A 144179-nucleotide genomic window follows, 5' to 3' on the forward strand; every position below is an offset into this window, starting at 1 on the left:
AAACGCTGCAAAAGAAGCGACACCCAACGATGCAGATGAAAATAAACTCGAGAATAGAATAAATATTCCACTCGAAATTAAAAAGCTCATTGCTGAAAAAAAGTGCAAGAGCCAAATGGCATCAAAGTCGGAACGCAGCGGATAAAACGTTTTTCAATCGCTTAACCAATAAATTAAAAATACAACTAAAAATTGCAAGAGAAGAGTCAGTCCAAAAATATGTAACACAACTTAATAGATACGACCATTCAATATGGAAACCAATCAAATCATCCTTAAAACCTCAAGCAATATCGCCACCAGTAAGAAAAACCACAGACACACAGAACCAATGGGCAAGAAACGATAAAGAAAAATCAGAATTATTTGCTGAACATTTAGCAACAGTATTCCAACCACACAACAATGAAGAAGATCAAGAAATTATTAATTATTTAAACTCAGAACAATCATCAGTAAATCCAATAAAATTAACAACACCTAAAAAACTTAAAGAAGAAATCTTAAGACTAAATATCAAAAAGTCACCAGCAATTGACCTAATAACACCAAAAATGCTAAAAGAATTACCAAAAAAGGGTATAGTAATCCTTACATATATATTTAACGCAATATTAAGATGTAATTATTGGCCTAAAAATCTAAAAATTGCAGAAATACTTTTATTCACAAAACCAGGAAAGGATCCAAGTGAAGTCTCATCCTATCGATCTATCAGTCTGTTATCAACAATCTCCAAATTACTAGAAAAACTTTTAATAAAAATAATAGATCCAGACTTTACAGGCGCAGATTGAATACCAAATTATCAGTTTGAATTTCGACGAGAACACTCAACTATCCAGCAATGCCACCGAATAACCCATAAAATCATTTCCGCATTAGAAGAAAAGGAATATTGCCCAATGGTATCACTAGATGTACGTCAAGCTTTTGAGCATAGGTTTGACATAAAGGACTTCTTTATAAAATTAAACAAATATTACCACCATTTTTTCGCATACTTACATCATACTTGGAAAACCGACAGTTTAGAACAAAATTAAATGGAGAAATATCCAAAATGCATCCCATTAAGGCGAGAATTCCACAGGGCAGCGTCCTGGGACCTTTATTATATATATTATATACGTCTGATCCACTAACTTCACATAACGTAACAATTGGTACATTTGCAGATGACACAGTAGCACTTACAAGTCACAAACACATTAACATAGCTACACAACAACTCCGAGACTATTTGTATGAGCTTGAAAACTGGCTAAAACAATGGAAAATAAAAATAAATGAAAACAAGTCAACCCAAGCAACTTTCACTTTACGACGAGAAACACCACCACCAATATATATATATCAACAATGAGGAAATACCCAGGACTAAAACAACCAAATACCTAGGGCTACACCTGGACCAAACCCTGTGTTGGAAAGAACACATCACCAAAAAAAGAAAACAAATACAACTAAGACAAAAAAAAATCAATTGGAAAAAACTCCAAGCTGTCAATAAATAATAAAATTCTAATTTATAAAACAATTATCAAACCAATATGGACATATGGCATAGAGCTGTGGGGCTGTAGTAGTAAATCTAATATTGCTATTATGAAAAGATGCCAATCAAAAATCTTATGAGCAATTGTTGATACACCCTGGTACGTAACCAACCAAAGAATCTATGAGGATCTCAATATCTCAACAGTGAAAGAAGTATACCAGCAAAAGAAATAACAATACATTCAAAAAGTGAACACACACTTCAATCCATTAATTTCCGCAATACCTCAACATCGAGTTATCAGAAGACTAAAGCGACGTTGGCCAACAGACCAGTAACATGAACTCATGATTCTCTCACTGGAGGGGACCACATCACGCCATAACCAAGGGACAGGACCTAAACTCATCACATTAACTTATAGAATACATTGTTTTATTCTGATTGTTAATTTATTAGTTATATTAAAAAAAATATTTTATATGTGTATATATATAGATATATATATATATATATATATATATATATATATATATATATATATATATCTATATCTATATATATATATATATATATATATATATATATATATATATATCTATATATATATATATATATATATATATATATATGTATATGTTTATATATATATATATATATATATATATATATATATATAACGTACCTAATTTAATAAAGTTAATCGGTCTTTTATCTTACCTACTTTAACGTAACTTATTTTATTTGTCCCAAGTTAATCAGATTTATAACAAATTTTCAAAAAAAAAATTTTATTACCTTTAAATTGTTTAATATTATTTATTACTCTTAAATGATTGTAATTTTTCTTAGCTCTGTTAATTATCATGATCCTTGTTTTGTTTCTGTTTATTTTCCCCTCGTTAAGCTTATTTCTTCAATCGTTGTAGCAGGTGAATAGTTCTACTTTGGAGCTGACGAGGATGGTTGTATCATATGTCAGGCTGATCTTTTTTTCGGGGATAGTTACATCACCATTGCAGCAATATATATGTTGAATAAAATTGGGCTTACTACGCAGCCTTGCGTCACGCCCTTAGTGACCCTGAGACTTTCACTTAGTATCCCACATACTCTCACTCTAGCATAATTGTTCTTGTGTAGGCTATTAAGTAGCAGTATTAGATCATGCGGTACTTTTATTTTAGATAAAACCTACCACATTTTACTCCAGTTGGCTAAGTTGAAGGCTTTACAATAATCTACGAGACACAGATATATTGCGACATTGAATTCTCTGGATGTTTTTATAATCTATCGTATATTTTGTAACCATCAAATGACTGGTAATATAATTACCCCTGAAAGTTTGGAGCCAATGTAAAACAATAAATCTCACAACTTTCTTTGGGAGCCAATTGTTTGGCCTCATCTAGCTCAATCTCTCAGGTGTGAGAACGTCTTTTCTTAGAACTAAACCTCAAAAATGAGTTTGGCTAGGACAAATAAGGAAACCATCTTGACGTGATGGGCTTAAATCAATCCGTATTAGCTGAGGATACTTATTAAATTTAAAACAACAAAAAATCATGTCAGCCTGTGTCATCAATTCTTAAAGTACTTACGTATTTCAATATTTTTTTCTCCTTATCTCGCTCATTCTCTCTCTCTCTCTCTCTATCTCTCCCTCTCCCTCTTGCTCTCTCCAGGTTTTTATCATTTACGATTACATTTAAGTTTACGAACAGAATATTGTTTTGGCTTTATTTATACACTTATTTTTCTTGAATTTATGTAAACGTCCATGATTATTGTGTATTGTTATTGTCATTAATATTCACTTCATAAACAAAATTTCAACATTTTTCCAAAAAATAGTTGGTTAATTATTCACTAAGAATGTTTTAAAATTATAAGTTGAATAACAGATCTACACAATGCCTCGTTCTTCTGCTTCTGTAAGGACTAGAGTATCCCTAGAAGTTATATTATTGGATACCATGTGTCTGGTCTACACATACCAATACAAATTACCATATAAACATATATACATATAAAGCTACGAAAGTTGTCGTTATGTCATGTTAGGGGTGCTTGAGCGATCTGAAAACATTAACACTAGACCTAAGCCAGAAGGTTGCCGTAACTTTATTTTAATGCAGCTTTTTTTATCATCTTTAATTTTCAATGTGTCAATCAGTTTCCAATTTTGGACTTATAGAATGGTTTCTATAATCAACAAATGATAACTATGTACACGTTTTTTGGGAAGATCTTGACAGTTGTAAATTAGTGCCAATAAAGCGAGCAGTACTTCTCAGGTGCCTAATCCTACTCTAATTCCAAACTGTAACTTATAAGACTGATAATCTTCTTATCATTTACTAACATTGTATAATTTTTTTATTCAAACCAATCAGCAGAGACTGAACCAATCTTATAATTATTTACTAAAAGTAATTTAAAATCATAAGTTGAATAACAGATGTGCCCAAATGCCTTCTTGTTCTGCTTCTGTTAGGACTAAAATATCCCTAGAGTTTAAATTATTGGATGCTATGTCTCGTCTACACATACCAATACATCGGTTTTTAATTCAATACAGACGTATTGCAATACGGACGTAGCCGTAGCTCCGCTGCTGGGTTACCGGGTTAAAAAGGTAAATAAGTTAAGAATTAGAGGGCGCAGATTCGATTCCTGGGCTCTAAAATTTTTTAATTTTTAATTTAACTAAGACTCTATCGTGCTTCGGAGGGCATATAAAGTCATCGGTTCCAGTACAAAAGTTTTCGTTAAGTATGTTAGGGACGCTTGAGTGACCTGAAAACCCTAGTATTAGCAATAAGGTTACAGGAGCTTTATTTTAATGCAATATATCATTTTAATCAACTTTAATTTTTAATATATCAACCAGATTCCAACCTTGGACTCGGTGGAATAATTTTTATAATCAACAAATGATAACTATTCAAGTTTTGGTAGATCTTGATAGTTTTGAAATAGTGCCAATAAAGCGAGCAGTTCTTCTCTTGTGCCTAATCCTACTCTAATTCCAAACTGTAACTAATAAGACTGAATAAACGATAGTCTTACCGTTTACTAGCATCGTATATTGTTTTATTTAAGCCAATGAGCAGAGAATGACCCACTCTTATAAATTTTATTAATTGTATATTTAGGTGATTTTTATCAAATTTTACAATTTCTGCTGCTAAATTTTATAATTTCTGTTAATAATTCATTTGCTTTAGCTTTTTCAGTATTCATAGAACTTGTGTAAATACTTAACGTTAGTTAGATGATTCTCAATTAGTCTTAACCAGTGTTAAGGATATTTTCTCTCTTTTTATTCTTCTCAGTTTTCTTTAAAGTTTCCGAAGGAAAGTACTAGCGCTTATATTTTATTGTAGTTTACTTTTATTTTTTTTTTATTTATTATTTGATCTGGTGTAAATTCTGGTGTCGATAATAAAAGAAATTGGTATAGAATATAAAATAGAATCAGAAATATTAAAACATATATAATCAAATTTTTAATAGGACAATAAACAACCAGTCGACAAATTTCATAGCAATACACTGTTGATTATGACAGAGATGTATATTGTCCCCTCTTTTCTTTAATATATACTCCAAACCAATTTTTACATATATGTCGTAGAAGATGTGAATGATGAAATTCTAGTGAAAGGAAAAAGACCACAACATCAGTAATGCAGATGAAACCATTAATTAATGACTTGCATACCAGAAGTACGTCTAAACCTGAATATAAAAGCTATTTGTAAACAATAAACAAATTAAAAATGTCAAGAAATATGTATCTCGATATCAATGTCAATCTGAACAACAGTTTCTTGTTATATTTCTGTATTGTAAATATATACAGTAAAACTGATTTTACGTTGGTATTGAAGAGATTTTAGTTTTGTTCTCTTACTAAAATTATTAGAAAACTGGACCTTCCACAGTGAGTTTTGCTTAAGGACTATTTTCATCGGTACGAGTATGTGGCTGTATGTGTCGCGCATTTTTGTACCAAGTTTCCCAAATAGCAAAACTCTTTTATTTCTATTTGTTTTTTGCTTAAGTGTATGTTTCTTTATTTGATATATGATTACTATATATTAATTTTATATATTTTTTCTTCTTCTTATGGTACTATCTTGATTAAAGTTTGGCAACAATCTTCACGAAATAATACCTATCTTGTGGAACTATAATCTCTTGTGAAACCAATTTAATCGCTTGTATTTTTCAACAAGTCCTTGCTTGTTTTTTATTTTTTCTTTGATAATTACCTGTTAAAGTTCTACTGCTCCTTATGACAAGACCACGATAGATAGATAGATTCAATGAGGTAGATTTTGGCCTATTCCACTGTGACCTTTTTAGATCTATTGTGGTCCTTTAATCCCAGAATAAATTCTCTAGCCTGACCCTTTTTAACAGGTCTAATAGCTTTGGGACTGAACATTCCATGTAACTTTCTGCAGGTGGCATTTCTTTGCCTATTGTAACGAATCGCACATTTGCCAGGCTGTCGTACTGACACGAAATGTGCTCTGCTGTTTTTTTCTGTAGGTGACAGAATCTGCATAGATCATCATTTGCCAATCCCATCAGCTTAAACTGCCTATTCAGCTTACAGTGCCCTTTTACCTGACTACCATGGCTTTGACTGTTTTCCTGTCTTTGATTATTAGGGAAGTAATGAAAGATTCAGTAGGACTTCCAACGCCGCTGTAGGAGTTGTTTTTATAACCCCCGTAATACACAGCCATGCTAGCCTTTGTGTATTACTTAGCAGCATAGCAGCCTTATTGCTCCCACTTACTGGGTCTTTGTCCACTGCGTCACAGACTCATTATTGGTTTAGTAACCGTTTTTTATAACCATAGGGTCATTTTGGGGTTAAGCCCTCAATTCTTACCACACATCCTCCTACATCTACTTAAGGACATGGTAGCTTTCTGTGTGGTTTTTAGTATGTGAGTATTCCATTTAAGCCTAACATTTAAAATATAACCCTTGTTATTTTGTTTCTTTGGCAAATGAAATCTTTGTTTCTCCCAGAATTTGTGGTTTTAGGCCTTGTAATGCTGTCTTTTTTGTGAAGTTGATGATTTGTGTTTTTTGGGAATTGGCTATAGTCTCGCTTGTTTACACAAAAATTTGCTACTAACGATGATTGTGATATTATCAGCGTATCCTAGACAGTAAAATCCTTATCCATGTGCACAGATTGTTGAGACTATCATTTATCAAAGTTGTCCAAAGTAGAGGTAACAGAACTTCTACTTATGGACAGTCTTCACCAGTTTGATGACGTGACCAAAGTATAAAGTATTTTTTTATGTTAGAAATCAACTCTCTTTTTTGAGCCCTTGATAAACCTCCTTATTGCTTACATGATTCGCCCAGGGTTTTTTTAAGAGTCTTTCCTAACTCTACATTTCAAATATTTCTTAGCATATTAAAGTATTTTCTTTGAGTGTTCATATTTCACAGCTAGATGAAAGAACTTAGTAAACACTACCGTGTAAGAAACGTTAACACAAATTAATTTTAAGTTACTGGTTATGCAGTAGATTTCTTATTTTGTTAAAAAATGTTTATCTTACCTGTTGTTTTTGCCAGAAATACTGGTATTTAAACGTGTTCACTATTTCTACGTGTTGTCCATATATTATTATGTAGGCCAGAGAAATAAGCAAAAAAAGTACTCTGTGACACTAAACCGGCCAGGCAAACGACAGTTATTTTGAGTATTATGGACGTCTTTAACAAAAACCTATATATTTCCTGCAGTCGATTTTTTGGACCTAATAGTTAATAACAAATTATGTCAAAAAACGGTAAATTTTATCTTTTTCGTCTGTCAACAAAAAGTGAAGCAATTGAAACAAAAAATGTAATTAACTTATAAGTCATATACAAACCTTCAAAATAACGTTTTTTAAATGTTTTTATTTGTTGCTTACATAGGTCGCTTATAAGTTAAAAAGTCAAAAATTTAGTTTTTTTATAAATTAATATTAATATCTTTTTAAAAAAAATAACTTAAAACATTCATATTACACACAATGTCGGGCCTTGTAGTGTTTAAATTATGTTTAAAATTTCAAACTGATTGGTAAAATTGTTTAAGTTATTTTATTTGGTTTATCCCAAATTAAATTTTCTTGCAACAATATAATTCAGAAAATGATGAAGTTACAGTAATGTTACGGATAGTTTATGAAAGAAGAAAAAACGTTCCATCAACTTTATTAAAACAAAATAAAGAGAAATGATATTAAATACTGCAAAATCATTTTGCAAAAACATATCAATTTTTGCAAAATGATCATAGTCAATTATAAACAATTGCAATAACTTTTTTACCTGTTGCCTGCGGATAAGTTTTCATACTTAAGATAGATCTCTAATAAAGATTGTATTTTTCTACAAATTTAAAAAAAGAAAAAGTTGTCTTAGGACAATTTGGGACGAAGTTAGTCCCTTTTTTTAAATTGACAGCAGCTTTGTTTATACCAATTAAGCGATCTAATTAGCATCATTTTCAAACAACATACTTAAAAAATTTTGTGCAAAAATCGACAAAGATCACTTTTTAAGAAAATCATTTACAAAGAGTCAAAATGTAATCTAAAAAATCTAAAAAAAAATTGCATTAGCGCTGAAGTGGAAAAGAGCTGTTAACTGTATCTCTGGTACTTGGTTATCGATCTCGACTTTTCTTTTTTTAATTTGTATGTATTTTTGGCTACATTACGAATATGGCTACATTACGAATATAAATTAATTGGTTAATAAACCACCTACTTAATTGGTTTAAACATTTTTTTTCAATTTTTTATTTTTTTAATATTATTTGAGGTAAATTTTATTTTAAAACATAAATATTTATGACTAATACATACATTATCAATACAAGTCGTAAATAATTTATTTACGGGGTTACACAATTGAACTGTTACCAACTTCACATCGATATATCTGGCAAATCGATAATAACAGCTACGTCAAAGTTTTCCTGATAATACTTCAGTATGTTTATAAGCCGTCAAAAGCATTTGCATTTAAGTTTTATACATACAACAAAAGTTATTCGCAATGGAATTTAAACGTAATAGTGTGATATATTACGTAATAGTGCGTTTTATTTGGCTGAAAAATCACAACCAGCTATTGTTCGTCAGCTCAAACACCTCAAAGTGAATAAAATGTTTGTGTATTGCACTATAACTCGTTATAATAACACTGGTAGCATTGCCAAACGCTATGGTGTTGGACGAAAAAAAACAGCAACATCACCTGAAATGGTTCGGAAAGTGAAGGCTCGACTTGAGCGAAATCCACGTCGTAGTGGTAATCAAATGGCCAAAGAACTGAAAATATCCCAGCGAAGCATGTAACGAATATTGAAAAAGGAGCTCAAGGTCAAGCTTGCAAGTTCCAAAAAGCACACAATCTTACACCAAAGCAAAAAAAAGTTCGGCTTAAAGGAGTTGTTAAGCCTGCCCGAACGTGGTGAATTTCCGAACATAGTGTTCTCTGATGAGAAAAATTTGCCTACTGAGCAGTTCATAAACTCTCAAAATGATCGTGTTTACTTAACGGAATACACTTACGAAAGTCCACCCAAAGTAATTTTCCATCTGAAGTAATGGTACGGGCAGCTGTAACCGCCGATGGACGCTCTCCAATCGTTTTTATTGACTCTGGTGTCAAAGTCAATGCAACTTATTAACGGAAAAATGTTTTAGAAGCTGCTTTAAAGCCGTGGGCACGCAAACATTTCGCTGTAGAGCATGGACGTTCCAACAAGACTCGGCACCGTCTCATAAAGCTAGTGTAAACCAAGAATATTTAAAAAATGATGTTCCACAATTCATTTCATTTACACAATGGCTTTCGAATTCGCCAGACGCAAATCCGATGAACTATTCCATCTGGTCCATTTTGGAGAGCAAGGTGAGGACTAAAAAATATGCCAGTATGGATGCGCTGAAAAAAGTAATTATACGTAAATGGGCCAAAATACCGGAAAATCACATTCGTGCAGCATGCATCTCGTTTTTTGATCGTTTGAAGGCCATAGTCAAGGCAAAAGTTTGCCACATCGAGCTAAAGTGAGTGGATTCTGAAATTTTGATTTTTTTCGCACACTTTTGTCATGTGAATCAATAAAAAATAATTTCACACAAAAAAATGATGGTCGTTTCAATAGGTAACAGTTCAATTGCGGAACCCTGTATAATAGAATTTACCAAAAAAAAACAAATTAATCAAGTCGAAAAAGGTTGATTTCATACCCATATGCTGAAACTTGTTTTAAACGTTATTATTATAATGCCGATATACTTTGTTTAAAAATGAAAATGGATGAAAATTTTCATGGTAACCACTTTTTTAGTAATTTGGGTTAATTTAAAACAAAAGTTTTTCTTGTGATTTTTATGTAAACGCTTACTTTAAGCGTAAATCGCAAATAAACAAATAAAATAGCCGAAAAAATCCATTAAAAAACAATCTGTTTTGAATTTTCTTGTAGGCAACAATTGAAAAGTTATTTAATTGTTTATAAGCAAAATATTTAAATGTTTTTGCAAAATGATTGTGCAATATTTAAAATTATTTTTCTTTGTTTTATTTAATAAAGTTGATAGAAAAATATTTCTTCTGTTATAGACTATCCGTAGAATTATTGTAACTTCATCATTTTCTGACTTATATTGTTGCAAAAAAATTTAATTTGAGATAAGAAAATAAAATAACTTTTAAACAATTTTACCAATCGGTTTAAAATTTTGACCATATTTTAAGCACTACAAGACCCAATATTCTGTGTAATTTGAAGGTTCTAAGGTACATTTTAAAAAAGCTGTTAATATTTATAAAAAACCGAAATTTATGACTTATTTTGCAACTTTCTAAGCAAAAAAATAAGGATAAAAACATTTGAAAACGCCATTTTGGAGGTTTTTATATGACATAAGTTTATTACTCTTAAATTTGTTTCAAATGCTTTAGTTTTCGCTGATGGACCAAAAAAGTAAAATTTTACCGTGTTTTGGCCTTAATTTGTTAATAACTTATTAAGTTTAAAAAATCGACTGCAGCTAATAGATAGGTTTTTGTTAAAGAGTTCCATACTACTCAAAATAACTGTCATTTGCCTAGCCGGTTTAGTGTCACGAAAAAAACCTTTTTTGGCTGGTCCAATTTCTAGTACGTGTAATGGATTATTGCTCTTACTAATAACCATTATCTTATATTTGGTAGTATTTATTTCAAGGTCCAATGGATCTCCTTCCTGAATTGTTGAAGAGCTGCCGAGTTGTCATCAATAGTCGCAATGGCATCTGCATACCGTAGGTTATTAATAATTAAGACATCATTTACAATTATACTATTGTCTAGTGTTAATATATATCTTCACCCTTGCTTGTTACAGATATATCATAAATATGCATAAAACAACAAAATGGATAGCGTGCATACCCTGCTCAGTCCCCTTTGTATTAGTATTTCGTCGATTTCCGACCCTTACGAATGCTATATATTTCCAATATTACTTTTTATTAACTTTGCATAAGTTTTAAATATAATTTTGTTTAAAATTGGTATAGGTGACTGAGTACTTGATGGGACTTATCTACTATCCCTTAAAGATAACCTCCAAATAATTTTTTAAAAGTAGATACTTTGACACTTTCTTTTCTACTTCGTTGTAATCATTTCATATTCTATAAATAAACTATAGCAATTGAGAAAACGTTAATGACAATAAAACAAGATACGGAATCTGTTCATCTGAATATTGTTTCGGAGGAATGGTAATGAAACAAACAAAAATGTTAAATTAATTTTTATATTGAAAATACAAATAATATAACCCCTTTGTATGGAGGTCAAAACATGGATACATACTATAAATTGGGATATGTAATTTTAAAATGATCAATTTGGCGAATGTTTTTTTTATCCTATTAGAAAAGTAAAATTGGTTTTCCCTTGTTCTTTTTACGTATTATATTGGGTAAATTCATTCTCCACAGGTGCTTCCTACTATTAAGTTTAAAGCATTGTTAACATCCTTTTTGAGCCCAAAGTATGTTAATAATGCAAAGTTATTGAATTTACTTTATTGTAAGTCTAAATTCATAAAAATAATGTTTCAAGTTTTATTATTAAATAATCTTTTTTTTATATTGCAAATTTTAATGAATTTAGACTAGAATTAGAGAATATATGTAATAAAAAAATAATAAAACTGAAGAAAATTATTTTCTGTGTTTTTTTTTCTACTGAATCGTCCTGGATAAATACGTAATCTGTAGATCGATATATGCAATTTCTATGTCTAATGTTTAACGCTCTCCTAAGCACTGAGTATGTTCATTTAAATTTAAATAGATTTTGTGAATGATTAACGCTATAAAATTGATCTTTTGCTCAACTTACTCTATACATTTTAATAATCATATTCATGGTATTTCAAATATCCATAATACTCTATGAAACTCCCCATTTCTCAGGCGTTACACCATCATACCAACAGGATGCATGATCCAGGGAAACAGTGTTCCTCTAAGCGATGTCCTAGAGAGGACTACGACTATAGCCCTGGCACTATAAGATAGCACTGCTATTTCGTCCTAACTCATAATGGGAACGAGCAGAGATGCGAATCTGTTTGCGGACTCGGTCTCCGCCCCAAATATTAAGCTAGAATGTATCCCTAGATAAAAAGACTAGGCACAAATTAACAAGCTAATTATTAACAAGCGATAAATAGGAGATCAAGCGAGAAAGCTTAGTCAAACACAACCTTACTAATTCACAAATAGGGTACGATCAGAAGATATGTCCGTAGGTAAACTTAATTTAGACTTTTGTTGTTTTCTAACGGCTGGTTCAATAATTAAATCAATAATCACAACTTAGTACACTATAATACTTTATTAATGACAGTACAGTAGCACTAAACAATTTACTTAATTCTACGAGACCGATAATACCACCATTTAGAGAGCCAAAATAATACAAGAGCGTCTCTACGAAAGCGAAAGTACTACCCCATCTGGTACGCACTCAACCGATGTTACTAGTAGACTGACTGACAAAAAATTTTTACTCAAAACGTAGCGGGGGTAAATACCTGCGTTTGCTTAGCTTAAAAATGCGAGAGAAATATAAAAATATTAAGGCTACATGGATTTAACAAAAAAAATACAGATAGAAAGTAATACAGATGAAAAGGTAGTAATGGTCAATCATAAGTTCGAAAATTAGGACGACACTACAAACACTAATAACATTAACCCTTATACTCTGGTAAGGGACATAGTTTTGCAATTGATCGAGTAAAGATTCCATCCCTAGTTTTTACCATGACAACTCTAACTCTTCTATCGTTTCCTAAAAAAACTTCAATCACTATTGCCAGCGGCCACTTCAAAGAAGGATTATTCTCATCCGTTAAGAGAACTAAATCGTTTATTTGCAAATTTTCCTTAGTTAAGTTCCATTTGGACCTATTTGTAGTCTATTTAAATAGTAAACAGTCCAGCATTTCCAAAACAGCTGCTGAATTTTTGTAATCTTGCCAAATTGACAATCCATTTTCAGATATATCAGAAACATTCCTTTCGGGAAAAGAAGTGAGCGGTTTACCGATTAAAAAGTGTCCTGGAGTTAAACAAGAGATTTGAAGGATTGTTAGATAAAGAACATAGAGTATGGTATTGAATCCTTCAATTGTTAGTTGAGAATTTCCTATGAGTCTAAAAAATTATATTTTGTGCTTTCAATGGCGGCTTCCCATAATCCGCTATGATGAAGAAAGCGAGGGGGGATAAATTTCTTACTGATTTCAGAAGCAGCAAGAAAAACTTGGATAGAGTGAGACGTTTCCTTATTTTTCAAAATTGTTGAGAACTCCTTGAGTTGGTTCTTAGCACCAAAGCAGTTTGTATCATTATCACTATAAATTATTTTTGGATTTCCACGCCTACTAATGAAACGTTTCAGTGCGAGTATTAATGTGTATAGCATTGTATTACTGAAGCCTTATGAAGTCTTGAACTCTTTATAAAAAAAGGTCCACCAAAGTCTGTCCTACATCTGTAAATGAATGTAAGGCAACTAGGTGTTCTTTGGGTAAGTCTGCCATTAGTTGAGAGGCAGGTTAAGCACTAGATCGAAAACAAGTAATACAAGAGTGGATTATTTTCTTAATTGTTCTTAATCCATTTAGCGGCCAATAGTTGAGACGAAAATTGGAAAGGGTGCACGTCTGGGCACGTGAATAACATAATCTAATATGTTCTCTTTTTATCATAAGTTAGACAATGTGATATTTGGAGGGCAACAGAAGCGGATATTTCTGATTAAAGGGAACGTAAGCATGCTTGAGTCTACCACCGACTTTTATCATTAAGAAAAATATTTAGTGAAAGAAGAGAGTTGTTTGAAAGAGTTTTGCCCGGCTTAAGTTCTACAATTTCTTGAGAAAAGTAAAAAAGTTGCAAAAATGTAATTATTTTTTACTCAGAGGTGTGCAACTCTGATAATGAAAGGGGGCCGTACCTTTGTGTACGAATTGTGTACGAATCTAAAGCAATAAGCCAGGGTTTTTTGAAAGGTTGTACTCATTTGACATGGAACAAAAAAAAAATTCTATGGGGTATTATATATATATATATATATATATATATATATATATATATATATATATATATATGTACATATATATATATATATATATATATATATATATATATATATATTGAGTTTGCATATGAGATATTTTTCTTTCCTTGGGTATATTATAACATGTAATCCCCTTGTCACAACTATCTAGAGTTAAATCGTATTTACCAAGCCACTGTGGTCCATGCCACCATAACTGAGATTTTACATGTTCGGGGGATATTATTCCATGAAAAAGAATAACTGCTGGATTTTCTTTTGATTTGACATATTGCCAATAAAAACCAGAAAATATTTCTTGAATTTGTGCTACACGGTTTGCTACAAATTGCGACTATCGAAAAGGGTGAGATTTAAGCCATGCCAGCACAATTTCTGAATCCGAAATTAAATTAATAGAGTTGATGTACATACTAGTTGAGTTTAGGGTACTAATTAAACGTTGAGTGAGCTTGGTACATAAAACTGCGCCTATAAGTTTCAATCTTGGAAGAGTTATGATTTTAAAAGGTGCTACACCACTTTTGGAAGCTATAAGAGTACAATTAAGCTGCTTAGATTGATCCATAACTCGTTATATACACAGGTTATGTAACACAGGCTCTTATACTGGCATCCGGGAAAGCGTGAGTTTCAATTTTTATAATTTTATCTGGATCAGTTCTGAATAGTGACCTAGGAATATTAATATTTTTGAGGAATGGAATACTAGAAACAAATACAATCCATTCTGACATTAACTCGGAAGTAAGAGTAGTAAGAAATACAATCCATTCTGACATTAACTCGGAAGTAAGAGTATATATAATCCCAATTTACTTTTGAAAACCAAATCTTTTGCATTATTATTTTTGCGATAATAGTAACAGGAGCTATGAAACTCTGAAGATTAAAGATTTGTGCTATTGTGGAGAGTAGTTCACGTTTTGTGAAAGAAGTTTTAACCGTAATTTTGGGTATAAAAATTAAGAAACTGTCTGTTTGGGCATCCCAACGTAAATCTAAGGCCTCGTTGGATGCAATCTTTTCCGGAGAAATTGTATAACTAGAAATTTAAGATTTGTCATTGATATTTGTTAAAAATTCCTTAGAATTAGAACACCATTTGTGTAGTGAGATACATGCCTTCTTAATAAGTTCAGATATATCATTATGAGCTTTAAAGAGACCATCCAGAGTTTCGAAGCTAAAGAGTATCATCTACTTAACATTAATTTAACAAGGCATTACTAGCGAGAGGATATGAATTCTTGTGATTATGGACTAATGTCATTAAGCAACGTGTACTTAGAAAGGAAGCCGATTTCGTTCCATAAGTTACAGTTTGCAATTCTAAACATGACAATTCATCTTGCGGTGAGTCACTCCAATAGAAAACTTTGATCGGGATTGATTTTAATTTGCCTGAACATTTTTTGAATGTCAGCTGTAACGGCAAATTTGTAAGTCCTAAAACGAATAAAAATGTCAAATAATTCTTCACTGTAAACCTGTAAACTACTACAAATGATACTTGTGTAGTAGTTTACATTGACCAATCAAAAACTACTCGTAGCTTAGTGCTTAAACTATCTTACGTACACAATGATGGGGAAGAAAATATTTTATATGAAATATATATATATATATATATATAATATAATATAAAATATATAAGATATATATTCATTTATTAAATTTTTATATTGCGTGAAGAGTTCATTGATATTAACAAGTTAGGTTTCTAAGGATAAAAATATTTTCTTTGTCATATAAAAGGAATCCCCTAATTGTTTAGCTGCATCCTTAAAACTTAAAGAAATGTCTACTTGAAAACTACTGTCCGGAAGAATCTTAGTTATATTTTTAAATATTTTCTCTGCTAGATTTTCTTTAGCAGTTAAGATGGAATATCTTCAATTTCATCGAATTTTTGAAGTTTATTCCTCCAAACGTATTATGTTTGGACAGGTTTCAGTTCGCTGTCACTCAGAAAATAGAAAATATTAAATTTGCCGATCCATCATACTCAGTTCGCAGAAAAATTGACAGACTGTTAGGTTCAGATGTTTATGGAAAACTCTTATTAAATGATCTTATACAAGTTAAAGATGGTCTTTTCACACTACAAAATACACATTTTGGTTATATTATAAAATGTGTATTTTGTAGTGTAGGAAGACCATCTTTAACTTGTATAAGATCATTTAATAAGAGTTTTCCATAAACATCTGAACCTAACAGTCTGTCAATTTTTCTGCGAACTGAGTATGATGGATCGGCAAATTTAACCAACTCTGGAAGCTTGATTTTAGTTCTATTAATCGGCACTCGAGCGAGTCTGCATGTTATATTCTTGAGAACATCACACGAGGTCATGAACCCCTTTTTACTATTATAAGAAGACAAGATTTTAAATTCTACCATTTTATTAAACACTGAACAATTTTGGGAGAGCGTTGAAATTTCTAATGTTCTAGTATAAGGAGAGAGTTTAAGTTTACTAACAAAGAAGACGGTCAAAAAGAATACCGTTGGCCTCTTTTCCTTTAAGAATTTCGTGGGGTGCGAAAACCAATAAGAAGAACAGCGTCGAAATTTTGACGTGGTGTCGCATTTCAGAAAAAATTCTTCGACGGCAGCCGTGGAGTCATGATATTTTGACGAGCTCTACGGTAGGAAAATGCTAGTTTGGTGAAAATGGTAACAATTGTGCCGGTTATAAAATACGACTAGCACAATTAGAGGAGTTTTGATTAGAAGGCACATAATGCCGAGTAGAGCCTGGTATTAGTTCTTGCATGTGTTTAATACGATTGGCAATTTTTGCATAGAAAAATTATCTCAAGAGAGCGTAATTGCCAAATCAGACCAAACATCGGAAGATCGGATGAAAAACTCTTTGACAGATGCGACTAGATCAGTCACCAATATGACTGTCAAGAACTCCAATTGTTTCGAATCAAAGCGAGTATGAAAATTGGACGCAACTCGTTGACAAAAAAGATTAGATCATTCATCAGTATAGCTGTCAAAAGCTTCGATCTTGCGATAGATGGTCTTGTGTAGAAATAACACTAGAAATGTAACACATACAAATATAGAGGTCAGTTGTATCTGTTCAGATGTTTCATCATCGCAAGATACATTGAAGTACCACAATAGTTGTAGAAGACGTTTTACTAGCAAAAAGGAATGGAAAAATAAACCAAGAGTGAGTGCTCACTGCAGAAGGTAAGTAGATAAAAGAGAATCACTTTAAGCGTGATTCTGACGGAATGCCGTCGAGATGGTTGCTGGCATATTGCCTAGCGGAAAACCATCGCGCTTTAAAAGCTGAATAAGTGTTCACTGCAGAAAGTGAGTAGATAAAAGAGTTACTCTTGTAGAGGTTTTTAAGCTAAATAAAACAGAGACGAAGTGCCGTTAGTAACAGTATGTAAAGAAAATTCTTCGAGAGGTTTAGAAAAATCCGATCTCCAGATAACCCTTTTATAGTTCCAAAATTCCTTATTTACTTTAATTTGTCGATACGTTTGCTTTATATCTCAAATGAAACAACAACAAAAATATTGAAAATTAAGTAAAGAACAAGATGCCGTTTCACGACCAGTATAAAAAGTGTCGATTAGCGACACACCTCGAACGTCATATAGACTGGCGTTGAAGCTAGTACAAATTTTGGAGAAAAGAAGCGAAATAAAAATTTGTTTTGAAAACTTCGTGAGAGTAATAAGAAACAGTCGATTTAAAATCGGATTCAGGAACCGGCATCATATGTTGAGAAGTAATAAAATCTACCATGAACTCAACATATTATATCTCTTTGAGATTCGGGATTTTCCTGAAGCGATTCTCTAGCATACGAAACGAAGATATGCATGAGAATAACGAGTTAGTATCGAAAAGAAAAGAGAATAAAGATAAATAAAGAGGATTGGGTTGTAAAAATGATGTATAACAGAAAATCTACCTGTTGACTTTCGGTAAATTAACAACTTAGAAATATCCTTCACGAGCTTAGTCATGTTGGGACAAAACTAATAGGTTTAGACATGTCAAAAATTACCGCATTAGAAATATCCTTTACGAGCTTGGTCGTGGCGGGACAAAACTAACAGCTTAGATATTATGTTAAAAATTGCCTACTTAAAAATATCTTTTACGAACTTGGTCGTGGCAGGCAAAACTAACAGGTGCATACTGTTTTCGACTTCCCAAAACTTTTGTAGAAAAAGTTTATGTTTGTATCCCATAGAAGTAACGAAAAATGTAAAATAAAATATGGAATGACTAGAATTTAAGAAACAAAGAACTAATTCAACACCTATGTGTATGTCTATAGGATCTGATTATTAAAATGCGTGATCTGGTAATTTCAGATCATAAATATGAGTGAGATCGCTTACACTAATTGAGTCCAACGAGAAAATTGGATCGTTACGATTACTCGGTTAAATAGGACAAAAAGTAGTACTTTGAGTGGTACATGTCGACATTCTGTTCAGAACTTCAACAGGTATTGATATTCTATTACGAAAAAGCATTAAATGCCGAACAGGACTAAAATAAAATTTGCTGTGGAGCCTATATCCAGCAGGATACGAATTCCATTAAAGTTTCCGAAAACATATTTGATATGTATCAACTATGTGGAAAGAAATAAACGAGGACATTGCACACAACAACAAACGAAGAAAAACGCGATGCCGAGATTTGCGAACCGTACATTCGTCGCTCCAAATGAGGTATAATAAAGCAGCGTATACAAGAATTATGTGGTCTAACCAACGAGAAAAGTTCTTGAGGCCATTTTGTCACAAAAAATACAAACATTTATATAAAGATAAAAACCAGAACACAAGACACATTTAACACCTTGAGTCGTTACCTTAGGGTGCTTTGTGACACTGACGAAACTATTGAAACTATGACGAAAAGTTGGCTTTGTTTTATTTTGTTGGGCATTATCATCATTATCATCATCAGCCGTTTTAAGTCCCCTACTGAACATAGGCCTCCCGTAAATAATTCCAATGCATTTTATCTTGAGCACCGTGAATCCAGTTGTGCGACATGCGCTTGATGTCATCTGACCACCTTGTTGGAGAACGTCTTCGATTACAATAAGCATCGTGTCTAGGTCTCCATTCCAGAATTTTTTTCGTTCACCTTCCTTTTTTTTTTAATCTGGCAACATGCCCCATTTCCATTTTCCATTTCAATGTTATAATCCTTTGAACTGCGTCAGTTACACCAGTTTTTATCCTAATTATTGTATTGATACTCCTCTGAGGGATATATTCAGCATTGACCTCTCCATCGCTCTCTGTGCCACTTGTATTTTATTGATTACTTTTCTGGTAAGGGTCAATGTTTCTGCTCCATACGTTAGAACTGGTAGTACACATTGATCAAAGACCTTTCTTTTTATGCACATGGGAATATCTGATCTAAAGACTTCTCTCAGTTTTCCGTATTTTTTCCGTCATTTTTTCTTGTTTGCTTAGCTTGACAGTTCTTTAACCTTAAGCATAAAAGCTTCTTTTAGCTTAAGCTTTAGCTTAGTTGTTCAGAAATTCTCCATTTATGTTGACTCCACTATTCTCCCAATTATTGTTTCTCGTAGCACTCTGCAACAAAGCATTGAATAGCTTAGGAGAGATGGTATCTTCTTGCCTAATACCCCTCTTGAATGGAAATGTATTTGTATTGCCATAATACATTCTAACTGCAGCTGTTGCGCTATTATATATATATATATATATATATATATATATATATATATATATATATATATATATATATATATATATATATATATATATATATATATATATATATATATTCCGAAGAAGAGTTGCTGGACTGGGACTAACATGGAGCTATGCTGGACTGAGTCAAACGCTTTCTCAAAGTCTACAAATATTAATATCAATCGCCTGTTGTATTCTGCAACTTTCTCTATTAAGGATTTTATTACTTGTAGGTGGTCATTCGTTCCAAAGCCAGTCCTAAATTCGGCCTGCTCTAATGGTTGGTGAAAATCCAGCTTAGGTTCCAGTCTGTTAGTAATTATTCTCATAAAGAGCTTATATAAATGAGATAACAAGCTGATAGGTCTGTAGTTTCCAATTTCTGTTACATCTCCTTTCTTGTGCAATATTATCATAATGGCACTATTCCATTTTTCTGGTGTAACTCCTTCAAAAAGGCAGGCATTATAAAGGGGTTTTAAAGCTTTTATAACGCATTCGCCTCCTAATTCTAGTATTTCACTTACAATGTCATCTTCTCCAGGTGATTTACTGTTCTTCATACCTATCAACGCTGATTCGAATTCCTCTTCGGTTATATCTGGAACTTTCTCTGATCCTTGATTTTGTATGGCTGGGATTTCCACCTGAATAATGTATTTATTTCTGAGCCTTCAGAAGTATTGTGGACTGTATTCCTTGTATAAAAAATATTTATTCTGACTTTAACACCTTTTATTATAATAATTTTATAAAAACTTAAAATTAACAAAACCCAAAAAAGAATGAAGAATGTCTTGTTTCTCCTTGACAGCTACGCACCGTCGTTGTCGCTAGTGTTCGACCCATGCGCCCTGTGGTCCGTGCAGGGACGGCTCTTGCACTGTTGACTGCTGAACATGCCGCCCCCCTTGAAAGGCTTAAGTGATGCCTTTCAAACAACGCTTCTTGTAAACCATAACCATTATTGTTCATCCATTGGCAGGACGGCTAACTTTACACAAGGCCTTTTGAATTCACCTTTAGAAGTACGCACAGTCACAACCCGCACAACATTATCTGTCCCAGCATGTAGTTGCAATATTCTACCCAATTCCCATTTAGTAGGAGGAAGACCATCCTCTTGAATAATAACCAATGATCCAATTTTCACGTTGTCAGCTGCTGTTCTCCATTTGGTTCGCTGCTGAAGTGAAGAGAGGTACTCACGTGACCAGCGTACCCAAAAACTCTGAATTATCTGAGTCAGGTGATGATACCGTTTCAACTTATTCGGATTTATTTCAGTTAGCTCTTCTTGTGGCAGTGCTACAAGTGGTGCTCCAATTAGAAAATGTCCAGGGGTGAGTACACCAAGGTCTTCTGGACTTTCCGACAGAGGTAATAAAGGACGGGAATTTAGGAGAGACTCAATTTGCGTCAACAAAGTATACATTTCGTCATATGTAAATTTATTATTACACATTACCCTTCGTATATGAAACTTTACCGATTTTACAGTTGATTCCCAGATGCCACCAAAATGTGGTGAGTGAGCTGGAATAAAATGCCAATGAATCTTATGTTCCGAAAAATAATCTAAAAAATTTGATTTTACCGTTGCATCATTCATAAATGAATATAACTCCTGCAAATGATTATTTGCCCCAACGAAGTTAGTTCCATTATCAGAATACATATTTTTACATAGACCTCTTCTAGCAATGAAACGTTTAAATGAATTTAAGAATGAATTAGTACTTAAATCATATACAAGTTCAATATGTGTCGCCCTTGTTGTAAAACATGTAAAAATACATATATAGCATTTAACTACTTTACAATTCCGTAAATAGCTTGTTTTCAATTCAAAGGGACCCCCATAATCTACACCACAATTATAAAATGGCCTTGTAGGCAGAAGTCTAGATTTAGGTAAATCTCCATAAGAGGTACAAGCAATGTAGGTTTGACACGAAAGCAAGTAACACATTTATGCAGAATGTGCCTAACCGTGCTACGTCCAGATAATAACCAAAATTTTAAACGAATTATTGATAGCAATGCTTGTGGACCTGCATGCAAGTATTTATGATGATACGATATCACTATAAGTTTAGTTAATACATGACCGTTCGGGAGTATGATTGGATGCTTCTGGTCAAAAGACAATTCTGACTTTTGAAGACGTCCACCAACTCGTAATAGTCCTGTATCATCAAGAAAAGGATTTAATGATAAGATTTTACTCGATTTATGTATTGGTTTTGATTTTTTTATTGTTTGTATTTCCTGATGAAATACTTCATTTTGTGCCATATATACCAAACAAAAAAAACTTCTTTCTTTTTCATCTACAGTAAAAGGACCCGTTGTCTTATTATTAGATGATTTACAATTGGTGACAAACCGAAGTATATATGCAAAAACACGCTGCAATTTAGCTAAGCTGGAAAATCGGTTCCAAATTTCAGCAAATTGCACAGTTGATATAAATGTTTGAATTACCTTCTGGTCAGGTATGATAGAAATGTGTGAATTTGACAAAGCCTTAGTAGGCCAAGACAATTTATGAGAAGCTAACCATGGTGGCCCATTCCACCACAATTTTGAAGTGTTTAATAACTTTGGTTCATATCCGCGCGTAATTATGTCGGCTGGGTTATCATGCGAGTCAACATGATGCCAGCTATATCCATTAGAAAGCCTTTGTATTTCCGACACCCTATTTCCAACGAAGGTTTTCCATTGTGACGGTTCACCCAAAATCCAATGAAGAGTTATCATTGAATCAGACCAAAAATGTACCTCATCAAAGCTAACACCTATTGTTGCGATAACCGCCGATGCCAATTTGGCAGCCAATAAAGCACCACACAATTCCAATCTAGGCAAAGATATTGTTTTTAAGGGTGCTACCCTTGATTTCGCACATAATAAATGAACTAAGCAAGAACCACCTTGATCCAGTGACCGAATGTAGAGTGCTGCGCCATAAGCAGACTCTGAAGCGTCACTGAAACAATGTAATTGTCTATTAATTGGATTAGAACACAAAACTTGCCTGCTAATGTGAGTTTTCTCCAAATCTGCAATTGATTCCCTAAACTGGTTCCAAGCTGTGTGTAAATCTAAAGGTAAAGACTCATCCCAATTTAATTTTAATTGCCATAGTGATTGCATTATTAATTTAGCTTTAATTATAACTGGCCCTACTAGTCCAAGAGGATCAAATATCTGTGAAACTAAAGACAGAACTGTTCTTTTGCTAACCTTTGTGTAATTAGAAAAATTAATTTTATATTGAAGCGAATCTATCTTTGAATTCCAATAAAGCCCTAATGTTTTTGTTGTAACATCATCTGCAAGATAATGTTCAATGTCTCCCTTTATTTGAATATCCTCATCAAAAATTTCAGGTTTGTTTGATACCCATTTTCTAAGTGAAAATCCTGCTGTGCACAAAATATTATTTAATTCATCCTTTAATGATTTTACTTCTTCAATTGAACTCCCTCCTGTAAGCAAATCATCAACATAAAAATCCTTTAAAATCACCTGGGAAGCTAGAGGCAGGTTCAATTGATTCTCATGAGCTAATTGTTGTAAGCTTCTTATAGCCAAAAATGCTGCTGGAGCGGTCCCATATGTTAGCGTTTTCAGCTTGTATGTCTCAATTGGTTGCTCATCCGAAAACCTCCATAATATTTGTTGTAGTTTTTGCTGAGTTTTGCAAACAAAAACCTGTCGATACATCTTTTCGATGTCTGAAGCTATAACTACATTATGTTTTCGAAAACGAAGAAGAATGCACATTAAATCATCTTGTAATTTTGGTCCGACCATTAGAACATCATTTAATGACAAACCACTGTCAGTTCTAGCTGACCCATCAAACACTACCCTTAATTTTGTAGTTAAAGACGTTTCTTTTAAAACTCCATGATGTGGAAGATAGTAGTTGGGTGTTTCTGAATTGAAGTCAGTTTTATCTTCAACCTTTGACATGTGACCCAACTGGATATATTCCTGCATAAACTCATGGTATTTAATTTTCATTTCCAAATTTTTATTTAATTTATTTTCCAATAATTCAAATCTTTTTAGTGCATTACTATAAGAATCTCCTAAGTCAGAAATGTTTGACCTTGTTGGTAATTTAACAACAAAATGACCGTTTTCATTTTTAATCGTGCTAGCTTCAAACAACTCTTGACAATAAATGTCCTCCTTGGACATAACCTTTTTTGCACCAAATTCTTCTATTAACCAAAATTTTTCAATTTGGTTTTCCAAAACATTAGACGAAAAATTACATACCACTGAATTGTTGCTAACCTTAATTGATTGACTAACTGGCCCTGAAATAACCCATCCCAACTTAGTTTTTTGGAGAATTGGTTGATTTTTGCCAAGTTTTATCTGACCCACACATAATAATTGCCAAAAAACTGATGCTCCCAGTAATACATCAATTTGTTTTGAAACCCCAAATGTTTCATCTGCAAGTACAATGTTTTTAGGAATATTTATAAAATCCAAGTTTAAATCCGAAGTTGGTAAATTGTCAGAAATTTTATCAATTACCAATAAAAATGCATTTGTTTGATAATTGCTAAACTTTGATAAAAGTGTCCCATTTAATGCCTGAGAAATGTTTGTTATACCTTGACCTAAACCTTTAACCGGAATGTGTACCTTATCTGCCCGTAATTGTAATTTTTCAAAAAATGAACGTGATATAAAATTTGACTGTGAACCTGAGTCCAATAAAACTCTACATTCATGCAAAATTCCATATTTGTCTTGCATATATACTAAGGCCGTTGAAAGTAAAATATCAGTTTTTAATCTGTATGATATACCTTGCTTAGAATGATTTAAAAAATTAATTGAATCCTGACCTATATCACCCGAATGTGATTCTAAAAAACATGTCTGACCTATATCACCCGAATGTGATTCCAAAAAACCTGTCTGACCCAAAAAGTTTAATTGAGATGTACCTTCCATTGAATTATTATGGAATGCACCTTGTCCCTGAATATGTACTTCCTTTCCCTGATTAGATATGCCATTTCCCTGTGTGTGTGTTTCTTTCTGGGTAGATATACCACAAATTTGTGATTCAACCTTTGATCCGTTGAGTTGAGTTGCATTTGTTTGTAAATGAGAATTGTTTATAAATTTACCATCCATATGTAAAAGAGTATTGTGTCGTTTTCCACAAAGTTTACAACCTCCCCATGTACAATGTTGTACTAAGTGTCCATCCTTTAGACAGTTCCAACATGCTTTTGATTTTGTTACCTCTTGTCTTCTAGCTGACACTGATAAATTATGAAATTTTTTACATGAATAAAAATAGTGCGGTAAATTACAAAGTGCACATTGTTTGGACGTTGCAATGAATGACTTTGATAATGTCATTTTTTGCACCCTTTTTTTTGTTTCCTTTGATATTTGCTCTATATCTTGTTTATCCCTTTCTGAATTTTGTAAGTGTTGTACTTTATGATCTATAAATGCTAAGAATTCCTGTATCGTAGAAAATTCGTTAACTGGACCCTTTTCTTGCCATTCCTTATTTGTGTAATAATCAAGCTTTTTCTCTATGGTACAAAGTAAAAGAACATCCCAATGTTCAACTGGATAACCTAACATACCTAGTGACTTTAAATTTCTTTTTATACAACCTGACAATTTCTTTAATTCTAAACTATTTACCTGAGTTATTTTTGGATATTCATATATAGCTTCAATATGACCACGTGCAATAAGTTTTTTCTTTTCATATGTTTCAGATAAAAGTTGCCATGCAATAGTAAAATTTTTGCTAGTAGTTTTTAGCTGCTCCAGTTCATCCTGGGCATCCCCTATCAAAGCCCTTTTTAAATAGTGAAGCTTGTCAACATCATTTAAATCAGAATTTTCTATGACCATACTAGTAAAACTATCTCTAAATTCTAACCAATGTTGATAACAACCATTAAAAGTTGGAACCTCCAGTGGTGGTAACCGTACATTTTTTAAGCTATTTCGATCTAAACTAGTATTGTGACCTGAGTTTGCTATAGTCTCGTTTAAATTAACTTCATTCTTTAATATAATTTCTGCAGAGGCTATTAGTTTAAAATATGCATCCTGAAAATCTAACCTTTCTTGTAATTGTTCCTCTGATGTGTCTAATAAGTCAATTTCACTTTGTATTTGATCAAAATCATTCCACCATTCTTTGCATTTGTCAACCCTAACTTGTAATTCTACTATTTTATCGTGAGTAAAACTGCTTATAAATGAATCAAATTTTGTAATTTGTGCCTTAAAGATACCACGCTTTCTTTTTAAAACTGTTAACTGATCCATTGCATCGACTATGTATGATATTAATAAAGTTTAAAGCTTGCTATTAATAAATCCTAACAAACCGAAATTATAATAACCTTGTGACACAAATTAATATCTCTCTTATTCCAGGATAGGTATTATAGGAATGAAAAAATGTGTACTCACCACATACCATGCCATATAAACTTTTTCACTTGCCGATAAAAAATACACTAACTTGTTGCTTGTTGATAAAATCCGGCTCGAAGGACCATGAATAATGTATTTATTTCTGAGCCTTCAGAAGTATTGTGGACTGTATTCCTTGTATAAAAAATATTTATTCTGACTTTAACACCTTTTATTATAATAATTTTATAAAAACTTAAAATTAACAAAACCCAAAAAAGAATGAAGAATGTCTTGTTTCTCCTTGACAGCTACGCACCGTCGTTGTCGCTAGTGTTCGACCCATGCGCCCTGTGGTCCGTGCAGGGACGGCTCTTGCACTGTTGACTGCTGAACACCACCTCTGAAATGTAAGCATCTCTATGATATAATGTTCTGTAGTACCCTTGGATAATTTTCATAATTTCTTGTTGTTCATATACAGCATGTCCTTGTCTATTTTTTAGCTTATTAATGCTCCTGGTTCCTGTCTTTACCTTTCGTTTTAGAACGTTAACGCTTTTATTTTGTTCTATGGCATTAGTTGTTTCTTTAGTGTTAAAATCCCTTATTTCTTTCCTAACAGATTTTGAAATCGTTTTATTTAAATTCCTAAGCTCTGCGATGTTCACTGTGTGCTTATCTTTCATTCCCCTTCTTTTTTTGCCTTAGGTTCATTGTGCCTTCTGTAAGTTTTTCATTTTGTCTTGTTTGCTTAGCTTGACAGGTCTTTAACCTTAAGCTTAACCTTAAGCTTAAAAGCTTCTTTTAGCTTAACCTTTCGTTAAGTTGTTTTATGCCGGTTTTATCTTGCTCGTCATTATGAAGATTTTTATCTATTTCTTCCTGGTATGCCCTTGTGTTAATAATTGCAGTGAACGTAACATTTTTAGTCCTTGTTACCATATTTCTTCGTTCCTTCTTTACGTTCAAGACTACCTTCGCTCTAACCATTCTATGGTCACTTCCGGTTGAAAATTGATTTAATACAGTTAGGTCTTGAACAGCGTCTTTTTTGTTAGTAACGATAAATTCAATTTCGTTCTTGTTCAAGCTATTTGTGATTGTCACGTCCACTTTCTTTGGAGGCTTTTTTTAAAATGGGTTTTCATGACATATAGTCTGTGTTGCAGAAGAAATTCTATAAGAGTTTGACCCCTTTCGTTTCTGTCGCCATATCCATGAAGTCCAAGTACAAACTCCGAATCATCCTGCTTGTAGCCTATTTTTGCATGTAGGTCTCCCATCAGTATGGTATAGTTGGTGGTTACCTCTTCTAGCGCAGTTTAACGTCATCGTAGAACCATTCAACTTCTTGGATCGTATATCTGGATGATCTTAATCGAATTTTTTCGTTTATTTTGTAGATAAGATAAATAACTCTATCACTTATGCTTTTAATTGTAATTGTAAGTATATTCTTCATGTGTTTTTTATTTATCATAAATCCGACGCCACCATTAGAAGATTCTCCTTTATAGTGAAATAGATTTCCCGACGAAAGTATCGTTTGTTCTTCGCCTTTTCGCCGTACTTCAGATAATCCAAGTATATCCCATTTTACATGCTTCAGCTCGTTTTTTTAAGTTCCTTAAGTTTTTCGTCCTCCATCAATGTTCTGGTGTTATATGTTGCCATAAACCATATTCTTTGCCGTTGTCGTTTATCTAGGTAGCCTGGTCCACTTCAGAGATTCTAAGACCCCCTGTTCCTCTACCTCCGTGACTGCTACCATAGCCTAGTTTCAAGGGACTGTCGGAGACTGAGGGCCTTGCGTCTTCATCGTTTCTCATTTCACGGGGGTTCATGGCTGTTTCTTTACCAAGCTGGCCTGTGCGGGTTGGTAGACGGATGTTAGGATGGGTTTGGAAATTTTGGGGTCTTTGACAAGGATGATCGGTTGGGACGTGATACCCTCTCGATTAAAGTGAGTGAGAGTAAACCACGACTCACGTAGACAGGGCAGGGTCGCCAACCTGTAGTAGACCTAACTTTACCGGGATCGTAAAGTGTATCTACCCGTTACCCTTGGGTAACGGGTAGTAAGAATTATAAGGTAAAAGAACTAAAAACAAACGAAGAAAATGCAAACATAAATTAACAAATCAACAAAAAAAAGAATGTATATTATCTGATCCTGGACTAGTATTTCTAATGGAGTAAATAGTTTAAATAAATTCAGTAAAGCTTATAGGATTATTTGTGAAGTGTTTTTGATTAATAGAGTTGCTTAATTTTCTTCAAATCGTATCTTATTTAAGAATTATATTGAATAGCTTTTACCACTGGAAGCAGTACAATATTGATTGGTAATTATTTCAGATATATTGCATTCAGACGTAAATGTCTGGTTATCTTTTATTAAGTACTCTATAGAATGATGTGAATTTTCAGATATACTTCTAATCATGTTCCAGATTTGACCAAAGAGTAGATCTATTGGTTTCTGAAACAAACTTTTACCATTTAACCCTTATTCTTTTAAATTTAAAATTATTTTCAGTAGTTTTATATCGTTTATATGTATTAAAAGCCGATTTAGATTCTCTTGTTGCCTGTTTGCACTCATCGTTCCACTACGGCAAAGGTGAACATTTTGGATGATAATCTTTTTTTCCAATGGATTTATTTGCTACATCAATGATGACTATATTGAAAAAGTATGTTTTTTCATAAAGATATTGATCTGTGTCTAACATTTCTCTATTATCCATAGCTGATGAAGAAATCGACGTTGAAAACATTGTCCAGTTGGCATTATTTACGGACTATTTGGTGATGTGTGTATTGTGCTTATGGTATAACAGATCGTTAACTAAGATGGGTAAGATATCACTTCCATATAGATCAGGTAAAACGTTCCACGATAAGCTAGGTTGCAAGGATGGTTCACAAATTGACAAATCAATTCCTGAAAACTTCCGTGTTGTTGCATTATACCAAGTGTTCCTGCCGTCATTTCGTAGATTTAAATTAAGATTATTTGGGATAATTTCTATTTTTCTTTCCATTTGTGTGATTTTTTTGAACTTTATAATGAATTGAGTGTATTAAAATTTCCCTATATAATTCGAGGTGTAAAAATCAAATATAACTCAATATATAACTCAAAGTTATAGCGCCTACGCCACAAACCCTGTTTTTGGATTCCTCCATATATTTTCCTTAGAATTTTTCTCTCGAAACGTTTAAGCAATTCTTGGTCGTTCTGTGTAAGTGACCACGTTTCTGACCTATATGTTAACACTGGCCTTATTAGTGTTTTATATATGGTACCTTTAATTTTTCTGGGTAGTTGGGGCCATCTGTTTCCTCAAGCCATAATAGCACTTATTGGCAAGCACTATTCTTCTTTTAATTTCTTCGCTGACTTTGTTGTCTTTGGTCAGCAGCGAGCCCAGGTAGACGAAGGTGTCCACATCTTCCAGTTCCAGATAATCAATTAATAGTCTAGGTATCGGGTTGCCTGATCAAGTACAATACATATACTTGGTTTTCTGAGAGTTTATTTTTAATCCTATTCTCAGTGCAGACGCCCTTAGTGATCGAAATGCTTCGATCAGATATTCTGTCGACCTAGCAATAATGTCTATGTCATCTGCATATTCGACCACTCATACAGATTAAAGATGGTGCCATTCGTATTATTGTGGCACTCTCGAATTACTTTTTCTAGTGCAAGGTTAAATAAGAAACACGACAGTCCATCTCCCTGTCTCGGTCCATTTTTACAATGGAAGGGTCTTGAAAAGTCGTTTTGGATTCTGACTACACTCTCTACGCCTGTGAGTGTAAGTTCCGTTAGTTGAACAAGATGAAGCGGCATTTGAAATTCCACCATAGCCTGTAGAAGTTTTTGTCTGTTGACTGAGGAAGTCTGGTGGGAGACTGGAAGTCTCTTATATGCTTCATTTTTCTGTTGGTTAATGGATCTACATTCTTCGTCAAACCAATTTATGTTTAATTTAGATTAGTTAGGTTTTAAAAAGCCTTTAGCCGCTGTATGGATAGCTTCCTTGCATTTGGTCCAGTGTTCTTCTATACTTATATTTTCGTAAATTCTTGTTAGTTCTTCAAAATTATGAGGGTGGATAAAATTCAATAAAAACCCGGCAAGCAATTTATACTTTTAATTACAAGAAGAGTACAGTAAAATTGTAAAAATAGATTTTTTTATCACCTAAAATATTAACCCAACAGAATTGTTGACTCATAATGAGTAGTTGAGGGGTGAATAATGACTAGTGTGGTAATAAATTCATAAAAACCTAGCAGAGCACTGTGTTGCGGTTAAAACTACTAGTTTTTACCGTAAGCCAGCAAAATCGCTCCCCGTAAGAGTGGTTTGGTGGTGAAAAATTATTATGGTGGTGATAAATTAGTGAAAAATGGGTGAAAAAATATTACGTAGGTTAAATTGGATTCCGCTCATTTGTCCCCGCTACCTGAAGGGTCCTCTTATAAAGGTGGGGTTAGAATTTCATCTAAGGGTGCGCTTAGCTGTGTTTGCTTTTTTACTAGGTGTATTAATTAGTTTATGTGTATCAATAGTATCTATTGATATGCTATTAATGCGGCATGCAAGTGTTTAGGAAGAGTTTAGGATTGATGTATGAGTTTGTGAAAAATTAGGTATTATTGATAACTGGGTAATTGTTATGGTTGTATGTGTGGTGTGTGGTGCATGTAGTTTGAGAACTTAAGAATGACGTTAAGAGTAATATTTGAAATGCAGTTACAATATAAATAATAAAGGTATAGTTAAGGAAGGAGGTCTAGTTGAGGATTGTAATGAAGAGGAATTCGCTGAAGATGCTAATGTGATCAAAATGTCATGTGGAACAGTATTACCTACTGTAAATAGTAGTAGTTGGTACTGTTGTTGTTAAATTTTGATTTGGATATGTATAGGGTGGTCAATTTGATACAAATGGTCAAATTTTATACCAAAGTAACACATTTGTATTTTTTAAAATAAGAAAATACGCTAAGATGTTTGATCTTAGTTTATGTCAATTGAGGAAGAAATTAGTATCGCTTCCGGAGAGATAAATGTATATCTTCGAAAGCTCAGTATACGTCTATAGTCTGGGTTTGATGTACGTATTTATAAAAAATTAATTGGAGTTAATAAATTGAGGGCTAATTTTTCAAGTTTAGATTCTATGAAAGTGCAAAGAATACTAGGGCAGACATTAGAGATCAGTAATCTTTCATTTTCTGTAATTAATTGTCGAGCATATATTGTTTGTTGACTGATAGTTATTCTTCCGTTGTCAGCATTCATGACAGTTCCTGCTAATTCTTAACAAGCTAAGTAAATACAAATACGGTCATTTGAAATTCGTGATGAACAAATAATATATCTCGGTTCTATAATTTTTTCCAGTGCATATAGATATACCCAAGTTTGGCGTTTTCCAGAGCATTATATAAAATAGCTTGTTTCTTGGAATAAAAATTTTGAAGTTGAGTTGATTAATGCTGCATAATATAAAGGAGTTTGAAGATGTTAATAACGTCTGGGGTATTGACTACCCTGGAGTATTAACATCATCCATTTTTGTTGTTTAATGGCATAAGGTAATATAGACAATAGGAACTTGTTTTGACTTAAGTATCTCTAATTAGCTTAAAATTACTTACAGATTTTCTCCATTAAGTTCACTAATTTTTATTTGTAATTATGCCACTATATTCTTTCTTGATCGATTTGTTTCTTTAGTTGATAGACGATCGATAAACACTTTTCTATTGTCGAAGTCCGCACAATACTTAGTTTTTAACGAGTTGTACTTAATGAAACTATTAAAAATACTTTAAGATTAATAAATATTGAGTATTTTTTGGAAAGTTCCAACTAAATGTATTCTGACTTTTATTTGACAATCAATAATGAGAGTTGTAATGGTAATAACAACAAATTATAACAACCGTATTTTATATATATATATAACGAGGTTATTACAGCTGCCGCCGTTTCTCGCAACCTAGCTTCCAACGCTTGCGATCGTTCCAGTCATCTACTTGTAGACCCCTATCTTCCATTGCACCTTTTACTTCTTGTCTCCACGATCTTCTTGGTCTTCCCTTTTTCCTGCGGTTGGTGGGGGTCCACTGTAATATTCTCTTTGGCCATCGTTGATCATTCATCCTTTCTATATGGCCATACCATTTCAGCCTTTTGCATTCTATAGTTTCCAGGACGTCAATATCTATGCCCATACGCTCTCTGATTTCAGTATTCCTTACTCTATCTCTTCTAGTGAGTTGGCAACATCTTTCTTCAATAATTCATTTCCATTGCTTTTATTTTGGATGCGTCATTTTTATTTATTAAGCTGAATAAGCCACAATTAAAGGTTAAAATACGTTTATTGACGTTTCAATTTCCACTTCAGAAATCGTTCTCAAAATACAAACATTAGTAAATTAAACAAATTTTGTTAAAAATTATTATTATTATTAAATAAAAAAACAAAATTTGTTTAATTTACTGTTTGTATTTTGAGAACAATTTCCGAAGTGGAAATTGAAACGTCAATAAACGTATTTTAACCTTTAATTGTGGCTTATTCTCATTTAAATAGTAATTCATTTAAAATGCCAGAAGAAGCAAGAAAATAGCTTCAGAACAATATTAAGAAACCTAATTTTTGTGTTTCGGGTGATGTGGTTATTCCAAAGTATACTATTCAGTTGACGTATTGCTGAATTTCCTTGACCAATTCTAGTAGCTATTTCTTTTGTATTCCGACCATTGTTTGTAATGTTTACACCGAGATATTTATAGCTATCAGTATTTTGAATTTATTTGATTCCTAGTTCTAAGTGCTTTCCTTCACCTCCCACTACTACGTACTCTGTTTTTGATGGATTAATTGATAAGCCCCACTTAGTATATTCTTCATCTATTTTTCGTAACATGTAGTGGATATCATCTTGATCTTCTGCAAGTATTACTTGGTCATCAGCAAAATACAAGCTGTACAGTGTATGGTCTCCAATTTTAACACCCATAGGTTCACATTTTCTTTTCCAAATATCCAAAACCCCCTCCAAATAAATCTTAAAGAGTGTAGGTGCAATGCAGCAGCCTTGGCGAAGTCCTTTGGTGACTTTTATCTTTTTTGTCACTTTTGACATATAAAAACAAAATACAACCGTATTGTGTTTTTTAGATAAATAATTTATTAGTATTTACCATTCCTTTTGTGTTGTTATAACTTGTTTCTGGTTCTTTAATTATTGTAAATGAATGTATATATGCAAATGAATGTTGTTAAATGAATAAAAAGACTAACAAAGATAATTACAAGTTATCGATAAATAACTTCACTCAAAAATGAAATAATTTTTTGACTGCATTCTACTCCACTCCAACTCTACCCTACGTTGTTTGCTAACTTTTACTTTCGAGCAATATTGTACCGTTCTTAATGTATAGATTAATAATAACAGCAATATGAGAATTTTAATGTTTTTTTTTTTATTTAAATAATCTTATTTTGTTTTTCAAATAAATTATTGATTATTATTTATTATTTCTTTCTGATTGTTATACCTACTGTCTGTTTCTTTAATGGTTGTTTATGAATAAAAATAATTACAACGATAATTTCAATTTATTGATTTAATATACAATAAAATAATTTTTGTTTACTGCATACTCTTAGAAACTACCTTTCGATGACAAGCTCTGAAAAATAGAAAATATAGTTTTAATATGGCAAAAGCACAAACATATAAAATATAACAGACACATTAATAATTAAAAACAAATCGTTTGGTTCGGATGGTAAAGTGGCAGCAATTAAAACCTATTCGTTTAGCTTATTGAGAATTTTTCGTACTGAATAAAGCTATAATATTTGGAGACCTCAACTTTTGACATATTTCATTTGCTGATTACCTACCAAATTCGAAAGATAGATACTCCAGTAAATGATCTTTTTCTAGATGTTTTGCTTTATATTCATCAATTACAACCTTATTTCTACAACCTTGTAGAAATATTATGACCTGTCTCTCTCGGCTACCAAAGTGGTCGTTAAGTAATGTTAGGGACGCTTGCGTGACCTCAAAAACATTAACACTACACCTGAGCTGAAGATTACACAAACTTTACTTTTATTATGCAGAATAGAACGAAACTTCTAAAACCTTCTTCCGGTCCATGTTTTAACTTGAGATTCGACCGACAGTTCACTTTACTTAAAATATTGGCTTGATTTTATGCACATGATAATAGTATTTCCGTAAAGAAACGGAAGCTTGAGTACTTCGGACATGTCATGAGGCATACTAAGTACCGGCTGCTACAGTTAATAGTCCAAGGAAGAATCGACAGTAGGAGGGGACCGGGAAGAAGACGACACTCATGGATGCATAACCTGCGACAATGGTTCGAACTAACATCGACCAAACTGTTCAGAGGTGCCGTAAACAAAGTCAAAATAGCCTTGTTAATAGGCAACGTCCGAAACGGATAGGGCAAAGGAAGAAGATAATAGTTTTACGCCTAATAATTTTCTCATTTCGTCATTTTTATTGTTTTAATCATTTTCCTTTAAGAATATTAATAATACTTCTTTTAAATCTATTTTAGAAACGTAAGTAACTGTTTTAATAGAACCAAACGGATTAACGACAAACTCACTTAACACATAAATCTGTTTATCTTAGGGTAGACGTTTTTTACAATAGATCTTTTTTTATTGTAAACATGGCTAATCTCAAAAAATTTGCTAAAAAGCATTTTAGTCTTGTGCCTGTTATTGGACGGTCAGTGAAACTTTAATTAGAAATTCTTATGGTATAGTTATATTTCGCTAGACCACACCCTGAAAAAATAGTTGGCAAATACCAATGTAGCTTCTGTAGACAGAAGTCGACAATAGGCCAGATACTTGTTCTACGACAGATCCTCAAAAAAACAAGTAAATACAACATCGACACACATCAGCTCTTCATATACTTCTAAAGCACATATGGCAATATAAACAGAGAATTTTCATTACCAGCAATGTAGAAAGCTTGTAGCTTAGATTATGTACCTTAAAGTAGAAAGTCAAATCCGGATATAAAACAAATTAACGGAAACAAGAGATGTGATAAAAGATGACTTAGACAGATGCTCTGTATCAAATAATAGATTTACCACTGCCACTCGTGACTAAATATATACAAGAAAATTATCAAGCGATTTTATACCTGCATAGGAGAAAAGGTGTTAAGAACACACTACTGATTAACAGAATTCGGCGAATGGATACTAATTATTTTATAAGAATGATGTTAAACAACATACAAACAAAAACGAAAGAATAAATTTATATATATATATATATATATATATATATATATATATATATAGAAAAGAAATTTAATCTTTGCAGATAAGTTAAATAGTAAACTCTTAAATATTGGAGAAAACTGCAAGAAGGACTCTAATGAGTATCAATTGTTTCGCCGAACGTTTTTGCCAAAGAGAATTAATTTGGCTTCTTCAGGGCTGAAAGAGAATAAATTATAATTAGCTACCATATATTATCTATTAAAAACATTATTGATCTTACCGTAACTTAGAATTGTAGAGTTAGACTATTAAAAAAAAACTTTGCTAGTAACAACATAATGGTGTTTTTTGTTACTATGTGCAAAAAACAGTTTTTTTAACGTTGGAAATGTATGGTAGCTTTGAACTTAAAACGTAAAGGTTTACCCAAGGTTAATCGAAAAACCAAATGTAACTACATTTAAAAGGAGGTAATTCTTTGAATTGTCGGCAATAACTAAATTTTTGATTGTTAGAAAGTTTAAATGTGAGGTTCTGTTTTAGCCAGAACGCATGTGCTGACAAATTCAATTAGTTGTTTTGAATCTTTATGTCGTTAAGGTTCATTGGTAAAACCGAATGAAATTAAATCCCAGTATAGGGAAATATTATTTTAGATTTTCTTTTTTAATTATATTATATTGTTCATGTATTAGTATAATATCTTATTGAGATGTATCTAAGAAAAGCAAGGGAATGTTATCTTTTTTTAGTTAATGAAAATTAATTATTAAAGTAGGTTAGTTGTTAATGGATATATCCGTCAAGTTAGCTATCTGTGACGTTGTATTGTTCTTGGTATAAGATTTAAGTAAGAAGTGGTATATATCGCTTAGATTCTGTCGCTCTTAACATTAATGGAGAAATCGTTAAGGAAAATATAAGACATTTCAATAAACTCTCTCTTAGATTTATTGTTCTCACGGTGGAGAATTGTAGTGGTAGTATAGTCCATGAGATAACCAGTGGAATGGACATGTTTAGCTAATGCACAACGGTCAGGGTGAAGTCGGGAATCACTTTTGTGTAGTGTAATACGTGATTTCAATAATTGAGATGTTTGGCCGATGTAGGAATTGCAGCAAGAGAGGCATGGAATATTGTAGACAATGTTACTAAGCCTATCTATGGGAGTCTTAAGACTACCATAAATAGGCTTATAAGACTCCCATAGATAGGCTTAGTAACATTTTCTACAACATTCTCCCATAAATAGGCTTATAAGACTCCCATAGATAGGCTTGGTAACATTGTCTACAACATTCCATGCCTCTCTTGCAGCAATTCCTACATCGACCAAACATCTCAATTATTGAAATCACGTATTACACTACACAAAAGTGATTCCCGACTTCACCCTGACCGTTGTGCATTAGCTAAACATGTCCATTCCACTGGTTATCTCATGGACTATACTAACACTACAATTCTCCACCGTGAGAACAATAAATCTTAAAGAGAGTTCATTAAAATGTCTTATATTTTCCTTAACGATTTCTCCATTTAAGAGCGACATTAAGAATCTAAGCGATATATACCACTTCTTACTTAAATCATATCCTTGCTTTTCTTAGATACATCTCAATAAGATATTATAATAATAAATGAACAATATAATATAATTAAAAAAGAAAATCTAAAATAATATTTCCCTATACTGGGATTTAATTTCATTCGGTTTTACCAATGAACCTTAACGACATAAATATTCAAAACAACTAATTGAATTTGTCAGCACATGCGTTCTGGCTAAAACAGAACCTCACATTTAAACTTTCTAACAATCAAAAATTTAGTTATTGCCGACAATTCAAAGAATTACCTCCTTTTATATGTAGTTACATTGGGATTTTCGATTAACCTTGGGTAAACCTTTACGTTTTAAGTTCAAAGCTACCATACATTTCCAACGCTAGAAAAACTGTTTTTTGCACATAGTTTCTCTTTGGCAAAAACGTTTGGCGAAACAATTGATACTCATTAGAGTCCTTTTTGCAGATTTCCCCAAAATTTAAGAGTTTACTATATATATATATATATATATATATATATATATATATATATATATATATATATATATATATATATATATATATATATATATATATATATATATCTATATGTATATATATATATATATATATATATATTTATATATATAATATATATATATATATATATATATATATTTATATATATAATATATATATATATATATATATATATATATATATATCTATGTATATATATATATATACGGCATAAAGTGGACTCCGCCCATGTTAAAATTCAGGTTCAAGTGAGCTCCATGGTCAAGTGGCCACCGATATACGGAGCTCACTTGACCATTCCATAATATTGGCTCTGTCGATTCGTTAACATGTATAGTTTCATAATTTTTAAAAATTTTGTGGAGCCCCTAATTACCCCTGTATCATGAATGTATATCTCGTAGTTCACGTGTATATATTATAGGGGTCGTTCAGATCTTTTTCCGTGTATATTGGAACCATAAGTATATCGGTTTAAGTAAACTCTGATAGTTTGGCAACTATGGGATTAAGCCGTTTATTTCCAGCGGATATTCTAAACGGTTCATATGGACTCCTTACTTTTGTTATCATTCATACGCATTACAGTATGTAACAGATATGTGTACTACCAAATACCTGTTTTAAGTAGGTACGTGCTTTTCTAAAAATAGATTTATAGATACAAAAGGATTTCATTACCAAGTTGGATGTGTTTTTTCATATGCGAAAATTTAAATTACTAGAAAATCCAATAAACATCCAAGAACTGGATGCAGCTATTAAAATATCAAAATCTACTGCGCCCGGGAAAGATTATATTACTTATTCCATAATTAACCACCTTCCCGATAAGGCAAAAAATCATTTATTAAAAATATTTAATGATTGGCTTTTGAAAGGAAATTACATTGACAAAATGAAAGAAACAATTATATGTCTTTTTATCAAACCCAACAAAGACAAAACTCTCTCATCGTCTTATCGACCCATTTCTCTATTGTCTTGTATAACAAAAACTTTCGAAAGAATTATTAAAAATCGTCTTAACTGGACAGTCGAACACTATAATCTTTTGCCAAGCACTCAATACGGATTTCGATCTGGTCTGGGAACACTAGATGCAATAAGTCACTTAACAACAGATATCCAACTAAATTTTTCAAAAAGTAAATATTTAGCATGTTTCTTTCTAGACCTTAAAGGCGCTTACGACTGTGTTAATTTAACAGTAATGCATTCAAAGTTATGCAAACTGGGGTTTTCCACAAATTTATCCGCTAATATAGTTAATCTTTTTAGCAACCGAACTTTATATATCAGAGACCATAGTAATCAGTTATATGGTCCACGAATAACTCATACAGGATTACCACAGGGGTCTGTATTAAGCCCAATTCTCTTCAACATATTTTCGGCAAGTATACACGACATTTTTGTTGATTCCATAAAATGTATACAGTACGCCGATGATATATGTATTTACTCCGTCCGTGATTCATATGACGATTGTGTGGAGGTCCTGGAACACATCATGAAACTAGTAGATAATTGGACTAAAGACCACGAACTTACTATATCCCCAGAAAAATCTGCCATTATGATATTTACAAGACATAGGTTACGTACGCCTGATAGTCTACACCTGTCAGGATATGATATACCCGTTGTCACTGAATATAAATATCTTGGTATAATCCTAGACCCCAAATTACTATGGTCTAAACATGTCCAATATGTAAAAAAAAGATGTGAGAAAGGCATTAATCTTCTTAAATGTGTCACTTGCAGAAAATGGGGTGCTGATCCCAAAGTTGCATTGATGTTTTACAGGACCTACGTGCGATCAATTTTGGATTACGGATGTGTGTTATACGGATCAGCAAGCAAAACACATTTACTAAAAATAGATCGTATTCAGTTTAAAAGTTTGAGATTAACTTTGGGTGCTATGAAATCAACACCATGCCCCCTGTTACTTGCTGAAAGTAATGAAATGCCATTAGAATATCGTAGAAATTTATTAGCAACAAAATATGTTTTAAAATTAAGGGCTAGAACAAGTGGCCTACTAAGTATGCTGTATGAGTTATCCATTCAAAATCTAGTAAACAATTATTGGAGAATAAAAAATTCACCACCATTAGCAGATGCCTTTCTGGAAACCAATGATTTACCGGTTACACTTTCAACAAATTATATTAAACCATCTTATAAATTAGAATTTAATACAATCTTAAAAAAATTAAATATTATATTTCCGAAATATTCAGATTCACATCAAATAAATAACAAGCTGTTGAACTCCATATTGAGTGAATATACTAATGAAACTATAATTTACACAGATGGTTCTAAACTGAACGATGGGAAAGTAGGGTCTGCAGTGTATATTCCTTCCAAAAACAAATCACTTAAAATAAAGCTTCCTCCACATTGCTCTATTTACACTGCAGAAGCGGTAGCTATTAGGAAAGCTCTGGATTGGCTAGAGCACGCAAATTTGCAAGATGCTGTGATCATCTCAGACTCTAAGTCAATTCTTAGTGGACTTAATAATACTGAGTTAAACCATAAAACATGTGAGCTGATATGTGACATTAAACAAAAAATGAGAAACAAAGATATAACATTTATTTGGGCAAAAAGTCACTCCGGGATAAAAGGTAATGAAATAGTAGACGAGCTCGCTAAGGATTCTACTCATTCAGGTATACAAGAACATATTTACACAGTATCAGACCTAATCAATTTTTATACTAAAAAAATAAATTTTAACTGGCAAGACAGATGGAAAATATTGGCGAATACTTCAAATAATCATTATTACAAGATCCATCCTACGTTACCATCCCTAACAGAATTACCACACATATTCCATTATAATATATCTAAACGATCAGCAGCAACTATCACAAGATTAAAAACTGGTCACGGTGCTGTTCCTGCTCACCTGGCTAGATTAAACATTATAGAATCAGGAAAGTGTTTATGCGATAATATTTCCCAGTGTGATGTTAATCACATCCTGTTTGGATGTATTAAAAATAAAGCACTCTCATCTACGTTTTATGAAAACCTAGTTAAAAGTAATGTGCAACTTCCAGTAAACATAACCCACCTACTGTCATTGAATCAGAAATCTATATACGAACTCATATGTAATCACTTATATGCATCCGGATATATAATATAAATTTAGTACAATCAAGTTTTTAATTGATAAACATAACATAAATCATTTAAAAATCTGTGGCAAAAGGACTGGTTTCCATGCCAAACACACTATCATCATCATCATCATCATCATCATATGCGAAAATTATCTAATGTATTTTGTTAACGTGAGTATGTCTTTATACGTTTTATTTAAGAATCCGGTTAATAAGAACTTCTTTTATTTCATCCATTGTTTCATGATATCTTATATACAGCTTTTTATTATTTTATTTCTTTTATTTTATTATTTTATTTTTTTATCTGTGTACTACATATAATTCTGGATAGAAGGTTATCTCAAAATAAATATTTAAGTGCTAAAATAGATATTTTTTGTTAAAATGGGTAGTAGTGCACAAAAAAGGGAAGACTGATTAATTTATCTAACACGAATTATACAACTTCACCAATAGTACATATTTCTGAATGTTCTATCTCCTATTTAGGGGTAATATGTAATCAATATAAGTGGAGTTAGTGTCAAATTTGCAATGATCTTTATAAGTAATAGCTTACTGACTGTACTTTACATGTTCAGTTCACATAAATAAACCTTGTCCCTTCAGAAAAGAGCGATTCGAATGGTAAAATTTACTAAGAAAGTGTAATAAGTCTTGTACCACCCCACATGCACACAAGTTAACCGGTGTTTGCAGGCCAGAGTCCTCCTGGCAGATTTAAGAAAGATAACTACCATAAGGAAGTTCCTTTCGAGGGATCAGATGGCGAGGAGCAGCTTATTTTTGTTTGTATATCTTGCAGATTTGTTGATTTTAGTCATAAAATGGGCTGATATTCGTAGAGTGGATGTTACGAATCTGGACTTTGTTTCTTTTGCTCTCTAGCTAATTATCTTCGGATATTAGGTGGATTGATAGCTACGATATTATAGAGCTTATGTATGGATGTGAGTCTTAATATTTGCTGAATTTGGCTGACTAATTTATAACTAAATCTACGTGTTAAGTATGTGTTAGTGTCACTTATACTATCAAGGTATATTAGGCAGCAGAAGCATAGAGTTCAAGCGTCTACGTTTTAAGGGTGGAAGGATGTGCTTCACATTTTTAGCTGACAAGTTTGCAGAGAATATTATTTTCTGGTTCTAGTTTGGCATTTGATTTTAAAAAAAGTACTGTGAATGACAAAGTGTGATAGAAACTATCTTCAAGCTATTTATAGCAAGTCCAGAGTTTAAGGATTTCATGACACTATTGGTTCAGGTATATATTCAGATTTGTGAAAGTGTCTCTGTTAGGGACATTGAAGGAGCACACCTGACTTTTTTCGGGGTTTGGCTTAAAATTGAGTTAAACTCGGTTCGCTAATCCCAGTCCGAACTCTCTAGTGAATTTAGTAATTATTTTTTTGCGAAGTTAGTTACTTTTTGACAGACTAAAAGTGGCTGGAAATTACTATACAACCAAGCACCCGTACTCATAGCCAATATTAATAGTAAACAAACTAAATAGTAAATAAAATAGAACTTTGCAAATTACCGACAATCAATATTTATTTATCTGCACCATATAATAAATAGTTATGTTAAATTATAACAACTAAATATATATTTTTTAAATATATACTACCCAAAATTTTATGGGTTTAGTATACACTTTAGAATACCATAGACTATTTAGAATAATTCTTCTTTTTTTAAAGAAAGAAGTCTGTAATAGCAGGATACTTGAGCTATTAATACTGAGAAGTAGGAATTGTTGTGTTGTAGGTTTCCGACAATGAATCTGTCAAAATTTGTCCGAGCTAAGCGAATGGAGTTTATAATCTATTTTTAGGTATGATTTAGATTTTTCTCCACTTCACCAACAAAAGTTTTTGGCTGTGCAACAATAGATAATGTATCGTCTACATAATAAAAGTCCTAGTATTTATTGGTATGAGTTGTGTAAATGTTATACAGAGTAGGTGCCATTACAGGACCCCAAAGAGACAGTTATTCTACGTTCTCCATCTGCTATTCTTACCATTGAGTGATACGAAAAATTTTCTGTTGTGTAGGCATACGCGGATAATACAAGTGAGTTTATTACCTCAGGGAATATTACATAGATTTTGGAGAAATACCCTATAATTTAAGGTGTCGTAAGCGGCATTAAGATTAACAAATACCACTCCTCATACCTGATATTTTTCGTACTTCTCTTTGCTGTGTTGGGCAAGATTTAGTATTTGTGACGTATATGATTTAACCTGTCATATATAGCCACTTTTTTTTTAATTTGAGTTTTTCTTCTATTATCGATTTATATTAAGGATCATGTGCAAAAGTATTTTGTATAGCTGACAAAATAAATAGATATATTGGCCGATAGCTTTTGTGGTCGTTGGAGTTTTTGCCAGGTTTAAGCAAGGCAACAACTTTGTCTTTGCTTTGCTTGTCTAAAGACTTTGGATATTAGCCATTGTTGTATTTTTGGTTCAAATTTTAGAGTTAGTTTTGTGCTCAGATCCTCAGCCAGGAGCCGTAATATTGTTCATTATATACGTGGATAGCGGATCCAAGCTCAACATCGTTGAAAGGTTCTCTCAGCTGACTGGTTTTGTTTTCTTTCATTATAAGTTTTTCTTTGCTTCTTTGCCTGCATTTAATATGTAATTTTTAGCGATCAGCTTAATACCAAATACCATAGGATTGGCCATCTATGTGCTTCCTGCATTTTGTTAAGTGCATATGTAAAGTGGAGTGTCTTTATCTCTAGATATACTCTTAATATTTATACACATAATTAGAATAGTTATAGACCAAAAATATCCTGGCTTAAAAACCTAAGGGAATGGTTTGAAAGCAGTAGTCCAGAACTTTTTAGAGCGGCAGTCAACAGAGTCCGTATAGCCATGGTGATTTCCAACCTTCGATAGAAGATGGAACTTAAAGAAGAAGGTGGAAAATAGCATAAACTATCTACGTAATAAATCCCATTAACCTGTTAGTAATGGATAACCAGATATATTTAAAAAGATTAAGTGCCTTTCTTTTTATTTTGGATTTTGAATTTTGCATAACTAGAGCAAGCGACTAATTTTTGTGTATTAGTTTTGCATCAGTAGACCAAGCGCCTCTTGCGAGCGTTTTAATGATTGTAAATCGAATATTTGGCAACATATTATGTACATAAACGTTGTTAACAATGGTGACGTTGGCAACTTGTTGAGGCGTTTAGATTAAGAAGTAGTGGCAGTTATTGCTTAAATTTTTCTATAATAGTCACATTACAGAAGAGCTAACACAGAAAGAGAATACCTAACAAAAGACATAATACTAAGTAAAATGTATGAATTGTATATTAAAGAAGCAGATAATGACCTTGTTTAATTTTCGTTTTACAAAAAAATGTTTTTAACACGATTTAATCTTCAAAGAAAAAAGTTGAAAAAAGTTACTTGTAGTAGATGTGATTGTTTCGAATTAGAAATTAAAAATTGCGCAGATAACGAACAATTAAACAAGTTAAAAAAAGAAAAAATGTGCAATTAGAAGAAGATGAAAATGCACAATCTAGAAGAAAACTAGACATGAAGATAAGCAACTATCAACCAGAAGTGGAAACCTTTTGATTTGATTTAAAGAAAAACTCTTCCCCTTCCGAGAATTCTAATAAATATTGTTTATTATAAGCGTCAATTATGTATTTACAATCTTGGTATCCATAGCGCCAAGGATAACAAAGGTCATTGTTATATTTGGATAGAAGGTGAAGCTGGTCGGGGAGCCCAGGACGTAGGCATTTGTCTTAAGAAACATATTGAAGAAAATGTTACTTCTGCAAGACATGTAATTTTTTGGTCAGACTCTTGTGGCGGCCAAAACCGCAACATCAAAATAATTTTGATTCTGAAAACGATTTTGAAAACTCATCCTACCATTGAAAAAATTACATTACGCTATTTCCTTCCTAGTCATAGCTTTTACCCAATGGTAGTGATTTTGGAGATTTTGAAAATACCCTAAAATTTCAACAACGTTTATATATCGTTGATGATTAAATAAACGTGATGAAAAAATCCCGTAAAAAGAAACCACTAGTAGTTCACAGAATAAAAAAAAAAGAATTCGTTGGAACAAAGAAGTTAGAAACGATGATTACAAACCGTAAGTCAGACATAGAAAAGAGTAAGGCTGGTTTAAAACAAGAGAAATTTAAATAAGAAAGGATATACCACTCATTATTTTTATGAAAACTTAACACTAGTGAAGTTGAAGTAAATCTTTACACGGATTTTTAAAAAGGACGGCCTGTTGCAATGCAATCCGTAAGTAACCACTTGATTCCTCTTTGGCCCACAGGCAAGCCACTTTTTGTGCCTAAGCTTAACGACAATCTTTAACGCACCTAATACCAAATGATGCAAAACCTTTGTATTGCTCTCTTTTCAGAAACAATACAATAGAAGACGACATTAAAAGATTTTATATTTTTGATTAATTTCTAAAGTAATATAAAATATTCAAAAACAACGACTATTTTTGTCATACCCAAAAAGAAATAATAGCTTGTGGCCTACCAATAATTCACTAAAAGTGATATTTTAGTTATTCATCACTAGACCAAACGACCTCCATGTCGCTTGGTCTACTGATGTATAACACAATTACACAATGTGGCGAAAATCGTAAGTCGACCAAAAGACTTTTTTTTTTGTTTTTCTTTAATATTGGACAAGTTACTATTTCGCACTTATAAGAAACATAAAAAACTGTATTCGAAAACAAAAAATTACGACAATTGTAACATATAATGAATTTTAATAGAGTGAAAACTTTAAAGTCAAATATCTCAAAATCATATTTTGGCGCTTGGTCAAGTGATGAATTACGCCGTCCATATAAAATTACGAGACAATATTCATATGCTGTGGACAAATCGTCATATTTGCGTTATATTGATATGTATACGACAATCAGCTATAAAAGTCATTGCCTTTTTTTTGCCGTATCATATTTTAGCATAGTCTTCTGATTTATTTTGTAGTATGTTAAACTAAACCGGTTTAGTTTGCGTGAAATGAATCCACAATTCGTCTAATAATATTATGTTTTTAAAACAGTTGTGTTTTTATGCTCATCCGTTCACTTTTTGTAAAGCAGTCTGTGTAAATATTAGGGATTTACTTATATAATCTTTTTGTATATATAATTTGTTTATTGATTTTACTTTTTAGATAAAGTTTCATAATTATAGTCCTCTTGCTTTTATTATCTATGGTAATACATATACATACCCAATTCGAAAGGGAGAAAACCAGCGGTTTCTAGATTAAACATAGACATTCTTCTCTCTATCTCCCTCTATGTTATATAAAGATCATCGTCATCGCATAGTCAAAACACAGCAAGATTCTATTGCCTTTTCTTAAATGACGTTTTAAAAATTTATGTCAATATTTCTGAAGTGCCTTTCCTGGGATAATTTTTTTAAGCCTAGTTCGTTTGATTACAAGTAATTGATTTGATAGCTTCCAACAGAGAAGTATTGATTGTAGGTAGAATAGCAAGTGTTGATAAATATGATGGGTCGGTAGGTAGTCTCATTATTCCTAAATCTGATCATATGTTACCTCCACCCTTCATTTGTAGACATCGTCTCGTGGCATTCTCCCAATTTAACTTGGTAATGCAGTTATTGAGAGAGCCTTTGGATATAGCTAGCTGAACGTTGTAGTTGAGATTGAGTTTCTTGTACGACATTGCTATCTTTATATATGTGTTTGACATTGGCATTAGTTCCATTCGTATTGGTTAGTACTCGGACCTTTGTAAGTCGGAAAATACCTCTGATGGCTTTTCTAGCAATCCTGATTCCTGATCTAATTAATACGTTCTCGTCACATATCCACACATTAGCACTGGTTTAATCACTGTTTTATATATCCTGATTTAAGAGAGTCGTATTAGACTTCTGAATTTAAAAGTATTATAAGAGTTATGTATACATCAGTTAGCTACCTGAATATTCCCTTTTATTTCTTATGTTACAAAGTTATCTACGATATCTAAAACGTTTCAATTCTTTAAAATTATATGGGTTTATTGTTACGTTAAGCCGTTCTCTACGTCATCTCTTTTGTATGTTAAAGAACATTTATATGCTTTATTACTGACTATTAGACCGTTTTTTTAGCTAATATCATTATTTTATAGCATCCCATTATTTAATTTATGGATTAAATCCGGATAGCAAATTGATATTCTTCACTTATGACATTCTACAATTATTGTTGGATAGCCCAAAATTGACGAAGTAAGTCTAAAACGTTAATCACAAAAAACTTTTATTATCCAATAACTTCGAGTCTTTATCGCGGTTAATCAATTACTTCCGTTAAAAAAACGTTTTTTGGCTTATTTCAGATACCCCTGAAGATGCTCTAGGGAGCGAAAGTACTTGGGCAAGATTTAATTAATAAAACTGTGCTCGATATCTGCCTTTATTTTATTAAAGTTCATTTATTCGAGCATTCAACCTTGTATCTATTTTTTTATTGTGTTTAAGATATGATTTAGATTTTTTTCCACTTCAGCAACAAAAGTTTTTGGTTGTGCAACAGGAGATGTATTGTTCGTAATAAAAGTCCTAGTATTTACTGGTACAGGGTGTGTTAATGTTCTATTATCGGTAAAATTATATTAAGGATTATGTGCAGAAGTATTTTATATAGCTGACAAAATAAATATATTGACCGATAGCTTTTGTGGTCGTTGGAGTTTTTGAAGGTTTAAGCAAGGTAACAACTTTGTCTTTGCTTTGCTTGTCTGCAGACTTTGGATATCAGTAATTGTTGTGTTTTTGGTACAAATTTTATAAGCTTTGTGCTCAGATCTTCAGTCAGTAACCGTAATATTGTTCATTATGTAGGTAGATAGTGGATACAAGCTCAACATAGTTGAAAGGTTCCCTCAGCTGACTGGTTTTGTCCTCTCTCATTTAAGTTTTTCTTTACTTATTTGCCAGCAGAGATAGCACTTTTACATTTATTATGTGTTTTTCAGGAATCATATTAATACCAAATACCCTAGGTTTGGCCCTCTATATGTTTCCTGCACTAGAAATACGTCACATTTGTGCTAAGCACCCTTAATATTTATAGACCTAATTAGAATAGTTGGTCCTAAAAAGGCCGATTTGACAAAAATCATATTGAACGGGTGATTAGCCGATTAATTAATTGTTTATTACCCAGGGTACGTCCGATTGCGGTGGTCTTATTAGTACTTAAATTTTCGTAAAGGCTTCTCTTTTGAACTCCATAATAAATGGCTAATCTTTAACTTTTCATTAAAAATTTAAATTTTACATACTGTTGATGTATGTTTTACATACATACAAGAGGTACCTTGTGGACAACATGTGCTTAATTAGGAACGAATTGAGATACATAATCAGAAGACGACAAAGGAAAATCTATATAATATATAATAATCTATATAAATGTATACCATTTTTAACAATGCATATTTATAGCGCATTTCCAGAGCCAACGTGCTAATTGTATGTAAAATGAAACTTTTTAAGGTTTTTAATGTTTGTATGAAAGATGAAACCGTATGACACATAACCGTGAAATTTATATACCAACCTATAAATCTCTTTTAAAAGAATACTGACACCTACACATTATCACATACATATCATAATACTAAGAAATTTGTTATTTTAATCTAAGAATAGGCTTTATAATTTACGAGAGATTTAATTTAATATATTTAAAATTTTACAGGATCCGGTATAGATATATTAGATATTCTTTTAGATTTTTTAGATATATTATTTCTTCAACACTGAAGTTAGTCCAATCTCTGATATTTCTCTGCCAGATTTTGTCTTTCTTCCCAAGACTTTTCTTCCCTCTACTCTTCCTTGCATGATGACGCATAAAATATAGTATTTATCGTTTCGAGCTATAGCCCAGATACGATGTCCAGATAGACAATTCGTCTTAACGCTTCTTCGTTTGAGACTTTTACAGTCCAAGGAATTTTAAGAATACGCCTATATAGCCACATTTCGAATGCCTTTAATTCTTTTACAGATTTGGCTGTCAGGGTCCAAGCTTCTACCCCATATAGCAGTTGCGACCATACATAACATTCGACGATCTCAGTCTAATAACCACACTCAATTTCTTATTTGTAAACATTGACTTTTATCTGTTTAGTTTAGTCCTATCATTTTGCTTTATCTGTTAATGATTTCTATAAGAATTTGTAAATCCTCTATATTTTCTGTCATAATTGGGGTTTAGTCTGCAAATTTTATGTTATTCATGATGCTCACTCCATTCCTTACTTCTTTCTCATAGTGTCTCCTAAAATATTAGTTGACAACACACATCTCTGGCTGACTCCTTTTTGAATTTCTGCTTGATTTGTCTCTCTATCTTTCACCCGCATGACCGCTGTTTGATTTTAGTAGATTTTTTAGTAAATTAATATCTTGGTATCTAGGTGTATGTATTTTAATGCATGTATGGGCATACCAGGTTGAACTATGTCAAATACTTTTGAAAATCTATATTAGATATGAATACGTTTTCATTATAATCTCTGCATTTTTGTAATAGTACCACCATTGCGCACAATTCCTCTTTTGTTCCCAATCCACTTCTAAATCCAAACTATGTGTTGTCCAATTGTTCGTCACATTTTTTATTGACAGACGATTTAATGTTGTTATTAATCGGATGACATTTGTGACTTTTATTAAATTTTGATACTCGTCGACAAATCAAGTCTTTTAGTGACATATTATTCTTTTAATTTTTACTTCTCATTGAATGTCTATCTTTTGTTAGTTATTTTTAGAGTAAATATATGATGACTGACATTATTCCCACTTGATTCTTTTGTTTCAGTTATTGCTCTAGCCTAATTTGACATTTTCTTTCTTCAAATCATCAAATTTTCATGGTTTGTTTATATTTCGTTATAGTAAAATTCATATTTTCCACTAAGCCTAACATAAGAAGCAGCAGTGTCATCAAACCAAAATAATCCAGTTGTGCATTACGTTTTTGCTGATCGATTTACAAGTAAATTTTAACAAACACATCAAATTGATCATCCTTTTTACTTTCGTATACGATCATACTTATCCAAATTAAATTTTCAATTTTCAAAAACTTATGATACCTCCTCAATCCACAACCCTGCGCCATGGACAATATCTGTTCCGGCTATCGACATCAAAAAAACCTAAGAAATCAGAGATATCGTCAACGGTCAATAAACAAAAGTTTCGTACACTATTAAACAGATATGGCAATACCTACAGCGTATACACCGATGCATCAAAAAATGAAGACAGAGTTGGAGCAGCAATTTATTCGGAAGACATCTCAGTTAGTTTCCAATTGTCGTCAATTACAGCCATCTTTTCGGCTGAATTATTTGCAATTCTAAAAGCACTATCGTTAATACAAAACAAAAACCAAGAAATATGTATAATAATCACAGATTCTCTAAATTCATTTTCCTCACTGACTCAATTATACTGTGACAACCTCCTTCTACTTCTTAGTAAAAAAGAACATAAAAACATTTCAAATAAGAAAATCCAAGTTTATTTTTTATGGGTACCTTCTCATGTCAGAATTGAAGGTAACGAAGTTGTAGATAAACTAGCTAAAAACGCACCAAATAACCTAATGTCCGAAGAAAGTAACATATTGGTACAAAACGATTTAAACTATAAACTTATACTACAAAAAATAATTCAAAAATGGCAACAAACTTGGAACAACACTCCATCAAGGCTATATGAAGTCAACAAACATCCGCATCTTTGGAAACCAAAAATAAAAGACAGAAGACTGCCCTAGAAGAAAATACAGATACTAAAAGAATAATTTCTTATCTTAAAGACTGTCAACTTCTTCATATAATTTAAAACATACATTGTAATACACATACATATTATTATTATTAATTATGAACCAATGTATATACACTATTTGTATCAACTGTAACATTAATCTAAATACGCTAATGCCTCTGCGTGGTAGATGGGTTTAAAAAAAGGTATTTATATTAGACTATAGATTATATTAGATTTATATTAGATTAGATATTCAGTTTTGTGAAAGCGCCTGTCTTAGACAAATTGAAGGAGCGCTCCTAAGATTTTTCGGGGTTTGGCTTAAAATTAATTCGTAGTTTATTTTATTATATTTAAGGCAATCATTTAGATTTTTTTTCACTTCAGCAACAAAAGTTTTGGTTGTGCAATGTATCGTCTACATGAAAGTCCTAGTATCTACTGGTATCGGTTAATCATTTGTGTAAATGTAATACAGTGTAGGTGCCATTACGCTACCCCAAGCGAGACCATTCATCTGCGTTCTTCATCTTACCATTGAATGATACGAAAAATCTTCTATTCTGTAGATATACGCGGATAAAACAAGTAATGTTTTTATCCAAGGCGATGTCATGCAGCTTTGGAGAAATGTTCTCTTATTTAATATGTCGTAAGTGGCATTTAGATTGACAAATACCACCCCTGATACCCGATATCTTTCGTACTCGTTGTTTCTTTTTGCAAAAACAGGTACGTTATTACGTACGTTAATAAGTATTACGAATAAAAATAAATAAGCAAGAAGAATATAAGTGATCTATATTTAAACTAAGTGACAGAAAAAAGAATATTATATATACATTTACTTCTAAATTAGAAATTAAATTTTGATATGCCTGACAACGAAAGATACAAAAACACAATTATATAAAGTTGAAAATAATAATAGCTTGTACAAGCGACAAAGCATTTAAACAATAAGACCGAACATATTATATGTAATTGTAATAGATATGTTGCCGAGAATCAAGATACCCTAAGGAACCCAAATATTTCTTCTTTTAGTATCTGCTATAAGTGTATCCATGTGTTTATGTGTATCTAAAATATAGTATATAGGATATTGAATTCCCTACATTTAAAAATCGAAATATTGAAATAAGACTCTAAAAAATTGGAATTTTAAGAATGATTTATAAATTGTTATAATTTAGATTTTACTACTCCATGAAACATATATTTAATACGTCATAAACTGTAGCAATCGAAACATCGGAACGTTCATTTATATAATAAATATTTCAGTGCCAACGCATTTAAAAAAATACTAATAAATAAAAATGAACTCTTGCCTTTTCCAAGTTTATAATAGACACTACTTAAGTTTAAAAATAATTAAAGCAAGTAATATAAATTACCACTCTAAAATATTTAACTGCATTAACCAAGTATTTGTGAAATTTCTCGATGACTAAATTGATTGATGTTTAAATAAATTTGAAGTACCAAAATGTACCTGCTGTAAAATTTGAAAGTATACGACTAATCAAATTATTGGCAGCATCGCAAGAGTTTAGTTGTGTACGCGAAGGTATACATACGGATCCCAAAAGTGTTTTAACCTATTACAGAGTTCACTTAATCCTACGTGTTGCTCGGAGTCTACATAAAGCGCTACGCAGATAATAATATACACGGTGTATATTTTACTGGAGTTAGTATAATACCGTTTTAGAACGGAGCTTACATTAACCGCTAGATGTATATATATATATATATATATATATATATATATATATATATATATATATATAATATATATATATATATTATATATGAGTGTGTGTGTGTGTGCTTGTGTGTATGTATACTGATCAATGCAATCCAAAGGTAATATAAGAAATCAACAATACGGCAGTAAATCAATATAATAACGCCAAATAAAATGTTCTGTTAAAAGTTCAAACGCGACACAATATGAAATAGTTCAGGATTAAAGTAACTTCGCAGCAATGTATATAACAATTATACAAGTAAACGGTACTTGTTATGGAACAGCAACAAAAAAACCTACCCTTGAATCTCCACATGGGATTGGAGATGAGGGTGGCAAGGGGTCAACCCCATAGCTAAGACACAAATATGTCATTGGAAGATCAGGAACAATTTAAGTGTAAGACGAGTTACATCCCTTAAAAGCTTTACATTCTGGAAATACTTGCATGTAATAGAAATACTTGCAACTAGTGAAAAATACTTGGGCCATGTTATGAAAGGGCAAAAATATTCATTATTACAGCTTATTAGGCAAGGCAAAATTCGAGGAAAGCGAAATGTGGGAAGACCAAGAATATCATGGTTTATGAACTTGAGGAAATGGTTTAAATGCAGTAGTGCAGAACTATTTAGAGCGGTAGTCAACAGGGTCCGCATGGCCATGGTGATTTCCAACCTTCAATAGAAGATGGAACTTAAAGAAGAAGAAGAAGTAAGGAGTTCTTTAAATTGGATTGGTACTTACCGCAATTAGATGAGGTTGTCTGTATGACGTAGCAATAACTTTAAAAGTTGCTAAACTACAACACTTTATACATAAAAAAAATCTAACCTGCTGGCTGTGATGATTTGTTCTCGATTTTTCTCAAATATTTATATTAAAAAACTCTAAACAAATTATTACAGATAGATAGTATAATCTGGTCTTAACAAGAATTTTTCTCCAAATAAAAGAAATTAATTAAATTTCCTATAAAACAGGTAACTCTCTTCTAGTGCTTTTGATACGACATGTAAGTTATCCTTTAAAAACTTATAGAAACTAATCTTACCAGCAATATTTTTGTCTTCATAAATGTTGGTAGATCTTTTTTAATTCTTTTTTGAATAAAAGATCTTTTAAAATCACTTTAGTCGAGTGATGTCACAGTCACATATCACTGACAATGCTATGTACGACAAGGCTCTACTTTGATTTCTACACCTTTCTTATGATTCATTAATGACATTTGCTCTTATACATATATAATCTAATGTTAAATGTGACTCATACGCCAACGACCTCATTTTGTACTGTCAAAGAAAATCTACAACTGCCCCCAACTCTTTTCAATCTAAAATAATTATATTTACCAGGACGTATAATAGCTCAAAGACACGTGAAATAATACTAAAGTGAGAAAATTTAAAACTTAATCAACCACTACAATACTCTAAAACTAACTCTTGATAACAAACCTACCTGGCGTCATCATATTTGTGAAATAAAAAGCAACTATAGCATGTAGAATAAATTTGTTAAAATCACTGCCTTCCCATCAATGGAGTGCTAATAAAAGTGCAAAATTTTAAAAATTTAATCAATCCAAAATTCAATAAATTTTTTAAATACTACACAATTGTGTAATAAAATTTAGTCCACATGATAGTTGATTTCATATTCAAAATTTCCGAGAGATAGAACCGTATCTTATTTTAGAAACAAATACTCGACTTAAATAATTATGCTTGATAAATAAAAAAAATGTTTTTTTAACTTACTTAACCGAAGCTTATTCCACCACCAACTTGAAGGGAACCACCAGATGACATACTTGTATCACCACCCACTGGAGGAGCAACACCAGGTGGCATACTCATACCCCCACCAGGTGGCAAACTTATACCCCCACCAGGTGGCATACTCATACCCCCACCAAGTGGGATACTCATACCCCCACCAGGTGGCATACTCATACCCCCACCAAGTGGCATACTCATACCCCCACCAGGTGGCATACTCATACCCCCACCAGGTGGCATACTTATACCCCCACCAGGTGGCATACTCATACCTCCACCAGGTGGCATACTCATACCCCCACCAGGTGGCATACTTATACCCCCACCAGGTGGCATACTCAAACCACCACCAGGTGGCATACTCATACCCCCATCAACTGAAGGAGCGTCGGCAGGTTGCATATTCATATCTCCCCCAGATGAAGACGATCCAGGCTCCATTTCTGGTGATTGACTTGATTTTTCTCCTTCTTCGTCGCACTCACTATCTGTTTTATAAAAGGAAGAAAAAATGTAAATATATTGAAATACAATTCGTAGCGATATACTGATCTTTTTATCAAAAGAAGAAGATATGTTAAAATGTTAAAAATTTTATTTATATTTCAAAATGTTAGCCATGTAGTAATATAATATATTCTTGAAATAATTGTACGGTCTCGTAGAAAAACGTGCAGACAATTTTAGATAGATACAAGTTAAATGTACACCTATATATTACAGAAATATTAGGTGTCAATAGTGAGCCATAGTTCATGCTTCTGCATGCTAAAATAAATTATTATAACAATTTGTTTTTTGCCTTTTATATTAAAAATTACGTAAATTAAGTAAAATTATTAAAATTAGAGGCAAAATAAACTGATAAATTTTTAGACATTTGCGAAAACTAAAAAAAAAATTTTAGCCAACATTTTAGATACTATCTTGGCAAGACGTCGCCGACGGTTTGTAACATTAAACTAGTAAGAATAATAATATTTATGTACGGCATACAAATAAAAATAATTACATTTGTGTGGAGGTACACATCTACCTATAAGATAATGTACACACCGAACGCACATAAGCGTCGTTCTAGTATTTTGAAACAATAAGAGGACGCATATGAGCACTTTTTAAAGCAAAAGGTTTTCGTTTATTGTGTTTATCATTTTCATTAATTAACAAAAATTTTAATTAAAAATATTTTATGTGTGAAAATCGTTCTTAAAATGTAAATTAAACAAATTATTTTGCTCTCTTTTACTATCAAAAAATTCTTCTAATAATTTAATTTTATCTGTCTCACTGTTAATAATAGATCAGACATGTAAGTAGAAGGCTCAAAACTGTATTGTCAGTATTTTTGGATTGCGTTCCTGGAACAACTTAATTGGAGGCTATTTAATTTGATTACATAAAATAATTTTAACTTAAGAACACCTGTTAGAAGATTATCATCTGTAGTATGTGATAATGTTGAAAAATATCATGCAATTCATATTTTGCTTTTTGTAATTTTAGATTCATTAGTTTTATAACACAAGAAACATGCAATGAGAGGAGCAAAACCAATAATCTTGCAAGAAGAAGTATAGAAGGCTCGCAACCCACTAAGTAACAAAAAATCCTTAGGGATCGATGGCATACCAGCGGAGACTCTAAAAGCAAAGCAATAAGTGGCGCGAATCAACCTTTATCCCTATCCATAAAAAAGGATCACCAACCATATGCAGCAATTATAAAACTATTGCCTTATTCCTCATAAAAGCAAAGTCCTGCTACATATAATCAATAAACGACTAAAGAACTTTCTACTTCCAGAGATAGCCGAAGCACAATGCGGATTCGTACCTAGGAAAAAGGATGCTGGAGCACATACTAAACACCAAAAAGATAATAGAAAAAGCGAGAGAACGCAATATACCAATGCTGCTTTGTCTTGTAGATTACACAAAGGCATTTGATTCAGTAAAATGGGATTCTCTAGAGTATAATGAAAATATGAGAGCAATGGCGATTGCTCCTTAGAAATCATGCGTAGACTAGCAATGACCCGAACCGCAACAGTTTAGCTGATTAAAATATGTAAAGACCGAACAAGAACAAGAAATACTAAGCTCAGGTTGGTCGATGCCCTTAGTTTTCCTTCTGGAAGAGCTTCATATAAAGACAGGGTATTAAGTAAAACGAGCATACCTAATTTATTTTAGCCACATAGCTAGAAGAACGGGGACCATGGAACTATTGGTAGTAGAAGGAAAGGTAGAAGGTCGAAGACCAAAAAGAAGATCTCCAACACGATGAGCAGACCAAATAAAGACTCTGGTGGGAAAATCATTACATGAAGCCGTCCATATGGCACAGAATTGCAGCCATTGCAGGCAGCAAGCTAATAATATTGAGAGTGTCACCACGCCCTAACAAGGGCCCAAAGAATTAAGAGGAGGAGGTGACTTTAGTTAAGTAATATAAGTAATGTCATTAGAAGTTATTATAACGAAAAAATTATTATTAAAAAAATAATTATTATACAAGATAGATTCATCAATAGTCTTAAACGAAACCGATCGTACAAAGTGAAATACAAAAAAGCCTTCTCCTTTTTACTAGAGGAAACAAACTGTATGTGAATTAAATTCCTCAAATATTTAAATAACTAGTTACTGTTTAAACAAAATTAGCTCAAAAGAAAACAGAGAAAATTGTTAAATTTATATCTAATTGGATATACATCATTTAGACTTCAAAATATTATATTCACAAAAATATTAGGATTTGATAGCAATATTAAGAGTGAATTTAATATAAGAATAGATCCTTAGTGTATCATATTTTTATAAGAGAATTTTACTCATATTATTAAATTATTATCTACTGTATGGTAGTCTTCAAGAGCCATCGCATAGTGTCATTATTTTCTAAGAGGAGTTAAAGTTAATTTTACGTAATTAAATGAACCGTTTTCCAAAGATGTAATTTATTAAAAGTACCTATTAATATTGACAATACCATTTTATCGTCAATTTTAAACTATACGTAGAACGTCTGAATTTTTATTATGAGTGTGGCAGCAACTGCCAGAAGAAATCTTCTATTGTCAAATAACATAAAGCAAAATAATTTGCTTAATTCTTTGGAGTATTAATTTTAAACTGGTTGTGGTGGTTTATTGTCAAATATATATTTTTACACTGCCAACAGAGAATCAAAGATAGTGAAAATAACTATATATTGAATAACTGAATATATTGCTTTTTTTACACATTAGTACCTATGTTTTAAAATATTTAAAATAAATTTGAATTGTGATTTTAATCAAATTTTAATAATTCGTTAGTTACTTTAGATTTCTCTTTTTTTTTTGTTATATATTTTTAATGGCCTAATAATTGTACAAAATTACTAAATAGGTTTATAATATAAAATTTTCCATACCATTGGGTGAACCAGATTCCCCAGTTGCGCCTTCGTTACACTCATCTATTAAAAAAAATAACAGTCAATAAAAGAGTAAAATAAGTTTAATAGTTTAGCAGCTGAGTACCTTTTGGTATGCATGTTGCAGTTTCGCAACTGTATATAAACATAAACAACAAACACACAGACGCTCTAAAACAATACACGGTTGTTAAATACATTGTTGCATACAAAAGACTGTTCGTTCGTACATTGTATGTTAGCAAAGAGCCAAAGAAAAGAATGAGTGGCTTAAGTTAAAAGTGCAGACCACTTTGTAATTATCACCCATACGTAGCGTCAGCTTGTACAAAACAGCTTTTGGCCCAAGGGCCATATCACTAATTTACCATATCATCAGTAAGTTACGGACCTGCCAAGAAGACAGAGGTCTTCGCTACATGGTAGTATTTCGCTACCTTTACTGCACGTGGTAAAATACATATTTTATTATACACCAATTACGTTGTTTGCTGTTTCATGACAAGTGCGGGTTACTTGTATAATGGCTAGTTATATTTGTTACGAAATCGTGTAGTTGTGCTGAACTATTTAATACTATGTCGCATTTAACTTTAATTAGAATAATTTATGTTTTTATTTACGTTAATTTTAGAGTATTTGTGTCTTTATTGATATATGTTATTCATTTACTTCTGTACTAATGATTGCTTGTGAGTACGTATACATATGCAGATATATATATATATATATATATATATATATATATATATATATATATATATATATATATATTATATATATATATATATATATATATATATATATATATATATATATAAGAAAAGGTTAATGCGAGTTAATATTAAAATAAAGGTAAAAGATATCGGCATAGCTCGCAACAAAGAAAAAAAAATATAATAAAACATATGTATAAGATGGAAGGCAACCGTAAATACATATTTCTGACTATAGGTCGTCTTCAGTACGGTGCAGCCAAGTTAGAAAACGGAGCATATTAACTTGGGAAAGGATGACTCCTGTAGTGATCCTGAATTTTTTTTTGTAGACGGGCGGTTTGGTTTGTGTAATATACAAAATTTTATTAAACTATTTGATCAGAAACAATTATTTCACATATGTAAATGTAACATTGACAAAATAATCAATAAAATGTAAGTTGAATAAATCTAAGTTAAATAAAGTAAGAAAACATTTTATTTTATTTTTATTTGCAGTTTTATTTTAATTCTGCAATAATAGTGCATGATAAATTTGGCTCAGGTTACTAATGTCCGTTCTCTTATTAAGAGCGTTAGGGTTTTTAAGTATTGAACACATTTCCAAAAACTGCAATTTAAGAAGATTGCGTTCATTGTCAAGAATATGAACTTCATTAAAGTCCACTTTGTGTTTAGTATTAATAGCATGCTGGGCAAAAGCGCAAGTATGCTTAGATAAGTTGATATCACTGTGGTGTGTCGTAAGATGCCCTCTTAGTGATCTCCCTGTCTGCCCGATGTAGCATGAGTCACACTCAGCACAACCTATATGATAGATGACATTTACTTGCTCCAGAAGGGACAAGGGTGTTTTTGTTTTAGAAAACAAATTTCTGACAGTCTTAGTATTCTTAACAGCAATTTTAACAGGTACGTTATTCTGTTTGTACAATTTAATAAGTTTTTCAGTAACTTGAGGAAAATAAGGTAGAGATGAGTAATGGGTTGTTGGAGTCCCAAGTACAGTATTAGGCAGAGTAGTGTTATTAATGGAATTATTTGATATTATTCTAAGTTGGTCACCATTGGGTATGTCATTTAAAGAGGAACCATAGCTTTGTAAATAAAGGTATTTATTTATAAGGGAGGATGGATAGGAACTCTCAATTAAAATATTTCTAAGTAGATTGAAGGTCAGATACTAAATCATCCAATACAAAATTAACTAGGATGGGAGAGATTGAGGAACCCATAGGTGTCCCAAAAATTGGAAGATAATATTTGTCATCAGAGACCAAAAAATCAACAATGTTATTGATTCTTTTTACTTTAGTGAATTTATTAATAACTTTGAACTTCCACTACATTTTAGTGAATTTTGATGTGGTAGCTCTTTTCACTAATTTACTTTTTCTATTGTCACTACCTCCTTAAGAAATCATTGGAACTTTATCCAACCTAACTATCCTGTATCCTGGGATGTATTTGCAGAACTGTTGCAATTAGTATTTGACACTAATTTTTAAACGGGGTACCAACCGTTAGTGATGATATTTTGTCAAGTATCAGTTGGTTTTATATCTAAATTTATTGATACAAATATACAGGGTGGTCGTTAAATAATTGTATAAAAAGAAATAGTAAATTCTACACTTTAGAATATTACGATTCTACACTTTAGATTATTAAAGCCAAATTGCTTTAATAAAATGTTGATATTAAGAAAGATACTGGGTGTTAAAGTGCAAATTTAAAATTTTATTTTTCGCTATAACTTTCACGTTTGTAAACATGTATGTATAAAAATTTACAACTGGGTACTTTTAAATATGAGAAATTATAATTTAATGCACACTTTAATGTAGCTGATAGGGGGCGCCACATATGCCACATATGTGTCACAAATTTGCACTTAACTTTTTTGCTCTTTAAGTTACCTGTATTGGTGACAAAAAATATTAAAGATACATTATTTTAACAAAAAAAAGGTATACCTGTTAATAACTTCAAAACTCAACAGTTTTCGAGATAATCGCATTTTATAAGTCAGCTGCATAATTCTAATTTAAGGCAATTACTCCAGGCAACGAAGGAAAAGTAGACAAAAACATTAACACTTCTTAATTTTAGTATAAAATACCTTTAACTAAAGTTAATAGTTATCGAAATATTAAATAAAATAAATATATCAGCAGGATAATTAATAATAGGATTTGACAAAATAACAGAATAATAAGATTTTGCATCAAACATTTTACGTTTTATGTTCAATTAAAGTCATAATCAAAATATTTTGTTTATAAACCAAATAAAGAAATATTTAACGTAAATACTTTTTGTCAAAGTAAGTGTTCGATATGTCCACCATTTTCTTTAATTCATTTGTCAATATATTTCATAAAAGATTGTCTCATATTAAATAGCATCATTGGTTCTAAAGAAACTGCTGCAGTATTTATTTCTTCCCATAGTTGGTTGCGATTGTTTATGGGATTCTTATAGACACGTTGTTTTAATGCCCCCATACACCAAAATCAAGCGGATTAAATTCTGGGCTACATTGGTGGCTATAATGTATAATAGATGAATATATTCTTTTAAATACATATCCAAATTTTATGGTATATTATGAAACTACATTTTATTTGTCGCAGAGGTTAATAATTTATTAAACTGTGATGTATTTCGTTTATTGGTTACTTATATAAACACGGACTAACCTATCGATGACAGTACTTATTTATATGATTACGTTACAAATTACAAGTAACTATAATTACATCTTGAACAAATGGACTATTATGATTTACCAACGAACTAATATTATGCTGAACTAAATTGCATGTGTTTTTACTATATTTATAAGAGTATCGGTTATTAGACCAACGATGATGTTTTGTAAAAATGCTTAGTCTTTAAGGTTGGATTTGTAGCAAAAGTATTATGAAACAAGACACATATGTGTTATTCAATACCTGTGCTCTAGTTTCTAATTATCCTAATAAAAATGGGTAAAAAACTAAACTTAAAAAACAATTTACGTAATGAATAATAAGTAATCTTTTGGTATTTTTTATAAATTAAATAATTCTATAAATATATCACCACATTGCCAAGGAATATGACTACAACAACCAATCCAACGTTCAGAAAAGTTGTATTTAAGTATGTTCTCACTGCCTTCTCTCTAGAATATGGTGGGGTACCATCTTGCATAAACCACATATTTTGGGTTTTTAGCATTTTACAATATAGAAAAAGTAATACAACTAGTATAGAAACTTAAAAATCAATAGAAAAGGGAAATTGTAAACATGATGACGCTAACGTTTAAATACGGACAATGCACCTAAAGAAGAAGATGGTTGAATTTTGAGGTTACTAAGAAGCATACCTCTTCTTTGTAAAAATAATGTATCTTTAATATTTTTAACACAAATAGAGCTAAATTAAAGAGCAAAAAAGTTAAGCACAAATTTATGCCACACATGTGGCATATGTGGCGCCCGCTATAAGTTACATTAAACTATGTATAATTATAATTTATCCTACTCAAAAGCATCTAATTGCAAATTTTTGTCCAAAGATATTTACAAACGTAAAAGTTATAGCGGAAAATAAAATTTTCAATTTCCATTTTTTTTAACACCCTGTATCTTGTTTAATATTAAGATTTTATTAAAGCAAGTTGGCTTAAATCGTAATATTTTAAGCTACAGTTTCTGTTTGTATAATTACTTAAGGACCACCCTGTATCTATTTTTTTTAATCTATCTTTGATTGATAAAATGAGAACGCGGGGATTTATTTTTTTAAGTATAATTTGCGACACTTTATATATATATATATATATATATATATTAATTTTTTGATCATAATTCATTATTTTGTCGTCGCAACTTTTTGGTGACTCTAAGAAAATATTAACCGAATTGGATAACCTACAATAAATTTATAAGAAAAATGCCAATATAAAATTAAAACTTCCTCCCGAGTTATTACAACCTTCGTGTTTATTTTTAGTTGTTCAAGAGAACATTTACTGTTTCCAGCTGCACAGGATAGACATTACTTCTCTCAGATTATTGCCTACCTTTTATAGAATATGGTACCATAAGAAGAAAAAACTTCTAATTCATTGAAAATATGACTAAATTTAACGAAAATACCGATATTAATTATTATAAATATGTTATATTTATTTAGCCTACCTGAATCTGATTCCGACGATGGCGGCGGCATTAGTGGTGGGAGTTGCGGCGGTGGTGGTGGTGGTGGTGGCGACATTCCAGGTGGCATTTGAGGTGGCATTTGAGGCTGCTTTTGAGGTGGATTAATTGCTGAACAGAAGTTAGAAACTTTTTCGGAACCCTTCGGTGAATTGTCACCAAATATTCCAGTTCGTTTCCATGTGTCACCGTTAGGGCCTTCGATAAGGATCAAACTACCAATAGCGTTATCTGTAGCTGTTGAGAAATGTTTAAATTGAATATTAATTATAAACACAGTATTATGTAACACTTAATTATATTTGCAAGTTTCAATAGGATAATTCTATTTTAAACAAATTTTAAAATTAAATATATATTTTTAACTTATTTATGGTTATTTTTTGTATCTCTTAATATTACAGCGAGACTTACACTTTATCAATTTTGCAAAAAAAACTTCCAGATTTTTATAGGTCACCGAAATCTATGTACTCCCACAAAAAACCTAATGATGTGAAGTCCGTAGACCGCGCTGGCTATTCTATCGGACCTTGTCATTCAATCCATCTACCACGATATTCCTTATTTAGGTCCCGTCTTACTGCACAATAATAATAGTGTGTAGGGGCATTATCTTTTTAAAACGGTATTTTTAAGTTGTTCAATTCGTCTGGATTATTTTCCAGAATTTTAAGAATTAACAGCTTAATTGCGTTTTGTTAAATCTTTACACTTCACCGGTTAAATTATTATCAAGAATAGACCCAACTATGTGGTTTTCCAAAATACTTTGCCAAACGTTTACTTTTTCTGGAAATTTAGTATGTTTTTCACGAATGACGTGAGGTCCCTTTAATATTCCGCATCGTGTGTGCTAACATTTTCATTAAGAAAAAAAGTATTTTTGTCACTAAACAAATTGTATTTATATAATCTGGCTATTGGTTAATTTGATATGACACATTTTCATAGAATTCTAGTCTGCGGTCGGAGTCATCTTATGAAAGTTGGTGCCCAATTTTTAATTTGTAAGGATGAAATTTGTTTTTAGGTATATTTGGTGTACTGTCCTTTGACTAATTCCACAGATAGATGCAAATTAGACTGTACAAGAAGCAGGGTTTCTGCAATTTTTCATACAATTTCTGCCATTATATCAATCTTTTTGTTATCATTATTTATTAGTTGACCGGATGGTTTCGCATCTTGAAAACGAACTGTTTCTTCAAACTTCCTAAGAAGCTTCCTTAAATAAGTTCTCGATATAATGAGATCGGGGTACTTCTCATTAAAAAGACGTTTCGCTACATGAAAATTGTTTCTAAATTCACCAATTATTAAGACCGCTACTACTTAATCGGCTACAGTACATACTATTTTGTCTATGCGAACATTTAAATGTCTATGTGATGGATTCGACCGTTACTTATATTCAATTATATCTCGAAGTTGTTTTTTGACGTGGGAATTTCTATTATTCTATGTAACATGCTATGATAGGCTGCCAATTAATATTGTATAGGATGGGATGATGACTTGTGTATAGTCGTATCAGTATGGGAAGGTATATAGAATACGGAAAACTCATGTTAGTTTTCAAGTCTCACAATGTTTAAATCTAGAAAATTTATTATTTGATTCTGTTCTGCTTCTATTATAACTTCAATATGAGTATGGAGTGAGTTAATATAAGAAAAGAATTAGTCAAGTTGTCTGTTAGTTCCTGTAAACCATATCAGTATATCGTTCACATACTGCCCAAAAACTTACATTGGTCAAACGGGCAGAACCTTTGACAAACGGAAAGCAGAATACAAAAGAACTTTTAATAATAGAAAAACTAATTCTACTTATGCACTTTATCTTCTACATCATAATCGTTCTTTTAATAACCAATTTCAAATTCTTCACATTTAAAATACAGGCCTTAAGCTATCATTATAAAAATTTATGAAAATTAACAAATCAAAAAATGAAGGTATAATTCTAAATGATCAATTTGAGACAAACAGTTCTCTCCTCCTCAACTTTTTCAGTTAAATTCTATCTATAAAATGTTAGACTCATAAGAAGAATAGCTCACTTAAAAAAGGCACTGTAGCACACTTATTTTCACTAATGAATCCTTATGCAACATGTTTAAATCTTCCATGTCTTTGTTTTCTAAGTGCCGTGTATCTGATAGCAATTCCTTTATTTTTCTTTATATACTTGTTTCTCTTGTGATAGTTTTTCTTGTCTTGTGTTTTAATTTTAATTTTCATTTCACTGGTTGTTGATGCTGACCTTTGCTCCAACTAGTCTATGATTGCTATTTGCAGAAAATTAATTTCGAACTATTTTTAATAGTTGAAATAATAGTTGAATTGTATTCATATTTTCTCAGTCTGCTTTCATCTAGACTTTTTTGTTCTCCAATTTTCAACTCTCCTATTATCAATATTATTCATGATCCAGAATCCTTCAGGCAGACCGACTAACCGGTGTTTAATAGTAAGTGGCTCATATAAGTGGTTATTATTATCTCACCTGAAATAAAATAGCTAACACTGCCTGAGCTAATTACGGGGTGGATTGAGTAGCTCTATGGTTACCACAGCCGGTCCTAAGCCCGGATAAAATGTAGAGGGTGATTGGCAAGGTTAGCAACCTATCAATCGTAAAAACGAATATTGCTCAAATAAACAATCTACAGCCTCAGAACCGGATTGATACTATGAAGACAATCACGGCAAGAAATAAGGACAATCAAAATATATCCAAAACCCTAATGAAATTCACTACATGTAATATCAGATCATTCAACTCAAGGGACCAAAAAATAACCCAAGTGCTCAAAGAGAAACGAATAGACATTTGCGCTCTTCAGGAAACAAAAAAGAAAGGAAAAGGACAATCATAATTAGGAGAATACCTACTAATCTACAGTGGAGTTGGGCAAGAAAACAGGGTCAAAGAATGTGTAGCCTTACTAATACCCAAAGTACCAAAATCAAATCAAACAGTGTCAATACATATCAGAAAGAATTCTAACAGCAAAGGTAAAAATAGAGAAAGAAGAAATGAATATCATCGAAGTATACAGCGCAAAAAATAACAAGCCTCAATAAATAAGAAAAAAGTTTTACGACGAATTACAACAAGCAGTAGATCAAGTCAGAGGGAAGAAGACATATTGGGGGATTTTAACGCTTGAATAGGCAATCAAGTAATACCCGAAATTAAGCAAAAACATAATAAGAATGTCAAAAACTAAAAAAGGAGAACTGATAATAAACTTCTGCACGCATAGCGAACTCAGAATAAACAACAGATTTGACCACAAAGACCAACATAAATATATATTTAAACACCCACAAAGATCTATGATATATTATGTTATAACCAACAGAGGTATAAATATATTAAAAATAATTGATGTGAGATGCCTTAACTCAAGCATATGTAGGTAGCGCCCATAGCCTAATATTATCTAAAATAAGAATCATTATGAAATACTTCACACCCAAGAGAGCGGCGTCAACATAAACAAAAATCAGAGACGAAGGATTAAATACGGAATCCACGGAATACTTCTACAAAAAAAATATCAGAGAAGATTGCTGGAAATGAAATATTATAAAACGATAACATCAAGGAAAGCTGGGAAAACTTAAAAATAACATAACTAACCCAACAACAGAATCAGTTGGAGAAAGGAAAGTAACGAACACTAACATATCAAAAAAGAAAACTCCGTGGGTTATAGAGAAAGTATAGACAAAATGTGAAAAAAGAAGGAAGCTAGCAGAAGAACAACAAGGTTTTAGGTTGGGAAGATTATGCACACTTTATTTGTAATGGGGCAAGTGCAAGAGAAATCACAAGAATACAATAAACCGGCATATCTATGTTTTGTGGACATTAAGAAAGCATTTGATCGGGTCAAATTAAAGGACGTCATTCACTTATTGTACGTAAGAGATATACCTCTAGGAATAATCAAAACGATCAAAAATATCTACCAAAACAGCACAATAAAAGTAAAAGTAGAACAAAACCTAACTGACCCTATTGAAGCTGGCAAGTCAGGGAAATTCCCTGATTCCTTAATTTTTCAACCTAATTATGGATGAAATAATAAAAAAGCAACTACAAGAAGAATATACCAAGGCTGGCCTAGATATTAACCTCGCGAAAACAGAGTACCTATCTACAAGTGAAGAAGACATAGAAGATCTACAGATTGTTGACAACGTAACAATCAAAGGGAAGGATAAATTCAAATACCTGGGGTTCATAATCACGAAAAAGGCAACAACAGAGGAAGAAATTACACAAAGACTAGGACAAACAAGAACAGCAATCCGACAACTTAACTCAGTATGGTGGGATAGACACCTAAATATGAAGACAAAAACGCAGATTTATAAAACATTAGTGCGAAGTATTATGACATATGGGGCCGAAAATTGGATCATAAACAAGAAAAACAGCAGTAAGATAATAGCAACAGAGATGGAATGCCTGCGAAGATGCTGCAGAGTAACAAGAATGGATAGGAGAAGTAATGACGAAATAAAGCAAAGAACATCAATAGAAACAGACATACTAACATATATAGAACAAAAAAGACTAAAGTGGTATGGACATGTAAGAAGAGCTAGCGACAGCAGATGGATAAAAATAATAACCGAATGGAGCCCCATAGGAAGGAGGAAAAGAGGACGACCCCGAAAATCCTGGAGGAACGAAGTAGACGACGCCATGACTAAGAGAGGACTAAACGATGGAGAATGGAACAATAGAGAGAGATGGAAACGGTTGAGCGAGGGAAGGCAGTGAATACTGTAGAATCCCTAAATATATATATATAATAAAAAAGCTAAACATAAAAAAGGATATCAAATGGGAGAAAAACGACTAGAAATAATTTGCTATTCAGACGACGCAATACTACTCTCTCAGAGTGAAGATGATTTACAACATTTGCTGCATCAATTAATTATAACCGTCAGAATATTTAACATAGCTACAGAAAACTCGAAACAGAAGTGGAAGATCAAGTGAATAGAGCAAACAGAGTCACAGGTTGCCTGAATGAAACAGTACGGAGAAATAAAAATATTGGAAAAGAAATAAAAGGCAGAATTTACAAAACAGTTCAGCCCAATAATAACATAATCGTCAAAAACACGAGAGAACAAAAAGGATGTTAGAAACAGCAGAGATGAAAACACTCAAAAAAATTGATGGTAAAACACTATAAGACAGAGTTAGAAGTACATATATACGACGTAGATACAAGGTGGAGAATATCAAGGACTGAGTAAGCAATAGAAGAATAGAATGGAACGATCTAAGCCAAATGCATTCAATAAAGTAGTAAAGACGGCAAGAGACGGTTCCCCAATGGGAAAACGGTCAAAAGGAAGACCACGTAAACGATGGAACGACAACTTAATGGAGGCACATTAAAAAACAGACAGAGTCAGATCTACATAAAATGAAACAAGAAGAAGAAGAGAAATAACAATCCTTCTGTTTTATAATTTCACCTGTTTATTGAGGAGATTACCTACAATTTTCCTTCCAATCTTCCTTTAGGTTTGTAATTTATTATTTGTTTAGTTAGGCGAGGTTATTTCTATTTTTTTCTGAGTTCTTCTATTTTCTCATTGATCGAATAGATATTTAATTCTGGTCTATTTATTGAAATATAAAAGCAGTGGTGAATTAAGATGAATCTTACAAAAATTTTAGTTGAAAATTTATTTCCTACAGAACAACAATTTACTATTTTCTTTGCTTTATTTCCTTAATATGTTCCGCTGTACCACTTTTCTATGAGATCCATAAGTAGACAGATACTTTATGGATAGATAGACACTCGTAGATAAATTGAAAAAAAAATTGAAAAACTAACATCTTATCGTTACTTGAAACTTAGGAACGCATGCTGATAAACGAAAAATGTAAGTTTCCATTATTTGATGTACCCCTTTTAATTAAAAGAACTAAATACTTAAAATAATACTTACACTGTTTCATGCCAAATATATTTTGGATAACTAAGAAAATTGAAACGATGACCCTTTGTAATCTCTCTATTTTTGGATAGAAGAATGTTTTATGCTCTTTGACTATACTGAGTATATAGTTACGGAGGTCGATAAATTGCGTAGACACAAAATCGGATATTCCATTCTTAATACTGACAATTAAAGAATAAATATCTTTGACTCCTGGTAAACTGAGTATCTCATTAATAGCAAATATTTCTTTTGATCCGTTAATTACTTTTTCGAGTCCTTCAAGAATAGATAGCACCAGGTTAAATATGGTTTTTATAACAGCAACAACTCGATCTTTTCCAAAACCAACAAAAGATATACCACCACTCGCTATATTCACTTGGATGCTTGCCAATTTACGTCCTATACTTCCAAATATTCCTATAAAAAATTAATATGGTATAACAACTGAATATACTATGATAGAATGATAATATTTTAATATCTTTTTCAAATGAGTAATTGTTTTTTTTTTATATGCAGATTATACAAAATTAATGTTTATATTATATAATAAGTTTTTGTACAGACGTTAAATAGTATCAAGAAGTGTCTTGCATCCTGTCAAAGTCATGTGGCAGCAACTATACTGAACTATAATAATTTATTTAACAGTATATTGTATGGCCAAAAGTGATAAGATGAATATTTTTAGGTTCATAAAATTTTAAAAATTTTGTATTTCTACAAAAGTTTACTATTAATAATTTATAGACTGTAGTAATTTTTTCTAATAAAATTTTAATCGAACTGATGCAATAATACTCCAGTTGTCAGAGACGAAAATGCCACTGAACCTCTAAAAATCATACGAACAAGCTGAATTTTGCCGAGCATATTAATTTTGGGACCCCAAAAAATATGCAAAAAAGGTTACCACTTTTACCCCTGGGCTTCCCCCTAAACCCCCTCCCGGAGGGGGGTAAAAACGCAAAAAAAACATTTGAACAATGAACCGTTCTCTTAGAAACAACGCTTGAAGCGACCATCGATTTTGCATGTCAGTGACTTGCGCGAAATCAATGTTCAATAAAATTTTTATCAGATCGACGGTTAAAATTCGATATCTTTTGATTTAAGTGACCTATCGACAAAAATTAAGATGCGTTTGAAAGGTAAAGAGTTTCTTATGCAGTTTTTGTATTTTAGCGCAAATAAACTCAGATTTTATACAGGTGTTAAATAAATAAACGAGGTGCGATTTTTGCTATTTTTTGTAATTCTCACGAGATCAATACAATATATTTCTTTCTCTAACGAGTCACTGTGGAGCTTCAATATCTAGAGCCTAAGTTTTAAAACCTATAGCATGAAATTTTGAGTTTTGGCCACAAATATGAGGCATTTGAGATATGATTACGAAACGCTAAATTTAAACTTTCGTGCAACAAACGATCTAAACATTTAAAACTTTTTTTTCAATTACACTAGTACGTTTTTCAAAAGAACAAAACTTTTGCAATAAACTACAATCAAAACCGTCTTCTTAAATACATTTCACGTGACGTGTGATTGTTTGTAATGTAAAACATTAAATTGAAAGTGATCAATTTCATTGATCTCGCGAGAATCGTAAAAAATGGAAAAAATCGCGCAACGTTAATTTCTTTAACACATTTATAAAAACTGAGTTTATTCTCGGTGAAATACAAAAACTACATACAAAAACTGCACTCTTGGCCTTCAAAACGCATCTTGATTTTTGTCGATGGGACATTTGGATCAAAAGATATCGAATTTTTACCGTCGAGCTGATACCAATTTTATTAAACATTGATTTGACGGATTTTATTAAAATCGACGGTCGCTTCAAGCGTTGTCTAAGAGAACGGTTCATTTTACACAAAAAATGCTCATAAACATTTTTGTTTAGAATTGTCTCAGCTACATTTTTTTATTTGAAACATTTTTTCTACGGTAAGATTCTTGGTAAATCGGTTTCTTTGTATTTTTACCCCCCTGCAAGAGGGGTTCAGGGGAAAGCCCAGGGGTAAAAGTGGTAAACTTTTTTGCATATTTTTTCTGATCTAAAAATTAATATTCTCTGCAAAATTCAGCTTGTTAGCATGATTCTTAGAGCTCAACTCTCTGACAACTGGACTATAACAGGTTTATCTAAATCAGGACGCAGAAAAACTGTCTAAACTGATGACAAATATTAAAATGCTTGTATCATATTACAAGACGATCTACATTTGACTACTAGATCCAGTTATCCTGATATTTCGCAAAAATCAGTAGTGAGAATTAATATTCGTATGATAATATGAGAATCCGTAATGAGAGTTAATGTTAAAAACATGGTAATTTTAAATTATATCACGTGAAGTAATATGATACTGTCTTGTTCATGTGTTACAATACACAGAAATGTGAAATTATTCTAAATTATTAAAAATTAAAAGAAAAATAAGAAACTACATACCTTTAAGTTTATCGATTATTGTAATAAGCAGCTCAGAATTAGCTTTACCCAACTTTTCAATTATCGTTAGGACGATTGGTCCGACATTTGTTACAACAGTCTTAACTATACTTAATATATTTGTAACAGCAACTAATGGTGTTGCTATGACTCTAAGAGGCACTGTGATTCCGTTTGCAGCGACGCTGAGGGCTGTTTTTGCAACTTTTAGAGGTATTCTTATTGGCAGTTTGGCAATATCTGATAGAATATTAGAAAACTTGAATGAAACAGAAGTTTTTATTGTGCCATCTGCTTTCTTAGCTGAAAAAAACATAATAATTGAGTTATCTATATTAAATACTTATCGAAAAATAAATTAAAGCCAAACTTAAACAAACTACTGGTTTCTAAAATGGTAATGTAACTTTTCAAGCAAATTAGTTGACAATTTCTAGGTGTACTGTTTTGAAAGGCTGATTTTGTTTACATTTTTAGAAATTTATTATATGTAAAATAATATCCACTTCGACTTTTATTCTTCGTCAGTAGTCAGTATGGGCTGATACGTGACACATCTGACGTTGTTGAATAATATTCCACTTATTTATTTTGAATTTGTTCTTGGACATATTCTTTTCTCGCCCCGTTTGAACATGATTTCATCATTATCTCTAGTGTCATATCAAAGTATCTTAAAATGGCTATGCTTATTAAGGGCAGTACCTATATAATTTATAATAATAAATAAAATGGATAAGTCTTAGAATAGATAGAAACTTAGTTTATTTTAAATAAAATAAAAAAAGTATTACAAAAACTTAAATTCCATTAAATTTTTTTATTGCATATTCAATAACAAACCATAGCATTATCCAGTATTGAGAGAAAATGTTCACCTAAAAATGCATATAAGGTACCACATATTCATCCAAATAATTATATTTAAAAAAAGTAAAAATCATTTATAAAAGGTTCCTTTTATAAAGGATTTTTAATAAAAAATAAAAAAAAATAAAAAAAAAATACAGCCAACTACAGGAACTTAGATTCCTTGTGGATTCATCCAAATATTTCCTAATGTATCTATCAGAATTATGGTTACCTTCCTCTAACATATCAAGATATGTATATACTTTCTAAGAAATTCCGATCAATATCATTATACCTCCACCACCAAATTGTATTTTAGGATAGAAGCAACATTAGGTATAGCACTTTTCAGGCCTTCTCCACATTCTTTGGTAAGCATCAGGCGAATATCTCGTAAAACGAGACTCTTCTGTAAACAAAACGTTTTTCCAATGTTTCATATATTCCAATCTACATTAGCAAGTCTATACGTTGCGCGTTGTATTCGATGAGCTGTTTCCAATAAAGCAGCAGTTACATATCTGGTACATAAGATGATAAATATCAGTATCAGGTGAAATTAGGGAACCATGAAAATCAACCAGTCTCCTAGTCATAGCTGTAGCAATAATTGTCCGCTCTCGAAGTTCTTGAAGTCTAAGAAACCAATTTTCCACGGCGTTTGTTGTCCTTAGTCTTCCCTGTATAGGTCTTGTTAAATAACAACCAGTTTATGGTAAATTATTCATTGTTAATAAAAACATTCTTATTGCCAGAAAAAAGCAGCTAAACATAGAACAAAAGGGAACACATACACAAAAATGACAAACATTTAAAAAAATAATGGATGAAGGCAACTTGTATTTTTATAAATATACTTAATAACTATACCAAGCGATTTTATAAAACTAAGCGGATTAAACTTTGAAATTCACGTATTCGGTTAATTTTCCTGGGCAATGTAGAATAACTTGAAAACGTTTGGTACATCTGGAACACAGAGTAAAAGTGACAAAATTTTAAATACCTATATTGTGGACTCGCACAACTTATATGTGCAATAAAAAAGATTAACAAAAAGAACTAGTTGGTAGACTATAAAATAAAAGAATTTATGGAATGAATGAAACGGTTGTGGAAATAATACATCAAACACAAAGAAAGCAATGAGAGAAAAGAAAGTGCACAGAAATAAACACAAAAGTGAAGAGTGAAATCTGAAAAAAATTTAAAGGGAATTTTAATGAAAATTATGAAAATATTAATAAACTGTCCTACAATAAATAATGTATACACAAGAATAATAGAAAGAAACTTCAGGCAAGAATTGGTAGTGAAATCAGCTCAATACCATTTATATTAGCATGCAGTAAAGGGAGCATGCAAATAACTAAATAATATATAAGTAGAAGAAAATGAAAATGTCGTAATAAAAATATTTTATTTTTGTTGAGAATAAGCTAAAATTTTACTTTAAAATTAAGTTTATTTGATGTTCCAATTACCACTTCGGAGATCGTTCTCGAAATACAAAGATTAATAAATTAAACAAATTTTATTTTTGTTGCTTGGTAAAAAATTCTCCTAATAATTTAATTTCATCTGACTCATGCATATTAAAAATTTAGACATATATGCGTTCCTGGGACTACTTTATTGTAAGATAGTATATTGGATTACGTGATATCAACTTTAATTTAGGAATATTCGAAAAAAAAATAGTAGGATGTGATTTGTCTTTAAACGCTGTATTTTAATTGCAACTAGTGATATATTCTTTTTATTGATTTCCTCTATTAGTATAGTTAACCAGAGCCTACTCTGGCCTACTTTCAGGACTATGTTTGGATCTTTCCACTGAACTATTAAGTTCTCTATTTTTAATATAAGAATGATGTTCACTCATTCTAATGTTTAATGGTCCTGATGTTTCACCTAAATAAAAACGTTTGCATTCACAAGTTATTTTATAAATAAAATTCTTTATTCTTTCTTATTCATTGTTAGCTTTAGTTTTAGATATAATAGATCTCAATCTGTTTTTTTTGTTTTATATGTTGTTAAAATGTTGAATTAATTTCCTATCTATTTAAGTTTCTCCAATAACCCTTTTATGTGTGATATTTTTATTTGCCTCGTATTATTTCTTGTGAATTTTATAGGATCCATCTTGATAATGGCTTAAAAATGAATGCCAAAATGTCGAGTTTTAAATTCTTAACGCGGTTCATCCCTAAAATTTGGTAATGTTCATTTACCCTCCCTAGAATTTGGTAATGTTCATTTACCTGACCGCAGAAATTTTTCGGAACATTATCCAATGAAGATTGGAGTTTAAAAAATAATTATCGATAAAGAGTATAAAAAATATATTATAATATGCAAAATAATGATGATAGGGAGTAATTTAAAAAGAAATGTTAATAGTCACTACAGTTTTAATAACAGACATAGAAAACATATCGCCAATATTCAAACAAAATTTCCGCCATCCCAGATATAAAAACAGAGAAATTAGTAAAGCAGATATGAGAATTTTTGCGAGCGCTGGGAGAATTTGAAGTTTCTAATTAAGTTTTTTTTCGCCGGCCGACATGACAGGCCAACATGAGAAGAGTTCCCCCATCACCCAACAATTCCGCCACTCGAAAAAACAATCAACTTTACTTATGTTTTTGACTATAAATAGGGTTTTTTTTTAAATATAAATTATATGGATGGTGCTGATTTTAACTTTTAATTGTTATGAACGAAGCTGCTGGGATTTTTAAACAAATTAATTTTTGTTTTGACTTCAGCTTTTACACTTTGACTGCCACACCAAATTCACCATAAGGGTCCTGTGCGCCACACTAATTTTTTTATGAAAATGTATTTAAAATTGTTTATCAACATACCTTACATACATTGCTTAAATAATTTAATTACATTTTTCGTAGTTTGACTAGTGTACGAAAAATATACACGTGGCCTGGAAAAGCATGTTTTTAATTTACGCCGCGTGTATAAGTACGGATACACGGTCTAGACTTGTCGTATCTTGTCTAAAATGGTAGCGTGATGTTGGCTTGTATTTGTTAGTTTAACTCTAAACGTTGTATCGTGCAATTTATTTATTCCTAAAGGTAGTTTTTCTTGTATAAGTGTATAAAATGTCATCATATGAGAGAGAACAGGCCCGGCTTCATGTATTATGGGATAAAATATCAGATATGAGTAATGATAATGATGATCCATTTGAGAATGAGTCTGAAGAAGATCCTGACTACGAAACAGAGAGTTCGCGAAACAGCAGTGGCATACCAACTAAAAGACCTCGGATAACGACTAAGGGTAAGTTTGAATAAAGATCAATAAATAAATATAGGGCCGTAACTGATAGTTTATATTCTTATACATATTTGCCAATGAAATATTAGTAATAATGGATAGAATAATTTTATTATATCTTAATAAGCTTGCGAGAGAGGGTAGAAAATTACAAGAGCAATAAGGTCATTTTTATGTGCGAATGACACAAGATGTTATGTACGACTACATTTGAATGCAAATTTATATATTCTATCGACATGCTGTTACATTTTGTTTTTTTTTTTTTTGTTTCAGATAGCGATGAGTCAGATAATCAAGATTCTTTAGGGAAAGAAGAAAATACAGGTGCTGATTGGGGATTAGTATTTGGCGATATTAAAAATTTTAATTTTTAAGAAAATATAGAATTAACAAACGGAGTCCTAAACATGAAAAATGAAGAAGAATTCGCCTACTTCAGACTTTTTGTAGACGAAGAAATTATCAGCATTATTGTCGAACAAACCAACATATACGCAAATCAGGTGATTGTGAATAACATCGTTGAAGAAACCATCGGTCCATCTTCAAGACTGCATAAATGGAGATACACAGACGTGACTGATATGTATTGCTTTTTGGGGGTACTCATTTGGATGGGTCTGCAAATAATGATTTATGTCAAGCAGAAGACAGACTGTATAAAGTTTAGTCCCTGGTAACTTTGCTAAATTCCAAATTTAAAAAGGTTATATTACCAGAAGAAATTTGCATAGATGAAACAATGGTACCCTTTCGTGGGCGTTTAAAATTTCGCCAATATGTGAAAGCAAAGAAACATAAATTTGAAATTATGTTCTTTAAGCTTTGTCTCAATAGGGGGTATACGTATCACTGCAAAATTTATTGTGGTTCAGACAAAATTGATGATATGTATATGGCAACTAAAGTAGTATTTGAACTTATGGGCGAATGTCTCGATAAAGGAATGACATTGTACACTGCAGCATAAGTGGTACACTAGCGTAGAGTTAGCTGAAAAGTTACAAAGCAGACAAACACACCTAGTAGAAACACTACGAAAAAATCGGAAAGGTATTCCGAAAGAAGTACTGGTAAGCAAACTGAAGAAAGGGTGAAATTGTACAAAGAGAGAGAAATGGCATTGTCGTTTTTAAATGAAAAGATAAGCGCAATGCGAATTTTATTGATGTTCCAGGTAAAATTGAGGTCAAAAAGAAGCCGGAAGCTATTGTGGCTTATAATAATCCAAAAAGTTTCATTGATATATCCGAACAATTGTCGTCTTATTCTACCTCTATTAGACGGAGGATTAAATGGTACAAGAAGGTGGCAGTTGAACTAGTTGCTGGAACAAGCGTAGTAAATGCTCATTATTTATATAATAAGAACAAAACTGTACTAGAAAGAATAAGTATAACAGATTTCAAAGGAAAATTGTGCTTGAAACGACTTTCAAAAGGTAAACAAAGTTATACTCTCCACGACACATAAATTCAGAACATAAATTTATTCAAGCAGGTAAAAAAAGTCGGTGCGTAATTTGTTACCAAGGAAATAAAGATGACCATGAATGATAGTATGCAATAAATAAAACTAAGCAAGTTACCATTAAATGCCAAGTCTGTGACCAAAAATTTCTCAGATTAAAATGTTTTTTTGATAAGCAAAACATTTTGCCAAAATTGTCATTTAAGTAAAATTTAAAATATGTTTTATTCTTTTATTTTATAGTGTATTATTGTATCAATTACTAATCACAATAAACACGTTTACATCAAATTTTATTAGCGTTTAAGTTTTAAAAATCTACTATAATTCAACTTCTAATAGAAAAATGACGAAGTATTTTTTTCCCAGGCTAAGATCATTTTTAATTTGCCCCAGGCCACGCAAAGTTAAATCTTATTAGAAATACACGTAAAGTGTGCTCCTGTGAAATATACATGGCCAAACGATCTTTACTGACTGTATATATGGCAATATACACGTGGCGGTTTGAACACAGCCACTGTGTATATTCAGGTATACACATGGCAGTCAAAGTGTTAAGAATCAATAAGCTAAAAATATATGTAATGTAAAAAAACACTGTAGCTTAATTTATTTATAACGCAATAGTTGCCCCTAATTCAAAGCAATAAATAAGGGGTTGAAAAATTGTTTAAGGAAATATTTTTATTTCTACATAAAATTATAATCGACTAAGAAGAGAATTCGTTTAGAATTAGAACTCTATATTAAAATATTCTTGCCCTGCGTAATTTACAGACTTTAGAGAATTTGTTTAAACAATTAAACGTATCTCGAAAACAAATTGACCGACGGGATCTTAAGTCTCATTCGATTTGTATGAATATACAATCATTAGCGCATATAGCGTAAAACAAATTAAAGTGTTTTTAAGTGCTTTTGAAATATTGTACTCATTTTATCCTAAAATGTTAATTTAATATTATAAAACTAAAAATAATAAAAAAAAACCGTTTTTGCACCTTAAAAGTGTCATAAAAAATTATAATTAATAGTTTTGAGTTGCACGCACTTGAAGGTTACTTCGGGTTTTGCCCTTCATAAATCAGTGCTATTGTCAAAATTCACTAAATGCCCAAAATCATTCCATTTTGTCTCTACAGATTGGACTAATATCCTTAGTGTTACCATTATGCCATTCAAATCGAACTGATGAGGCATAGGGAATATATGGGAGATGTTTTCTCTATGTATAAGCTTTCATTAAAAACTACTACATACTGTGTAGCTTTTAATCAATGGTATAAGAGAGAGTGGTGAAGTATTTTACATATTCTTCTTATTGGCCAATAAATAACCACATCTAGTGAGTTCTCGTCTCTTATGAAACGTTTCTATGTAACAAAGACTGGACAAAATATATCATATTTTCTTCTTTTTGACGGATAATCTCTTCTACTGAGTTCCCTTATCTTCTTTTTATATCTAAATTTATATTAAGACCGTCGTACTGTCAGTCATTATTTATATTTAAGATAAAAAAAAATAGGATACTTACATGTTTTGATAGTAATTCCTGGAAGTAGTGTTACTACATTGTTTCCAATTGACTTCACAATATTAATAAAAGGTCTAACTGGATTTAATATTGTACTTCCAACTTTTGAGATAATTATAGATATTATATTTTTGAATGCAGTTATAATTTTCGACATTAAACTTCCTGTAAAACATAAACAATTAATAAAATTAATTAAATTATACACAAAGATATACGTGTTTTGATGAGTTTTTGTGTTTAAGTTTAATAAAAAAGGTACAGAAAAATTTTCTTCAGTCCTTGTATGTTGTAGGTCCGACATGTTCCATCGGATTTAAATCCGGTAAAAATGCAAGCTAATTCACTTGGTAATAATTTGAAACCCAATTTCTTTTGAGTGTGATTTTACTATCGAAATTATATTAAAAAAATATTCCAAAGTCAGAAGTTGGCTGCCAGAATGACGACAAGTGCATGAAAATATCAAAGAGTTTACTTATACCTACAATAAAAGGCAGCTTAGAAGGTTAATAGACGAGAACAACACATTTTTGTAGACAAATCAGAACAGTTACAGACATGGAAAATTTACATTAAAAATGTGTTTACAAATTATTGTCATGCAACAAACACTCTTGAATTGGATGGACCGAAGATATTTAAAAATTAAGTAATAAAATTTGTAGAAAAAAAAAGATGGGAAAACAGCAGGATGCAATGAAAGGTTAGTAGAATTTTTGAAAGTTTTTATGAGAACAGCCTACAGCACATAGAACTAGTTAGTAAAATATACAATGCAAGTCAAATTCCATCGGACTGATTGAAGTATACGTTTGAGACAATTCTCAAGAAAGTAAGTTCTAAGACTTGCAGCGAATATCGCCTCATAACTATATAACTTTAATCAGAGATCCTTAAAGTATTCTTAGGTATTATCCATTCCAGAATGAAAACAAAGTTAAAAAAGTATAGGTAAAACACAGTTCGACTTAAAAAACGATTTTGGAACGCGAGAGTTTATCTTTATGAAAAGAATTTACCCCTGTTTTATCGACTATGCGAAACCCTTCGACACTATCGAAATATTGTACAAATAGTGTAAAACAAATAAATTTTTACAATTTGCTTTGTTTTAAAAATTTTAGTACTTTTACTAATTCTTGAAAATTTGGAGATTTTTAGAGCTTTTAAAACGGGTAGTGAATCTGTAAAAATGACACTACAATATTAATCGATACTTTTCAAAAATTTTAGTGCTTCATTAGCATCGTAGTGCTGAGTAGATAGATTTTATATTTTTGTGGATAACATATTCCATGTCAGATGATGTTTTGAAATCATCGATATATGTAATTAAGGAGTGGTGAAATTTTTTGAAATACCTGTCATTATTATATAGAGGTTGTATTTTTTATATGATTGTCATATTGCAGAATAATCTGCCAGCTGAACTCTGGCAGATACTCCATATTCTGAACCAGAGTTTTATTACTTGTTCGTAGAATTTTCCATATGATAAGCAAACTATTAGAGAATTTTTAAAAGGCCGGTATTTATTAGTAAGATCTAATATACAACAGGTAAATATATATATTGGTAAATAATTTAGTGTTGAACTTATATTTTATAGATATATGCTTCCACTAATATACCGCCTTTGAAATTCTTGTTCGAAAGTTCGATTGGTTTAAGTACTTCTACGTGTGTAAAATAGTCGGATTATTTTTATTTAACTAAGGCGATACGTAAAATTTGTTTTGTAGCTTATTTATTTTTTAAGAAAGATATTATGAGCAATCAGGATAAGGTACAGCCATAATCCAAAAAGGAGCGTAGATAAGCTATGTAAAACAGTAGTGATGTTGCAGCATTATTAACGTTAACGCTGGCGTTAACTTCGAGTCATTGCTTTCAAATAATTGAAATTCTTACTTAGTTTAAAATCAATAATAGATAAACAAAACGTTTTTGTATTTGGTACATTGGATTGGGTGAAGATCCTGACTACGGCAAGGGATATAAATAATTTTAAGGATATTTAAATCGGATGTACACCTGTTGAAAAGAATAGGACTTAAAATTAAGCTCTGATATAATAGTTTTATAAGTATATAAGTTAGCACGTCGATAGATAATGGCGAATGTGATTTCGTCGAAACATCTGTAAATCTTTTATGTCGAATGTCAAAAATAAGCAAAATACATAAATGAATACTCAAAAGTATACAAAAAACATATATGTATATATATATATATATATATATATATATATATATACACGTAAAAATTAGTAAAAATTAAAACATCGTTAAGTTGTTGAAACAGAATGTAATAGCCTATAGGAAGATTACAAATAAATAGAAGAAGAATACATTCACACTTGTTTCTTGTTCTTGTTATTATTAATCAAAATTTATTTGTATGAAAAGACTTCGAAATAGATTTTCTTTTAAAGTGTATAAACAAACGTAACTATTTTTATTGTTACTCATATGTATAGAAATTACTTAATAATTTTTTTCTTGTAAGGAGAAACAGCGGTTTTGTCTGTAAGCCAAGTTCCATCTAGAATTTCAATATCAACAACAATGGATTTTTAGTCACCTTGAGGACGTGAAGGTGTTTAAAAAGCAAGTACGAATCCATTTGTAACTTTGAGGTAGTTATACAACAACGATTATATTATTATCAGATGATATTACTTATTTGTTTCCAACAAACTTTGGAAGTAAAGCTTTAACAAAAGTGCTATTAAACAGTTCCGTTTGCTGCAAGACGAAAACTTGGATATTCTCCAAAGAGTGGATGAAAATAAGATAGAAGATATAAAGACACTAAAGAAAAATTTTAGATATAATGATTATAGGAAAACTGAGACTTTAAAAACCAATAAAGTTCAGGTAAGACATTCTGAGATAACTCCTGTAACTAAATAAAGTAAAATATCTGCGCAACCTTAAAATAAGACAAATTTCTAAAATATTAGATAACAACATCGACATTTGTAAAAAATCAAGAGGCTGACATTAAACTATTAGAAAATAAATATATTTTAAAGAAACCTGACTAATGTTCCATTCCATATGAACGTCCAATTGAAAGTCAAATAACTAAGTCACTTAAAGCAGAAGTGATAGGCAATATGAATTTCCTTTTGCTGCACCAGTCGCCTTGGCGTATAAAAAAGAAGAAAAAAGACGATCTAGATTGTTTATTTTCGTGAAATAGAGTTTTGGATATTAATTCAGCTTTTTGGACAATACCTTTCAGAAAACAGATTGCTGTAAGATGGCATTTGGTACACATCCAGCCATTATTAATGAAAGAAATTATCTTTTTGTTTGAAAATATCCTCAGCAATTTTTCAACGAATACTAACCAATAAAATTCGACGTTATGGACCTTAAGGCTTTTGCATAAATTACATTGATAATATTTTATTCTTTCTTCTTATTTTGAACAAGACTCCATCATACAAACCAATTACTTCGTGCACTCAGGCAAGAAGGGATCCTGCTAAAACTATCAGAATGTAAATTTGCTTAGTTTTCTGCGAAGTATTTAGACCACGTAAATTCTGTTAGACCACATCAAGATAACTTAAAATATATTAAACATTTTCCCAGACCTCAAAATCAGCCAAATATTCGTTCCTAGGAAAAATTAATTTTTATCATAAATACATTCCAGATCATACGAGGACTCTTGAGCTTATCCATAATCTTTTACGTAATAAAACAGAGTTTAAATGGGCAGATGAATGCGGGATAACCTTCATTCGAATCAAAAAATACCTCTGCCAGAGTGCAGTTTTTTATCCACAAAAAAGAATGTTTTTATTTACAGATTCCACTACTTTAGGAGTTGGAGCAGTTTTGAAACAGATACAAGACAGTGGGAGTTGCATCCGGTGGCCTATTTTTTTAACAAATTCACGCCATTACAAGCAAAGAAAAAAGCAGTTTATTTAAAATTTCTTGCAATAAGAGAAGCGCTACGTTATTGGTAGCATTGGATACTAGGGTTAAAGTTTTAGGTTAACACATATCATAAACCATTAGAAAATCTTCAAATAAAAGCAGGAACCGATGAAGAACTTGGAGACCTAGTGTAGTATCTCTCTCAATATGATTGCCCTATCACATATTCTCCAGGCGAAACCAGCAATAAGAAGCTGATGCCCTTTTAAGAAACCCCATTTTGGAATATTTTAAAAATAACGAGGACATACTACAAGTGGTTAATTTTACAACCATCCAAGACCTAAAAAGTATCAACAAAATAATCGCACTGGGCTATCTTTGGACAAACGTACATTTAAAAAGGGTGAACTTCTTTAGAAAAAATCTAAGAGACAAACAACATATTTGCGTTTTAAGCAATTTAGTTTACAGTTGATTAAAACAATTTATTTTCACTACGGCCATATTGGAATTGGTCATATAACAGCAAACACATGACCTTTTTATTATTTTAAACATATAGATGAAGTTATAGCAGGATTTTGTAACCAATTTGATATTTGCAAGAAAAACAAATCAAGAAGGAGCCGAGACATTACTCGTTAATCACATTTAGGGGCAGCCAAAGAACCGTATGAAATCATGTCACTTGGCACTATTAATGGGTTTTCAGGAAACAACTCACCTAAATATTATCTTCTTCTTTTAGCAGATCATTTTACTATGTTTGTATATACTTGTCCTTTTAAAGGTCAAGAAGCTAAAGATATAATTAAGTTCCTACTTCCTATTTTTGAGTAGATTAAGGTAAAAGTTTTCCTTGCCGACTGTTATGGAGCCATTAATTCAAATGAGTTCGAATCCTTTATACGAAGCTGCCTAATGAGCGCCTCAACCAAAAACGTAGAAACTACGACATATATGATCCAAAATTGCAATTGAATGTACAGACAAATACAACCGGATAACACATACTGTAACAAAATTCACTTTACTTTATCTTCTTACGGAAGTACAACCATCAAGTTTACCCTCAGATCTTAATAAACCGCAAGATTTGGCTCAGAGTAGAATTTTGGCATTTCAAAATTCACAAAGGAATTACGCTAAACTTAAACAAAAACAATAAAGTTGACCAGAAGAAGCAAGTATATGCATATAAAGTCGGGAACTTACTTTTTGTCGAAATGGGGAACCATGTTAACCGAAACCAACTAGATTCAATAAGTAAAGGGCCATTTTAAACAGGATGTCGCCACCTATTTATGAAATTAATGGAGGCAGTGGTCAGTCTCAGAGAAATTTTGTAAAGATTAGTATGCTCTGGCCTATCCCAGGGGGGTGGAGATGAAATAGTCAAAACATTTCTAAGTTGTGGAAGCAGAATGTAAATGGCTATAGAAGATTAAAAATGAATAAAAGAACAATAAATTGACAAATAGAGAAATAAATTGACACTTGTTTCGCAAATTTCGCTATAATTTAATATAATAATACTTTCCAATTCAATATTTTTTCTTGTTAGAGTTATTGTTAATCAAAATCGATTTGGATGAAGACTTATAAAATCGATTTTCTTTTAAGGTATGTATGTATGTATATATATATATATATATATATATATATATATATATATATATATTTATATATATATGTATATAGAAAAGAAAAGAAATTTAATCTTTGCAGATTAGTTAAATAGTAAACTCTTAAATATTGGGGAAATCTGCAAGAAAGATATGTATAATATAAGATATATGTATATTGTTATGATGTGTTTTTTGTTTGAATGATGAGCAATGAGTATTTTTAATAATGTAATATATAGGGTTTTTATCGCGGTTCTCAAAGAATTAGTTTGTAAGTACTTTTTTAAATTATCTTTATTATAACTATTATGAAACACATATATATCTAACCTAGCCAATGTAAATTTAAAATAAACTATCTTTAAATTGATGTTCTTATAAAACTAATTAAATTCTATAGACAATGTTAAATTTAAAAAAAAACTATCTTCAAAATTGAAATTGTTATAACACTAACTAAATTATATTAACAAAATTTTGTACCTTTCTTTCACTGAATGCCTAAATGAACTGTTTTCCACTATATATATTCTAATCACCACTGAATGTCTTCGTACTTCGGTTATCCTTGTTTTTGTGAAATTACTTTTTCCAATTATCAGCTTCTACCAATTTAAGATATATTTTTCTTCACCAGCATTTATATACCACCAAACAAACCAGCAAACACCATTTATATTTATTCTTCTTTTCAATATACCAATATCCAATTATTATAAGTTGATTTATACTAATCTCCTATCATAATATAATTTAATTTCTTCCAATATACTTTTATAATCTTCAATAATTATTTGTGTATAATTATAAATGTGCATTAATTATATGCATAATTTTTAATCTTCATTTAACTCACTATATTAAACAATTCGACTATTTGTACCTGATTCACTGACTCCAACTAACTTTCATATTTCTTACTAAACTTTTCTGACTGACTTCTTGAAAATTCTGAACAATTTACTTCACTATTCATTTTTTATTATTATATGCTAATTTCTTAAAATGCCCTCACATAAATATATTTTTGTAAATTTCTCTAGTATATAACTTATTTAAAATAATCAAATACTTTTTTATATCTAATATTATGTAGTATATAACTTATAAATTATTTTCTATAAACCCCAATTGTCACAATACCCCAAAATAATATTTAAAATAAATAATTTACTTATTATTTTTTTAAATATTAATTTTCTCATACCTTATTAAATTTAATAAATCAATTTTTTTTTTATTTAAAATGTGTTAAATATATCCCTGTTCGCTGTCTATATCAAAGCAGAGAACCACGGATCACAGTTCGGCTATTCTATGGTCAAACTGTCATGTCAAATGGAACAATGGATGCTATATCAGAGAATAAAATATAACCTTAATTAAAAATATAATCTATATTGTGTTCTGTTTATTTATAGACAAAATCTAGGAATTATTTCCATTCAAAATAACTTTCATCAATATAAATTGGTAAGTTTTTTTTCACTTTATTATATTAGAAAGACATTTTTATAGCAATTATAGTATCAATTTTGTGTCTAACCCCAAATTATGATTTTTAGGGTACAAATTAATTTCCATATATACAAAATTCAACAAGTATGATGTCAAATTTATTCACAACAAAGAAATCTACCATCTATCTATGAAATGGATCTATCAGTAAGTTATTAGTGTTATTATATTTGTGTTAAAGGTATAGAAATCATTATTCAATCTCTTCATGATATTGAAAAATGTCGTTGATATGAAATATGCCTCTTAGTCTGTTCTCTGCATCTATTAACACATAACTATTCAGTCCATTCTGATTTTTAATTGTATATGGACCTTCAAACATTGGTTGTAATTTCTTACAACGGTTTTCTTTAACATTACTTTTTCTAAGTGAACGAATTAACACTAGGTCTCCTTTTTGAAATGTGATTGGTTTTTTTATATTTCGATTTTGTCTTCTGATATATTTTTCAGCTTTCCTCCTAATTCGGTTATTCACTTTCTGCATTACTTGTTCTAACATATCCTGATTATATTCACTAATCCACTTTCTGTTTCCTATATGGCCAAACATTAAATATTCTGGTACTTCCTCTGTATTCAAATTATGTGTATTATTTAAAAAATACTCTACTTGTGGTATATGTTGCTGCCAAGTTTCGTGTTGATTTTGGCACAGTATCCTTAAATATTTTATAACTTCTTTAATATATCTTTCTGCAGGATTTGCCTGAGGATGTCTGATACTTGTAAAATGAATGTTGATTCCCTTTTTCTCACAAAATGTCCGAAATTTTTGGTTGTTAAAATATGTAGCATTATCTATTATGCAATTTCTAAATGGTCCTATTTCTTCGAAAAATTGATTAATATATAATTTTAATGTTTTAACATTTGTTCTGGAGCAGGGATATAGTTTAATAAATTTTGTACATAAATCAACTATCACTAGTATATGCTTTTTTTCTGTTGGACTGAGAACTAAATTTGAAATAAAATCCATGGAAACTGTATTTAGTTTTTCATATACAACATTAGATTTATATGTGTTCTGGTTTTTGAAATTCTTTTCTTTGTTTAGTTGACATATTGGGCATTGGGTAGTAATTTCTTTTGCTATACTTATGTCATTCTTTGCAAAATAATTGTCCCTAAATAGCATCCATAGCTTTCTTGAACCAATATGCATATAATTGTTATGTAAATTTTTCAATATTTTCTTTGCTAAAGTTCTAGTTATTACATATACTTCTATGCCATTTATTATTTTATAATATACTCCATCTTTCCTAAGGACTTTTTGTTTTTCACTCAAATTGATCTGATCTCTTATAATTTCTTCTTTAGAATATAATCCAGTACTTTCTACTAATTGATTTAATCCAATTTTTATTGTTCGCTGCCCTTTTTGTGATGTATTTTCTAACCTTGATAAAGCATCTGCCACTATATTGTATTTTCCAGAAATGTATTTGATTTCAAAGCAGTATTCTCTAAGTATTAGACTCCACCGATGTATTCTACTGTTTCCATATTTGTTATTTAATATAGACGTTAAAGCTTGGTGATCTGTTTCTATAGTAAATTCATTACCCAACAAATAAAATCTTAATTTTGTGACACAGTGTATTATACTTGCTAGTTCTAATTCTGAAACTGAGTAACCCTTTTCATGTGGCTTTGTAATTCTTGAAATGAATTGTATTGGGTATTCGACCCCATCATGTATTTGTAATAATACCCCTGATAATCTCTCTATTGATGCATCTGTTCTTAATATGAATGGCTGTGTGTAGTCAGGATAGTATATTTTCAAATTTGACAGAAAAATGTTTTTAATCTCTTGGAATGCTAGTTCTCTTCTCTGATCCCATCTCCATTTTACACCTTTTCTCAGTAGTTCAAGTAATGGAATTTCTTTTATACTTAGATCTGGTATCATCCTTTTATAATAATTAATTATTCCAATAAATCCTCTTAAAGTTCTTAAATTGTGTGGTGTTTTATATTCCTGAATGACTTGTGTCCGTTCTGGATCCATTTCGATTCCCTTAGTGTTAAGTTTATAACCTAGATATATGACTTCTTTTTGAAAAAATGTACATTTTTCTTGATTTATTTTTAGTCCAACTTTGTCTAATCTATTTATTATAATTTTTAGGTGTTTCTCATGATCTTCAGCCGTTTTAGAAAAAATTAATATATCATCAATGTAGTGAATTACAAAATGTTCATATTGATCCAAAATATCATGAAGACATCTACATAGAGCACTGCAAGATGATTGAAGTCCAAATGGTACTACTTTGAATTGATATACTACTCCATCTATCTGAAATCCTGTATACTGTCTACTTTTTCTTTCTAGAGGTATTAACCAGAAACTATGCTGTAAATCGATTTTAGTGAAAAATGACATTCCTGTAATTCTTCCTAATATTCCATCTATACTCATTGGTGCTTCAAATTGCTTTTCAGTAATCTTGTTAATATTCCTTGCATCCAAACATAACCTGATTTCACCTGATCTTTTTCGTACTACTACTATGGGGTTAATAAAACGTGTGTCTGCCTTCTCAATGATCCCATCTTCTAACATATTATTAATTGTTTTGTTTACTTCTTCTCTGTATTTATATGGTGTTGGGTATGATTTTGTTTTAAAATCTTTTTCTTCTTTAACTTTTATACTATGGATATAATTTTGTGCAATTCTATTTTCTTTATTGACAAGTCCCTTGTGTTGCTGCAATATGGAAATGACTATTGATTTATATTCTTCAGGGCAATTTAAAACTTTTATCATATCTTCTTCTTTACAAATAAAATTATTCTTCATTAGGTACTCATTATTCCTTGCTTCCAATTTTACGCACTCCGCCTCGTAGGCATCCATCTGCTTAAAATTTCCATTCCTTAAATATTCACTACAATAATTATTCTTTACATTCTTTTGGGACATTTCCCTATCATCAAAATACATTTCTTCTTCATAAACATCATTATTTTCTTTTAATAATATCCTATCAACTCTTATTCCTTCTTCCACCTCATCTTTCTGCATAAATTTAATTATTTGCCCTTCCAAAGTTACCATTTTTTCTTCAAAATCTATCTTTACTCTCTTCTTTTCCAATTCATTATTTCCCATTAATATATCAACACATAAATCCTTGACAATAAATCCTTGCATATTAATTTCTTTATTAAGAATATTAATTTTAAAATTGGCTAGTTTATCAATTTCACCCAATTTCTTATTATTTGCACCAATAATTTTAATTTTTGGAATCTTTATTATATCTGATAGTTTTAATGTATTAACAATAAAATTCTCCGAGACTAAAGTACTTTCTGAACCAGTATCTATCATAATTTTAATCATTTTATTTTTGGCCAAAGCATTTATATAAATTAAATTAATAGATTCAATAATTTTATCTTCATCTAGAGAAATAAATTCAGAAGGTTTTTCATAATAGCAATGGCCTAACTTGTAATTCAGAAAGTTTACTGCACAAAATTTTGATTATTAGAATTGTCAGATTGTATCTGACCACTTGGATCTGATGTCCTATGTCTTTCCCTACTATGACTTCTACTCACATTTTCCTGCCTTGTACTACTTCGTTCCCTGTCTTCGCAGCTTCTATTCCTTCGAACACAATTTACCTGTCTGTTATAGTTAGGTCGCTCTGTATTTCTTCTATTATTAAAATCTTGTCTATTATTATTAGTACTGTTATTAAAATGTTGTCTATTATAATTAGTATTATTATTAAAATTTTGTCTATTATAACTAGTATTATTATTAAAGTTCTGTCTATTTGGATTACTGTTATTATTATTAAAATTTTGTAAATTATTACCATATCTATAATTATTGTTATATGATTGTCTATATTGTTGATTATCATTTTTATTATATTGAAAGTTATTATTGTTTTTTCTGTTGTTATTATTATTTGTCATATTGCCTCTTTGTATTCTTTGAATAAAATTAATAAAACTATCTATTGTTTGAATATTTTGTACAGTTACGGTTTGCACAACATCAGCATCAAAATGTCTAGATACATTTAAGACTGTTTCATCCTCTCTAAGTGGTGGTTCTAAATATTTTGCAACTGTTATCAATTTCAATGCATAATCTACCATATTTGATTTTAAATTTTGATTATACTTTCCAAAATATAGAATTTCTCTAAACTTGGCTTGCTCTAATTCACCCCAATAATAATTTAAAAATTTATTTTCAAATGTTTGAAAATTATCTAAATCATTCTCAATACTAGCAAACCAAGTTGCTGCATTGTCATTTAATGTCACTCTAATATAATCTTTAATATATTTTTTTTATATTTTTTATATTACCAGAGAACTTAATCCCAGTCTCATTTGTTAAATTTAAGTAAGGTCTCCCTATGTCTCTCATTTGTGAAATATCATCTATTCTCTGTTCCACATTTCTTATTTGATTACAATTTATTTGGATATTTTGTTGTATATCGTCTAATTTTTCTTCTGCGTTTCTCCTGTCTTCGTTAATTTTTACTTCTAAGTTACATTTCTGTAACTCTATTTTCTGTTCTATATCTATCTTATTATCTTGAATAATCCTCTTTACTTCTGTCCTCTCATTGTCTATCCTTTTCTTGTAGTCATTCCGTATACTTTTTATTTCATTTGCTACTTTTTTCTCTGCAGCTTCAAGTTTTTTATCCATTTGTTTTTCCATTTGTTTTACAATTTTATTATTATTATCTTCTATTTTTTTTTCTAATTTTCTATAATTCTCTTCCAATTTTTGTTCCATTTTTTTCATGTCTTCTTTGACTTCTTTTGAATTCTGTTCCATTTTTTGTTCTATTTTTTTCGTATTCTCTTCCATTGTCTTGTTCATCTGCATCATTAATGACATCAAAGCTGCCATATTGACATTTTCCTCTCTTTCTGGATTCATTTCTGCAGTATCTTGAACTAAACTCTCCTCTTGTATAGGTTGTGTTTCTACTTCCACATCTTCTTCATTCTTTTTGCTTCTTGTACCTTTCTTTCCTTGAGACATTTTGAGACTTTACTTGTTCAAATATAATTAAAAATAAAATCTATAATTTTTTCTTTCTACTGATAATTAATTTAATTATATGAGAGCACTTATCTTCCCAAACTAATTCTTTTAAATAGAGAGCCACCGCGTTGGGTGCCAAATTGTTATGATGTGTTTTTTGTTTGAATGATGAGCAATGAGTATTTTTAATAATGTAATATATAGGGTTTTTATCGCGGTTCTCAAAGAATTAGTTTGTAAGTACTTTTTTAAATTATCTTTATTATAACTATTATGAAACACATATATATCTAACCTAGCCAATGTAAATTTAAAATAAACTATCTTTAAATTGATGTTCTTATAAAACTAATTAAATTCTATAGACAATGTTAAATTTAAAAAAAAACTATCTTCAAAATTGAAATTGTTATAACACTAACTAAATTATATTAACAAAATTTTGTACCTTTCTTTCACTAAATGCCTAAATGAACTGTTTTCCACTATATATATTCTAATCACCACTGAATGTCTTCGTACTTCGGTTATCCTTGTTTTTGTGAAATTACTTTTTCCAATTATCAGCTTCTACCAATTTAAGATATATTTTTCTTCACCAGCATTTATATACCACAAAACAAACCAGCAAACACCATTTATATTTATTCTTCTTTTCAATATACCAATATCCAATTATTATAAGTTGATTTATACTAATCTCCTATCATAATATAATTTAATTTCTTCCAATATACTTTTATAATCTTCAATAATTATTTGTGTATAATTATAAATGTGCATTAACTATATGCATAATTTTTAATCTTCATTTAACTCACTATATTAAACAATTCGACTATTTGTACCTGATTCACTGACTCCAACTAACTTTCATATTTCTTACTAAACTTTTCTGACTGACTTCTTGAAAATTCTGAACAATTTACTTCACTATTCACTAACTAAATGTGTCTATTAACTTTCATAATGAACTGGCCTGACTTCTGACTAAAAACTTCCATCTTGAATCCAAATCACGGGTATTTATATCTTTTGGATGTTCCAGAACCATCTCGTAAGATATCATGTTCTATTTAGTTCTATTAAATACTTGTCTGAATTTTCTGGAACAAACCATCTCGCAAACATGGCCATCTCCGGAGATCCAGAGAATTCCATTCTTTTCTATTAATAATTTTGTTTACATTTAGGCTTTTCAGATCAGAATAAACATTCAAATTAGTAACTAACACTCTAATTTAATAAAATACACAATTCAAACAATATATTATTATAACCCCACTTTATATTCCCAATTATGATTAATTTCTATCTGTCAATCACTCCGAGAGTATTTTTGGTTGCCTATGCACATGGCTCACTTACATCTATTTACAACATTAAAATTACTAAAATACAACTTTTTACAATTATTATATGCTAATTTCTTAAAATGCCCTCACATAAATATATTTTTGTAAATTTCTCTAGTATATAACTTATTTAAAATAATCAAATACTTTTTTATATCTAATATTATGTAGTATATAACTTATAAATTATTTTCTATAAACCCCAATTGTCACAATATATATATATATATATATATATATATATATATATATATATATATATATATATATATATATATATATATATATATATATATATATATATATATATATATATATATATATATATATATATATATATATATAACTGTTTTGGATGGGTTGGAGTCAATAATAGGGCTATTGGTTAACTATTTTTTTAATCTCGAGCTTTCAATTGTGTTTACAATTATTATCAAGAGCTAAAAAAGACAAAATACTTACAAGGTTGAACTAAAAAGAAAAAACAATTTTTGTTAACTTACCAAATAAAAATTAGTTTGGTAAGTAAAAAATCACTGCTTACATGTTCAAAATATTTTATATAAAAATGTTTTGATCTAACAAATGTTTCTCCGAAAATTTCTATAATTTTGAAAACATTTTTTTTAATATAAAAATAATTGAATTTATAAATAAGTTCAAATAGCAACCAATTACAAATAGCCTCAATGTCATAAATGCCAACATAAAATTTTTATTTTTGACAATTATATTGCCAAAAGTAAAACTTCGTTTAAACATTCTTTTTTGTTTAGTAACAAAAAGAAGAAGATTTATTCACCCTTGACAGATGTCTGAAAGAATGTGATAGATATATGGAGAATTGAATATGACATTTTACAATTTTTATATATAAATCATAAAGAAAGAATATAATTATATATTTTACTTAAATTTTGAATCTCAGATCTTTTGTTTAAACTCTTATCATTTTTGCTAATACAAACCATTTCCAAAAAAGTCCTTTTAAATTTATTACTTTCACTACATAAAATTTTAATGTTATCAAAATCCATAATATGGTCTTTATCGATTACATGTTCTGCCAAAGCACAAGATGGTTTTTTAATTCTGCAATCACTTTTGTGAGAAATAATGCGATTTGAAAGATTTCTTCCGGTCTCACCAACATATTCAGCCTCACACTGAGTACAACTAATGCTGTATACTAAATTCGTTTTTTCAAATTTGTCTATAGGATATTTAGTTTTAGAATATAAAGATGAAATAGTTTTGATGTTCTTTGTTGCTATTTTTATATTGTCAATAAGATGAAAATGAACCTTATAACAGGATTAAAAGAACGTGTTTTAAAACTTTCTCATCCAGATTATCTACAGGAAGATCTTCAGTTATTAAAAAATATTCTAATTGAAAACTCTTATCCTCCAGATATGCTACATAGGATGCTTTTTTCTAATATTGGTAATATAAATAATTTAACACCATTTTTTGCTCAATCTCAAAACATTGTATCTAACAATCAGAACATCTATTATCATTCACTACCTTTTATACCATCATTAACACCTAAATTAATACAAACACTAAAGGTTATTGACAATATAAAAATAGCAACAAAGAACATCAAAACTATTTCATCTTTATATTCTAAAACTAAATATCCTATAGACAAATTTGAAAAAACGAATTTAGTATACAGCATTAGTTGTACTCAGTGTGAGGCTGAATATGTTGGTGAGACCGGAAGAAATCTTTCAAATCGCATTATTTCTCACAAAAGTGATTGCAGAATTAAAAAACCATCTTGTGCTTTGGCAGAACATGTAATCGATAAAGACCATATTATGGATTTTGATAACATTAAAATTTTATGTAGTGAAAGTAATAAATTTAAAAGGACTTTTTTGGAAATGGTTTGTATTAGCAAAAATGATAAGAGTTTAAACAAAAGATCTGAGATTCAAAATTTAAGTAAAATATATAATTATATTCTTTCTTTATGATTTATATATAAAAATTGTAAAATGTCATATTCAATTCTCCATATATCTATCACATTCTTTCAGACATCTGTCAAGGGTGAATAAATCTTCTTCTTTTTGTTACTAAACAAAAAAGAATGTTTAAACGAAGTTTTACTTTTGGCAATATAATTGTCAAAAATAAAAATTTTATGTTGGCATTTATGACATTGAGGCTATTTGTAATTGGTTGCTATTTGAACTTATTTATAAATTCAATTATTTTTATATTAAAAAAAATGTTTTCAAAATTATAGAAATTTTCGGAGAAACATTTGTTAGATCAAAACATTTTTATATAAAATATTTTGAACATGTAAGCAGTGATTTTTTACTTACCAAACTAATTTTTATTTGGTAAGTTAACAAAAATTGTTTTTTCTTTTTAGTTCAACCTTGTAAGTATTTTGTCTTTTTTAGCTCTTGATAATAATTGTAAACACAATTGAAAGCTCGAGATTAAAAAAATAGTTAACCAATAGCCCTATTATTGACTCCAACCCATCCAAAACAGTTATATATTTGTTCCAAACGAGTCACAAGTACTTCTTTTTTCTTATATATATATATATATATATATATATATATATATATATATATATATGCATATATATATAGCAATATATAGGAGGTAACATGGAAATAACATGCAAACAGACTTAAGTCACACAAAAATCAAAGTTGAGTTAGATGTGCATTGTTTTGTTGTAGACAAAGTGGTTTATTTTATCTGATTCATGCAAAAAAAAATTACCACCTTTACATACAAAACAACTTATTTTCACTATACTGCCACTCAGCCGACCCAGTGAGAATAACAAAGTTCAGGTTATGTGGGGGTTTATTGTCAAAGTATATAAAAACAATTAGTAATTACTTTATTATTTAAAGAATAATGGATGGTGCAGACGGAAGTGTAAGGAAGTGTTGGTGAAGTAAATGAAGGGACTAGAAGGAGAAGAGATACAGGAGGAAAAAGGAAAAGTGAACAAATTACCAAGTATGTAGCTAGTAAAAGAGCCCTAGTTTTTGTACCGTTTAAGCACAACAATACACGTTTCAGGTGCGCAAAAATAAGGAATATTTACACCAGCGCTTTAAAAAAAAAGAGTTTTATACAGTTCCAGATACAAAAAGACAAGACAATATAATTGCCATTCTGATTTATACAACAACACAAATCAAAAGACATAGGCCTAGGTCGATAAATAAAAACAAAAAGAAAAAACCTGGACCTGAGCGAAAGTACTCAATACAATACTTTTTTCCAACTGTCCCTGATGCTAAAACTTTTGTATATTTAAAGCTTTTTCGCACTGTTATTGGTATTGAAGAAATTACAATAAAAACATAGCCAAATAAGTGCATTTTGGGTTTGCTGTTGAAGTAAACTAAGTGAAATCATAACATGGTCAGCTGCCTCCGATAGTTACAGTAGGTGCTGCCTGTTCAAAGAGTACATTAAAAGTGCACCAGCACAGTCTGCTGAAAGGCGCAGCTAATGGTTGAAAAGCGAATTCATTCAAGAGGAGTAAAGACGTTTTATGAGTACATTGAAATGGAGAAATGGATGCTTCTCATTCTGTTAACCTTTACTTTGATGTTTAACAAATTCAGCCACAACCGAAAAGCCCAATTCAAGAAGCTTATTACGCTAGACAACTTTGGTTTTATACTTTTTGTATTAATGATCTAAAAACTCAAAACTACATGTTCTACACTTGGACAGAGAAGCAGGCAGGAAAAGACAGTGTGAAAATATCATCGGCTGTCTTTAACTATTTGAAAGAAGCTTATTTTTAGGGCTGTTCTGTACTAAGGTTGTTTAGCAATGGTTGTGTTTCTTAAAATAAAAATAATATTGTTCTGACAACACTGATACATTTTTTGGAAACACACAAAACATCAATCCAAAGGATTTTATTGTATTTCGCTGTACGTGGACATAGTTTCTACCTGCCGACTGTGTTTTTAGAAGAACAAAAAAAAGTTGCGAAAAAACCCATAATTTTAATTTAACAGGAATACTATGACATCTACAGTAGTATAGGCAAGGTAAGAGCACTAGGAGAAGATTGACCACTTCTTGATACTAAGAAGCTAAGTAAATACTATAAAGACATCCAATCAATTAGTGAACGAAAGAGAATTGAAATACGCTAAAGGACACAAGAAGAAATTGAACACCTCCGAAAAACCGGAAAAAAAATTTTACAAAAATATTGTGTTGGTAAGAGGCTCGAAAAACTACAAGTATGAAGGAAAAGAGTCTTTTATATATTTAAGAAAGAAAGGAAAAAAGAATCTTAAATAAGTGAGACTGGAAGAACTCTCACTTCCTCATGTGTTAACCAAAGAAAAGACAAAGATGTTCACAAACTTAAAAAAAATTGTTTTTCTGACCCACGCCTTGATTCGTACAAAAGTTTTATTTTTGATAAACCCACTAGAGCAGCTGCTGGTGAAGAGCAGGAAATAATGAGTGACTCTCTCGACGATGAGTGCTGTGACTTCCATATTTAAAAAAACTATTTGTTATTATTATTTTATAAAGTTTATTCAGAAAACCATTCTTCATTTACTTTATTGCTTTGCTTTTTTACTTTATCATCATCTCATGTCCACAACATTTTACATGCAAAACGACTTATTTTCACTAAGTTCGTGCAAAAGGTCTTATTGCCAAAACAAAATCAATTTTTTAAACTATTTTTGTGCTTCCCTATCTGAAATAAGTGTTTTAATCTCATGTTTGGAACCAATACTATTGCATAACATTGATTAGAACTTATTATCCTTTTTCAGAGCAAAGCTACAAGTTTTTCGCCTTCCCTGAAAACTTACTTATTTGTGACTTAACCTTGTTTGCATTTTACCTCCTCATATACACATATATATATATATATATATATATATATATATATATATATATATATATATATATAAATATATATATATATATATATATAAATATATTTATATATATATATATTTATATTTATATATATATATATATATATATATATATATATATATATATATATACATATATGTATATATACATATATACATTATTTGAATGTATGTGTGTGTAAAGAGTTTAAAAACGTTATAAAAAAGAAACTTACCATTACTGGAAATCGACACACTACCAGAGGCTGAAATTCCTCCAGATGCCGACCCATCTGCTGACCCATCTGCTGACCCACTTGCTGATCCTGATGCACCCTCACTATCTTCTGCAGATCGTTTAGTTCTATATGGTACTGACCCTGTAAGATAAAATTATTTGTAGTAAACAAGAAAATGTGGAAATATCGTTAGAATGTAGTATGAAGCAAAGATATTAATAACATAATTGCAGGTGAGAGCATAATGTTTAAAATATATAAATATATATATATATATATATATATATATATATATATATATAGTTTGTTTAAATAATAAAAATAATAATGTTTTAATAATAAATAATAATAATAAACGACGTTTCAACTTCCAATATGGAATCGTTCTTAAAAAAGATTATTTTAAAGAATTCTGCGAAAATGTATAACGGAGTGGAAGTCGAAACGTCACAAAACATTAGTATTTTTATTACAACTAATATTTGTGGCTTAATCCCATAATATGGAAAAGAAAATAATTATAAAAACTATTTACAAGATATACTGATATTAATAAACAACTCTTATAAACAAATTATGCTGAAAACTTTTTTCGCTAAGAGGAAAACAAAATTGAACACGTCACAAAATTCTCATCTAGAATACGTTAATGTTATCGAAATACCTAACATAAAACATAAATTTTAAAAACAGTTTTAATTATTATACTAATTTTCTTTTAAAAACAGCTAATTAATAGTTGATAAAACAGAAATTGACATTATCAGGTAAGACTTACAAACATGTATACAAACATGCAGTGTAAATAAACGTAATTTGACATGGTACTTCATTCCCGTATCTAAATTAAGACTATACAAGCAAACTTTTGGCTCAGTTGTTATATATAGAAGTGAAAAATTAACCCTACATCAGCAGAAAATAAATAATTTGCTGGTATTTGAGAGAAAGGTTCTTAGAATGATATATGGACCTCAAAGAGATGAATTGACGGGAGAGTAGAGAAGGCACCGCAATGCTGAATTGTTGACTCTGTATGATACTGAAAACATCGTTATACTATATATAAGCTAACTGGATAAAATAGGTAGCTATTTGATAAGATCAGAGGAAGACACAGTGCTAAAGACAGTGTTTTTTAAAACACCTGACGGTAGAAGATCAGTAGGCCGTCCCAGAAAAAGATGGAAGGATGATGTTAAAGTCGATTGGTCTAGGATTGGAGTACAACAATGGAAAATAGAAGTGCAAGATCGTGAAATATGGAGGGCTATAGTGGATGCCGCGAAGACTGATCCCAAGTTATAAAGCCAGTCAAAAAGAAAACTTTATTCCTGTCAGGTAACGATGCAACAGTCGGCAAGAAAACAAGCATGGTTACAGATATTTGATAAATTGTAAGTACAATTTTCCCACGTGAGGTGTTTGATAGCGGTTATACTGTTAAATCTACATGTATCAAATTACCTTTTATTAATTTAGTTTCTTTTGTCAAATCACCGTAAATGTACAACATCTGCAAATGATAAAATTTTTTCAAAAACAAAACAGGTGTTCTGTTCGGGCAAGGTTCTGCGTGCTTCGTCCATTTTACGGGCAACATAATCATCCTACTCCCATTCACTATTTATCGCTATTCCCATGAAATGACATACAACATCGACTAACCAGTGTGATAAATACAATACCAAAAATATTCACTAAAAATATTTACAATCTTCTACACACAAAATATAAGTCAAAGGTGACAGAAACCCAGTTCGGCTTTGAAGGAGATTTTGGGATCCAAGAATTTATTTTCTTCCTTCAAGCACTCATCAAAAATGCTGGGACATAAGCCGGAATGTATTTGTAATAAAACTCCGCAAAGATACAGGTACAGATTCGACAGACCTCAGATTCGTATTGAGCCTATATTGAAATCAATCGGCAAAAATAATAATCAATACAGACTTATCAAAAAACATCAGAATTAAAATAGCATTTCGCCAGGAATGTGTGCCACTTACGCATTTCATTTCGTACTCAGAAACGATCCATGACGAGGTACTTTATGATGCTTCAGAAGTCATAATAATGAATAGGTGCCAAATATCATTAGTTACACTGACGATACTACTATTATAGCCAGCAGCTTTGAAGACCTGCAAAATCTACTACAAAGAGTGAGTGACGTATATAAAACCTGGATATTTAAACTAAACACCTAAAAAGCACCTGACAACAACTGTCCACAATGAATGGAACATGACAATGGATATTATTAGGTCCAGTATTGAAAAAGTCCGATGAAGCTGTAGTAAGATGAAGAATATATTTATCAGCAAGAACATTTCATTACCATCAAAAATCTGATCTGATCTGAATCTGATCAAATATTACGTATTCCTAGTTCTATTAAATGAGATGAAAGCATACATATTGACAGAACAATTAATGAAACAACTCACATCCTTCCAATTGAAGATATATAGAAGAATTCTCTAAATACCCTGAACAGATCATATAATGAACAATGATGTGAAGTGCTCAAAAGAATGGACAAACAACAAAAAATTACGTTTACAGTGAAAAAAATTACAATTTTTTTGTCATGTTACGAGACATAGTAAATATCGCCTCCAGCAACTGATTCTCCAGGGAAAGGTGTATGAAAGGAGAGGTCTGGGTAGAAGAAGAAACTCTTGGATGCAAAATATACTTATAACATACATTAGCGGTAATTAAAACACAAAGACTCAGGTGGCTGGGTTTGTTCAGAAAATGTTCCATCTAGACTTCTTAAAATGGTACTATTTAGTACATTGGCAGGTAAAAGGCGAACAGGAAGACCGAAGTCAAAATGGAGCAACGAAGTTAAATAGGATATGAGAAGACTTAAAGTAACGAGTTGGGAAAGAAAAGCAGCTGACAAAAGGAAATGGAAAAAAATAGGACACCAAGTAGTGCTTGTATATTATTATTATTATTATTACTTATACCTAGATAAAAAAGTAAACAGCTAGTCGCCAAACAGTGTGAATGAATGACTTTTCAACTTACATCTATATTTTTATTTACTAATTCATCTTATTTCTTCTATAGTAGGTTTGGTTAGTTTTTTTCGTAAATTTTGCTAGGCATACATTTTCAGATGTTTTATTTTCTCTTGATCTTTCGGAGATCAGTCATGAAACAAATACCCGGTCTAGTGTTGACTTTTATCTGCAAAAGCCACATTGGTATTTTCCAACTATTTTTGAGCATATAGTTTTATTATTTATAAAATAATAGATAATATTTTGCATGTTGTATTCAGCGTCGTCATTCCCCAGTAGTATTCTCATTTCAACTGGTCTTCTTTTTATGTAAGGGTACAGTTAAGTCAGTGTTCTATTCATCGGGTGGCTGTTTGTTCACATATTAATTTATTGTTAGCTTATGGATTGCAATTAATAAGAAATTTCTTCCTTCCTTAATAAGCTAAGATGCTATTTAATCTGATCCTGGTGCCTTATTATTTTATAATACGTCTACTGCTCCATTAACTTCAAGCATTGTTTGGAAGTTTTCTTCTGTGTTATTCTTTCTGGCGCCTTCAAGTTTTTTTTTCAAATAATTTGTCTATCTTTTTAGTATTTCATCCTGTTTTGTTGTGATATTTGTTTCTAATTTTTTGAGTATTTTCTACTTTTAGTTTTTTGTCTCTTCTGTTTTACTAAGTTTCTGTATTTCTCTTTTTATATAGCTTTATCAGCAGAGAAGAATTAAGGATATTTTTAAACATTTCCATGTTCAAAATAGCAAAACAACATGTTTTATAAAAAAAACATGCATATACGTCATGGGCAGCGTATTTTATTTAAAAAATAAATGAACGAAATGTGTGTTCAAAAATTAATTACCAATAACTGAATTAAAACTATTTGCGGCCACTTTGTGCCTGGCAATCATGATCAATGTATTCCCCTTACTTTAAATATATGAAAAAATGTGAGTTTAATTAACTACGTTATGAACGTATTGATCTTGCAGTGGGATCTTGTACTAATACGAACATTTATACAAACTTAGTAATACATCAAAAATAGCTTTAGAAATATATTATTATAAGAAATACGTGCAAGTAAAAGAACTAATAAAACAAAAAACAACTAACGCAAACGTTTTTTGTGTAGGAGAATTGAGTAATGAAAATGCTTTATGAGTAGTTAAAGGGATCAGTAGTTCTGAATTGATGAGGGAATGAAAAAATACTACCTGCTATTAAAACTACACTGGTCAGAATACATATAAAATCATGTTGCTTCTTTGGATATACTTGACAAGTTCACTAGCGCCTGGCCTACTGCGTATTCATTCTTACGATAGACATTTTGTGCAAACCGAAAAACATGAAAGAGTTTGAAGGAGTGTTTAGGACCGGGCTGACATCGACTAGATGCAACACTGAGCAGTTTCTGTGTGGTTCATCAACTAAAGACTTTTATAACATTAAACAAGCAGTCGATTCATATATAGATATCATTACATGACCAAACAAAGGTTGGATTAAAATTCAAAAAGTTTTTCCGGGGTTAGTGAAGATAACAACCATGTTCAGTGAAAGTGAAACATCTAATTTATTCCAGGTTCTTAAGGAATGAGCAATAAGTAATAAAATCAAGGTTATATTTATACTTATTCTTATTCAGTTGGAAATCAGAAAGGTTAACTTATGTAAACTTAACATATACTGATATATTTAAGTGAGCAAGATAATGAGGGTGCTTTTAAGATCTAATCAATTAAAATAGTTTTATATATTTAATAATTTTTTAATTTGTCTTGGCTGTTAAAATCAAAAATGGACTAAAAGAAAATTATTAAATTTAACAAGAAAAATTATCTCCTCCTTTACTGCTTACTTCATTATAGCCAATAAATATCTTTCACATTATGTGTATTTCTTTGAAAATATTCATCTTTATTGATAAGAACACAATAAATATCAATAATACTCGTAATATAAACTTGTCACTAGTTGGTGAATAAAAAACTAGTTTATATTTTATTAATCAAAGATTTTCGTGAAAATAAAAAAATAATCTGGTGTCAGTCAAGTTTATGTCGTTTAGCTCATCATAAAGTTATAATGTTTTTTTTTAACTTTTTTCTTACAGAAAGTTTTGAACGATCTAAAACCTGGAATAGAATCATTAGATATTAAAGTTTTTCAGTCGTTTACGCGATTTGTCAAAAAATATGAATTTTATGATTCATAATTGTCTTTTTTATTAAAAATAACTTTTTTATTTTGAGTTTTATGAAAAAAAGTTATTCTTTATAACAAGTTCTGAATGATCTAAAACATTGTATACAAAATATTTAATATTTATTGATTGTATTTTAGGTTTTAGATCATTCAGAACTTTTTATAAAGAATAAATGTATTTCATATAACTAAAATTAAAAAGTTTCTCATAGGTGCAGACTTAATTAGACACACTGTATATACCAACTCAAAATACCCAAAGAGTCAACAAGTTAAAATCTAAAACTACTGCTAAACTTGAAAAATAAAAAAGGAGGCCGAAAATACCAGTGATATAAGGAGAACAAGAGAATGCATATCACACCTAATTTTTGTATAAAATATTTCAAGCGAAAATATTTAAAAAAATAAATTACAAAAACAAAGGAAGCTATAATTTTTTCAATTAATAATTATTGCAAATGATAATATTTTTTTAAAAATGATATAAAATATTGTCCAAATGAATGAAACAAATTACCTGATATGTGTACAATACAAAGAACTAGAAGCAGCAATACAAAACTTTTCATGTTGAAGTCCTCTGCTACTATGATGTTATAGACCTCAGTTTTCAGAAACAAACGTTTTAGAATATATAGCCAGCCTTTTAGTTATTGGTTATAGATATGTTGATAATATTAAAGCCAATTAAATTCATTAACAACGTAGGTGACGATTATTTTTTTTTAAATGTTTATTAACAATATTTGTTTATAACAAAATAAGACTTAGTAAACTCTATTTTCGCAATAGCTTACGTTAATAAGCAAGATAACAGCCCTTGTCAAGGTTTCCGTAAAGTACTTTCAAATTAAATATTTTTCTAGTTGTTGGCTGTTAGTTTAAAATAAAATGATCAAAATAGTTCTGAAATTGCACATTGTTCACATATTGTTGCCCTTAAAGCTATTTTCTTGTGACATATTACTTTTATAATTACTATAGAATAGGAGTTAACGAGGATTGTAAAATTGAAACTACTTTGATTGAAAGTTTGGTCTCCAAGTCGAAGGTCAGAAGAAGATCGAGAAAACGAGTTTTACCAAAAGACCGAAACAAAAATATAAAATTGCTTTGAGAAAAAACAATTTGACAATATATTTAAAATACTAAAATTATCCAATAATAAGAAAAACTAATAGATTGACAAAAGACAAAATCCAAATTTTTGGTTTAACGTACACTTGAAAATGTACGTACACATGTATACAGTATGTTCTAATAAGGGTGACTTTTTTATCTCTTGCTATTTTGAGGACACGGGTCTCCCCCAATCTGCTTATTGGGTTATTCCATTCTTTTTTCTATTTTGTGTCTATTCATTTATGCACTGTACTTTAGATTTTCTTCTAATGTCTTCACTTCTCTTTCGATCTCTCATCGTATTTTCTGAAATACTTCTCAGTACTCTCGTCTTTGCCGTTTCCAGTAGCATTTGTGTTGTGGCTGTGTCGGGTCTTGTTTCTATTAAGGCATTATATCACTCTATTTGCTTTTTGTAGTTGATCTCTCATTTTTTTCCAGGTCTCCATAGCTTGTCAGTGTAATTCCAATTTGACTCTTCATGCAAGCTCACATATCCTATAGTTGGCTGGAAAAATTTCTCTTCCAAAATTTTTGCATTAAGGTCCCCGTCAATTATCAGATCAAAAAACTGCCCAATGTGACTTAATCGATACCATGGCCCTAAACACACTTTTAACCGGTTTAGAACATCGTCTAGGAGAAATTATTAGGGCTAGTAATCCAATAGATCTCATTGAAGCAAGCAATCGTATTAGACGCAAACTTCAATTGTCATATTTTGAAGAACAAAAATCTAATTCTAGATCAACTATTCCTAAATCCTCTCAAACAATGAGAAGACCCTCATCTCAGTTTACAAAATGTACAAATTGTGGCCGCATTGGTCATCTAAATAGTGAATGTCGCTCTTCACGTTTCGTACAGCCAAACCAAACTTTTTCTAGTCCACACGGTTACCAAAACTAATATAATAATGGACCTAACAACTATCAAAACAATCAGAATCCTAATAGGAATCAATATTCCTCCAACAATCCAAATTTCAACCAACAGAGACCTTCCTTTTCATCTCAAAATCAAAATCGTCCATCTGTTATTCAAAGAAACCCAAACTTCCAACGGGCACATGTTTTAAACGAATACCCTGATGAAATGACGACTAACTATTATACAAAAGAATAATATACAGATAATTATTATAATACCGATAATTATGAAAACTATGAAACAGATTATTATACAGAAAATAATCCACAAACTGATAACATTTACGAAACCAATAACACACAAAATTATCAGGATTTTCTTTCACTTCAGAATCAAAATCATCCTCCCAATCATACGAACCCCTCAACGGATATTACGAATATCCAAGAACAAATCCAAGCACTCAACTTGGACAACTTTCATTCGAATCTCAATTTTCCCGAACAGACATTCATGTAACCCCATTTCATACAATGAGTTCCAAAAATTTATATTACATTAACGATGCTACCAACACTTTTAAACTTTTAATCGACACAGGTGTTGGAATAACTGTTTTCAAAGAAAACACAGCACGCAATTATCATAATAGATTTCCTGAAAACGTTACTATTCAAGGTATAACCGATCAAAAATTGTTAATAACAGAATCTGTCCTGATTCCCTTCACTGACGATAATCCTCACAAAGTCTTTATTTTCAATTTAAACATTGATTTCGGTGGCATAATAGGCCTAGACTTTCTAGATCATTATGAATGCGTAATAGATCTTAAATCCCGATAGTTGCATACAAATTTTAAAACTGTCACCCTTCACAAAGTAGGACACGAGACAAACACACCTCCTAAAGACAAAACACCGACACACCCTACAGAAACAAGACAAAACGAACCTAAAATAAAAATTAAATCAGATTCTAAATAGGAATCAAATTTAAAATATCAAAACCCTATAAATGAAAAATATACTATCGTAAAAAACCGAGATCAAGACAAAAATCTTAAAAGACCAGAGAGAAAACGAATAAAAGGAAAAAACAGAATTACCATTGACAGCCGGACCGAACAAATATGCAGACTAAAATGCAACTTATCAAATACAGATGCCATACTATCAGCTCAAGAAATAGAAAAAGTTAGATTACCTCATGGATTAGTCCATGTAGATGAAAATGGAGAATTCTTAACTTCCGTACTAAATGCTAATGCTATGCCGAAGACAATCAAATTTTCAGACATTTTAATCTAACCTTTCAACAATTCGGAGACAATCTTATCCTACAACGGAAATGATTTTGAAGAACCCGTAGTAGATAGAAGACGAATAATTAAAGGACAACTAAGAATTGATCATCTAAATTGCGAAGAACAAGAACTAATTCTAGATATATGTTCTGAATACGCAGATATATTTTATGTGGAAAAAGACAAACTGACCTTCACAAACGAAATCAAGCACAAAATCGAAACAAACAACGCTAAACCTATCTTCACTAAATCCTATAGATATCCTCAAATACATAAGGAAGAGGTAAAGACGCAAATTAATAAAATGTTAGAAGAAGGAATAATCCAGAAAAGTGTCTCGCCCTGGTCGAGTCCAGTCTGGGTCGTACCGAAGAAATTAGATGCGTCAGGAAAACAAAAATGGCGAGTTGTCATTGATTATCGAAAACTCAACGAACTCACAGTACAAGACCGTTATCCTCTACCACAAATATCAGAACTATTGGACCAACTAGGAAGATGCCAATACTTCACAACACTAGATTTAGCGTCTGGATTTCACCAGATTGAAATCGAGCCACAAGACATCCAGAAAACGGCCTTTTCTGTCGAAAATGGACATTACGAATTTGTCCGCATACCATTCGGACTAATGAATGCTCCATCTACTTTCCAAAGAGTAATGGACAACATCCTCTTAGGAATACAAAACGAAAGATGCTTAGTGTATATGGATGACATAATTATCTACTCACCCACTATTCATGATCACATGTTACGACTAACAGAAGTTTTTAAAAGGTTACGAAAACCAAATTTAAAAATACAGCCAGACAAGTGCGAATTTTTAAGAAAAGAAGTAGCATATTTGGGCCACCTTGTAACAGAAAATGGTGTAAAAACAAATCCAGCTAAAATATCTTGCATCAAAAACTTCCCGGAACCAAAGAACACCAAAGAAATAAAGTCATTCTTAGGCTTAGCCGGTTACTATAGAAGATATATTCCAAATTTTGCCAAAATTTCTAAACCACTTACGAAACTACTTCAGAAAGACGTACCTTTTATTTTTAATTCTGATTGCAAAGAAGCCTTTAACGAACTAAAAAATATTTTAACTTCAGATCCAATACTTATATATCCCAATTTTGAGGAACCATTTTTACTAACTGACGCTAGTGCATTCGCGATTGGAGCTGTTCTATCGCAAGGCCCTATTGGAAAAGATTTACCCATAGCTTATGCCTCCAGAACATTATGCGGTGCCGAAACAAAATATTCGACTATAGAGAGAGAACTATTAGCTATTGTATAGGCAGTCAAACATTTGAGACCATATTTTTTTGGCCGAAAATTCACCCTGATTACAGATCAACGACCCTTTACATGGCTTTTCTCGATAAAAGATCCCGGAAGCCGATTAGCGCGTTGGCGCCTAAAACTCGAAGAATACAATTATAAAATAGAACATCGCGCAGGAAAAATAAACAGAAATGAAGATCCCCTTTCAAGGATAAAGATTAACCATTTCAAGGATTGTGCAAACTTTCAATCAAAAATCTCATTACATGCATCGAATAAAGATGACACGGAAACTCAAGAAAACGAAGACGATGATGAAGAAAATATAGAAAAAATGTCCGAAGAACTTGACAAGTTTATCGAACTGTATAGAACTAAGTCAATAATCGATTATTCTAAAATTGAAACATCGAATACGGACTTATTAGACAAATCCAACAAAAATATTGGCATACAAATATTACATTTTTTTGGCAAAATAAACTTGAAGAACTCCACGAGAAAATAATGAATGACATATTCGAAGAAAACATGGAATATAGTAACCGAAAAATTAATATTGTACACAGCAAAACTGTAAAAGATCGAAAATATTTTATTATACCATTACCGTTTGATCCCGAACGAGTAATATCACATTTGTTTCTTGTACTTTTTGCAAATAAAGATCAATTCGATGAAACAAAAATATATTGTGTCGAAAATAATCTCGAACTACCTATCCTAGAAATATTTTCTTACATTTTTGCTGACAAAGAATTAAAATTAAGAATCTGTCAAAATATAATTAAAACAGCCAGCGAAGATGAAATCCCTCAAATTTTAGATCATTACCATTGCGGTAAAAACAACTTACATCGAGGAATAAACGAAACTGTCAGAAGAATAAAGCAGAAATACAATTGGAAGAATTTAACAAAAGATGTAGAGAAATTTGTAAAAGCATGTGAAATTTGCCAAAAAGTTAAGATTTGCAGGAAAAACTTAAGTGGACCACTAGTCATAACAGAAACTCCAAAAACACCATTCGAAAGAATAAATGTGGATATATTCGAATACCCTACTAGGAACTACGCTTTAACTATTCGTGACGAATTGACAAAATTCACGCAAGCCTATCCTTTGGAAGACAAAAAGGCAGTAACAGTAGTCAAGACACTCCTACTCTTTTTTCAACACTATGGAACACCACTAAGAATTCATTGTGACTGCGGTCGAGAATTCGAGAATGCTATAATCAAAGATCTATGCGAATTATACGACATTAAACTAACATTTTCTAGCGTTAACCATCCAAAATCTAATGGATCTATAGAAATCAAGCCGAGAACCCAAACGATCATCCCTTCACTATACTTCCTTATGCAATAATATGCTATAACAACACAAAGAATAAGACCCACGGTTTCACACCATATGAACTTATATTTGGGCACACTGCAAACCGACCACCAGAAACTCTATACAATCAAAAAACACTAATGAGTAAATATATTCGAGACCTGAATAATCGCATGGAATATTTTTACAAAGTAGCCAGAGCAAAAACAGAAAGACAGAAAGAAAAGGCGAAAGTAAGATTTGACGAGAATATTTCAGAACGAAGACCTGATTTTAAAATTGGTGACAAAGTTTACGTAAAAGAATCCCAAAATAAATCAAAATCGGATAATCTTTTTAATGGACCTTTCGAAATTCAAGAAGTTTTTACAAATTCCGCAATTATCCTTAACCCCAAAACTAACCAAACCTCTAAAGTAAATTTTGACAGACTCAAACCTTATTTTGAATAATTTTCCTTTACAGATTCTATGGACTCCTTCCTATCGTCCAATCCCAAATTCTCCTCACTCCAATTAATAACACAATTGGAATATTTTTTTGTGAAAAAGGAACTATACGAATATCTAACGACAAATGGACTTTACTTGTTTAAAAAGAATTATTACCTATCAAAACTACAATATCCAATAATGACAGAATTTTGGAAAAATTTATTAACGTGGATACACCGAGAAAACTTGCCTTTCAAGCCGAAGTATAGACACATGTTAGTCTGCTAAAACAAATCTCAAACTCCGTTAATTTAAAATATAAAGAAATAACCTCTGACACAGTACCTTATAATAAACGCCTAAAACGCGGTTTATTAAATGGTATTGGAACAATCTGGAAATCTATTACTGGAAATTTAGACGCCTCTGATGGCGAATACTTTAATAAATGTATAAATAAGATAAATTCCGATGAAACTCAAATTGAAAATTTTCTAAAAAATCAAATATCTTTTACCACTTCAGTTATAAGAACTTTCAACAATACAATTCAAAAATTGCAAATAGACGAAGAAACTTTTAACAAAGACTTAAAAAATATGGAGCCTACACTTCTGGACATTAAAAATGACATCTTCTTTTACCAAGCACAATTACAAATACTAGATTTATGTGAGTCCTTAATGGAAAGCTACGTATTTTTAGAAAATTATTTAAATGATATACTAAATTCTATCGCCTGCAAATTCTACATAGTTCTATTATTTCGCCCATAGACTTAATGGGCGCATTAAAAGAAATCTCACAGTCATTACAAAATATCGTATTGCCTCTACCCACTTATATGTCAAATATAGCTCAGTATATTGACATAATAAAACTGCAAGCTTATCAGCTTAATTCAAAAATTGTTTTCGTCCTCGAAATTCCGTTAGTTGATCCCGAAATATGCACCTTGTATCAATTATATTCAATACCAATATTAGATAATCAAACTGGTTTTCATCATATACTTTCAACTGTTCATAAATACATAGCGCAAGATGATGATTTAATTTCATATGTTTTACCCATGGACACCGAAAAATGCAAACAAATCAGTCAAAACCAAAGAATGTGTACAGACATTCTTCCGTATCCCATAGACACAGATGCTATATGTGAAGCCCAGCTTTTGAAACCTCTCAGCAACTTACCAAAAACTTGCCAGATGTCCATGCTCTTGGCACAAGGTTACAATGTACAAGAAATTGACCGAAATTTATGGTTACTAACCATTTCCGATCCATTACCAGTAACAATCAAATGTGCAAGAAAAGACGTCACTACACAAATAGTCAAAACAAATTCAATCTTAAGATTAATTCCCGAATGTATTGCATTCATCGGCAGTACCAGAATTCATGCTAGAGACCAAATTGAGAAATATACAAATATCACGTATAGAAGTCACCCAGTTAACGTACCCTACAGATGCTGTGACCATTTTGAGACAAAGAGTCACCTATCAAAATTGAAACTACTAAAACTCAGTAAGATCAACGTAGATGACTTAAATATTGCACAACACAAATTGGACCAATATTCAGAAGAACTGGACCATATTATGAGCCAATCATTTATTGAGGAACATCTACCCTTATTCACTATATCAACCTTATCCCTGAATATTATCCTAGTTATCTTATATCTTTTCTGCAAATACCGAACCAAAATATTCCCAAAAATTGCAATCTTCTTGTACCAGGATCAGCCTCCTACTTCATTACCACGCAGAAATTCCATTAGACAAAAACTTCAGGGCTTAGCCTCCTTCAGAAGAAGACCCAATGTCCAACAAGAAAGCGAAGCAGAAACACCAATTACTCTGTAAAAGTCAAAGCAATGGCATTGACTTTTCACTAATAAGGGGAGCTGTTGTATGAGAAAATATTAACCTTGAACTAGCTTAAGTTCGCCGACTTCAGATTTCATCATCCCATTCCCATAGAAACCGCTGAGCACGCAGTAAAACTTTGTACGAACCGTTGGCCAATATTCATGGGAACAGCGATTCAGCATTTCATACCAAACCTATAAATTACCATTTTCAGATGCCGGAACCACTCTTAGCTGCAACTTCGACCAGTCCAGTTATTGTAGTCATTTTAAATTAATTTAATTTTGTACTATTATTTAATATTTAATTTGTAACAAATAAAGTTCTTTTTTAAAAAGTTAAATACGTGATTAGTGATCTAACATATATATATATATATATAGATATATATATATATATATATATATATATATATATATATATATATATATATATTCAATATATTCAATATATATATTCAATTGATATTCACTTGTATAACTATCTGCCTAACGAAATAAAAATTCTGTCTCCACCACTGTTTAAAAATAGGATCAGAAAGCATTTTTTAACATATTGTTTTTACTCAAAGACAGAATACCTCAATACACCTTTATAACGTGTACCCAGTTTGGTCAGAATACTGTCGATTTACTATCTACATATCACATTGTATTATTGCTATTAAAATGTACTAAGTTTTATGTATTAGTTTATTTAGTCATCGATTCGGGAATATTCTTAATTATTTGCACATTTTTGTTACTTCCATATTTCAAAGATTTTTTATGTAACAGTTTAGGTTTGTTTTTTTTTTTGGTTAGAGATTTTTTTATCTTAAATTTTTAATTTTAATTCTTCTGCTAATACTTACATATGTATATTACTTTAGCCAATATGGTTAAGTTAATTTTAAGTTTACATTATTATATCTTTTATTGTATTTTTTATACGGACTTCAAACTTTATGTAAAGTGGTCAATAAACGTTCTATCTATCTATCTATCTATATATATATATATATATATATATATATATATATATATATATATATATATATATATATATATTGTAGTCTTTTCTCTCAATAATTCCAGAACTAGTTCATCTCATCTCTTATATAGCTATTACATCGGCTTTTATTTCATTCAGTTCTTGTGTTAACAATTTAAGAGCGCCTGGGGCATAAAGGGTTCGTACGTTCTACAAGTAGATTCGTATTCGTAAATCGTTATTCCCTTATCGTTTGCTAGGTCGTCGTAAATTAAACAGTCCGGCTTTTCTTCTTTGTGCTTTCATAACAAGTTTTTTAAGGGAAGAGGTCGTTAATCATTTGTCCAAAGCCCTAGTTTTCAAAGGAGCATTTATACAGCTCTCATTTGCCCTGACTCTGCTTCCCACTGGGGTTGGTTACCGCAATCTTCCACAGAGTTGCACAGGTTACCGGGGTTCACTGCGTGGAGGTGAGTTTCAAAAATAATATCGTCAGCTCCACCTGCCAATGCAAATTCTCAGGAATCTGCACGTCAACCACCACCCAAACACCATGTCAGTGAACCACGTCATCATCGACAATATAAGTGAACTGCTTTTCATAGGGTACGTACACCAGGCGCCCTAAGGAAAAAGTTATATTTCTTTCAGCTAAGCTTCTGAACTTGGTTAAAAACGAACTTCCTGATGAGTGCCGTGACGTTCTGGAAACAACCACACTAATATATCGTAAAAAGAATAAGCTGCAAGCCACAGATGTTGATCCAATAGCCGTTCCCAACGTATAGCTGGTAATATACAAGATATCTTCCTAATTACTAAATGCCTAAACAAAACTTCCTTGCACTATAGAATCATAGAATATAGAATAGAAGAGATCAGCTCTACCTTAACGGTGCACTGCCTAAACGAGGGTATAACGTTTAGGTCGGTTTTCAGTAGTAGTAGTGCATAGATTAGTAAACAGTGTCTCGGGGCTCAAGAATCCCCAAAGAAGACTTAAGAGAGGATTTCAAAAGCTCGACGCAGTGATAATCAACGCGGTTCAACCCGGGTTCAAGCCTGGTGAGTTTAATAATAATTGTTTTAATTTTAATAATCTTAGTTTTATATATAATATATATATATATATATATATATATATATATATATATATGTGTGTGTGTGTGTGTGATGGATTCGACCGTTAATTGATAGAAGTTCATTTTATCAAGCATTTTCAACACTGCCACAAATTTTATTTTAATTTATATAACTACAGCTGTTTCGGCACAGTGCCTTTTTTAAGTGAGTTATTTTTATTATGCGTTAACACTTATATCATTATCTTTAACTAAATAAGTAAGTAGGGGGGGCTGTTTTTCTTAAGTTGGTCATTCAGAATTATAGCTCTATTTTTTAATTTGTTAATTATAAATTAGATAGATTCTAATAATGATAGCTTAAGGCACTTATTTTGAATGTGAAGAATCTGAATTTGGTTATTAAAAGAATGATTATGATCAAGAAGGTGAAGTGCATACGTAGAATCTGTTTTTCTACTATTGAAAGCGCTTTTGTGTTCTGCTATATATTTGCTTAAGTCGGTGTGTGTTCTAAAAGCTGGCGTTATTCCTTTCTTTTTATGTGTTTGGCTATTTTTGATGATATCTTCTAATTTATCTATCCAAACATAACCTTCTATGAAATGGAAATAGCTATAGAACTATCAAAGAATATGAAAGCAACCAGTCCAGATGAAATTCCCAGAAAAATTATCAAACTTTTTGATGATAAAGGCAAACATTCCCTTTTAAATCTCTTCAATAAAATATACGAAACAGGCCATATACCAAAAGACTGGCTACTGTCAACATTTGTAATGATATTGAAAAAATAAACGCTAAACAATGTAGCGATCATCGTACTAGCAGTACTCAAAAGTTTCTTAAGAATACTGCATTCAAGAATTTACAACAAAATAGAAGTACAACTAAGTGAAACACAGTTTGGTTTCAGAAACAACCTTGGAACCAGAGAAGCATTATTTAGTTTGTAGGTTTGGGTTCAAAGATGTAGAGATATAGAACTACCAGTGTATATGTGTTTTATCGACTTTGAAAAGGCCTTTGACCGAGTTACCCGCGACAAACTGATGGGTATCTTGAAACAGGTGGGAATTGATGATTAAGACCTCCGTAACATCAAAAATTTATATTGGCATCAATGTGCAAACATACGAACGGGTCAGAATACGACGAAAGTAGTAGAAATACGACGTGGAGTGAGGCAGGGGTGTATTTTATCACCTCTAATTTTTAGTATCTACTCCGAGTTTATTTTCAAAGAAGTCTTAGATGAAAATGCAGGCATTAAAATCAACGGGATTAATGTCAACAATCTCAGTTACGCAGATGATGTGGTACTGATTGCATCCAATGAAAAAGAGTTGCAAATACTTATAAACAGGGTACCCGAAACATGTGTTAAATATGGGCTAAAGCTTAATACGTTTAAGACAAAACTTATGGTTGTTAGAAAGACAAAGTTACAACCGATTAACATCAGAGCGTATGGAATAGAGTTAGAAAAAATGCACAATATCACATATTTGGGCGTCAATGTTAATGATAACTGGGATATAAGCAAAGAAATATGAATTCGCATTGAAAAAGCCAGAGTTGCCTTCTGTAACATAAAGACAATTCTGATTAGAAGAGATATTACATACTTAAAATACATGTTGCATCCATTAACTAAAATCAGATTAATACGCTGCCACATATTATCCACATTGCTGTATGGCATGGAGAGCTGGACTCTTAGAACAACGCTAATGAAATAACTTTGAGATGTTGATTTACCGACGAATATTACGGATGAGGAAACATAAGAGGGATTCCAATAGAAAAAGTAAAAAAATACAGATATCTTGGTACAATTATTAATGAAAATAACGAGTATATAGAAGAAATAAACATGAGAATTGGACAAGCTAGAGCAACATTTAATAAGATGAGAAAAGTATTATGCAGTAGAGAAACTCAAAATAAGAATATTACGTTCATATATGTTTTCAGTGCTCCTGTATGGGGTGGAGGCCTGGACCTTAAAGAAAGAGGTGAGCGATCGACTTGAAGCATTCGAGATGTGGACCTACCGAAGAATATTAAAAATAAGTTGGGTAGACCGACTAACAAATGTTGAGGTCCTCAGAAAGATGACAAAGGAAATGGAAATCATGAATACGATTAAGATAAAAAAGTTACAATATCTCGGCCACGTTATGAGAGGAGATAAATATGTGTTGCTACAAACCATAATGCTGTTGCCGAGAGGGGGCATTTGGGCCTGTAGGACCCATCGCCGGCTCTCCGGGCTTCTTCCTATCCCCGGAATTGGATTGGGTATTCACCATCTTTGGTTTGTCGCTGGCAGAAAGGTTAAATACCACCGCTGGTATAAATAACAGTTCCAGTGACAAATATCTGTTATAGGTAACGGTTCCAAGGAACAGTTACAAAGTAACAGCGCAAAAATGGAAAACAGATAGGTACAAATGATCTAAGTATTCCTTGACTTACGGAAGGAATAACTTAGTAAACAAGTTAATTAAATGGTATAAAAATAAAATGCAAAGAAAAAAATGTTTCTAAGTGTTTCTTGACTTACGGAAGAAACAACTTAGGACAGAAATATAGATAAATGAAATATGTAAATGTGAGAGTAAAATATGGAAATATTTCTAAGTGTTTCTTGACTTATGGAAGAAACGACTTAGAGTGGAAAAATAAAATACTCAAAATATAAAACGAGACATGTAAAAATGAAACAGATTATAGAAATATGTCTAAGTGTTTCTTGACTTACGGAAGAAACAACTTAGAACAAAAAATAAACAAGAGAATCAAATATAGTAAAATAAATGCACAAATATTTATAAGTGTTTCTTGATTTACGGAAGAAACAGCTTAGCGAAAAATGGAAAAATGAAATAGAAAAATATATAAGTATTTTTTTTTTAACTTACGGAAGAAAATATCTTAGATAAAATATCAGAAATAATAATGCGATATGAAAATATTTCTAAGGGTTCTTTTGACTTACCGGAAAAGAACGACTTAGACACACAATAAAATAACAAGTCAGATATCAGAGAAATACTTCTAAAAGTTCTTTGACTTACCGGAAAGAACTACTTAGACAAAGTACAAATCAAAATATAAAATAGAAAAAGCAAGATAAATATTTCTAAGTGTTCTTAACTTACGGAAGAAACAACTTAGGACAGAAATATAGATAAATGAAATATGTAAATGTGAGAGTAAAATATGGAAATATTTCTAAGTGTTTCTTGACTTATGGAAGAAACGACTTAGAGTGGAAAAATAAAATACTCAAAATATAAAACGAGAAATGTAAAAATGAAACAGATTATAGAAATATGTCTAAGTGTTTCTTGACTTACGGAAGAAACAACTTAGAACAAAAAATAAACAAGAGAATCAAATATAGTAAAATAAATGCACAAATATTTATAAGTGTTTCTTGATTTACGGAAGAAACAGCTTAGCGAAAAATGGAAAAATGAAATAGAAAAATATATAAGTATTTTTTTTTTAACTTACGGAAGAAAATATCTTAGATAAAATATCAGAAATAATAATGCGATATGAAAATATTTCTAAGGGTTCTTTTGACTTACCGGAAAAGAACGACTTAGACACACAATAAAATAACAAGTCAGATATCAGAGAAATACTTCTAAAAGTTCTTTGACTTACCGGAAAGAACTACTTAGACAAAGTACAAATCAAAATATAAAATAGAAAAAGCAAGATAAATATTTCTAAGTGTTCTTAACTTACGGAAGAACAACTTAGACACAAAATACAAGAAAAATAAACAATCAAAATAATCAAATAAAATATCAAACAATCAGTACATGAACAAATATAGATCAATGTAATATTCTAACCTGAAAAGGTCTGAATATATAATAATGCTAAAATAAAAATGGTATATAGGAAATCAGAAATAAAACAATAACTTAGTTGGAACAATAATAGCACCGACTAGGTCTACAGTAGAAGAGGCAAGCTCGACTGATCGATGAGAGAAAATCTACCTGCTTTATGTAAAACAAATCCTTTGTTTTACGTAGCAAAAGTGGAATTTTCCTGCATCGAGTCAATTAGAAATTTGGATTTGGCCAAACTTGGAATTCCCAAGTATTTTGACCAATATCCAAATTCCTTGATGCATCCAGCACGGCTGTCAGCTTCCGACCGACATGCCTCCGGAGGACATCCCCCCCCCCCCCTCTGAAAGACCTAACGGTGCTAAAAGAAAATTTATTGGTAAAAAAATCGAAAATACATACAGTGAGAAGTCCTTAACCTAAAAAAATACAATATAAATACAAATACAATACAAAAGATACAATACAACTACAATTCAAACTTAAGATATATCATACTTAAAATTATAGTGGTCCAGGTGGCGTGGTGTGTTGTTGTGACGTGGGGGACGGTACTGCTGTCGCTGTTGGGGTTTATTACTGGCGACGGTGTTCCGGCGGGTGTCTGCTTCCATTCCCTGGGCTATGGTCAGGAGGTCCTCCTCGGTCTTGGGAATGTTGACTCGTAGGCAGATCGCGATGTCGGGTCTCCGCTGGTTTACTATGGTGATACATCTCTGGTCCTCAGGGGTGTATGGTGCAAGACGTCTGAATAAGGCTGCTTCACCATTGATGAAATCCTCCGTGGGTTCATCCTTCCGTTGATGTTCTCCATGAAGTTTCGACGTCAAGGCTGAAATCACGGCAGGGTCGTTGTATTTCCTTAGGAGACGGTCTCGGAAGGTGTCGTATGGCAGGTCCGTGTGTGAAAACTTCTGGGCCCATTTCTTCGCATCGCCGCGGAGTGAGTTGTCGATGAGATAGTCTATCCAGTTGTCCTCGTCTACGTCATATTTAGTTAGGAAATTCTCAGCTTTGGTTAGGAAGTTGAGAGGGTTTTCAGTGTCCCGGCCTGAGAATTGAGGGGGCTTCATATATGTAATCCTGGGCTTCGGTGGCTCAGGTTGAGGCATCTGGGGTGTAGTGCCTTGAGTAGTGGATAGGGCTGTCATCGCTTGCATTAGGGCAGAGATAAAGTCAGCTGTGGAAGGCTGGCTTGAAGACGGTCCTGGTGTCGCGAGTTTGGGTTTTGTTTGTTGGGCGCCATGTTGCCGAGAGGGGGCATTTGGGCCTGTAGGACCCATCGCCGGCTCTTCGGGCTTCTTCCTATCCCCGGAATTGGATCAGGTATTCACCATCTTTGGTTTGTCGCTGGCAGAAAGGTTAAATACCACAGCTGTTATAAATAACAGTTCCAGTGACAAATATCTGTTATAGGTAACGGTTCCAAGGAACAGTTACAAAGTAACAAAGCAAAAATGGAAAACAGATAGGTAAAAATGATCTAAGTATTCCTTGACTTACGGAAGGAATAACTTAGTAAACAAGTAAATTAAATGGTATAAAAATATAATGCAAAGAAAAAAATGTGTCTAAATATTTCTTGACTTACGGAAGAAACAACTTAGGACAGAAATATAGATAAATGAAATATGTAAATGTGAGAGTAAAATATGGAAATATTTCTAAGTGTTACTTGACTTACGGAAGAAACGACTTGGAGTGGAAAAATAAAATACTCAAAATATAAAACGAGAAATGCAGAAATGAAACAGATTATAGAAATATATCTAAGTGTTTCTTGACTTACGGAAGAAACAACTTAGAACAGAAAATAAACAAGAGAATCAAATATAGTAAAATAAATGCACAAATATTTATAAGTGTTTCTTGATTTACGGAAGAAACAGCTTAGCAAAAAATGGAAAAATGAAATAGAAAAATATATAAGTATTTTCTTAACTTACGGAAGAAAATATCTTAGATAAAATATCAGAAATAATAATGCGATATGAAAATATTTCTAAGGGTTCTTTTGACTTACCGGAAAAGAACGACTTAGACACACAATAAAATAACAAGTCAGATATCAGAGAAATACTTCTAAGAGTTCTTTGACTTACCGGAAAGAACTACTTAGACAAAGTACAAATCAAAATATAAAATATAAAAAGCAAGATAAATATTTCTAGTTAAGTGTTCTTAACTTACGGAAGAACAACTTAGACACAAAATACAAGAAAAATAAACAATCAAAATAATCAAATAAAATATCAAACAATCAGTACATGAACAAATATAGATCAATGTAATATTCTAACCTGAAAAGGTCTGAATATACAATAATGCTAAAATAAAAATGGTATATAGGAAATCAGAAATAAAACAATAACTTAAAGTAGAAACCCTCAACTAAGGTACATGTATCGCTAAAGGCGAATATACTTGATTTTAGAGGACGAGATCCTTGAAGTAATTCAGGGGGCAGTTCCCTTTTGTTCTTTCTAATGGTCCCCACAACAGTCAATCCAAATTCTTTTTTTAAAACATCTATTAAAGTAGAAACCCTCAATTTAGAAGAGTGATATCATAGTTTAAACGCCGAATATCCTCAAATTTAAATGTACACAGCGGCCCTCGAAAACTGCCTGTTTTCTCGATTGCAATTTGCGAGTCCTCATAAGAAATTACAGAATATATAAAGTAGTATATTTATTTGTGCTTCTCTATAGTAGACTTGACCAGAAGTTGTCGTACAGTGTAGCCAATTCTTGTTCACAAGTAGTAATTATGGTCATACAAAATCTGTATTCTTCCACGCAGCGATTATTACCGTCATAAAAATACAAAAAAACCTGATTTTTTCAATAGTAAAAATTAAGCACAAAATTGTAATGAAATAAATTTTATTTATATGTTCCGTTTCGTTACATATTTAAATTTATAAAATAAAACTCGATATTTTAAAACAATATTTTTTAATCGTTTGGCAACTTTGGAATTAGCGACGGAACTCCGTTTCAATTCAGATCCACAGAAAGCCGTTAAACTAGTTTTTGTCGAGCGAGTGCCCATCAACAATAGTTCATTATATTGGCGTTTCTGAGGGTAGGGTATTTTATGCGATAAGTTTGTGTTATTAATAAAACGTGTTATTGATAATACGAGTGTTATACTTTGTCGTTTTATAGTAAATTTTTAGTTATATTCTGTGATTATTTGGTTTGAGTTTTATTGGAGTTGGACGAAAAACCGAGTTGTTCCAAGAGAAGACTGCAAAATTCTGATGTTGATTCTAAAAATGAAATGCCGCAAAGGAGACGGAAAATGTTAACGTCCGAAGAGAAGGTAATAATACGAAACGTTTATGAAGGAATTGTCGGCAGAAAAATGGAATTAAATGTTAGCCAAGCGGTCGACATTTGTAGCAGTTTAACAAAAGTATCCGTTAGCTGTATTTATCGTGTACTTAAAAATACATCGGAAAATAAAAAGCAAGAAAAAGGTAAAACTAGAGGTAGGAAAAGCATTGTTTTGGATGACGAGACAAGGAATATTATACGTCGAAAAATTCATTCATTTTATTTTCGGAGTGAAATTCCAACACTGAAAAATATTTCTCAAGAGCTCGAAAACGATGACTCCTTACCCAAGATATCTCGTAGAGTTTTACCCAGGACCATGCGTGAAATGAACTTTCGATATGTAAAACTCAACAGAAAAAGTATGCTATTAGAAAAAAATAAAATTATTGTGCGGAGAAGAAAATATTTAAAAGAAATACGCAAAATTCGCAGCACTGGACGCAAAATATGTTATTTGGATGAAACCTGCATTAACCAAGGTTGGAAACGGTCATACAGTTGGAAAAGTTTGGCAAGATTTAAATGTCAAAAGTAAACGCCAAGCATTTATAGAAGGCTGATATACAGGATTAAAAGCTCCATCAGGAAAGGGACGGCGTTTAATCGTCACCCATATAGGAAGTGATACAGGGTTTCATGATGATGGTTTTCTTCAATTTGAGTCGAAAAAAACAGGTGATTATTAAAGAAATTGAAAGGGAGGATTCAAGAATGGCTTACAGAAAAGGGGATTGCATACGAAGAATCAATGCTCAAAATTTAGCTACTTGACATTGCACGGTTAAAGAAAATTGAATATCTTAAATATGCTGTAGATGAAACTGCAAAAGATTATGGTGTCAAAGTTCTGCATCTACCACTTTATCATTGCGAACTTAATCCCATTGAACTTATCTGGGAGCAAGTGAAAGGAGAAGTAGCACGCAATAACAAAACGTTCAAATTAAACGAAATTAAGAAACTTTTGATTCAAGCAATCCTCCATGTAACTCAAGAGAAATGGGCTAAATGTATAGGCCACATAATTAAAGAAGAACATCGTATGTGGGAACTTGACACTCATATCAAAGTTTTACTAGAGCCAATTATAATTACACCAGGTGGTGAAGATAATGACAGCGATAGCAGCACTGCATCTTCAGGTTTAGACAGCGAATAATATTTTCTAATAGTTTAATAAGAACATCAGCATAAAAAAAACCAAAAACAAAAAAAAAAACGAGAAGGACATAGTAAGTGTGTATAGTGTTAGTGTTTAAACACATCAAACATTATTTTTTATTTTGTTTTTATAGGATTTTATTTTGTTTTGTTTTATACTGTTTAAATGTTTTGTTCATTTTATTTAATAAGACAATATGGCTCTTGGCGAACACCCATTTAAAAAAAGTATCGCGCCACAAGACATACCTCTGGGATGGTGTGGAAACTGTCTTAAAATTTGTTTTAAAAAAATTTCATTGTGTAACTCTTTAAGGACGGGTCACGTCAAAAGACGTTTTAGCGTAACTTCCGCGACAGCCGGTTGGTATCAGTAAACTTTCTGCAAAATTACTTCTTTTTTATAGCTTTTTGTTTGTGGCATTCTATATTTTTAGAGGAATGTAGGGAATGAGCCACAAAATATTTATTCATATATTTATTTATTGACGTTTCGATCTCTATATCCAGAGACCGTTTTTAATTATACAAATGATAGTACTATTTATTTTCTATGGCTTTTCGCTTGTCGTTCTGTATTTTTAGAAATAATGTTGGGAATAAGCCACAATATATTTATTCAAATGTTTAATTTACGGACGTTTCGATCTCTATAAAGAGACCGTTTTCAAACAAACAAATGACAGATATATTTATTTTTCTATAGCTGCTTGTTTGTGGGATTCTGTATTTTTAGGGAGAAGGTTGGACATAAGCCACAATATATCTATTTACATGTTTAATACATTGACGTTCCGATCTCTATTCCGTTTTTAAAGATAGAAAAAAAAAGAAAATAAACAATATAAGATTATAAAAATATATAATAATAAACAAATAAAATAAATATAACTATCATTTATATCTTTGAAAGCGGTCTTTGGATATAGAGATCGAAACGTCAATAAAAACTTGTAAATAAATATATTGCGGCCTATTTCGAACATTAATATTTGAAAAATAAAATATAATTAACGTTAAAATAAAAATAAGTGTACGTCACTGGATTTCCAAACGGCTTTCCGCATTTCTGGGCCTTTAAACGATGACTCACTCTCTCAAATAGTGAAATTATACTATAGTTGGAACAATAATAGCACCGACTAGGTCTACAGTAGAAGAGGCAAGCTCGACTGATCGATGAGAGAAAATCTACCTGCTTTTATGTAAAACAAATCCTTTGTTTTACGTAGCAAAAGTGGAATTTCCCTGCATCGAGTCAATTAGAAATTTGGATTTGGCCAAACTTGGAATTCCCAAGTATTTTGACCAATATCCAAATTCCTTGATGCATCCGGCACAGCTGTCAGCTCCCGACCGACACGCCTCCGGAGGACAATGCAGGGAAAAATACAGGGAAAACGAAGTATTGGAAGAAGACGCATCTCCTGGCTCAACAATCTGAGAAAGTGGTATAATTGCAGTTCCGTCGACTTGTTCAGAGCTGCAATCTCAAAAGTGAAAATAGCTGTGATGATTACCAACCTCTTTAGAGGAGACGGTACCTAAAGAAGAAGAATTACGGATGAGTTAGGTTGATCAAATGACAAATGAAATAGTTTTACACCGGATGAAAAAGGGCTATAAAATAACAAAAACAATAAAACTTCGAAAGTTACAATATTTCGGCCATGTAATGAGACATTCAGAGAGGTACAACCTTCTACACCTCATAATACAGGTCAAGATCGTCGGAAGAAGAGGCCCAGTCCGAAGAAGAACATCCTGGCTCTGAGATATCCGAGAGTGGTATCAAAAGACATTCGCTAATCTGTTTCGAGTTACCGTAAACAAAGGTATTATTGCCAATATGATCACCAACGTTCAAGAAGCGGACAGGGTACTAAAAGAAGAAAAAGAAGATGTTGATATCTTGCCTGTATATGTAATCTAGCAGAAAATACTGGGTTTTTTCTCCGTTGGTGGAAAGACTAATTTCAGGGTTTTCTATGTAGTTTTTGGTTTAAAATTTTGTTTATTGTCTGTTCGTTGTAGCCATTGTTTACTGCTATTTGTCTAATAGCCCAGGGAAATAATCATTTTTTCATGACACTCGTCCGGCCAGGCAAACGAAGTTGTTTTGAGTAGTATGGACCTCTGTAAAAAAACCTATATGTTTCCTGCAGTAGGTTTTTTGGACTTAATTAGTTATCAACAAACTAACGTCAAAAAACAAAACGGAAAATTTTTGCTTTTTTCGTCCATCATCAAAAAGTGAAGCATTTTAAACAAATTTTAGAAGAGAAGAAACTTTAAGTTATATAAAAACCTTTAAAATTGCGTTTTCTAAATGTTTCTATCCTTTTTTGTTGCTTGAGAAGTTTCAAAAAAAGGGAAAAAATTTCGGTTTTTTATAAATGTTATTAACTTTTTTGAAAATAAACTTATAACATTTATATTTCATGGAATGCTGTGCCTTGTAATGCTTAAAATATGGTCAAAATTGATCGGTCAAATAGTTTAAAAGTTATTTTATTTGTTTATCCCAAATTAATTTTTTTGCGACAATATAAGTCAGAAAATAATATAGTTTTAGTAATTGTAAGGGTAGTTTCTGAAAGAAGAAGACCTGTTCTATATTTATGTGTATGTTTATATTGTATAGGTAGTCTATAACGTTTCCTTTTACTTTGACATGTCCTATATTATGTAAATAATCTGCAAGGATGAATAAAGTTTTATTTATTTATTTATTTATTATTAACATTAAAAAAAATTAAGAAAATTAATTTTAAATTGCCAAATAATTTTGCAAAAACATGTCGCTTTTTTGCTTATAAACAATTAGAATAACTTTTTAACCATTGCCTGCAAGAATATTATTTTTTTATATTTAAAAAGCCTGAATTTTTTCACAAGTTTAAAAAAAAATTGGTGCTAAAACAATTTGGGCCAAAGTTAGTCTCTTTTTTTATTTAATTCAGCAGCTTTGTTTATAACAATTAAGAAATCCAATTAGCGTTATTTAAAAGCACATACTTTATAGTTTTAACGTATCAAATTTTAAAAAGATTGCCCTTTTTCCACAAAGCTTCAAAATATGGTCCTTAAAATCGGCTGGCTTCGAAACTCACGGGTGCCGAAGGTAGGCGGAAGGAGCTGTTAGCTATATCTCTGGTTCTTATTTATGGATTTCAAGGTTCCTTTGTTTAATTTGTATGTACTGTTTGCGTACATTACGAATATGCATTATTTCAATAAATAAATTGTTAAATAAACTATCTAATTTGCTTAAAAAAATTTTTTCAATTTTTGTTGTAATCTTTGAGATAATTTTTAGTTAAAAACATAATAAACACAATATTTATAATTAATTTATACTTCTTTAATAAAATTGTAAATAATTTATTTATAATAGATTTTATGAAAACAACAAATTGTCCTATTTAATTGTTTCTAAAAATAGTATTGCTTTGGAAATATTAATTAAAATAATTTTTCTAATGGCTATTTTTAAGTTAGAGTTAATTTCATGTAATCGAATGAACTATCCTACAATAAAGTCGTCCAAAAAATGCAACTCAGTAATATTGGCAAAATCAGTTTAAAGTCATCTACTTTAAAATATATGTTAATATATATATATATATATATAGGGTGATTGATTAGTGTGAGAAAGCTCAGTAGATCTGTTATAGTAAAAATTACAAAAAAAGTTATTGACAAAAATTGTAGGCAGCTTTAAACTCCAAATTTTAAAATTAGTTATAATCTTACAGGGTGTTCCATAAGATATTGGTAGACCAAACTTATGTTTTTGTAAACGGAACACCCTGTATTTTATTTTAAATTTCAAATCTGCTTCACTTCCACATGTTATACCGGGTATTTAAAAAGTTATAACCAATACTACCTGAAAATCGTATCAAGTTTAACTCCCTGTATAATTAAAAAGGAGTATAGGAACATTGATCTATTGCAACCATAGTTTTTTAATAATTGTTAAATATTATAAAACATATTCGTTTTCATAATATTCGTTAAATCAAATACAGGGTACGTCAAAATGCAAGTTCATTATTTTCTTGGTAATTTTAAATAGAACACCCTGTATTTTATATCACTATCGAAAAGTACTAATATCGTACTTCAAATTTTATGAAGTACTCCCTATACCTAAAGTTATCAGTTTTCTAGATATTTTTATTTTTCCATCAAAGTATTAATTTGGTAGATATTTCAACGTTTACCAATAATTATTGGGAGTTGGCCATGATTGATTTGTCAGAAACTGACAGTTTGACATTATTGTTTATTAATTCAGTATTGGGGTACACCGTAAATTAGCAACAATTATTTAGTAATTCAGTAATTAATTCAATTTAAATTAACAATAATGAATTTTACTACTGATGAAATGGTAGCTATGATCTGAATATTGGGGGAATGCAATAAAAATTCATTACTATCAGCTAGAATTTATCAAGAATGGTTTCCAGATAGGCGGCAACCTAGACAAGATACATTTGAAAAATTGACATGGGAATTTCTATTGTAACATGCTATGCCAATTTATGTTGTATAGGTTCTTTTTTAGGAATTTGTTTTTAAGTCTAATAATGTTTAAATCTAGAAAATTTTTGGATTGATTCTGTTCTGTTTCTAATGTAAATTCAATATAACTATTGAGTAAATTCATGTAAGATAAAAATTGGTCAAATTGTCTGTTAGTTCCTGTAAAGCATACCAGTATATATCGTCCACATAATATCTCCACCAATTTAAAAAACTGTTTGAATACGGGGTGTTTTGAAATCTTTGTTTCTATATGATCCATAAAAATATCTGAGTATCTAGTTATATATTATATAGTATAATAGATAATTAGATATTATAGATATAATCAGATAATCATAAATTTGCATAAATCAAGACTACTTTGAGTTTAATAATCAAATATATCTAAATAACAGTGCAGGACTTATCATGGGTAATGAATAAGATTTGAAATAATGAAAAATAGGGTGCGGTCGATCATAAGAGAAAATAGGAGATTGAATGTGGAAGGATGCAAGAAAGAACAGATTGTATTGCCTCAAGTAAAAATACCCACATTTGAGGTACATATGAATAATGGGTAACGTTCCATGTTCCATGATTTGTTTAAACGTTTGATATATATGTAACGATAATTTTGCCTACCACATTGGGATCACTATAGGGGATTGAAAATTGGGGACAGAAATTACTGGGGTGGAGATAGGGTAAGCAAAACAAACCGGAACGTTTGCGAATGGCTACTCAGGGTTTTTTTTGGAGAGCTGGGTCGTAGATAAGTGAATGAAACAAGGGGACTGCAATGGGACAACTGCAAAAATGAAACAAAAGGGGTACCTACATGGGTCTCCTGGACAAAAACAACACAAGAAGGTTCTTAAGCTATTTAAAGTAAGGACACCGCTTACAAGAATCTTCCTGCTCGGTGGAAAGATAGGCTTTTCTTTCCCGGTTTTCACCCAATGTTGATTTTTCCTTTATAAGTTCTGGGGTTGGAACTGGACTTAAATTTACTGCAAACAAACAAATGCATCTCACACTGCAAAGATAGTCTGGAATGACCTGCCACAAACAAAATGTGGCATGTGGTTAATCTCCACGGAAGCAAACTACAGTGCTGCCTGGAAAATGTTACAAGATATGTGGAATAACCTAAGGATTAATTTATTTATATTAATAAAGATATTTTAGGCTGCAGAGATAAAAGAACCTTCAGCAAAGGCGCTGAAAACATTATATGACAGTCTCCGCGAATGCTTAGAAGTGATTAGTGGACTAGGTGTAATAACAAAATCCTGGAGCCCTGGCATAATAAAGTGGGAGACGCAAACCATGGCATTATATGAAACATCAATTCAAGATATTAGGGACATTCCGACACATAGAACAACACAGGAATTCCTGCAAAGAAGGTTACAAACATTAGAGATGTTGGAAACTGATATAGGGATTATACGGAGTTTCTATCTGTTGGAAACTGATATAGGGAACTGATTATACGGAGTTTCTAACTCTAAAACTACGAGAAAAAAACAAAATTTTAAAGAAAAGCAATGGAACGATAGATATTTACTACACAAAAGGGAAGTAGCATGTTATTGCTCTCATAAATGTAAAGAATGTAATGGACGACACCATTCATTGCCACACATAGCAGAAGGTCGGTATGATAACAGAAGAAATTCTGAAAACAGAAAACGACAAAATAGACCCAATTCCAGTGGGTCAGAAAGTCGATATGATAACAGAAGGGATTCTGAAATCAGATGGCCACAAAATAGACCCAATTCTAGTCGGATCATAAGTGACAACAGTTACAGGGGATCGTCAACAGAGAATCGAGAGAATACCGTGAGCTATCTAAATCATCATAATGAAGAAGTGGTACTTGCAACAGGATTAGTACGAGTAAGAGACTCAAAAGGAAGTTCGCAGTTAATGAAACATTAAGAAACTCAATGTAGACTATCAAAATAAAGCAAATGACCAATGCAGATTATTATTAAATTGTAGAAAATTTTCAAATAATATAGTGTAGATACCTACTAATACATATGTAGTTTACGAACAACTCCATTAATCCAAAACCACACATCCACACATCTTAACGGTAGGCCTACTTTTGCTTAAAACTCTTAACATTGATAGGGTTATTTTACATAACAAGAATTTTCACCCACACTTTTTAGTTGGAAAAAGTTAGTTAGTTTAGTTAGGAAAAATTGGGAATTCGCACGCAAACGATTTTTGGAACATTTCAATAACCAGGCGAAAAGTAACAACATTTCAAACTTTATGTCGTTTATGGTAAAAAAAGCTGGTTTTTTACCATAAAAAGGAAAATACCAATATTAGTAGCATATCGAGGATATACCATTTATGTTTTTTAAATAACAAGCATATAAAATCAGAATTAGTTGTTTATTGAGAGTAAAGTAAATGTAATACCAAATAATAATCATGTCGGGATAGTATTATGAGGTTTTTTTCCGGGTTTTCCCCTTATGATTTACTATGGAATCACTAAGGAATAATTTTACTGTCATCATGGCATATGGTTGTCTGTCACGAGTTACATGCTATGTGCTATGATTTTTTTTGGCGGATATTCGCAAGTTGATTTCATGTAATCGAATGAACTATCTTACAATAAAGTCGTCCCAGGAACACAACTCAGCAATATTGGCTGTATCATTTTAAAATCGTCTACTTAAAAATGTATAATATATGTCTGTCATTGTTAATATTGAATTGTCAATATAAATGAGTCAGATAAAATTAAATTATTAGAAGAATTTTTTACCAAGTAACAAAAAACAAAATTTGTTTAATTTATTAATATTTGTATTTTGAGAACGATTTTCGAAGTGGAAATTCCAATGTCATTAAACTTGCTTTAACCTTCAATTGTGGCTTATTCCCATTAAAATAGTAATTACTTTAAAAATGCCACAAGAAAATAGCTTCAGAACATAATTTTTACTCGTAATATAATTTTAACTAATTTTGAATATACTCTATTTTCTTAGTTAAACAAAGTCTTATTTTTCCTGTTTGTTTTAATCTTCTCCTTGACTTTTGAGGTCACAATCGACTCATTACGATAAACTTGCGTATGGTGTTATTTGTCACTATCTATTTTATTAGTTTATTGTTGTTACTTCCACAATACCCACACAAATATTTTTTGTTAAATATATTTTCGTGAGCTCGTTGATCAGTTTATTTTTTAAATAATTTAAAGTTTAAAAAACATGGATTATAAATTAATAATAACTCAAAAAAATTTTAAAATTAGCATATTACTTATTTGGTACAATAAATTACATGAACACTGGATGGGAAATATGTGAAGAAAATTGACTTATTTTTTTCACCAAATATTACAATTGTGAATTACAGACTATCCCCAATAAATCACAGTCAATAGCTACAAACATCTCACAAAAGACCAAGGCGACATAATCTACATCGTAGAAATATCACAAATTTTATTGGTATCACAAATTTAAGCTCTAAAAAGGGCCTTAAACTATCGTAGTTATGATAGTTTAAGGAGACTACTAATTTATCTTCTATGTACAGCATATAAAGTCCTCACGTATATTATAAATTAGCTGCTCCAACCAATAGCAGAAAATATTATTGGAGAGTATCAGACGGACTTCCGACGGGGAAGATCGACACTAGATCAAATATTTACGGTCAAACAGATCTTGAGTAAATCATGGGAATATGACATTGATGTTCACAACGTGTTTGTAGATTTCAAACAGGCATACGACTCAGTCAAAAGGAAAAAACTGTACAATATATTGGCTGAATTGGCAATACCACACAAGCTAATTAGACTCATTACAGACACAATGGATGAAACGATTGATTTGTACCAATGGATTTCTAGATATATAACTGTACGTTTTAGGTGAAAAGGAGGAAATTTCAATTTGAACATTAATTGCATCGCATGATGATTAAATGCAACCGAAACCTATTAACCACTTTTTAGAGTTTAGTTTACTTTTAGTTATTTTAGTATTTGCATGCACATTTTACCAATTTTAATTGGATAATTATCAGAACCCTAGATGTAAGTATCTATTTAATTAGCTTACTTAAAAAATTATGCTTATTACATTTTTGGGTTACAAACTTATTTTCCAATTTAATTTGACTACTAATTTACAGTACTTAAACGGTAGGCTGCTAAAGTTGAAATAAATTTCAAAGCAAGCAAGCAAGCAAGCAATTTAATTAAACCCAGCCTGTGAGAAATGTTCACCCCTAAGAATTACGTTCGGGTGTAACAATTCATTGGAGCGAGGTGTATTAACTCGAGTAAAAACAGGAGTCACTCCACCGCGCTCGAATGCTCCAGACCATCCCTTTCCCCCCTATAGCACTCTGATGCGCGATAGGGGCACAACTATCAGCCAAATGCTCTTCATGTGGAGATCCTGGGTAATAGAACCCCAACATGGTTTCCTAACCGAATTCAAAACTCAGGACAGCGCATTGTCGCTATATTCCTGTTATCTTAATGTGGCTTATCCGCGAACTAAAATTGCTTACTTGGGCCTCAAGTCTCCGCTCTGAGCTAGGCTCAGTTCGGCGACTTGGTGCTCAAGGGGTTGGGCCCTACATGCCCGAGTTTTTAGTGGTTTTTGTTAATATTTTTTTGTGGCTTGCGCCGGTTTTTGTTAGTAGTTTTTTGATTTTTTTGGTGGCCGAAGCCGTTTTTTTTTTTTTTTTTTTTTTTTTTTTTTTTTTTTTTTTTTTTTTTTTTTTTGTTGTTTTTTGGATTTTTTTTGTAGGATGCCTGAAACATAAAATCAGAATTAGTGCATATTTATATAATAAATTATCTACATAAAATTTACTGGGTCCACGCTGTACGTTGCGATTGTCCACAAGGGTTATGAGCTACGAACTATCTTCATTGTGCGTTGTTGTTGTTTTTTGAAGTGTTTTCTCTCTGGTGTCTTGTTTTCTCTCTGGTGTGATTGTTGATTTTCTCTCTAGTATTATGATTTTATTGTACTATTTGTTGTTTGGGTCTTTTGTGCTTCCATCTGTGGAAAGCGTCATACCTCAATATCTCTCGCAATATGTGGTTGGGGTGGTTCTCTATCTCCGCGAACTTTGTCCTAGCTTTTTCTTTCATTGTGTCGGTCACTCTGATTTGTTGTAGTTCTCTAAAGAGAAATCTTTCTGCTACGTATCTCGGTACGTTGACTGCTTCTCTTAGGCTGTTGTTATGTGCCGCTTGTATTTTCTTTTTTGATGTATTGCATATGTGTCCCCATGCGAGAGATGCATATGTTAGTATAGGAAGAATTATACAATTTATTAATCTTATTTTTGTTTTCAATCTAAGTTTGCTTTTTCTTCCTGCTAGGCCTCTTATTGATGCTCTTGCCATGTTGGCTTTTTGTACTGTAGCTTCTACATGTTTGCTAAATGTTAAGCCTTTGTCTATGATTACTCCGAGGTATTTTGCTTCACTTTTCCACTCGATAGGATTGTCTTGCACAGTTACCTGTTCTTCTGGTTGTTGGTGCCTCTTTTTGAAAAGAACAGCCTGTGTCTTTTCGGAGTTTATAGCGATTTTCCATTTTAAACTCCATTCTTCTATGTCATCTACCGCTGTTTGTAAGTTGTTTACCGCTATGTCTACATTTCTGTGTTTGGCCGCTATCGCTGTGTCGTCGGCATAGAGGCTTAGTAGTGTACCTGGTGTTCTAGGTATGTCTGCTGTGTATATCGTATACAGTAGAGGTGACAGTACCGCTCCCTGTGGCACTCCAGCCTCCGGGTTCCCGAGTTCGGATAGGACTTGTCCTATCCGGACTCTGAAACTACGATTGCTTAAGTACGAAGAGATTAGTCTTGTCATTGCTCCGCTGTAGCCGTATCGTCTCATTTTGTAGATAAGTCCTTTATGCCAGACTCTGTCGAAAGCTTTGCTTACATCTAGGAAGACAGCTCCTGTGAATTGTTTGTCATTAAATCCAGCTGCTATGTACTCTGTTAATCTGAGTACTTGTAGCTCACTGGAGTGTTCTGATCTAAAACCGAATTGGGCTTCGGGTATTATATCTAATCTGTCTGTTTCAGCTTGGAGTCTGGCGAGTATTATTCTCTCTACAATCTTGCTGATTGCAGGTAGTAAGCTTATTGGCCTGTAGTTTTGCGGGAATGTGCTGTTTTTTCCGGGCTTTGGTAACATTATGACATGAGCCTCTTTCCATCTGTTTGGGAATTTCTTGAATCTTAGCATCGCGTTGATAATATTTGTTAGATATACTATGGCTCTCGCTGGTAAGTATTTTAGAGCCCTGTTCGTTATTTGATCAGGACCAGGTGCTTTTTTCGGCGAGCTATTTTTAATTAGCTCGTTTATCTCCTCCGGTGATGTAGGAGGGATGATTTCGTTCGGGTTTTCGGGTCTTCCTCTTTGTCTTTCGACTTCTTCTATGAAGTCGATGTCCTCATCTGGGTGGTAATTTAATGTACACTCTCTTTCGAGAGTACTCCTCATTACTTCTGCTTTTTCCTCTGTGGTGTAGACTATTCCGTTTTCTCCATGTAATGGAGGGATTTGCTTTCTGTCGTTTCTCAGTATTCTCTGGAGCCTCCAAATATTTTGCATATTTGGTCCTTGCTCCTCCATGTCTCTTATGTGGTTTTCCCAGCTTTCACTACGGTGTTGTTGTAGTGCTGTTTTGACCTCTCTGTTTAGCCTATTTGCTCTATTTTTGTCTGCCTGGTTCCTTGTCCTTCTCGCTGTCTGCTTTGCTCTGTTCTTTTCCCTTATTAAGTCTTTTATTGCTTGTGGTATATCCTTAAATCTTCCCGTGTGCATTTCTACTTCCTCTTCTGTAGTGCTGTTTCTGAGTGCTTGTTGGATGATGTTTTCCAACTCTAGGACTCTGTCTTCTATTTCTCGTGGGTTGTCTATCACCGGAACTATGTTAATTCCAGTGCTCACGAGTCTTTTAAAGTTTGTCCACTTTGTTTTCTTTTTAACTCTTTTGATTGTACTTTCTTCTTCCCACGTTCCTAGTTCTAATAGGATGGGGTTGTGGTCCGTTGTGCCTTCGTTTAATGTTTGTATTTCTGTTTGTAGTCCTAGGTTTCTTGCTACTACAATGTCTATGTGTGTAGGAAGTCCGTTTCCTGGGTAATGCGTTGGGTCTGTGGGGCCCATTGCCATAACGTCGTCATTATTTTCTATGTATGTGTTTAGTAGTCTTCCGTTTCTGTTCGTAGCTCTGTCGTTCCAGTTTGGGGATCTTGCGTTTAGGTCTCCTATTATGATTGAGGGTTCGTTGTTTAGGAACATATTTAAGTCGTCTTCAATCAGTAGGTCTTGTGGTCTTACGTAGGCGGAGGTAATTCTGACTTCTCCTTGCCTCATTTGTACTCTTATTGTTGTTGCTTGCATAGTATTTAGTTGTGGTGTTAGAATTCTGATGTGACCTATGCCTTTTTTCACTAATATTGCTGTGCCACCTGATCTTGCTGTGTTGTCGTTCCTGTATATGTCGTAGCCTGGAAACTTGATGTTGATGTTGTTCGTGAGCTTTGTTTCCTGTATTGCCACGACGTCCATTTCATATCTATTGACCAGTTCGTCCAGTATATTCTGGTTGGTCCTTATGCCTCCTGGGTTCCAGGAGCCTATCCTCAAGTATCCCCTGTTTGCTTGCACTAGTTCAGTGCTAGCTTTATATCTGCAATCGCCTCGTGGACAATTCTAGTGACCAGTTCCTTAACTGAGTTCACTAGGCCGTCTTGCTGTTGTTTCGAGATCAAGATGGTGTTCTCGGTATTTTGCGCTTTTGCTGCCTGTGCGTAGGAAGGTCCACTTGATGTTTGTTGCGGCCTTGTTTGCGGGGCTTGTTGTCTCTGTGGTTGTTTTCTTCCCCAGGTTGGGCATCTGGGGCATCCTCTGAAGTTTGCCGGGTGTTGACCCTGGCAGTTGGCACATTTTGCCTTTTGTTCTCGGGGCATTTGGCAGTTTCTTGTGGAGTGATTTTCTCCGCATCGTACGCATCGAGGTGTCTTAAAACACGCTCTCTGCGCGTGGTGGTACCCCTGGCAGTTGAAACACTGCGTGGGCCCAGTTGCTTTTCTGAGGTCTTCGATGTGAACCTTCATATGCATCAGATTAGTAATGCGCCTGGCTTTTTCCACGTCCTCCTTCTCCAGTGTCAGCACAAACATTGGTAGATTTCTTTTATCACTCTTTCTGGAAATCATATTCTTTATTGATTCACATTCGATATCATACTCTTCTTTGAGAGTATTGAACATTTCTGTAACGTCTGTGTTTGGAGGTAGTCCTCTTAAAACCATTCTTGGTTTTATGTCTTCCTCTAGTGGGAAGGCAATCCACTGTATAGGTGTATTTTGACTATACTCCTCTATGATTTTTACCATAGACCTATAATCTTCTGGATTTTTCGCTTGTATTAACGTTTCTCGTCCACTTCTCGATAGTCTATTCGACGTTATCACCTTCTTTTTCTGAGCAATGTCTAGTATTGCTCCTGTCTGGCTGACGCTCTGTAATTTAATTACAGGCGGCTTTGGTTTCCACGTTGGTTTATCTTGTTTCGTGGTTTGTTCTCCGTCGGTTTCCATTGCTTGTGCTTGGCATGGAGTCGGAGGGCGTGGTGTAGCGCGCGCATCTCTTTCCTGATGACACTCTAGTTCTGTTGCACTAGGGGTCGCTAGTGGAGGGAAGTCTTCCTTCACGGCCTTCTTCTTGCTGTTTTTGGGTTCTTCTGCTTGTTTTCCCTTTTTTGTATTTTCTATTGTTGTTTTTGTCTTTGGGATTGTTCCCGTGGACTTTTCTGCGGTTGCTTTTGTCTTTGGGATTGTTCCCGTAGACTTTTCCGGTTTTGACGCCTTTTTGGCTTGGGTTTCCCAGGTATCTTCTTTGCTGCTCTCTTTTGAGACCGTTTCTGTTGTCTTCTTGGTTTTTTTATTTTCTTTTCCATTGCTAAGTTCTTGGAACTTTGAGTCAATGTGGCCAATTATTGTTTTTTGCGAGGTTACTATCGTATCCTGCAGTTCTTCAATTTTCTGTTTTAGTGCTGCTATTTCGGCGTCCTTTTCTTTCAATATCATCTTCATCTTTGCCAGTGCGGACTTTTCGTCCTCACTGCTCCTCTGTCTCATCCTTTTTGTAGTGGCTCGTTTTTCGAGCGGTACGTCGTCGTCAGTGGAGTACATTTCTTTTTCGCGGTTTCCCTCCGCCCTGTCTTTTGTTCGTTTTTTCTTGGTCTTGGGGCGTTTGAAGTCCCCTTCGTGTATGTCCTCGGTGGGGAGATTTTCAAAGATCTCGTAATTTGTGTCCTGGTCTTCTAGGAGGGCATCATAGATATTATAGTTGAGTTTATACCTCGAACTATAACCATTGGGGCTTGGAGTGGCCTTTCGGCAGGGTGGGGATCGTGACCGATCCATAATCGCGTGGGGTGGAAGTCCTAATCTTTGGAGGAAAGCTTATTTTTTGACCGTCTGACCCGTTGTCAGCACGGCTTCTGGGTGCCACCCAGTACCTTTACTCGGAAGTTCACGCTCTAGGCAGAACTAGAGTGGGATCCGCTTGAATTTCTTACCTCCCTGACCTTGGGGCCGTGTCTGCCAGGTGTAATTTCTAAAATATTACACCTCACAGTGTCATCCCAATCGTAGTACAGGAAGTATCCCGACGGGCTAAGCCCGTTTACTTTTTCACTTGCCTATGCCTTGATTTTGGCCTCCGTGAAGATTCGATTAATACAAATCTCCCCGGTTCAGCTTTGTCTCGGCATAGGCTTTTGCCTCTAGTGGCCTCGGCCGCGGCTAACGCAAGTCTCCGCTCTGCCGTGCTTACATTCACGGCACAGACTGATAAGTCCGGCTTCGACTCAACGCTGCAGCTCCTCGGCGGTCTTCAGGTGTCGCTTCTACTGCACGTCCGTACTGTTCAGCGGCTGACGCTGAACTGAATAAATTTCAGACTTCTTGGTTGTGTTATATATTCATCCAGCATCGGAACAGACTATGTACAGCTGTGTACTTTGGAAAAATTAGACAAGCTGTGGTAAGGTTATGTCATGTGGGTGAGCAGCTCCGAATGTCCACGCTGCCACAGAATAATAAACAATCAGAATGCCCACTCTGCTTGAAAAAATATGTACGCGCATCTCGTTTGCGCAGACGGAATTCGCCAGGACGCTAGTCGGAACCCATGGTACAATGAATACACAAGGTATGATACATAATGTTCCAAAATCGGTTCGCTTTCGCGCATGACGTAGTCAAGAACGCTTATTCCGGCAACATTTGAATGTAGTATAGGAAAGACTTTTAATATTAAGTTTTTTTATATAATTTGGCTAATTTAATTATAGTAATTATAAAGAGATGATAAAATTATGTTATTATAATATTTTAATCATAAATAAAATTTTGAAGTTAATTTAAATTTATTGATTTTTGGTACAGTTATTTTGTTAACATAGATATCCTTTATAAACAAGTTTTAATTATCTTTTATTACACTTAGGTACAGGTTAATATACTCCAGAGTTCGATATTTCAGATGTTTAAAAAGATACAAAAAACTGGTAATGAAGGTACACAAAATTTGTACGTATATACATACCTACTGAACAAAACACAAAATCAAAATAAATAATGATAAAGTCAACTTTATTTAGATCGGATGAGCTAGCTGGCCATCGAATATTGTAGTGTAGTGAGGTCACACAATATTGCACAACATTTTAAATGGCATCGCTATTATATATAAAAGCACCTATTTTTAACAGCGATGGTTCATAAAGATGTGGAATATTCACTTGCGACGTGTATATATTTGTATAAAGAGACATATGTAAGCATATATCTAAATTATTTTTCTATTATATGTAGAATAGATGACTCAGTCAGTATTGAGTTACTTTAAAATATATTTATTATCTCATAACTTGCAATTTGCAGATAACCAATATTATCGTCGAACTTTTGTTTTTATACAAGCCTTCTGTCTTGCCGGTGTAAAGTCGTCTGAAGTCGATATTTATTGTGTTTTGCGTTTGAACTTATTTGTGCCTTATTTTTATATTATTATACTGTTTGATAAGTAAATTTTGCATATAATAATCGGTAGGTTATAGTAATGTGTATATTTTTTATTTTACTAAATTTATTCATAACTCATCTAAAATACCATATTGAATTGTAAAACAGATTTTTCTTTATTGTAATCTATTTTGTTTTTATTTCAGTAAAACTACTACTCATCATCATCATCATTCAATCTTTGCTTATCCACTGCTGGACATAGATCTCCCTCATAATTTTCCATCTATTTCGATCTTGTGCCTCTTGCATCCAATTCATATGACAACGTTTTAGATCGTCAGTCCAACGTGTTGGTGGACGACCTCTACTTCGGTAGGCATCATCTCTTGGTCTCCATTCCAGTATCCGCTTTGTCCATCTATTGTCTGTCATTCGAGCCACGTGACCTGCCCAGTTCCATTTTAGTGTTGCTACTCTCTCTACTGCATCAGCCACTCCTGTTCTTTGTCGTAGCTGGCGATTTGGGATCTTGTCTCGTAGTGAAACGCCCAACATAGCACGCTCCATCGCCCTTTGACACACATGGATCTTTTGAACTGTTCTCCTTGTAATGGTCAACGTTTCGGCACCGTAAGTTAACACTGGCAAAACACACTGATTAAACGTTTTTCTTTTAAGGCATAAAAACTACTACTACTATTTACCTATTCACAGTATTTCCTCTGCAGAAAATTTTTAAATTTCAAAGGATTTGCATACAGAAAAAAATGCTTATATTATTAGTATATGTATGAAAACAAAAATAAATATTTCGCCTGAATCCCTAGGAAAAGTAAAGGTTTTATGCTACTGAAAATATATTTTTTATTCAATTATAACCAAAACAAAACATTTAAAAAAAAATTTTGATCATTTTCTGACCATAATTTCAAAATACATAGCTAGTACAAAATAGATAGTACGTTAAGCTGTAATAATGGGTTCGAGGTGGTTCGAGCGGTCTTGACTACGTCACACTCCTGGGCCAGCTGTCAAATGTCATGCGCAATATCATACCTTCTGTATTCATTGTACCATGATCGGAACCAGTGCTGTTCAGTGAAATTTTATCTGTTGTGCATAGAAAAGTTAACCCGGTTTAATTTATTTACAGTAACCATAGACATAATATGTACTATTTTATTAGTACTTTTAGTTGAAGAATAGATTAAATTATTTCAAATTTACTAAATTGTTAATCTCTAAAAATTTAACCTGTAAATGTAAAAATGTACAGTATTGTCGTAGCTTGTCACAAATTTCTCAATTCGAGTCTATGTTTCCGTTAAAAATATGGCGATCGTGTGCTGACAAACTTCAAAGGCAGCATCTGAGAGTGGGCAATCTGATTGTTATTTATTCTGTGACGCTGCTTTGATTAATTGAATTATTATGTAACCGTTTTATAATAAGTAAATAAATAATTTTGTTTTGTTAGTCTGTGCTTCATTAAATATACAACATATTTGGCAACGAATCACAGAAAGAATCCGTAAAAGTAAAAAAATGTCGAGAATTGGAGCCATTGAACAATTCGATCCCGCTAAAAGTGATGTCACGTCTTATCTAGAGAGACTTGAGCAGTTGTTTTTATGTAATGTAGTGGAAGAAGGCAAGGAAGTTTCATTATTAATTATTCTAATTGGCGAAGAAATTTACAGTGTCTTAAAAGACTTATTAGCACCAGAACTGCCATGTTCAAAAACATTTGAGATTCTGACTGAATACTATATTCCAAAGCGGTTAGTTTTTGCTAAAAGGTATAAATTTTATAACACAAATCAAAAGCCGCAGGAGGATATTAAAATTTTTGTGTCAAAACTAAAAAAATGTGGATCAATATTGTAAATTTGGTCAATTTTTGAAAGAATCTCTCAGAGACAGAGCTTGATATTTCCTTTGAGAGAGCTTATGAGATATCATTGTCAATAGAACTTACAGAAGGTCAAGTTAGAAGGATGGAATCGGAAAATGTAGCTGCAATTAAAGAAAAGGTAGATAAAGTAATGTTCAGAAAAAAGGAAGCTACAATTAAAAATGATGGTGGTGTTTAAGATGGTAGAGGTTATGTCCAATATAAGTCATGCTTTAAATGTGGTGGAAAACATGATTCATCAAAATGTTGTAAGAAAGTGGAACATACAAGTTAGAAGAACGGGGTATACAAAATTAAGTGAAGGAAGAAAATTCATTATTTCTGTGATTCTTATATATATATATATATATATATATATATATATATATATATATATATATATATATATATATATATATATATATATATATATATATATATATATAAGAATAATAATAACAAAGAATATAGACGCTTATATATAAGCGTCTATATATATATATATATATATATATATATATATATATATATATATATATATATATATATATATATATATATATATATATATATATATATATAAGCGTCTATCTTCTTTGATAATAATAATATAATCAATAATACTGGTGCATATCGTACAGTAATTCATATACAGGATTTTAGAAAATTTTTGTCAGCTTTAAATATTTATTCTGTTAAGTATTGTTTTTTAAAAGTATTAACCGGTCAGGGAGTAAAAATTATGGAAGAAACTGATGTATCAGTAAACCATAAGAACAATCTTGTAAAATTTCCTATTATTGTCATTTTAGAAAGTAATCATAATTTTACTTTTTTGTTGGAAAGGAATTGGTTAAATGTATTACATCCTAATTAGAGACAAATGTTACCTTTTCACAGAGTGAATTTGTTAGTCAGCTAGAATTTAAAAACCTTAAAATGAAGTTTAATAACCGAAATAAAAAAAGAATTTAGATCTGATTTTGATGAGAATAGTCTTTCATTCATTAAACATTTTTAAATGGATTTAAATTTAAAAGAAAATGCACAACTTATTTTTCATAGAGCCTATGATATGCCTTTTGCCCCAAAAGATAAAGTTGAAAGAAATTTGAAAAAAAACTAGTTCAGTTAGGAATTTTACAAACAGTCAGTTATAGTAACTGGACCAGTACAGTAGTTGTAGTTCCAAAAAAAGCATCTGTGGAATTAAGAATTTGTGTAGATTTTAAAAAAACATTAAACAAAGTCTTAGATCATGATCAGTGCACTTTACTACTACTAGAAAATATTTTAGCATGTCTAAGCGGACATAAATATTTTACTGTTCTAGATTTAAAAGGTGCTTATTAGCAGCTCAGTAAAAATACACAAAAAATGTTAGTAATAAATACCCATATAGGCTTGTTTGCCTTTACTAGACTAGCATATGGTATCAACTCAGCACCAGGTATTTTTCAGTCAGTAATAAACAGCATTTTGGCAGGGTTACAAAATACTAAATGTTACTTAGATGATATTTTTGTATATGGTAAGTCGCTTATAGATTGTTACGAGAATATCAGAAAAGTGTTGAAACGTTTACATGACTGATGTAAAAATTAATGTAAATAAGTGTAAGTTTTTCGAAACTAAAGTAGAATTTTTGGGTCATATCATAGATGCCAAGTAATACATCCTACTGAAGAAAAGATCGTAGCAATTAATTCAGCTTCAACACCAAAAATATAACTGAATTAAAGTTACGTTTAGGTTTGCTAAATTACTACGGAAAGTTTATTCCGATGTTGTCTTCCAAATTAAAACCATTATATGAACTGTGTCAAAATAATATTGATTTTAATAATCGCTGGTTACCTGAATGTGATAAAGTATTTTCAAACAAGTATGAAGTGGTTTACATCTAAAAGTGTCAATACACACTACGATCCGTCTCTTCCAATTTATGTTACATGTAATGCAAGTAGTTATGGAGTTGGTTGTGTCTTAAGTCATAAAATTGGTCATGTAGAGAAAACTGTCATGTTTGCATCAAGTCGTCCCTAGCATTTCCAACTATCGAATATGAAAAATCGGGTTTTTCAGATTCGATACCTTGTCCTTATAGCAAAATATCGTAATTGTAGCTTGATAAGGCACGCGGGAAATATTTTGTTTAAAATATCGAATATGAACATTATGTCATATTGTTTTGGTAAAAATATCAAATATAATGCAAACTGACGAAAATGGAATATTCGATACTTTTGTTGAGTATAAATATAACTAAAGGCATATTTGTACAACGTAAAATGACGAATGTGTCACATTCATTAGTTTCAGTGTTGTATTGATACAGTTATTCAATTATAATCTGCAAACTGTAAAAAATACTAAACATTGCTGACAAAAATATAAGGCATTGTGTTCACAATTGTGTGAGTTATTGTTTCTAAGAAGTTCTTTCTAATAGATTTAAAAATAAATTAGGGGATGATGATCAACTTGTCGATGATACGATGATTTTTTTAAAAAGCACATCCTTTCTTTTTCGGCTTTGAAGTCACATTATTGTCAGAAAAAATCTGGTTTTAGATATTAAGACTCAAAATTAAACATAAAAACTATGTATGAATTGGATAAGGAAGAATGTAAAGTTAAAAAAGAAAAGAAAAATGCTACGAAACATTATAAAATTATAAAGAAAGATATTTGCAAAGTTTGTGTTACTTATGATGGTAGTCCAGACGACGAAACGGTTTTAAACCACGAAGCACATCACAAATACCTCGAAAGAAAAGTTGCAGCGAAAAAAAAAGGGATGAAGATAAACAGTCGGCTTTGGAGAATAATCAAATATTAGCATTTAATTTCAATCTGCAATCTGTTTTGTCAATTCCTAAAGGACCTTTTTTTATGTGAGAAAACTTGCCATCTATAATTTATCCATTTGTAATTTAGGAGACGGGAGAGTCCAGTGTTTCATATGGGTTAAAACTGAGGGAAAACGCGGTAGTACTGAAATTGCTACATGTATATTTAAATACATCATGTCTTACTCTGATATTAAACATGTCAAAATGATTTTGAAATTGACAGAATCATGACAGAAAAACTTTGCTTTTTCTGTTAATTGTTACCCAAATTTAAAAACAATTGACCATGTAATTTTGTACCAGGTCACACAGAACTGGAATGCGATTATATCCATTCAAAAATTAAATCTAAGTCAAAAAATTTTTAAGCAATGCCCGTTTGAAGTGACATACCTACTTCATGACGATTCTTAGATTTTAACCAAAGAAAGGTGACATTTGCACTAGAACATAAAATAAAATCAAAGAACAAGCAAAACCAATAGGAAAAAGAAAATGAAGTAAAAGATGAAGAGCAAGCAAGTAATGAAAATATTAATTTTAAATATAATGATGGTATAGATACCATTATAGCAAAAATAAAAATAACAAACTTTTCATGAAGACTAGCATTGCCGGAAACTTTTTATCTCTTGAAACCAAACAAAAAAGAGGCAAACAAAATAGTATAAACCCCGTTAAAGCATACGAACAAAGACTCCCAATCACGGATGCGAAGAAAAAAAACTTTTCACTATGTGAACAAAAATTAATACCTAGGCCATACCACCAATATTACCAAGCTTTGCCAACATTTAGTACTGCCAGAGATTGTCTTTCAAAACCTGACGCAACTGAAGACAATGATAACGTTTATTTCAAAATTTAAAACTTTTAATTTATCATTATTTTGAGAGAACTAGACTTCGGCAAATATGCAAATAAAAATGTAGAAAATATGCGCATAAGTATGCACGTGTTTACCCGAAAATATGCAAATATTTTACAAAATATGCATACAAATAAATAAAAAAATCGTAAAATAGTAACAATTTTATTTAAAAAAAAAAGTGTACATAACTAAATATTTCCTACTATTCATTAAGATTTACATTTATTTTAAGTAACTACATCATTTCTAAGTATGAATAAACTTATTTAGAATTATGGTAACAATAAATGACCAAGTGGTGTTCAAAATTTTCTAACAAAAACTTGTGGCTTCTGTCTGAGTACATATATTTATATATGGAAAAACTTCGTTCAACATCAACTGATGTAACGGGAGCATTTTGCAAACTAACCAAAACATTTGGTTCTAAATTAATTGTTTCCGAAATATTTCCAGCTAGAACACTGACTACTTCAGAAAGAATATGGTAACCTTTATTTTTTTCCATAGTAGCTTCAAATTTTTTTAAAATATCTTTTCCAATATTACCTCTAACGTTCCGACAACATGACGCAAATTCTTTTATTAATGCTGTACTTTCGAACAATGACAGTTTTGGTGATTCTAACTGAGTAATTGTTTTTTGAACAAAACTAAAATGTGATTTTATAAATGAAAGTTCTTTTTGAAGCAAGTTACTCTGAAAAGTTTGTTTAGAATCCAAAAGAGATTGGGAACTTTCATCTGTTAACGTATCAATTATGTTCTTTATTTTAACAAAATGATCTGCATAAAAATTAGCTGCTCCTAACCATGTTCCCCATCGCGTTAAAATAGGTTGTGGTGGAAGAGGAATATTAGGTAGCATTTCTTTATAAAGTTGAATTCTTATAGGAGATTTAAGAAATACTTTTTTGACACTGAATATCATGGTATTTACAAGAGGAAACTTTTTTCGTATTTCCTCTGCAACTCTGTTTAATCCATGCGCTACACAAGTAACATGTATTAAATCTGGGAAAAATATTTTTAAATTTTGTCCTGCTTTCACCATATAAGGAGCAGCATCCGAAAAAATAAGCAGTAATTTATTAGAAGGAATAGTTATCGGAAGAAAAAAAGTTGCTAATGTTTCTTGTATAAAACACGAAATTGTTAAAGCATTTGTTTTCTCAAGTTGCTGGCATGAAATAAGATGAGATTTTGGTAAGGTATCTTCTTTAAGAACACCAATCAATAAATGAGCAATATACTTTCCTGAGGAATCAGTGGTTTCGTCTACAGATATGTAAAAATAATTATCTGCAATTTCTTCCTTAATATTAATTAACACCGACGAGTATAGCCCGTTCACATTATTTCTTCTTAGAGACCGATCACTTGGAACATTAAGTTTGCAATATTTTTTTAGAAACGAACTAAAATTTACATTTGCTAATTTTGAAAGCGGTATGTTTGCAGACACTAATGCGCGACACAAGTCTTCATTAAAAGTTTCTTGCTCATCTAATTTTTTTGAAGTAGATTGGAAACATTTAGCCATTGAAGTTTGATGTTTTCCTCCTATTTTTCCTTTTTTTGCAATGTGTGAAGCAGTTCTCCCATGTTGGTCTGTCTATCTGAAATTTCTTCTCACATGCTATCTATAAATAAAAATAAAAACCTTTATTTTAACCCAACCTTTAAAATATAAAAATATACAAGGTGTTTTTGGTTAATCAAATAACTGGTTTGGAAAAGAAAACACTCGCTAAGTGTTTTAAATGCAGTATTAATCCACAAATTAGTTTTTGTTACTAACCATTAGTACATCATATAACTTATTTTAAAATTCAACAAAAGTTTTTTTTTGTTAATTCAATTACAATAAAAATAATTGTGTTTTAGAATAGCTGACTTCATAAAAAAAAGTAAAGGTGAAAAATTTTTCTAAATACACACCATTTTATTGTACCATGGACAATTTTTTCTCACTAAAGGAAGCTATTTTTCATTTAAAAACAACCTACGAGTACTAAATTTCAAGTAAATACGTTTATTGGTTTTAAAGTTATTGTTGTTATTAACTAAAA

The 144179-nt window shown here is 31.6% G+C and overlaps 2 protein-coding genes across 2 annotated transcripts; both read right to left on the reverse strand.

Annotated features, from left to right (window-relative positions):
* Positions 1 to 5855: 5855 nt before the first annotated feature.
* LOC140444512 (uncharacterized) lies at positions 5856 to 26286 on the reverse strand. Its single transcript, XM_072536271.1, has 4 exons — positions 24241 to 26286; positions 22429 to 23949; positions 20469 to 20588; positions 5856 to 6077 (listed from the first exon to the last, which is right to left on the reverse strand). The coding sequence occupies exons 1-4, from the start codon at positions 26284 to 26286 to the stop codon at positions 5856 to 5858; spliced, it is 3909 nt and encodes a 1302-aa protein (XP_072392372.1).
* A 7735-nt stretch (positions 26287 to 34021) lies between these two features.
* Positions 34022 to 102844, reverse strand: LOC140442708 (uncharacterized). Its single transcript, XM_072533692.1, has 9 exons — positions 102711 to 102844; positions 96955 to 97098; positions 78362 to 78526; positions 71188 to 71490; positions 68730 to 69143; positions 62710 to 62964; positions 57795 to 57839; positions 54354 to 54862; positions 34022 to 34114 (listed from the first exon to the last, which is right to left on the reverse strand). The coding sequence occupies exons 1-8, from the start codon at positions 102760 to 102762 to the stop codon at positions 54354 to 54356; spliced, it is 1887 nt and encodes a 628-aa protein (XP_072389793.1). The 5' UTR covers positions 102763 to 102844; the 3' UTR covers positions 34022 to 34114.
* Between the last annotated feature and the right edge of the window lie 41335 nt (positions 102845 to 144179).

Source organism: Diabrotica undecimpunctata, chromosome 6 (assembly GCF_040954645.1).
Source record: "Diabrotica undecimpunctata isolate CICGRU chromosome 6, icDiaUnde3, whole genome shotgun sequence".
NCBI lineage: Eukaryota > Metazoa > Arthropoda > Insecta > Coleoptera > Chrysomelidae > Diabrotica > Diabrotica undecimpunctata.

Bases quoted from the DNA above. Each gene is read 5' to 3' on its own strand.
- LOC140444512 (XM_072536271.1), bottom strand. From the start codon at position 26,286: ATGGATCAGTTAACAGTTTTAAAAAGAAAGCGTGGTATCTTTAAGGCA. The intron at 23,950-24,240 runs GTATGTAATTTT...GAGTTTATGCAG, and splicing joins AGGTTAGCAACAATTCAGTG to GAATATATCCAGTTGGGTCA. The intron at 6,078-20,468 runs GTAAGTGAAATA...TGATCTATGCAG, and splicing joins CACCTGGAGAAGATGACATT to ATTCTGTCACCTACAGAAAA.
- LOC140442708 (XM_072533692.1), bottom strand. From the start codon at position 102,762: ATGAAAAGTTTTGTATTGCTGCTTCTAGTTCTTTGTATTGTACACATA. The intron at 69,144-71,187 runs GTATGTAGTTTC...AATTTTTTATAG, and splicing joins AATAATCGATAAACTTAAAG to GAATATTTGGAAGTATAGGA. The intron at 57,840-62,709 runs GTAGGCTAAATA...TTTTTTTAATAG, and splicing joins ATCGTCGGAATCAGATTCAG to ATGAGTGTAACGAAGGCGCA.